Source organism: Aquarana catesbeiana, linkage group LG06 (assembly GCF_042186555.1).
Source record: "Aquarana catesbeiana isolate 2022-GZ linkage group LG06, ASM4218655v1, whole genome shotgun sequence".
Classification (NCBI taxonomy): Eukaryota; Metazoa; Chordata; class Amphibia; order Anura; family Ranidae; genus Aquarana; species Aquarana catesbeiana.
This window is the reverse complement of record NC_133329.1, coordinates 368,238,940-368,363,546: the sequence shown is the minus strand read 5'-3', so window position 1 is coordinate 368,363,546 and position 124,607 is coordinate 368,238,940. Positions and strand designations below refer to the sequence as shown.

General features: G+C 44.1%; 2 protein-coding genes across 2 annotated transcripts; both read left to right on the top strand.

Moving 5' to 3' along the window:
* Positions 1-11,453: 11,453 nt before the first annotated feature.
* On the top strand, positions 11,454-119,289 carry LOC141147096 (protein mono-ADP-ribosyltransferase PARP15-like). The gene is made up of 13 exons (XM_073634195.1): positions 11,454-11,599; positions 45,189-45,273; positions 45,619-45,745; positions 59,276-59,338; positions 70,136-70,467; positions 74,346-74,466; positions 77,213-77,275; positions 78,760-78,936; positions 88,888-89,060; positions 89,210-89,255; positions 100,762-100,907; positions 103,052-103,226; positions 118,026-119,289. The coding sequence occupies exons 2-13, from the start codon at positions 45,202-45,204 to the stop codon at positions 118,316-118,318; spliced, it is 1,788 nt and encodes a 595-aa protein (XP_073490296.1). The 5' UTR covers positions 11,454-11,599; positions 45,189-45,201; the 3' UTR covers positions 118,319-119,289.
* Positions 22,404-28,013, top strand: LOC141147095 (uncharacterized). Its single transcript, XM_073634193.1, has 3 exons — positions 22,404-23,426; positions 23,751-23,876; positions 23,965-28,013. Exons 1-3 carry the CDS (start codon positions 22,976-22,978, stop codon positions 24,132-24,134), a joined length of 747 nt encoding a protein of 248 aa, XP_073490294.1. The 5' UTR covers positions 22,404-22,975; the 3' UTR covers positions 24,135-28,013.
* Positions 119,290-124,607: the final 5,318 nt, after the last annotated feature.

Genomic DNA, 124,607 nt, shown 5'->3' with positions numbered 1-124,607 from the left:
AGAGTTTATTCCGACGGGAAAACCGGTCATGTGTAGATGGCATTAGAAATTCTTTTGTACCCTTCTACTGACCGATACCTTTTAACAGGGCTTTTTTTCAGGGGGAACTTGGTGGAACTCAGTTCCACCACCTCTGGCTCAGACCTGTTGGTGCCTGCTCACCACAATCACTTGTAAACACAGAAGTCTGGTTTCTGTGTTTACAAGTGACAGCTCTGCACTCTGTATGTAATACAATCCTGGTATTTAATGCCCCTTTAAGACCCTCCTACTGTTTTCGTGAAATTTGACTGAACACACCCACTATTTGATATGATTTGGAGGGTGTGTGTAGGGGGAGGGGTTTTGTGGGGCCGTGGTTAAGTTCCAGCACCTATTGTTTGAGAAAAAAAAAAACTGCCTTTTAACAATGAGATCCCTCTGATGCTTTGGAAGCTCTCTGTGGACCATGGCTTTTGCTGTAGAATGTGACTAAGAAAATGTCAGGAAAGACCTACTAGAACAGCTGAACTTTATTTGGGGTTAATCAGAGGCACTTTAAATGGTGGTATGTGTGTACTGATACCTATTTAACATCAGTTTGAATGTGATTGCTTAATTCTGAACAAAGCTACATCCCCAGTTTTAAGAGGGTGTGCACACTTATGCAACCACATTATTTTTGTTCTTTAATTTTACTTCCCTCCACCTAAAAGATCTCAGTTTGTTTTTCAGTTGAGTTGTATAGTTTATAGGTCACATTAAAGGTGGAAATTTTTTTGAAATTATTTATCTTTGTCTCATTTTTTTTACATCACAGAAACCTGACATTTTAACAGGGCTGTGTAGACTTTTTATATCCACTGTATATACCCAGAATATGTTTGTACCTCGTGGTCCATCATGGACATTCTTTTGAAAATTCAATAAAAATAGATTAAACATAAATGTTTGTAAATGGGGCCAGCTTAACTGCTTTTTGCCTGAAATCAGTAGATAAACAATCCTTAACGCAATGGCCTGTGCCAAGAAAAAGATAATCTACATTCTATTGTAGAACTAGGACCCCTAGTTCTAGGACCCCCCTCCACCTGGCTGCTCCCACTCTGTCCTCCCTTCCACCTGGCTGCTCCCACCCTGTGCTCCCTTCCACCTGGCTGCTCCCACCCTGTCCTCCCTTCCACCTGGCTGCTACCACCCTGTCCTCCCTTCCACCTGGCTGCTACCACCCTGTCCTCCCCTCCACCTGGCTGCATCCACTCTGTCCTCCCCTCCACCTGGCTGCTCCCACCCTGTCCTCCCCTCCACCTGGCTGCATCCACTCTGTCCTCCCCTCCACCTGGCTGCTCCCACCCTGTCCTCCCCTCCACCTGGCTGCATCCACCCTGTCATCCCCTCCACCTGGCTGCATCCACCCTGCCCCCCCTCCACCTGGCTGCATTCACCCTGTCCTCCCCTCCACCTGGCTGCTCCCACCCTGTCCTCCCCTCCACCTAGCTGCATCCACCCTGTCCTCCCCTCCAGCTGGCTGTATCCACCCTGCCCCCCTGTCCACCCCTCCACCTGGCTGCTCCCACTCCGTCCTCCCCTCCACCTGGCTGCTGCATCCACCCTGTCCTCCCCTCCACCTGGCTGCTCCCACCCTGTCCTCCCCTCCACCTGGCTGCATCCACCCTGTCCTCCCCTCCACCTGGCTGCTCCCACCCTGTCCTCCCCTCCACCTGGCTGCTCCCACTCCGTCCTCCCCTCCACCTGGCTGCTGCATCCACCCTGTCCTCCCCTCCACCTGTCTGCTCCCACCCTGTCCTCCCCTCCACCTGGCTGCTCCCACCCTGTCCTCCCTTCCACCTGGCTGCTCCTACTCTGTCTTCCCTTCCACCTGGCTGTTTCCACTCTGTCCTCCCTTCCACCTGGCTGCTCTCACTCGGTCTTCCCTTCCACCTGGCTGCTCCCACTCTGTCCTCCCCTCCACCTGGCTGCAACCACCAATACTTTTTCAAGACACTGTATTTATGTGTGTGTGTGTATATATAATTGCATTTTACAGTTGGCCCCCCTACTTTTGTCCCTGTCCCCCCCATGTGCCCCCCTTAAATATGAAAGCTGGAGACACCACTGTCTCTCACTGCCCCCCTGCATCACCGCATTTCTGCATCTAAAAGAAGACTGCCATTACTGTGCAGGCGCAGGCAGCAGAGAGATGACATCATCTCTCACTGCCTGCCATCACTCTGGGACAACAGGGACACTGTCCCTGGCCACTGGCAAGTGACAAGCTGCATCTGATAACAGGCGACGTAGCAAGTGACAACCCCCATCTGGTGGCAGGCGAGTGACACACTCAGGGCTCCCAATGATTCTGCATTATGGTGAGTTGAACTATTTCATTTTATATTACAATGTAATAATAGAAATAATGCGCTTCAATCATCCTGACACCATATTAACCATGGTGACGTGATGATTGAAGCGCCAACATCAGCTATTGTCCCGACAAATTGCCCTCAAAAATTTTGGCAGTGCCCCTCTTGAGATTAGACTCTGGATCCAACCCTGGCCAACTGTCAGTATTTTTACTGGCAGCCAGTAAAAAATGGGCACTTTTCTCCTGCTAATAATTAGCAGTGACAGGAAAAGGTTGCCAGTTAAAAATATGGATGTGACGCTCAGCTCAGATATGCGCATGCTCAGTTCTAATTCAGATCCAGTCGAGAGCATCTGAATGGCTGCTACAGTGTGGCAGGCGGAGCGTGTCATGTGATGTCATGGTGCAAGGGAACGGAGCGGGGGGGGAGCCTCATGTGCATGTCTGCGGGACAGGAGCAGGGCAAGCCGGGAGTGGGAATGTCAGTGCCGTTTGGACTGGAGTGGAGTGAAGAGACCTCCTGGCATGGAGAGAGACTGTCACTGTGACTCCGGAGGGGACGTGTCGTGTTGTGTCGGTGAGGTGTCATCTTCATCTGTGCTGCTGCACACTGCTGTCAGTGTCACTGTGAGAGTCAATTTTATGTGTGTGCCACCTATTGTAATTTTTTGCCCTCCTGAGTCCTGTCCCTGGGCTAATTACTCACTATATCGAAAATAAAACTAGAAATATGTTTTTTGCCTTAATCTTACCTTCAATCACATTGTACTAGTTTGTAGCTTAAATACTGAAATTGCACTGTACCTTTGGAAATGCCAAAAAAACTTGGCTGTGCTAGAAAATTTTGAGTGTCTTGTCAGTAAATTTCAATTTGGTAGGTTGCAGTGGCAGCTGCTCATGCAGGGCGCAGGTGTGCCACCCCCCTAATCCATGCACCCAGCTCCCTAATCTACATGCAGAATGCCGAACACATGGATTCCAATGGGTTTTTTTTTTTTTTTCAAAGCAGGATTAGAGCCCGAGGCTCTAATTGGCTTCAAAAAGGGTGGGCTCGGGGTGCAGAGCACTGCGCTCAGAGCCCAACCAGTTGTGTGACATTAGAAAATTAATATTTGCTAATGTTTTATAGGGCGTACACACGGTCGGACTTTGTTCGGACATTCCGACAACAAAATCCTAGGATTTTTTCCGACGGATGTTGACTCAAACTTATTTTGTCTACACACAGTCGCACAAAGTTGTCGGAATTTCCGATCGCCAACCACGCGGTCACGTACACCACGTACGACGAGACTAGAAAAGGCCGGTTCAGAACCAAGCGCGGCACCCTTTGGGCTCCTTTTGCTAATCTCGTGTTAGTAAAAGTTTGGTGAGAGACGATTCGCGCTTTTTCAGACTCGTGGCTTTCAGATCGTTTTCTGCCATTCAGTTTGTGCTTGTGGGTTTGTATCTGCTCTTCAGTGTGTGCAAGCAAGTTCCGCGTGACTTTAAGTAGTCATTGTATTCTTGTTCGTTCGTTACTGTTTTTCAGGTCGCTCTTCACAGGCCTTGCTGTTCTTCAGTGCGTTCTGTTACTTCGTTCTGAGCAGCTGACCGTTTTCTAGCCATGTTTCGTATGCGTACTCCTCGTAGAGTTCGTGCTGTGCGGGGGCTTGGTGTTGGGGTCCTGACCTTGACACAAGTCCAGTCCATGAACAGGGTGGGGAGGAGTTCATGGACCAAGAATTGGTTGCTTCAGCGTGACCAGTTCTCTCATATGCCTTTGCTCCGTGAGATCCGTGAGAATAATCCTGATGATTTCAGGAACTTTCTCAGGATGACGGACCCCGTGTTTCACCGTCTGTTGGCTTCGCTGACCTTATATTAGCAGGCAGGATACCTGCATGAGGCAAGCAGAGGTTGGTCGCTACCCTGCGGTATTTGGCGACAGGGAGAAGCCTGCAGGACTTGAAGTTCTCGACAGGCATCTCCCCCCAGGCTCTGGGTATCATTATCCCAGAGACCTGTTCTGCCATCATCCAGGTCCTGCAGAAGGAGTATATGAAGGTAAGATTTTTATCCTTTTATATCACATTTTATTGTATTGAATGTTTGCTAATATATTGTATTTCTTTCCTCATTCCCTAATTACCATGATTGTAATATGCTGTGAATGTCCCCTTTGTCCTCATGCATGCTGGATTTTTAGGTAATTATTATTTTAGGTCCTTCATACATATTTGCCCTTCAATAACCTCCCCAGCATGGTGTCTCCTGGCCCTATATTCACCTCATGTAGTCACTTAAAAATGTATTTTATCAGCTCCATAGTAGTGCTTTACCCCAAACACCCCCTAAAATGTTTGGAAATGTTATTTTTGATTTAAAATCAGGCAGAGTGCCAGAGGTTTTTTTTTTGTGGTGTCCCCCCAAAATTTTTAGTAACCCTCCCCCCCCCAACTGCTAAGTCAGCTGATCCCAATTCTCTATCCTCAATCATCTATCTGCTGACTTTGCCAAACCCATACACACTATACCCACCTCTTTAGTGCTCAGATGTATGGATGAATTCCCCAAAGCATGTAGTGCAAGGGCCTGCCTGTATACTTTCAAATGGTACTGTTTAAAGTTTTTGTATCCTATTATTATCTTGATAGGTAATAGCAGAATGTCCAAATGTGCTCAAATGTGTACAATGTGTATTTATATCTTTGTATTATGACACTTCTTACCTGTCCAGTGGTCTGCCAATAGTGTAACTAAGGAGGGGCTGTTCAAAGTAATACCCATTATTTAGGCATTCATCTCTCAATGAAGTGAAGAGGGTTACCTGTCCAAGATTTCCACACACCCCATAATGTTAGAAATGGCCCATGAGAGGGGGGGAGGGGGAATATGATAGGTGTACCTTATACTTTGGCCTTGTTAAATTTCCCTTAGTAAATGCTATCTGGAGGTTGCCCCATAATGTTTGTGTATAATCTGCTTGCCATGTTTCTGAGTAAAAATAGTAATGTTTATTGTTTTTTCCTCAACAGTTTCCTTCCACGCCACAGGAATGGCAGACTGTGACCTCCCACTTTGCCCAGCGGTGGGACTTTCCTAACTGCGGAGGGGCAATTGATGGGAAACACGTCCACATCATCCCACCACCCAACTCGGGGTTGTACTATTATAATTACAAGGGGTTTAATAGTATAGTGATGTTGGCGGTGGTGTCGGCTAATTACGACTTCTTGTATGTGGACGTGGGGAAGAATGGCCGGATGTCCGATCGTGGAGTCATCGCCCAGACGGAGTTTTACAGGCGTCTCCAGTATGGCAGCTTGGACTTGCCAGCTCCAGAGGACAATGTGGAAGGACTCCCATTCGTGTTCGTTGCTGATGAAGCATTTGCGCTGGGGGACCACCTGATGCGGCCATTCCCAATGAGGACCCTCACCCCGGAACAGAGGGTTTTTAATTACCGGCTGGCCAGAGCCCAAAGAGTGGTGGAGAACACATTTGGAATCCTGGCCAGCCGGTTCCGACTATTTCTGACACCCATCCATATGGCGGAGTATAAACTGAACCATATTATACTGGCGTGCTGTGTTCTCCATAACTTTTTAAGGAAACATTCGGCCAACTATGCTGGCTCAGTTGGGCCTGAGGCCGGAATCCTACATCAAACCACACTGACGGCGCTTGAAAGTGGCCGTCCTGGCTTGCCCTCCCTGAGTGCCCGTGATGTCCAGTTACGCTACCTGGAGTTCTTTGCGGGTAGGGGGGCTATCAATATGCCAGACAATCTGTGAAGCCTTTTTATAATAAAAAAAAAAAGAAATTCTTGGTGGACATTTACTGCTTGTGTTTGTTTTAGCTGACCCTGACATAAATGTTTTGAGTGCAGAAAATGTCGTGATTGTGTAACCTTATACAAAGCACTGTTGGCTGTTATTTCCTAAATGCAAAAACACATTTCACTACAAGTGCACTTGCAAATGCACTGAAACTGCACTTGTAGTGCCAAGAGGATTTGCCCTTAGTAAATAACCCCCATTTGCAATGAAAACAGCAATTACATCACCCCAAAAGTGTTGTAGCATTAAGACAATAATCTACACATTCTTGATTAACAATCTTTTTAATACCTGCACAATCACATGTGCATTTACCAAAGGTTTAGAAAAAAAACAACATGTTTGTGGTATACCAATTTTTGTGGTGGCATTATCAAAACTCAAAATGTCCATTTTACATAAAACAGGTATGTGTAAAACCAACAAGAAAGACACAAATCTTGAACTTACAAAGTTCACATTTGGTAGAACTTGAAGGCTATATCAGACATGAGTATTTAGGAACTGTGTTTGATATTGCGTTCAGATGGGGGGAAATCACCCCTGGAAAAGCCAAATTTGGAAGATGCACACAATTTGCCAATGTCAACATGTGCTAGCTGCCATCACGGGGGATCAAAGGATGTGTTTTGGGGGAGCAAGCCCTTCCTCTCAGCTACTTTATAATTGAGGAAGGGGTTGCACCCCCAAAACGCGTCCATTGATCTCCCGTGATGGCAGATAGCACATGTTGACACACTGTGTGCATCCTCCAAATTTGGCTTTGGGAAAAATCACAAAAACATTTCGCACATTGTAGCACACAAAAGAAGAAAGTGATTTTGAGGGGCTTTAAACTCGCCCCAAAACATCAATGATTTTTTTATTTTTTGGAATAACATCATTGATGTTTTGCTTGATGATTTCCAATTGTAAATTACACCCCATGATCTCCCCGATCAGGATCTGGGCACTTTCGGATGTGAAAGGATCTGGATCCACAACCTCACGATCACCTAAAAAGAGAGGAACCCCAAAATAAATTAGGTCTAAAAAAAAATGCCGCCATCCATCTCTTATCTGAGCCTGTGGTCGCAGACACTCACCTGTTGTGGTGCCAATTTCCACCACATCTTCTTCCTCCTCCTGCTCTTCTTGGGTTGGGGGTATTTCACCTTCTTCCATAGGTGGGGGGTCTGTGGTCTCCTCTGATGAGGGGTGTCCTCCGAGTCTTTGCTCCCCTATGTAAAACAAAAATGGTAGAATTAGCACACAGATATTTGATGGCAGAACTATAAATAGGAAACATTGCTTGGAAGTGGGGTACAATTGTCAATTTTAGCAGAGTTCCAAGATGTCGCTTTTTTATTGGCCTTTGTCAAGCTGCAATACTTTACCTGTTTAGTACAAGCTTCACAGATGGAGACCCCCCTATAGTATACACTGGAGCACCTGTGTGCCCCCCCCCCCCCAATAAAAATGGTGTTCTGGTGTCCCACACTAGTGCTCCAGTGTCCAGATGTGAAAACAGCTGCTGAATGTCCTCTCCTTACACAGAATCTAGTTTGCATTTCATTCTAGTAACAAAGCCATCTACACAACCCAATTCTTTGAAGACAAGTATAGGGCGTCAAAATGGTGGCCAAATGCATATGACCTAAACAATGATATTTTATAGTTTGAACGAAAAATGTTTGATCCGAACGAATAATGTGCCCATGAACATGAAAGTTGCCATTTTAAACTGTACAACAGTTCCTAAAAGCACATGGAGCAGCACGAACGTAATAAACACAAAAAGAATAGGAACACAGCACAACTACTTACTTTTTTGCAGCATTTTCCGGATCTTTCTGTACTGCTCATGTTCTCGTAATTTGAGGTCCGACCACCGCTTCCTGAGCTGATCTTTCGATCGTCGTACCCCGAAATTCCGGTGCAGACTCCTGACCACTTTTGCCATGATCTTGGCCTTTCAGACATTGGGGTTGGGGTAAGGCCCATACTTTCCATCATAGTCGGACTTCTTCAGGATGTCCACCATTTCCAACATCTCCCCAAAGGACATATTTGAGTCCTTAAATCTCCTTCTGGATTGGGACGTTTCAGGCTCCGGCCTTTCCTCCCCCTCCTCCTCGTTGCTACAATTAGCATGCACCTGCTGTCTATCCGCCATGTGCTCTTCCCCCACTGCGCCGAACGAAAAGGGGCGGGGAATAGACTAGAAAGAACGTCAGGGGCGGGCGGAGTTATACGCATGCGCAGTATAAAGCGTAACACACGTGCATATTACGTACGATCTGTGAGCGGAGGAAGGAGCATCGGAGACGCCGATCATGATAACGAAGGTAAGATCTCAACTTGCGCCTATACTGCTTCGAAGAGGCAGTCAGCGCTGGAGAAACTGCTGGAGATAGTGAAGCCGGTGGTCCCCACAGCAACCATCCCTTATTTAAAAGCTAAAATTGGTGGCCTGAGGAGTACTTATCTTAGGGAGCGCAAGAAGGTCACAGATTCCCAGAGGTCCGGAGCTGCAGCAGATGACGTTTATGTCCCCAGGCTGTGGTACTATGAGAGACTGCGATTTCTGTCAGACCACACTGAAGTCAGGGAATCCCTCTCCACTCTTCCTTCCACGCTTCCTTCCACCCCAGCTGAGGCTTCCGATGTCCAACCTGGGCCTTCCAGCCAGGAAGAAGTGGTGGAGCCCAGCTGGAGTCAGGTATAGCATCCTTCTACAGATTTCTGGGCAATAAACAAATGAGGTTTACTATAGATGTTATTATTAATCACTAATTGCTGATTGAAAAAAGTGTTTTACATATCAATAGACAGTAGTGGGCACCCAAAATTGGGACACAAATGAAAAATGCTGGGCTCAGAAGGATAGTCTGTTATATTTGTTAACATTCAATTTGCAGCAGTCAGGAGGTGAAAATTGTGTGTGATTGATGAAGAAAAAACTAAAACTATGTCCCTTTTTCATACACAGGAAGACCTCAGCCAGGAGGAGGTTGTAGAATGTGGCAGTCAGGAGGAGGCGGGGATTAGTGGCAGCCAGGAAGAGGCGGGGCTAAGTGTCAGCCAGGAGAAGCCTGGGACCAGTCGCAGCCTGACTGAGTCTCAGGTCCCTCCCCTCCCCCTGCCACATAAACGAGCCAGGAAGGCCACTCCGAGTCCCGTGCAGGATTCAGCGTTCAGGCTGATCCAGGAGGCTTCTGCGTCCCTCAGAGCCTTACCAACTCCTGAAGAGGCCTTTGCCTGCATGGCTGCCACCAAATTGCAGGGCATGCAGGAGGGTCAACGCAGGCTCTGTGAGGACCTTCTGTACAAAGTCCTACGTAAGGGGGTGAGTGGGGAACTAACACCCAAGACGGATGTCATTGAGTTGGACCATCCTCCTCCTCCTCCTCCTGCTGCCACAACTCCACCACCACAGCCACCGCGTGGAAGGAAGCGTGGAAGGAAGACCTGAGAGTGATGACCTTGGGTTCAGTCTGGTCTGACAGAAGATGCAGTCTCTCGTATGACCACAGCCTGGGGACACAGATGTCATCTGCTGCTTTCCGGATCTCTGGGACTTCTGGACCAGACTGCCCTCCCTTAGATAAGGACTCCTCAGGCCACCAATTTCGCTTTCAAATTATTGATGTGTGCCCTGGGGGTCCAAGGCTTCGCCCACTTCTGCAGTTTCTCCAGCGTTGCCTCCCTCTTTGTTTAGTTGTGAGCCCTTAATAAAATTTTTTGGGTAAATTCTACTCTCCTGTGTGTTTTCATCCAAAAATTACAGTTTGTTGGTGACGATTCAGGTACATTTCTAAAGTACAATGTGAAATTAACAAGGGACAACAACACCAAACAATCTCCTACAGATTAAACAGAACAACATATCAATGGTGTTGTGGGAACTTGACACAAAAAACACACACAAACATTTTCGGGAGTACAAATCAAAATCGCCCCCAAAAAAAAAAAAAATAATACAAACACAAAAAAAGAATCTACATTAAAGCCAAAAAATATATAAAAAATATACAAAAATATGTTGTCAGATGTGAGAAATCAAAATATATTGAGGGAATCACGATAAATAGTAACGAAATAAGTTTGTGAGAAGTGTGTGTGAATATGAGCAGCAAAACTACTTAATTCTTGTCACATTATAAAGAAGAAGAGAGTGCGCTGTATTAAACCATTTTTAACATTGCAGCGTGACGAAAGTGCTGTATCCATTGCGAACGCTAAGTTTACCAGAACGAGCTGTTCCGTCTTGGAATTTCTTCTGAGCATGCGTGGCACTTTGTGCGTCGGAACAGGCCACACACGGTCAGAATTGACGCGATCGGATTTTGTTGTCGGAAAATTTTATCTCCTGCTCTCCAACTTTGTGTGTCGGAAAATCCAATGGAAAATGTCCGATGGAGCCCACACACGGTCGGAATTTCCGACAACACGCTCCGATCGGACATTTTCCATCGGAAAATCCGACCGTGTGTACGGGGCATTACTGTTTCTCTTCCTGGCCAATCAGGAAGCAGGTCCTGGGACCCGATTGACTAGGAGTCCTAAGACCCGATTGGCCGTGAGTCCTAATTCCTGATTGGCCAGGAGGAGAAGCCACTGCAGGGACTCGGGAGGAAATGCAGGGGGGAAGCCGCAGAAGCAGCGACCTAGATGGTGTAAGTGCGGTGCTGGCGGGGGGGCCTGGAGGGCGACGGGCAAGTGATGCGGTGATTGAGCGATGGGGGGGAAGGGGCGATCGAGCAAGCGAGCGTACGCCTGGGGGCGGGGTATTTATTCGGTTGGCTGGGAGGGGGGGCCGTCCCCCCAAAGAGAATTGAGCACCAGCCACCACTGGTAGATTGGCAACACAGATTCAGATCTCCTTCTTTGCTCCACAATCTGTCGCATTGGTGTTGATTTACTAAAGGTAAATAGACTGTGCACTCTGCAAGAGCAGTTGCTCCAGAGCTTAGTAAATGAGCAGAAGCTGTGCTGACTTCCATCATCCAATCATGTGCAAGTAAAAATGCTGTTTTTTTTTTTTTTGTTTTTTTTCCTCGCATGTGATTGGGTATTCTTTGCAAAGGGAAGCTTTACATTATTTACTGAACTCTGGAGCAACTGCAAAGTGCACAGTCTATTTGCCTTTAGTGAATCAACCCAATTGTGTGCAATCCTAGAAATCAGGACCAGCTACTTTTGTGTACAGCAATAAGGGACTTTCCTGTTCTAGCTTATCACGCTGGGAACATGTAAACATATGTGGTCTGTTATAAAGAACTGAATATTCCATTCTGGTTAATAGGTAGGTGGAGCTTTTACAGTAACACGAAAGTAATCTGCCTTTCTTTCACTTTCATGTTTTTTTCCAAAGCAAAGATAGCTGAAAGACACAAGCAACAAAAACTGAGCAGAGAATAACACAGTTCTGCATATTAGCCACAATCTCAAGGTACGATTTTAGTATCTATACATAATATGTTGCATGCTTGTGTACAGTATAAATGTTTGTTGTTTCAGTATATATTTATATCAATGTTGGGTGTGGTCTTATAATTTAACCGCTTCAGCCCCGGAAGATTTTACCCCCTTCCTGACCAGAGCACTTTTTGCGATTTGGCACTGCGTCGCTTTAACAATTGCGCGGTCGTGCGACATTGCACCCAACAAAATTGACATCTTTTTTTTTCCCCACAAATAGAGCTTTCTTTTGGTGGTATTTGATCACCTCTGCGTTTTTTATTTTTTGCGCTATAAACAAAAAACGAGCGACAATTTTGAAAAAAACACATTATTTTTTACTTTTTGCTATAATAAATATCCCCCAAAATTATATAAAAAAACATTTTTTTCCCCTCAGTTTAGGCCGATATGTATTCTTCTACATATTTTTGGTAAAAAAAAAAATCGCAATAAGCGTATATTGCTTGGTTTGCGCAAAAGTTATAGCGTCTACAAAATAGGGGATAGTTTTATGGCATTTTTTTTTTTTTTTACTAGTAATGGCGGCGATCTGCAATTTTTATCAGGACTGCGACATTATGGCGGACACATCGGACACTTTTGACACATTTTTGGGACCATTGGCATTTATACAGCGATCAGTGCTATAAAAATGCACTGACTACTGTAGAAATGTCACTGGCAGGGAAGGGGTTAACCACTAGGGGGCGATCAAGGGGTTAATTGTGTTCCCTCTCTGTGTTCTAACTGAAGGGGGGAGGGGACTGTCTAGGGGAGATGACAGATCGCTGTTCATACTTTGTATGAACAGACGATCAGTCTCTTCTCCCCTCAGAGAACCGGAAACTGTGTGTTTACACACACAGATCCCGGTTTTTGGTGTGTCACCAGCGATTGCGGGAGCCCGGCGGTGAACGCGACCGCTGGGCACTCGCATCGGCTCTGGGGCGAGCCCGCACACTCCCCCAGTGGCCACAGGGCGAAGCGATGTAACATAACGTTGTTTCGCCCAGCTGTGCCATTCTGCCACAGTAAAACTGCGGCGGCTGGTCTGCAAATGGTTAAAGGCTAAGACCCCTTTCACAGGGGCGATCCGATCGGGTTCACCTGTCAGTTTTTCAGGCGGACCTGATCAGACCCTCCAGTCTCTTCTACGGAGCGGCGGATGTCAGTAGACACATATCCGCTGACACCCGCCGTCATCCAATCTGATCCTGCCTGCCAAAAACAGACGGATGGCGGTCCTATTCCCCCTTCATCTGGTGGATCAGATGGAAAAAGACAGACAGTCCATTTCCATCCGATTGCCCCATAGAGGAGAACGGGACGGTGACCGTCTCTGCTGTGCATAGTAGAGTGGACACGGACCTGTCATCCGCCTGCTCAGCGGGGAACAGAGGAGAGATCCCCAGCTGAGCAAGTGAATTCCGCTTTGTGGAGGCGCCCTTGTGAAAATAATAAATGTACATATCTTTGCAGGGAAACAAATATGCATTTATTATTTTTTCCACAGGAGCCTGCAAAAACATTGCACCCTTGATCAGTGGACCAGTGGATCATGGGAGCAATGTCAGACTCCTGCAGACACATCCTCACAGCTACACCCAATTTAAATGTGATAGTGGCTGTGGGGAAGAGGAACCCCCGCAGGCTGTCACAGCTTGGGGGCAGTCGGTATTTGAAGTGGGTGCTTAGGAACATGTTACATGCTACACCTTAAACAGAAAAAGTGTGCACCTACCATCACCCTTGTACTTGTACACATGCTTAGATTTTCCGACGACCGAACACCGTTTTTTGTGGCATGCTAGTCTCATGTCGAAAGTGAAGAGGTTACTTACAATACGAAAATTATCGACTGACCGAATAAGTCACAAGTGACGTAATGTGTTGAATAGTTTGAGTTTTGAATAATTTTTTTTCGTATGAAAACCAAACTAATGAAACGAAAATTGGACGTTGAGTTCACATCCGACAAAAATTTTATAGTCTGCAAACCCAGCTTTTGTCTGACTAAAAAGCTAAATCGTCTGTTGAAAGCACCATACTAACGATCCGAAAATCCGAAGACAGCTCGTCGTATAAAAGAGATGGTGAGCCCTTTTTGAGGGCCTGGGCTGCTGCCTTTGGGTACGGCCTTAAAGGTTGTTTCGTCATGTACTAGAAGGGGTAGAAAAGGAGGGAGCACCCAATATCGAAATGAAATTCAAAAAGGGTATAATTTGTAATCGTTTATTGAAAGTAGCAAAAGATGGTCAATCCAACACGTTTCAAGGTAAAAGACTCCCCCTTCCTTGGGGCTGCTACGATTTGTAGATGGTGAACGGAGAAAATCCCACACGGGTGTGTCTGTAATATCAGAATCAGATTTTTTTTCCGTTCACCATCTACAAACAGTATTCTATCCAAAACTAGAAAAAAATTTTTGACTTTAGTTTTACTTTAAGACCTGATTCACACCTATGCAGGTTGCAGTTTGCATATTCCAGGTGCAATTTGCGTTTTTCAATACACACTATTGATTTATTGAAGTCTATGGAACCAAAAGCCAGAAAAAAGTCCCTGGCCTTTTCCGTAAAATGCAAGGATGTGAAATACATCCATAGGAAACCATGTTAAATGGACTGTAGTGTTTCTGCAAAACTGAAAACGCACTAAAAAATGCATAGGTGTGAACCAGAATATAATGTAAAGTACCCCGCACTGCCTAAACTAGTGGTAGCAGCTAACACAACAAACAGATATTTTTGTTTAAAATCACAAACGTGTATAAGTGTAGCGCTAAAGTGTTTGGGTTGATTAACACAACCCAACCATTACCATTGAAAAGTGAATCACAAAATCTCAGTGAATCAAATGAAGTAAATCTGAATGAAAATGAAAATGAAAGAATGAAAACCTAAAAAAAAAAAAAAGAAATCCAATGCAGCCACTACATCTAAGAATTGGTAACCTGAAATATAATAAATGCTTGGGTTTAATACTTTAAGGAGGCTCTCCAGACAGTCTGCTACATACAGTATGTATGATTAGTATAAAAGGCACATTTTTGACATGTAAAACAATGTTATGAGAAAACCTCAGACGGGAGCTTGACATGCACTTGGAGGAAAATACAGACTGACAGGAGAAAAGAAAATAAGCAAAAATTTGAAGTTGTTGTCCAGGGCAAAATATCAGAATTATAATGTAATATTTTCAGAAAACTAAAAATGAAACTCGATCGCTCGTTATATTGGCGACAATTTTGTGTTTGTTTTCTGTTCCTTGTTTGCTTTTGCTGTAATACATCAGCTCACCGTGTAATAACTAGGAGTTGAGAATTTCCCAAGCACTTTGTCCCAGTAGATCACACAATGTGGTGCTTACATACCATCTGCTGGGAGTTTCCACGTCTGGAAAGAAACCTATGCACCTTAATTTAACATTTTATAAACTGTGAAGCGCTGGAATGTTTAATCTCTATTGCTAATTGTAATGCATTAAGTTTGTATTAATAGCATTTTCGCCTACATCAAGAGTCAATTCTGATGCAAGCGCTAGATGCATAATATTTAAAATCTTTATATTTTAATGACCACCAGCCATGATTCGGCTTATGCAAGTATCTGAACATTTCGTTTTATGTCTTTATTATTCTGCAGTTATATTTATATGTGCTCTCCCTTCATTGTTTAACCATTTGCCTACTGGGCACTTTTACCCCCTTCCTGCTCAGGCCAATTTTCAGCTCTCACACTTTGAATGACAAATGCTCGGTCATGCTACACTGTACCCAGATGGAATTTGCATTTTTTTTTTCACACAAATACAGCTTTCTTTTGGTATTTAATCACCACTGGGTTTTTTATTTTTTGCTAAACAAACAAAAAAAAGACAGAAAGTGTTTGAAAAAAAAAAAAAAAAATTTTTCATAGTTTGTTATAAAGTTTTGCAAACAGGTAATTTTTCTCCTTCACTGATAGGTGGCACTGGTGGGCACTGATGAGGAGACACTGATGAAGCTAAACTGATATGTGGCACTGATTGGCAGCACTGGCAGGCACTGATTGGCAGTGGCACTGATAGGTGGCACTAATGGGCTCTCATAGACAGCACTGAAGGGCACTGAGAGGTGACACTGATAGGCGGCACTAATGGGCACTGACAGGTGGCACTGATGGGCATTGGTAGGAGGCACTGATAAAGCTGAACTGATAGGTGGCACTGATGGGCACTGTTTGGCAGCACTGCTGGACACTGATTGATAGCACTGGTGGGCACTGATTAACGACACTGGTGGACAATATTGGGACCGATGTCCCTTTTACAGAAGCCAGTTATCGGCTTTCTTCATCTCTCGTCATGCTGTCAACGGGAGGAGAGAAAAGCCGATAACCGGCTTCTGTTTACATCCTGTGATCAGCTGTTATTGGTTGACAGCTAATCACATGGTAAAGGGCTGCTGTGATTGGCCCTTTACCCCAATCTGTGATCAGCCGAGTCTGAAGGCAGCGTGAGCAAGGGAGGACGTCCACTGATGCCCTCCCTGCATTGTAAGCCTGCGCTGTATCTGTCTTTCGGCTATAGCGCAGGCAGGAACTGGTTAACTTGACTTACTTTTGTCTGAAGATGACTCTGACAGGTAAGCACCAGAGGTGGGAGGACTCTTAACCCTCATTCACATTGGAGCGTCTTGTCATGCGATTTGTCAGGTCAAATTGCATGACAAGTTGCACCCTATTTTCGGCAATGGCACTGTTCAAATCAGTGCGACGCCGACTTTTCGGTGCCGCATCAATTTCAAAAAGTAGTTCCTGCACTACTTTTGGCGATTTCGGGTGCGACTTGCATAGACATCTGTGCATGAAGCCGCACAGATGTCTTCAAAGTCGCATCTGAAGTCACACTGATATACGGCTTTGAAATTGTGCGATTTCAGGTGAAGTTGCACAATTTCAAAGCCGAATTCAATGTGAATGAGGGCTTAAAGTATATCTAAAGCCAATACATTTTTGTTTTAGTTTTGGAAAGAGTAGATAGGGATTAGAACACCTGTCAAGTTTTTATTGTGGTTTGTGCCCCTGTTAAGAAGGTTCACCCTCTCTATTTGCCCCGTTTATTGTTATCACCAAAAGTGAAAGTAAAAAATTCTAAACTGTTGTGTTGTCTCCAGAACAGTAATACAGGGGAAATCTTCCAATGGGGACACTAGTTCTGGTGACAACCATGGATTCCCTCACTTTGGAGGGTCTTCCTCTCACTTCCCCATTTTCACTATGGGGCAGGAAGTGAAGAGAAATCTCCCCAATGGAATGCAGATGGCAAAAAAAAATCTGACAGAGGGGTTAAGCCTCCCTTACTCTATCCAATGTGAAAAGAAAAATCTGTCTTTAGTTCTACTTTTAGGTCTGAGAGTTACAGCCTTTTAATCTCTCTGAGTTTGCTGGTAATTCGGGATGAGCTTGGGTTTGGCACTGGGGTTGTTTGGAACCCCTGTTCCACTGAACCTGGAAGGTAATTGTCACTGTCAGGCCAATGAGCTGGCCATGTTAGGTCAATGATGTCACCAGCATCCCCGCCCTGTTGTGTACATGAAGCCTGCGGGATGGGGAATTCCCCACTCGCAGCTCATTGGCCCGGCACTGACAATTGTCTTCTGGGTTCACCCACACTCATCCCTGCTGGTAACACGTTGGCTTCCAGCTCCTGGGTAACCATAACAGGGTAAAGCAAAGCTCCAGAGTTGTTATATTCTTCAAAAATTTAGGGTTTTGTTATGTGCACTGCACTCTGCTGAGCTATCCTTATATGTAGAGTGCTGCAGCAGAACGGTGTAAATGATCAACACTAGGGATGAGGTTCGGGTTTGCTGCTACCATGGGCTGAGGCCAATCCAGTGGGTTTGAGATTCACTTTTCTGGCTCATTTTTGTGCATAGGCCATCCAGTACAACCATAATGCACTGCATGACCCTTGAACTATGAACAGAAGGTTTAAAAGGGCCAATATAGGGGCAATTGGATAAGCCACCACCCTTACTATAAGAAGGGGGTGCACAGAGCAACGGAAAGAATAACGGATCCTGCTTTAGGGAAAGGATAGGAAAAGCTGCCAAACTTCGTAGAGAAAGAGATTAAGGTTGGAAACTGTACTATGATTGCTAGTTATTTGGGCAATCCCCTTTACTTTTTTTTTTTTGGGGGGGACTTTTTTGTCTTTCATTTTAATTTATGGTTAATTTGAGGTCAGTGTTTTTTCAGCTGCTGCCACATGTATAGAAAACATTTCTGTTTTTGCTGCATGGCTTCCCTTAATAAGGGGCTTTTGTTTTGGGGGTGGTATTTTCGGGTCTTCATTTATTTTGGGGGTACATTGCCTATTAATTTGTTGTATGTTGATATGGCATTTAATAAAGCCATTATTGTAGGTCAAACTGCTTTTTTTGCAGCAAGCCTTACCTTAAAAAATGAGCTTTTGTTTCAGGAAGTATTATTTTAAAGTGTTCAAGGATTTCCTTAAAAAAAAAAAAAAAAAATTGGCATTTGTTTCAAGGGTAGGGTTTTCATTTATTTTTTACTTTTATCTATTTTCTATTTTTTATGTTGATAGAGACTTTTTTTTTCTTCTAAGTTTGAGGTACTCAGGGCACAGCTTTCATCATCACCCTCGGAGCTGCCTTTTGCTGACAGCATACGACTGCATAATTTGAAAAAAAGTGCTAGAACACTGTGCACCTAAGCGACCTCAAATTCTATTACTCAAATTCACCATACATGAAAAAAAAAAAAAATATATAGGCATGCGCCTGTAATGCCGTGTACACACGAGCAGGCTTTTCGACCGGACTGGTCTGACGGACCGAATCCGCCGAACAATCCGACCGTGTGTGGGCTCTATGGGACCTGCAGTGGACATTTTCGGTCAAAAATCTGACGGACTTTAGATTTGGAACATGTTTCAAATCTGTCCTACAGACTCGAGTCCGGTTGAAAAATCCGCTCATCTGTTTGCTAGTCCGACAGACGAAAACCCACGCTAGGGCGGCTATTGGCTACCGGCTATCAACTTCTTTATTTTAGTTCAGTCGTACGTCATCACGTACGAATCCGTCAAACTTTGGTGTGATCGCGTGTAGGCAAGTCCGTTCGTTGAAAAGTCCGTCGGAAGTCCGTCGAAAGTCCGTCGAAAGTCAGTTGAAAGTCCGTCTGAAAGTCCGTCGGAACAGTCCGGTCGAAAAGTCCGCCTGTGTGTACACGGCATTAGGCCTATTATCCCTGATTTGAAATGCCCTGCTGCTTGCCAATTTTATACTGCTGTATCCTCTGAAGTATTTTGGTTCTTGTAGCAAAGTTCAAACCTGTGCTTTTTCTGTCTCTACTAAATTTGGTCTTGATGTTTAAAATTGTCCTGCTCTTTTTCTCTAGTGCATGCAGGGCAGTTTTGCATCAGCAGAACTGGGACAACCTCAGCCAACTACTAGCCAAATTCTATGTCCTGAACAGTGAGTGAGCCTATTGCCGCTTGATGAAAAGCATGTGTTGCTGCTAGAACTAACTAAAATTATTTGTTTTAACCACAAGAGGACCATCTCTCCTGGGCAAATTGCCATAGCTATACGTCGGCCACTTTAAGACCACTAGGGGGCGCGACGACAGAGCCGATGCAGGTGCCCTGCAGCCACGATGTCTGCCCGGGCACCTGCGATCGCTCCTGAGAGGAACAGAATGGAGATCTGTCAATGTAAACTGTCAGGGGAGAGGAGACCGATCTTTGTTCATACTAAGTATGAACAACGATCGGTCTCCTCCAGGCAGTCCCATCCCCCCACAGTTAAAATCACTCCCTAGGACACACATTTAACCTCTTCCCTGCCAGTGACATTTATACAGTAATCAGTGGCAATTGTTAGCTCTGATCGTATAAATGTCAATGGTCCCAAAAAACGTGTCAAAAGTGTCCAATCTCTCCGCCGCAATGTTGCAGTCCCAATAAAAATTGCAGATCACCATCATTACTAGTAAAAATGCCATAAATCTATCCCCTATTTTGTAAACGCTTTAACTTTTCCGCAAACCAATCAATATACACTTCCTGTACCTTTTTGTGGACAGTAGTTTGCCTTTTAGCCCTAAGGGCTGGCTCACACTACATGCAGTCCAGTACATTTTTTTCTGCATTAAAAACCCATGGACACTAGTTTAGATGGATTCCAATGGTAAAGTTCACACTATTGCAGTGTGTTCCAGTACAGCCAACAAAAGTAGAACATGCTGCATTTTGCTGCAAGGAACTGTATCGGAACACATCAAAAACATACTGGAATGCATCAAAACACATAAAAAAAGTACTGAAACACATTACACCAAAAATGGAAAATGGAAAAAAAAGAACAGAAAACAAGAAAAAACACATCTGGAATGCCTCAAAAACGCACCATAATGCATCAAAAATGCACATGCGTAAACGCATCTGAAATGCATTTCTGTGGTGAAAATCAGCCAATATTTAATAACCAGAATCGTCCACTATGGTCCATATACCTTTAAGTTTAGGTTTTCAGAATTTAAACCTTGGCATATCAAACCTCTGCATATTTGCCAGTCCATGTTCAACACCATTTCCGATGTTATGCCTTGTCCCCCTCACTATGTTTTGCCATTCACAAAGAACAGAACAAACCTCATCACTGTGCTGTACTTTAGGAATGGCACAGCATAGTGAGGGGATGGAGGTCCAACACCAAAACAGGTGTCTATCATAGACATCTTCCTAATGAAGCAAGGTGCCGGAAGTGTGGCTAGCCACTTTACATATCAGAATAGTTTGGCACATCTTGGAGATCTCCTAAATTAGAAAAAAAAAAAAAAAACAGTATTGTGACTATTAGGGCTCTTTAACATGGGCATCCAGGAGGTGGTAAAGACATGTTGAAAACCACAAACCAGCTGCCGTGACAGTCAAACTAGGAGTCTTTCTTAGTCAGGCTCCTGATGGGACTCAAAAGGCCTACAGGTAAAACAATACAATTAATAATCATTTTACAAAGCTGCACAGATTTTTAAAGCCCATCTCTGGGAAACTAAAAGAAAAAAGTTTTCCCATGCAGTGGAGTTGTGCCTGCACTGCATGGGTTAAAGAGGTTGTAAACCTCTGTAAAAAAAAAAAAAAAACCTGGAAGACAAAGGCATAATGAGCTAGTATGCATCAGATACTAGTTTAGTCCGTATGCCATTCGGACGCGCAAAAAATCACTCATGCTCAGAATCAAGTACGAGACGGAAGCGCTCGTTCTGGTAAAATGAGCGTTCGTAATGGAGATAGCACATTCGTCACGCTGTAAATTTTTGGATATTTTAATGCAGTGCATTCTTTTGTTCTTTATAATGCTAGAAGAATGAGTTTGTTTTGCTGCTGATATTCACACAGAGTTCTCACAAACGTATTTCTTTATTATTTCTCGTGATCTCCTGAATAATCTTTTTTGTTTTTAAAGCCAGATCACCATAGTAATGTTTAGAATTATTTTTTATAGTCATCTTTTTTTTAATCAAGATCTCCTGTTTTTTTGATTATTGTTAAATTATTTTCTAGTGCTCTCCATCATTTTTTGTTTTTTTGTGTGTCAAGTTTCCACAACAACATTATTATCTTGTATTTTTAAAGCTCAAGGAGGTTGGTTGTTGTCCCTTGTTAATTTGACATTGTATTTTTGAAATGTACCTGCCTACTCACAAACAAACTGTCCTTTTTGAAGAAAAACACATAGGCAAGTATTTTCATATAAAAAAAAATCTACATTTATTCTGGCTGATAACAAAATAAAGAGGAAGGCAACACTGGAGAAACTGCTTGAATTTGCAAAGTCTTGGTACCCCAGGGCACACATCAACCCTTTGTAACTAAAAATTGGTAGCCTGAGAAGTCCATATAATAGGGAGCACAATCTGGTCCAGGACTTCCAGAGATCAGGAACAGCAGCAGATGACATATGTCCCTACCACAGCCTGCGTCTTCTGTCAGACCAGACTGAACCCAGGCCATCACTTTCTTGTCTTCCCTGCAGCCTTCCCTCCACGCTTCCTTGAAGCCTTCCCTGCAGCCATCCTTGTAGGCTGTGGCTCTGGAGATGGACTTGTGGCAGGAGGAAGAGGAGGAGGAGGATGGGCGAGCGCACATAAGTGCATGTTCTCACTAATTTGGTCCCTCACCCCCTTCTGAAGAGCCTGAAAAATATTTTGAAGCTACATAGCAGCCATAAGCCTCTTCAGCGTCGGGGGGTGTTTTCAGGGCAGCATTAGCGTCCTTAATGAGGCCCAGTGCTGCCTCCTCCATGTTACTCCCCTTCCTGGCCCTTTTTGTTGTAAGGCGGAGGGGAGGCACCTGGGATTGGGTGAGGCTACTAGGCCTGGCCTCATCCTGGCTGACACTTACCCCCACCTCCTCCTGGCTGACACCCCGCCTCCTCCTGTCTGCCACATTCCAGAGCCTCATCCTGGCTGAGGTCTTCCTTTGTTTGAAAAAGGGAAATAGTTTTAGTTTTTGGTTCATCAATCACACGCAATTTTCAGCTCATGACTGTTGCAAATTGAATGTTAATAAATAGAAAAGACTATCAGTCTAAGCACACCATTTTCCATTCTTGTCCCAATCAATTTTGGCCCCTACTGTCTATTGATATGTAAAACACTTTTTGTTCAATCATTCATTTGTTATCAATAATAACATCTAGTTAACAACAATATTTTTCAGACAATAAATATGTTCAAAAATACTATACGTGGCTCCAGAACTTCTTCCAGGATGTAAGGCCCAGGTTGGTCCTCAGAAGCCTCAGCTGGGGTTGAGGGAAGGGTGTATGGAAGTGTAGAACGTGATTCCCTGGCTTCAATCTGGTCTTCCAGAAACCGCATCCTGTTGTAGTACCACAGACTGGGTACATACACATCCTTTGCTGCTGCTCCTGATTTCATGGAAGCCTGGACCTTATTAAGCTCCTTCCTATACGTGTTTCTCAAGCTACCAATTGTCTTATCCACAAACTCGATGTCTGCGTCGGGGACCTGCATCTTCACAAATTGCAGCAGTTTCTCCAGCGATGCCTTCCTAGCTGGTTTATTTCGATATAAGGGATTTTTAACCTCCGGAAAATTTCTCATATCCCTGTATCTGTCTATGAAGTGGCCCATGAATTCAGGGTCTTTGAATTGTTTCATATTTGCTGCAAGACAAAAACACTAATATCAGGCTAAACTCTCCTAATCTTATCCCAATATAGGCCTCAATCTCGAATCAGTATAGGCCACCGATGGCCCAAGTTAAAATGTTACCTTCGTTATAACGTTCTGCGCTTCCTCCACTCACAGATCGCACGTACGACACACGCATGTTAGCTTTATATACACTGTGCATGCGTGAAACCCCGCCCGCGTCGCCTGCCCATGACATTCTTTCTCAAATTTTACCCACCCCTTCTCTTTCGTCGCAGTGGGAGAGGAACATGGCGGAGACACAGCAGGTGCGTAATAGCAGAAACGAAGGGGAAAGCCCGGAGCTCGAAAAGTCCCGATCCCGCAGGAGATTTAAGGCCTCAAATATGGCCTTTATAGAGATGGTGGAGATGGTGGACATATTGAAGAGGGCTGACTATGATGGGAAGTATGGACCATACCTAAACCCAAATGTGAGAAAGGCCAAGATCATGACTAAAGTTGTGAAGAGTCTGCACAGGAATTTTGGGGTACGACGATCCAAGGAGCAATTGAGGAAATGCTGGTCAGACCTGAAATTGAGGGAGCAGGATCAGTACAGAAGGATCAAGAAAGTGCTTCTAAAAAGTAAGTAGTTGTCGTTTGTTCCTATTATTATTATTACTTGCATGCTGCTCCATGTGGACTCAGGAGCACTAGTGTGGGATACAAGAACAAACTTTTTAGGGTGTCCCACACAGGTACTCCAGTGGATACTTGGGGTGTCTCCATGTGTGAAACTTATCCAAAAAAGGTAAGTATTCCAGCTTTGGTAAGGGAAAAAATCATGTCTTCAGCTTGGAACTCTGCCAAAACAGACAATTGTACCCCACTTCCAAGCAATGTTTCATATTCCTATTTCTGGCTTCAAATATCTGTGTGCTAAGTATACCTTTTGTTTCATTCTCATAGGGGAGAAAAGACTCCGGACGTCTGAGGACACCAGGAAACCCCCACCTCCTGAAGAAGGGGAAGAGAGGACACCACAACCTGAGGATGTGGAGGAAGGAGAGGTGGTTGAGATTGTCACCACAACAGGTGAGTGTCTGAGACCACAGATTCAGGTAATAGAGGTATGCCTGCATATTTATAAAATACATGGTGTGTATTTTTTTTTTTTTTTTAGGTGATATGCATGTTGTGGAAGAACAATCTCCTCATTTCACGAGTGACAGTGCACAAAGGCTAATCCAGGACATAATGTTTTGTAGTCAGGATTTAGATCTCATCAAGCAAAAAACAAATGACATAGAACAAAAACTGAAGAACGTGATTGATGTACTAGGAAGAATCTAAATAACAACAAAATGACACCATTTTCTATTTTTGGGGACCAATTTTTTCAAATTTTTTACGCATTTTAAAAGCCAAATTTTGAAGATGCACACAGTGTGTCAACATGTGCTATCTGCCATCAGGGGACCCCTTCCTCGTAACTCAAGCAGGTGAGAGGAAGTGGTTGCACCCCCAAAACACGTCCATTGATCCCCCATGATGGAAGATAGCACATGTTGACATTAGGCATGGGATCAGGAGGGAAATCCCCATTTGACTCCCAATTTGTGTGCGTCTTCAAAATTTGGCTTTTACAGGGGTGACATCACCCCATCTGATGAAGGCAATACCAACACATTTTTGACACTATAATGTCTGATATTGCCTTCAGTTTTTCAATGTTGAACTTTGTAAGTTCCTGAGTCGTGTACTTTATGTTTTGAAACATGCATGTTTATGTACTCAAAAAATATTTTCAAGGTAAAACTTTAAAAAACAAGATGTTTAAAAAAAAAAAAAATACATTTTACAATGCACATGTGAATGTGCACAGAGTAAAAGGTTTTATACTCAACAATGTGTGGCTTCTTCTTTCAATGCTCAATACCAGTTTTTTTATTAAGTTGGTGTTTACAGTGACAATGGGTGTTATTTAATAATAGAAAAACCACTTGGCACTACAAGTGCAGTAGGAGAACCTAGGAGACAGCTAAAGAAACACAAGCAGTAAATAAAAATCAAGATTTGATCAGATCAAATGTTTTTTTAATATCTAAAATAATTACAAATTTGCTGGCATAGCAATGGCCCCCCTACCCATAAAATAATCAACATATTTTTGACGCAAAAAAAGAGAGAACGTAGGGTGGGACTTTGACTCACACAGTCCCCTTCTTTTTCTTTCCTGGCTTACTAATAATATTTTGTTGTTATCTATCACCCTTTGATTCACTTTACTTTTCACAGGCCTCCTCTCAATTGGGGAAGCTTGTCCCATCTGCATCCTCTTCTCCCTCTCATCACCATCACCCCCACATGTGACCCACCTGGGGCGTTGCTTTGGGCTGGCTGTGTCGCCAGGAAGGGCCCTCTCGGCTCCGGGAGGTGGTATTACTGGCCGACCTGGCTTTCTTGGCCGTGTCGCCATCGCGCATACATGCATGTAAGTTGGTGGGTCAGGTGTATATGTGTGATGGGACATGTTTTACATTTGCCCACCTCTTCTTTTGAACTTTTCCCAAATGTTGTCTTTTCATATTCGTAGGTGACCCTTGAGGTCTTGCTCCTGAAGAGTGACATAAAGGTCCCGAAACGCGTAGAGCTTACAACTACCGAAAGGTGTACCTAACCAATAACTATGTATGGACGTTCCATTTTATTTGTGCTCTCTTGTTCTTTTCCTCTACACTCTGTAACATTGGTATCTTTATATATTATATGTTATTGTGCTTTCTCAGATATTATACTCTATATACCTGCAAACGAGTCCATGTTGGACCGCTTATTGTGATACAATACTAAGTATTTATATTGACCTTGTGCAATACCATGTGGAAATGTATTACCTTTTTACAATTAAATTTGTTTTTTGCCCCATATCTACCGCTTCCGTGTGCCTCATTCAAAGTCCCGCCCTACGTTCTCTCTTTTTTTTTGTACCAAAACCAGGATGGAGGAGGGGAGTTGAACGACCCCATAAATCCTCATTTAAAGTCCCAACAAATATTTCTCCTTGTATCTTATTAATATTTTTGACGCACTTCACGGGCGCTTTGGGGGGGCAAGCCAGGATGGCCAGCTTCCAGGGCCATCATTGTAGTTTCTGGAAGTCCAGCCTCAGGCCCAACTGAGGCAACATAATTCGGAGCATTTCTCTTTAAAAAGTTGTGAAGTATGCAGCATGCCAGAACTATGTGGTTAAGTTTGTACTCCACCATATTTATTGCCGTAAGAAATAGGCGGAACCGGCTGGCCATTATCCCAAAGGCATTCTCCAAGACTCTTCTGGCTCTGGCCAGCCGGTAATTAAAAACCCTCTTCTCCGGGGTGAGGGTCCTCTGGGGGAATGGCCTCATCAGGTGATCACCCAGACCAAATGCTTCATCAGTGATAAAAACAAATGGGAGTCCTTCCACGTTCTCTTCCGAAGGTGGCAATCCCAAGTCACCACTCTGGAGACATCGGCAGAACTCGGTCTGGGCAAGGACTCTACCATCCGACATCCAGCCATTCTTCCCCACGTCCACATAGAGAAACTTGTATGTCGCCGACACCACTGCCATCAACACAATACTATGAAACCCCTTATAGTTAAAATAGTATGACCCCGAGTGGGGTGGTGGGACGATGTGCACGTGCTTCCCATCGATTGCCCCTCCGCAGTTGGGAAAGTCCCAACGATGAGCAAATTGGGAAGCCACAGTCTGCCATTCCTGTGGCGTTGAAGGAAACTGTGGAGTCAAAAAAGAAAAATAAATATTAGTACGTTTGCACATAACATTGCAAGCAGATTAGACACAAACATTCTTGCCCAACATCAGTATAACATTTATTTTAAGGAGTATTTAAAGACAAAAATATAATGTCCACTTATCAGATTCCTCACCCCCTCTGATGGCCCATTGGAAACATTTTAGGGGGGAGGGTTATAAATGAGTTTTGGACCCCAAAAAAAAGCCTCTGGCGCTCTGCCTGAATTTAAGGACAACAATAACATTTGGACACATTTTAGGGGGTGTTTAGGGTAAAGCACTACAATGGAGCTGACAAAATACATTGTTAAGTGACTAGGTTAGGTGTATATGGGCCCAGGATAGCATGCTGGGGAGGTTAGTAAAGGCAAATATGCATGAAGGCCAAAAAAGGAGCATTAAAAGTTTACAGCATGCATGATAACAAAGGGGACATTCACAGCATATTACAATCATGGTAATTAGGGAATGATGAAAGAAATACAAAACATTAGCATACATTAAATGCATAGAATGTGATGTTAAAGGAGAAAAGTTACCCTAATATAGTCCTTCTGCAGGACCTGTATGATGGCAGAACAGGTCTCTGGAATAATGATCCCCAGAACCTGGGGGGAGATGCCTGTAGAGAACTTGAGGTCCTGTAGACTTCTCCCCATCGCCAAGTACCCCAACATGGCAACTAGCCTCTGCTCCGGAGTGATGGCATGCCGCATGCAGGTGTCCTGTTTCGTAATATAAGGGGACAGCAAAGCTAACAGATGGTGAAAAAGGGGTCCCTCATCCGGAGAAAATTCCTGAAATCATCAGGATTATTCTCCTGGATCTCCCGCAGCAAAGACACATGAGAGAATTGGTCACGCTGGAGCAACCAATTCTTGGCCCATGAACTCCTCCCCACCCTGTTCATGGACTGGGCTTGGGGCAAAGCAAGAACCCCAACACCAAGCCCCCGCATCGCACGAACTCTAACGACGAGCACCTGCAACATGGCTTCAAAACGGTCGTCTGGTCAGAATGAACTAACCGAATGCACTGAAGAACAGAAAGGCCTGTGAAGAGTGAGCTGAAAATCAGAAACGAACAGACAAGAACGCACTGCAAAACAGGTACAAACCCACAAGAAGAGCAGTATTGATCTGAAAAGCACGAGTCTGAAAAGCGCAAATCGCCTTTCACCAAACTTCTACTAACATGAAATAAACACGAGATTAGCAGAAGGAGCCCAAAGGGTGGCGCGCTGGGTATTGAACTTCCGTTTTCTAGTCCAGTCGTACGTGGTGTACATCACCTCGTTCTGGACGGTGTGACCGTGTGTATGCAAGACAATCTTGAGCGGAATTCCATCCAAAATTTTTCAGACGAAAATTCCACTCATGTGTACGCGGCATAATACTCTGATCCTCCCAGCACAAGACTGGTCCGGCACCCCCCCCACCCCCCCCCCCCCCCCCATGTTCCAGCGATCTTGAGTTGTTGACGTCAGTAAGCCCAGAGCATGCTCCATAGACCAGGAAACAGTCCACCTCTGGACAGTGGGGGAGTGCCGTTGTCCGGTGGAACGAAGGATTAGGTTAGTATAAACTTTCTCCTCACCCCTAGACAAAACGAACAGTAGACCCGTTGCAGTGCATACACAGCCTGAGTGCATGAGAAAACTTTTTTTTTTGCCCTTTTGGGGCTTTAATATCTACTGGGACACCCTTGACTGCATAGGCTATTTTCCTGAAAGGTGAACTTAGGCAGGCCAGACAGTGCTGACAGGGGAATCCCTCCTGCTGAGCAATTGTCTGCTCCCAGCAGGGGTGGGAGGGGGAAGCAATCCACACCTAGAGAAGACAGTGATTATCACTAGTGGCTATAGCAGCCACTACCGATAATCATAAAAGAATCTGACAGGCTGGTTGTACCCAAGTTGATTGGTCAATTTGGTACATTCAGCCTTCCCATTAATGGTTCGAATCATGAACTGGCCGAGATTCAAACTGTGTATGGCTGGCCTTAGCCTTTAACCACTTCAGCCCCGGTAGATTTTACCCCCTCCCCTGACTAGAGCACTTTTTCCAATTTGGCACTGCGTCGCTTTAACTGCTAATTGCACGGTCATGCAATGTTGTACCCAAACAAAATTTGCGTCCTTTTTTTCCCACAAATATAGCTTTCTTTTGATGGTATTTGATCACCTCTGCGGTTTTTAATTTTTTGCGCTATAAACGGAAAAAGAACGAAAATTTTGAAAAAGAATTATATTTTCTACTTTTTGTTATAAAAAAAATCCAAACAAACTCAATTTTAGTCATACATTTAGGCCAAAATGTATTCAGCCACATATCTTTGGTAAAAAAAAAAGTCAATAAGTGTATATTTATTGGCTTGCGAAAAAGTTATAGCGTCTACAAACTAGGGTACATTTTCTGGAATTTACACAGCTTTTAGTTTATGACTGCCTATCTCAATTCTTGAGGTGCTAAAATGGCAGGGCAGTACAACCCCCCCCCCCCCCATTGACCCCATTTTGGAAAGTAGACACCCCAAGGAAATTGCTGAGAGGCATGTTGAGCCCATTGAATTTTATTTTTTGTCCGAAGTGATTGAATAATGACAAAGAAAATATATATATATTACAAAAAGTTGTCATTAATGGTATATTGTTCACACATGCCATGGTTATATGCAGAATTGCACCCCAAAATACATTTTACTGCTTCTCCTGAGTACGGGAATACCACATGTGTGAGACTTTTTGGTAGCCTAGCCGCGTACGGGGCCCTCGAAAACCAATCACCGCCTTCAGGATTTCTAAGGGCGTAAATTTTTTATTTCACTCCTCACTACCTATCACAGTTTTGAAGGCCATAAAATGCCAAGATGGCACAAACCCCCCCAAATGACCCCATTTTGGAAAGTAGACACCCCAAGCTATTTGCTGAGAGGCATGTTGAGTCCATGAATCATTTTATATTTTGCCACAAGTTGCGGGAATTTAACAAACTTCTTTTTTTTTTTGCACAAAATTGTCACTAAATGATATATTGCTCACACAGGCCATGGGTATATGTGGAATTGCACCCCAAAATACATTATGCTGCTTCTCCTGAGTACAGGGATACCACATGTGTGAGACTTTTTGGGAGCCTAGCCGCGTACGGGGCCCCAAAAACCAAGCACTGCCTTCAGGATTTCTAAGGTCGTAAATTTTTTATTTCACTCCTCACTACCTATCACAGTTTTGAAGGCCATAAAATGCCCTGATGGCACAACCCCCCCCCCCCCCCCCAAATGACCCCATTTTGGAAAGTAGACACCCCAAGCTATTTGCTGAGAGGCATGTTGAGTCCATGAATCATTTTATATTTTGCCACAAGTTGCGGGAATTTAACAAACTTCTTTTTTTTTTTGCACAAAATTGTCACTAAATGATATATTGCTCAAACATGCCATGGGCATATGTGGAATTGCACCCCAAAATACATTCTGCTGCTTCTCCTGAGTATGGGGATACCACATGTGTTGGGCTTTTTGGAAGCCTAGCTGCGTACGGGGCCCCGAAAACCAATCACTGCCTTCAGGATTTCTAAGGGCGTAAATTTTTTATTTCACTCCTCACTAACTATCACAGTTTCGAAGGCCATAAAATGCCAAGATGGCACAAACCCCCCAAATGACCCAATTTTGGAAAGTAGACACCCCAAGCTATTTGCTGAGAGGCATGGTGAGTATTTTCAGCTCTCATTTGTTTTTGAAAATGAAAAAAGTAAAGAAAAATGTATTTTTTTTTCTTTTTTCAATTTTCAAAACTTTGTGACAAAAAGTGAGGTCTGCAAAATACTCACCATACCTCTCAGCAAATAGCTTGGGGTGTCTACTTTCCAAAATGGGGTCATTGGGGGGGGGGGGTGTTTGTCCCATCTGGGCATTCCATGGCCTCCGAAACTGTGATAGGCAGAGAGGAGTGAAATCAAAAATTTACACCCTTAGAAACCCTGAAGGTGGTGCTTGGTTTTCGGGGTCCCGTACACGGCTAGGCTCCCAAAAAGTCTCACACATGTGGTATCCCCGTACTCAGGAGAAGTAACAGAATGTATTCTGGGGTGTAATTTCACATATGCCCATGGCATGTTTGAGCAATATATCATTTAGTGACAACTTTGTGCAAAAAAAAAAAAAAAAAAATTGACTTTTTCCCGCAACTTGTGTGACAATATAAAATATTCCATGGACTCGACATGCCTCTCAGCAAATAGCTTGGGGTGTCTACTTTCCAAAATGGGGTCATTTGGGGGGGGTTTGAACTGTCCTGGCAGTTTATGCACAACATTTAGAAGCTTATGTCACACATCACCCACTCTTCTAATCACTTGAAGACAAAGCCCTTTCTGACACTTTTTGTTTACATGAAAAAAAAAATTTTTTTTGCAAGAAAATTACTTTGAACCCCCAAACATTATATATTTTTTAAAGCAAAGGCCCTACAGATTAAAATAGTGGCCGTTTTAGTGGCCATAGTGGCAATTTTTTTTTCACACAGTATTTGCGCAGCGATTTTTTTGGGGGGGGGGGGGGGACACACTTTTTAAAATTTTAATGCACTAAAACACACTATATTGCCCAAATGTTTGATGAGATAAAAAAGATGATCTTAGGCCGAGTACATGGATACCAAACACGACATGCTTTAAAATTGCGCACAAACGTGCAGTGGCGACAAACTACATACATTTTTAAAAGCCTTTACAGGTTACCACTTTAGATTTACAGAGGGGGTCTAGTGCTAAAATTACTTCCCTCAATCTGACCTTCGCGGTGATACCTTAGATGCATAGTGCAATTGCTGTTTACATTTGACGCCAGACCGACGCTTGCGTTCACCTTTGCACGAAAGCAGGGGGGACAGGGGTGGTTTTTTTTTTCTTTATTTTTTTTTTTTGCTTTTTTATCTTATTTTTAAACTGTTCCTTTCATTTTTTTTTTTTTATAATATTTATTGTTATCTCAGGGAATGTAAATATCCCCTATGATAGCAATAGGTAGTGACAGGTACTCTTTTGTTGAAAAAATTGGGGTCTATTAGACCTTAGATCTCTCCTATGCCCTCAAAGCATCTGACCACACCAAGATCGGTGTGATAAAATGCAAAAAATGGGAATTTACCCCCCAAAATAAAGGGGTTTTCTAGGCAGCAGACAATGGATGCAGGTGGTATATAGTTTAAAAGATAACTTTATTAGACATAGGACATTAGAGTAAAAAACATGAACTGTGTACAAAAAGTTATAAAAAGCACAGGAACATGTACAGAGCAATACATGGATTGTACAATACACAAGCGCTTGGATAGTTTTGACGCGTTTCGATCACATCGGGTCTTCTTCAGAGGAAATGCATGCGCTGTGGGGAAATTTTGTATGCATGTAAACGATACCAATGTGATTGTGCACAGTTGTATATAATAAGAATTTTAAGCATAGTTACCGAAAATATGTGTATAGCCATGTCTCCTGAGCCTACGGTTTCCAGAAAAGCCTCCACCATCCGGTCCCAGCACCGGAGCCCCTCGGTCTGCCAACACCCCAAGAGAGGAAGCCAAGCAAAGACTTACAATGAGTTACACCTAGGGAATGCCCCGCATTCGGCAAGGGGTGTGTGGTCAGAGGAATCTGTGGTCTGGAGTCTGGACATCAAACAGCAGCATAAATGAGTGCGTTTGGAAAAAGTGATATGATCTATTTATATAAACTTGTGTAAGTCAAGTAATAATGATAATAGTACTATCATAGGTTTTTTTAAGGCTATTTGGCCTGAATTTTAGCAATAGTTAAAGTTTGTAAATTCTAATCAAAGATTATAAAATATATATATATATATATATATATATATATATATATATATATATATATATATATATCTCTCTCTCTCTCTCTCTCTCTATCTCTATGTAAATTGAGAGGAGAATTTATAAAGAATGAGAGGAGAAAAGGAAAGGAGAGAAGGAAAGTGGAGGAAAAAAGAAGAAGGAGGAAAGAAAAGTGAGGGGAGAAGGGGGGGGGAGGGGGAGAAGGGGGGGGAGAGGGGGAGGGGGGAAAGGAGTGAGAGGGAAAGGGGGGGGGGGGGGAGAGGGGGGACAGTGAGGGGAGTGAAAGGGAAAATGGGGGGGGGGAGAAACAGGACAGGACATGGAAAGAAGGAAAGAAATGAAAGGGAAAGGAACAAGGAAACGAAAGAATGAAAGGAAGAAAGGGTAAGGAGAGGAAGGAAGGGAAGAGACTAGGTCAGCAGGAAAGGAAAAGTGAAAAGTGTGGAGAGAATATAGTAAAAGAAAAGGTGAACCACAATGTGAGGAAACCAACAGGTGCAATCAAAAACAATGAGAGTGAAAGTAAATGAGAAGGAAATGCTAAGTGAAAGGGAAAGGGGTGTACATGCAGGATGTATAGCAGGTGTGTATAGTGAGAAAACAAGCAGCAGGGGTGAAAAAGAAAGCAACAAAAAATATCATAAAAAAATAAAAAGATACCAAATAAGTGAAATATTGAAGTGGTTTACCTGGAGATGCCAGACATATAGCAGCACAACAGTGTGCGGAAAACAGTCAGTGAAAATTGCACCGGTAGTGTGTGTGGTGAGCTAAAATGGGATTGTGGGACAAGTATTAAAATCAGGCTGACAAGGAGGGGAATGGTGGGGTATAGGGGATAAGGAAATACCTGTAATTAAGAGAGCCCCTGTGAAGGTTGTGCTTCCTGCTGGGACAGAGGAGATCCAATGCAGGATCCCAATAGGGATCTGCTCTCCTTAAATGTAAGGAGTAGAGCACTAATTGGCTGCTGATGAGGAACACAGTTGCACGCCACCCCCACCCTACTTACCATTGCAGGGACAGTGCTGACAGTGTCAGCACTCCGTGTGTAACTCACCCAGCGTTCCGAAAGACGCTGTCCCGGCTCCGCCGTCCTTGCCGACGTAATGACGTAGCGTTGTGACGTCACTGTGGGACATGGTCACTGTGGGAAAGTGCCACCTTTTTGGATGTCCTGGTAAAAACAACCCCTGAAAACAAACTCTCTACCACCTTGTTCCGCAAGAACACTGCTGGTAATACAGTGCTAGATGCTACGAGCTTCCGTCGGATATCCTTGAAGAACTCTATTCCCTACGGGCAATATTTGCGCCTTCGTCGCAATTGCTTCATGGATGCACTCTTCAAGGAAGAAGCTGGGCTCCTCCAGGACCGCCTTTTGTCACGCGGATACAGTAGATCTTGCCTGAAAAATGTTTATAATAAAGCAATCTCGATCTATCTTGTTGCATAAACCCAAATCCCGTGATTCTTCCAAACCAACCCGTATAATTATGCGTTTCTCACGCCAACACGTTACCATCAAAAACATATTGCAGAAGCATTGGAGCATTTTGACTGATGATCCCACATTAAAAACTCTCCTCCCCAAACAACCCTCAATAACCTTTAGGAGAGCCACTTCCCTCAAAGACATGCTTGTCCAAAGCGAATTTAAAAATCAATACAAAAGATTCAAACAATGTCACATTGTTGGATCCTTTCCTTGTGGCCACTGCACCTTTTGCCCATTCATAAGAAAAGCTAAATCTTTCCGCCTTCCCAATGGAGAAATATTCAAGCCGTCGCATTTCGCGAATTGCCAAACCTGCAGGGTGGTTTATTTAATGGAGTGCGACTGCGGTGCCTATTACATCGGCAAAACAAAGCAAGAACTATGGTGACGAATATCTAAACACATGTATAGCATGGAAATTGGGAACAGATAAATTGGGAGACATGTTGTTTACGAACACAACTACAAGGTGCCCAATGTAACCTTTACAGTACTTCAGAAAGTACAAATACCAGAGAGGGGAAGCGACTGGTATAAGGTCCTGCTCCAAAAAGAGCAAAAATGGATCTTTCATTTACACCCCCTGGACTTAACGAATCAATCTCTTCCGCCCCCTTTCTTTCAGGTTTTTCCTCAGGCAAACTAAATACATGGTGGTATAATTCATATATTATTAGCCACTAACATTGTAAGAATTTTTAGTACGTTTTGTGTTTGTTGTATCGTATTTCATATGCTTTTCTGTTTCCCCCATGTGAATTGCACTCAATGTGTTGTTTGCTTATAACAATGTTTTCAATCAAAAAATGGTCTCCATTATATGTACCTCTTGATGGATGTGTAAGAACAGTACAATTTGTTTTGCAATAGGAATAGATGATGTGAGAATAATTTATGGACTCTTTGAATATACGCCAATAGCTCCCAGTTCCTGTAAAAAAATTTTCATCCCATACTAATCATGGTATGGGTTAATGCACGTGTTTATAATTGTTGCCATAAAATGTAATGATTTCATATATGCCTTGGTCTCCATTCAGTGTCCTAAGTATACTTTGAAATTAAATTTATTATGGTGTATGATTTCTATACCTCTTTTTACTAGGTCCAGACCTGGGCTCCCGGTCCAGCTATCTCCCCCTCCAGGGGAATTGTCTGCATCACTGTGCCTCTTCCTGGAAGGGGGAGACAGACATAGGGCCCTGCGCCTATCTACACGTCCACTAGAGGGCTGGACCCTCTGGGACGTGACTTCCCCCTGCCAGCGGCATTCCGAATCCTTCCGGGCGCCGTGTCCGTGCCCGCTCGCACGTGATGTCACGATGCTACGTCGGCAAGGACGGCGGAGCCAGGACAGCGTCTTTCGGAACGCTGGGTGAGTTACACACGGAGTGCTGACACTGTCAGCACCGTCCCTGCAATGGTAAGTAGGGTGGGGGTGGCTGGCGCGCACCTGTGTTCCTCATCAGCAGCCAATTAGTGCTCTACTCCTTACATTTAAGGAGAGCTGATCCCTACTGGGATCCTGCATTGGATCTCCTCTGTCCCAGCAGGAAGCACAACCTTCACAGGGGCTCCTTAATTACAGGTATTTCCTTATCCCCTATACCCCACCATTCCCCTCCTTGTCAGCCTGATTTTAATACTTGTCCCACAATCCCATTTTAGCTCACCACACACACTACCGGTGCAATTTTCACAGACTGTTTTCCGCACACTGTTGTGCTGCTATATGTCTAGCATCTCCAGGTAAACCACTTCAATATTTCACTTATTTGGTATTTTTTTATGATATTTTTTGTTGCTTTCTTTTTCACCCCTGCTGCTTGTTTTCTCACTATACACACCTGCTATACATCCTGCATGTACACCCCTTTCCCTTTCACTTAGCATTTCCTTCTCATTCACTTTCACTCTCCTTATTTTTGATTGCACCTGTTGGTTTCCTCACATTGTGGTTCACCTTTTCTTTTACTATATTCTCTCCACACTTTTCACTTTTCCTTTCCTGCTGACCTAGTCTCTTCCCTTCCTCTCTCTCCTTCCCCTTTCTTCCTTTCATTTTTTCATTTCCTTGTTCCTTTCCCTTTCATTTCTTTCCATGTCCTGTCCTGTTTCTCCCCCCCCCCCCCCATTTTCCCTTTCACTCCCCTCACTGTCCCCCCCCCCCTTTTCCCTCTCACTCCCCTCTCCCATTCCCGCCCCATTCCTCACCATTTTCCCACACTCTCTCCCCCCCCCCCCCCCTTCTCCCCTCGCTTTTCTTTCCTCCTTCTTTTTTCCTCCACTTTCCTTCTCTTTTTTCCTTTTCTCCTCTCATTCTTTATAAATTCCTCTCTCAATTTACTATGTATGTATGTATATATATATATATATCTTTGATTAGAATTTACAAACTTTATTGCTAGAATTCAGGCCAAATGGCCTTAAAAAACCCTATGATAGTACTATTATCATTATTACTTGACTTACACAAGTTTATATAAATAGATCATATCACTTTTTCCAAACGCACTCATTTATGCTGCTGTTTGATGTCCCAGACCACAGATGCCGCTGACCCACACGCCCCTTACCGAATGCGGGGCATTCCCTAGGTGTAATTCATCATAAGTTGCACAGTCTTTGCTTGGCTTCCTCTCTTGGGGTGTTGGCAGACCGGGGGGCTCCGGTGCTGGGACCGGATGGTGGAGGCTTTTCTGGAAACCGTAGGCTCAGGAGACATAACTATACACATATTTTCGGTAACTATGCTTAAAATTCTTATTATATACAACTGTGCACAATCACATTGGTATCGTTTACATGCATACAAAATTTCCCCACAGCGCATGCATTTCCTCTGAAGAAGACCCAATGTGATCGAAACGCGTCAAAACTATCCAAGCGCTTGTGTATTGTACAATCCATGTATTGCTCTGTACATGCTCCTGTGCTTTTTATAACTTTTTGTACACAGTTCATGTTTTTTACTTTAATGTCCTATGTCTAATAAAGTTACCTTTTAAACTACATACCACCTGCATCCATTGTCTGCTGCCTAGAAAACCCCTTTATTTTGTGGGTAAATTCCCGTTTTTGAAATTGTCTTGGGGTGTGAAGCCACTTCCCTCTCCCAAGTGTCCCCCTTTTTTTTCGGTGTGATAAAATGCTTTCCCAATTTCCCAATGGCGCTGTTTACATCCGGCGAAATCATGAAAGTCATGAAATGCTCGTAGCTTCTGGTTTCTTAGACCATAGAGATGATTGGAGCCATTCTGGTCTCTGATCAGCTCTATGGTCAGCTGGCCGAATCACCGGCTGCATTCTCAGGTTCCCTGTTGGGTAGGGATGAGCCGAACACCCCCCTGTTCGGTTCGCACCAGAACATGCGAACAGGAAAAAAGTTCGTTCGAACATGCGAACACCGTTAAAGTCTATGGGACACGAACATGAATAATCAAAAGTGCTAATTTTAAAGGCTTATATGAAAGTTATTGTCATAAAAAGTGTTTGGGGACCTGGGTCCTGCCCCAGGGGACATGGATCAATGCAAAAAAAAGTTTTAAAAACGGACGTTTTTTCAGGAGCAGTGATTTTAATAATGCTTAAAGTCAAACAATAAAAGTGTAATATCCCTTTAAATTTCGTACCTGGGGGGTGTCTATAGTATGCCTGTAAAGGGGCGCATGTTTCCTGTGTTTAGAACAGTCTGACAGCAAAATGACATTTTGAAGGAAAAAACTCATTTAAAACTACTCGCGGCTATTGCATTGCCGACAATACACATAGAAGTTCATTGATAAAAACGGCATGGGAATTCCCCAAAGGGGAACCCCGAACCAAAATTAAAAAAAAAATGACGTGGGGTTCCCCCTAAATTCCATACCAGACCCTTCAGGTCTGGTATGGATTTTAAGGGGAACCCCGCGCCAAAAAAAAAAAAAAAAAAAAAAAAACGGCGTGGGGTCCCCCCAAAAATCCATACCAGACCCTTATCCGAGCACGCAACCTGGCAGGCCGCAGGAAAAGAGGGGGGGACGAGAGTGCGGCCCCCCCTCCCTCCTGAACCGTACCAGGCCACATGCCCTCAACATTGGGAGGGTGCTTTGGGGTAGCCCCCCAAAACACCTTGTCCCCATGTTGATGAGGACAAGGGCCTCATCCCCACAACCCTGGCCGGTGGTTGTGGGGGTCTGCGGGCGGGGGGCTTATCAGAATCTGGAAGCCCCCTTTAACAAGGTGACCCCCAGATCCCGGCCCCCCCCCTGTGTGAAATGGTAAGGGGGTACATAAGTACCCCTACCATTTCACGAAGAAAGTGTCAAAAATGTTAAAAATGACAAGAGACAGTTTTTGACAATTCCTTTATTTAAATGCTTCTTCTTTCTTCTATCTTCCTTCATCTTCTGGTTCTTCTGGTTCTTCTGGCTCTTCTGGTTCTTCCTCCGGCGTTCTCGTCCAGCATCTCCTCCGCAGCGTCTTCTGTCTTCTTCTCCTCGGGCCGCTCCGCACCCATGGCATGGGGGGGAGGCTCCCGCTCTTCTCTTCTTCTCTTCTTCTCTTCTTCTCTTCTTCTTTTCTTCTTTTCTTCTCCGGGCCGCTCCGCAATCCATGCTGGCATGGAGGGAGGCTCCCGCTGTGTGACGGCGCTCCTCGTCTGACAGTTCTTAAATAACGGGGGGGCGGGGCCACACGGTGACCCCGCCCCCCTCTGACGCACGGTGACTTGACGGGACTTCCCTGTGGCATGTCCCGTCAAGTCACCGTGCGTCAGAGGGGGGCGGGGTCACCGGGTGGCCCCGCCCCCCGTTATTTAAGAACTGTCAGACGAGGAGCGCCGTCACACAGCGGGAGCCTCCCTCCATGCCAGCATGGATTGCGGAGCGGCCCGGAGAAGAAAAGAAGAGAAGAAGAGAAGAAGAGAAGAAGAGAAGAAGAGAAGAAGAGAAGAAGAGAAGAAGAGAAGAGCGGGAGCCTCCCCCCCCATGCCATGGGTGCGGAGCGGCCCGAGGAGAAGAAGATAGAAGACGCCGCGGAGGAGATGCTGGACGAGAACGCCGGAGGAAGAACCAGAAGAGCCAGAAGAACCAGAAGAACCAGAAGATGAAGGAAGATAGAAGAAAGTAAGAAGCATTTAAATAAAGGAATTGTCAAAAACTGTCTCTTGTCATTTTTAACATTTTTGACACTTTCTTCGTGAAATGGTAGGGGTACTTATGTACCCCCTTACCATTTCACACAGGGGGGGGCCGGGATCTGGGGTCACCTTGTTAAAGGGGGCTTCCAGATTCCGATAAGCCCTCCGCCCGCAGACCCCCACAACCACCGGCCAGGGTTGTGGGGATGAGGCCCTTGTCCTCATCAACATGGGGACAAGGTGTTTTGGGGGGCTACCCCAAAGCACCCTCCCAATGTTGAGGGCATGTGGCCTGGTACGGTTCAGGAGGGAGGGGGGGCCGCACTCTCGTCCCCCCCTCTTTTCCTGCGGCCTGCCAGGTTGCGTGCTCGGATAAGGGTCTGGTATGGATTTTTGGGGGGACCCCACGCCGTTTTTTTTTTTTTTTTTTTTTTTTTTTTTTTTTTGGCGCGGGGTTCCCCTTAAAATCCATACCAGACCTGAAGGGTCTGGTATGGAATTTAGGGGGAACCCCACGTCATTTTTTTTTTTAAATTTTGGCCGGGGTTCCCCTTAATATCCATACCAGACCTGAAGGGCCTGGTATGGAATTTAGGGGGACTCCCACGTCATTTTTTTTTTTTAATTTTGGTTCGGGGTTCCCCTTTGGGGAATTCCCATGCCGTTTTTATCAATGAACTTCTATGTGTATTGTCGGCAATGCAATAGCCGCGAGTAGTTTTAAATGAGGTTTTTCCTTCAAAATGTCATTTTGCTGTCAGACTGTTCTAAACACAGGAAACATGCGCCCCTTTACAGGCACACTATAGACACCCCCCAGGTACGAAATTTAAAGGGATATTACACTTTTATTGATTGACTTTAAGCATTATTAAAATCACTGCTCCTGAAAAAACGGCCGTTTTTAAAACTTTTTTTTGCATTGATCCATGTCCCCTGGGGCAGGACCCAGGTCCCCAAACACTTTTTATGACAATAACTTGCATATTAGCCTTTAAAATTAGCACTTTTGATTTCTCCCATAGACTTTTAAAGGGTGTCCCGCGGCATTCGAATTTGCCGCGAACACCCCAAATTGTTCGGTGAACTTGCGAACAGCCAATGTTCGAGTCGAACATGAGTTCGACTCGAACTCGAAGCTCATCCCTACTGTTGGGACAGGAGAGCCAGAGAAAACCATGGAAGACGGTGGGGGGGGGGGGGCATTCCCTCCTACTGCTTGTAAAAGCAGTCTAGAGGCTAATTAGCCGCTATGACTGCATTTACAAGAAAGCTGACCGCTGGCTGAAAAGAATGATACCAAGATGATACCTAAACCTGCAGACATCATTCTGGTATAACTACTCAAAGTCCAGCAACATACCAGTACGTTGCTGGTCCTTGTTGGGCATATATTGTAATCTTTTTTTTCATGCAGCCTGTGGGCTGAACGAAAAAAAGAGATTGATCGGTGGGTATGCCCACCCTTAGAATACCTCCCTTCATCCACCCACTTCTAATGATGGGCATACATGCACCATTTATATATGCCAAAGCATGGGCACCCCAAAAGTTAGGAGCAATTCGCTCCTCCGCCCCTGCTGCCCCCATGCTTCAGCATATATGCTCTTTTTTTTAACTGTGGTGGTGAAATCACCTCCGACAGCGCTGGAGTCGCGGCTTTATGTATCGTGGGAGCAAACGCTGTTGCTGTCAAGATAAATAAATCCACACTGCAACTGAATGGCGTACCTGCTAAGCAAATGATGGTTAACAATAAAACAAAGTAACATTACAGTATAACAGTAAGACTTACCACACCTGCAAAGCAAATACAAAAAAAACATAGTAAAAAATAAAACATTTTTTAACGCAACCTGTGCCTAAAATATATATATGCCGAAGCATGGGGGCATCCACCCGCAAAAGGTAGGAGCAAATCGCCCCTCCGCCCCTGCTGCCCCCATGCTTCGGCATATATGCTCTTTTTTTCAACTGTGGTGGTGAAATCACCTCCGACAGTGCTGGAGTCACAGCTTTATGTATCGTGGGAGCAAACGCTGTTGCTGTCAAGATAAATAAATCCTTGCTGCAGCTGAATGGCGTACCTGAAAACTAAAAAATGGTTAACAATAAAACACAGTAAACTATAAAAAAATGACATGCCTGAAAAGCAAACATGATAAAGCATAATAACAATAAAACATTGTAGAATAGAATACAGTAAAAAAGAGCAGAACAATAGAGACAGAGAGAACAATAAAACGACAACTATTTTTGTTTTTTTTATATTTTTTTTTTTGTCTATTTTTTTTTTTTTTTCATTATTTTATTACTGTAACTTTTGTAACTGTAACCGGTTCCAGGTTGGGGTCTCTCAGAATGCAATGGCATCTTTGGAGACCCTGTGAAAGTGTGCCTAGTCTGTGCAATGCTGTACCCTACGCTAAAACTCAACTAGTGTATGGTAGCACTCAAAACATTCACCAATGCAAAGACCAGGATTGTCAGGACAGGAGGGACAATAACAGCAGGTGTCACGCCTATATCCGCGCTTTCTACAGACACATTTTCTTTGGGGGGCTCGTTGGGTAGGGGTACTTGGGAGGACATAAGGAAAATGCCTCTCATGCAGCCGGCTTACTGCTTTTGGTTGGGGAAGGTGAGGTGGAGCACCGTCTGGAAACAGAAGGGCTCTGACGATCTCTTCCTGGAATTTAAGGAAGGATCTAGTCCATCCTGAAGCTCAGTATGGCACATGAGCGTTCAGCAAAGCCAATTGAAATAAGTATACAGACACTTTTATACCAGCGTCTGGCCTTACGGGCAACTAGGTACGGTGCCAAAAACTGGTCATTGAGGTCTACCTCTCCCATATTTTGGTTATATTCGTGGACACAGAGGGGTTTCTCCACAACACCAGTCGCCGTAGTAATTTGGACAGTCCTGTCTGCATGAAGGGAGGTAATAACGAAAACATTCTTATTATCCCTCCACTTCATAGCAAGCAAGTTATTACACTTCAAGCAGGCTCTCTCCCCCAGCCTAAGACGGGCATCTACAAGCCGCTGGGGAAAGCCCCGGCGATTAGATCGCACGGTGCCACATGCTCCAATCTGATGATCAAACAAGTGACTAAAGTGGCACGCTCGTGTAATGATTGTCCACATACAAAGGGTACCCCTTTCCGAATAAGGGTGACACCAAGTCCCACACAATCTTGCCAGCGCTTCCTATGTAGTCAGGGCAGTTTGTCGGCTCTACGTGACTATCTCTTCCCTCGTAAGTCATAAAACTACATGTATAGCATGTGGCCCTGTCACAGAGCTTATACATCTTGACCCCGTATCTGGCATGCTTGCTGGGAAGGTACTGTTTGAATGACAAGCGGCCAGAAAACTTAATCAGGGACTCATCAACGCAGACAACTTGATGGGGAGTAAACAAGTCTGCACAACGTTGGTTGAAGTGGTTTACGAGGGGCCGAATTTTGTAGAGCAGATCATATCCAGGGTCTCCACGAGAACGACAGAGTTCATTGTTGTTGAAGTGCATGAACCGCAAAATCTGCTCGTATCGTGCCCTGGCCATGGAAGCAGAGAACACGGGCATATGGTGAATTGGGTCAGTGGACCAAAATGACCGCAACTCACTCTTTTTGGTTATGCCCATGAGGAGGGATAGGTCCAGAAAGATTTTAAATTGGTTTCCAATCTCTGGCAAGGGAGGACTGGGGAATAGTGGCGATGTGTTGACCAGTGTACAAATTGCTTTGGTCCACAATAGATCTATAGAGATCTTCGGTGAAAAACAGCGAATAAAAATTGCCGTAAAATCAACTGTTTCCACATGAATGCCGGGTTGGCCAGTGAATGGGGGAAGTACGGGTGCTGCAGAAGTGGTGGGTTCCCAATTAGGATTGGCGAATGCAGCAGGAAGGGCACGACGGGCCTGTGTTAGTCTTCTTGGTGGCAGCGGGACACTACTTGTGCTTGCCACCTCGCCAGCTTGAACTGCACTTATGGGACTCGCCACATCACCAAGTGTTACTGCAGTGCTGGATGTACGACCAGGGTGTACTAGGCCGCCTGTGCTTGCCAGTTCACCAGAAGGAATAGCGGTGCTAGTACTGCTCTGCTCCATTCGAGAGCCCTGCGGTTCTTGCACCTCAACAGCAGAAGAAGAAGATTGGGGTCTGGTACGCCTGACCTTGGCAGGGACCACAACTCCGTCGTCAGAGCTATCTGTCATGGAGCCGCTGCTGTCTACAGGTTCGTATTCTGAATCTGATAGATGAGTGACTTCCTCTTCACTATCTGTCATGCTCAGAAACGTGTAGGCCTCTTCACTAGTGTACCTTCGATTTGCCATTTTGGGCTCTAAATTTAGGGGTACACTAGTGAGACTCACAGGCAAAAAAGCTGTTAGCGACTGTATCAAAACGCTACCAAAAAACTGTTAGCCATCGCAGGGATCAGGCCTGACACTGCGAATGCTGCAGTTATGTGTGTTTAGTGTTTTGTAAGTGACAGTGATCGATCGATACTGCACTTGGGTGGGCTGGGCTGGGCGGAGGGGCAAAACGCAGGTGCTAGCAGGTATCTGGGCTGATTCCGCTAACACTGCATTTTTGGGAATCCTAAACTGCTGGGGACGCTAGTACAGATCTGATCCGTTCAGATGCTATACTACTAAGGGAGGTGTATGCTGCGTGCGTGGATTTTAGCGGTACTGGCACTAACCTGATGCTGCCTGGGGCGAGGCAGACCCTATCTAAACGTAAAACCTAACTTGTATCACCCGCCGGGCGATTAGGGGGTTAAACCTTTACTAGGTAATAAACGGCGGGTGCCCTAACACTATAAAAAATTAACTAACTAACCAGCGTCACCCGTAACAGCTATACGGTGATCACTGGTGAAAGGGTTAACTAGGGGACAATCAGGGTGTTAAAACCTTTATTAGGTAGTATATGGGGGTCCCTGACGCTATAAAACGCTGATGACGTACCTAAATACTTACCTGCCTAACTAGCGCCACCTGTGACACTAATACAGCCATCAGATAAACGATCGCTTAGTGACACTGGCGACGGGGGGTGATCAAGGGTTTAAAACTTTGTTAGGGGGGTACCCTAGACCTAAAGGGGCCTAACACTAACTGCCCTACCACTTACAACTGTCAAAAAATGACACCAATGCAATAATCAGAAAAAAAAAACTGCTATTGGTGTCACTGTGACAGGGGGTACAGGGGGGTGAAAAGTGTGCCTAGAGTGTTCTACTGTAAGTGTAGTGTTGGTGCAAACTTACTTGGTGTCTTCTCTCCTCGGAAACCGGAACGAAAAGGTTTCACAAGGAGCGATGACATCACTTCCTCTGCCGCTGTTTACATTACAGCAGCAAAAGAAGATTCTCATTCGCCAGGAGCGATCGTGAAGGGGTGGCCATGAATCAGTGGCCTCCCCCTCACCTCGGGTCGTTCCTGACGGTAATCCGACCGCCGTAGACACCGGAGGGGGGGGTCTGATCAGACCCCCCGCACACGGGCAGGCAGGGACGTACAGGTAAGCCCTTATGCCTGCCCGTGCCATTGTGCCGACATACATCGGCGTGCGGCGGTCTGCAACTGGTTAAAATATAGGAATTGTGGGTGGTTGGAAGTGTAACACCAGGCAAATTATAAAAAAAAAAAAAATGGAGAAGGGTTAGGCCTCATGTACACTGCTGCTGGGAAACGGACATTCAGAAGCAGTTGGATGCTTTTTTCAGCAGCCCTTGTACTCATCCAATGTTATCTTATGTGTATATGTACACAGGTTTGTTTAATGTCGTTTTTAGGCAGTTGCGTTTACAGGCTTTCCTTTGAAGGCAAAAAAATTAGTTCAGACGCTGACGTTTCAGATGCTAAACGCGGTACAGGTGTTTAGTTGCATTTCGTTTACAGGCATTTTTTATTTTTGGCTATTTTTTTTAAAAAAAGTATTTTTTTCAAACGCTTCTAAACGCAAACGCGGGTAAACGCGGCAAAGCGGACGTTTTAAAGGTGGGTTTTTATCTGTCAAGTTAAATCATTCAGAAGAGGTTGTAAAAAAACCCCCGTGTACATTAAGCCTTGTTCGTGTCTAACTTATACACTGTATTTCCCTATCAAGATTCCCTATCAAGATGTCCCAAACACAACAGGAATTGAGTGAAAATCTCCCCAAACTGAAGAAACGGAAGTGCTCCCATTGGAAGGTATGCCCTCTACCCCTGTTGCTGTGACAACTGTAACATTTTGAATTATCCTCAGTTTCTTTCCCAGTATCACTGGTCACCAGGGCACATAGTGTGAATTGGGCAACAATAAAAACCTGGCAGGGGCTCTAACCCATTCTTTACTCTAACCAAAACTAGATAAAAAGGTCTTGGCTGAAGTCATAGTTTACACATGGGGGACATCAGGCTTTTTCCAATGTTACAGATCACGTAATCTAATCATAATATAAAAAATGTTAATATATATTTGGTGTGAACTGACCCTAAATGATGTTGTTTGCTGTATCTGTTTTATTTTTTTTTTATTATTGTAAACTGTTTCAGAGTGAGGTCACTTTGTTTGAGGTGGTGGTTTGTGATACATCTGTTGTGCTGAAATTTGGAAGAATCACAGATGAAAAGACGGATGCCATAGTAAACTCAACCAATGCAACGCTGGATCAAAACACTGGTAAGACTTGTTATATGCTAAAAACTTGTTATATGTGTTTTTTAGAGTATGACTCATAATAACTGGTAAGCAGATGACCTTAGCAGACAAATAGGTACATTGATAATGCTGCTTTTCCACCTTACTGGATATGGTCCACACATGCTCAGAAGAAATTCCGACACGGGACAGCTCATTCTGGTAAACTTAGCGTTCGTAATGGATACAGCATTTTCGTCACGCTGCAATGTTCAAAATGGTGTCATACAGCGCACTCTCTTCTTCTTTATAATGTGACAAGAATTAAGTCGTCTTGATGCTCATATTCACACACACACTTCTCACAAACTTCTTTCGTTACTATTTATCGGGATTCCCTCAATATATTTTGATTTCTCACATCTGACAACATAATTTTTTTTTTTTTTGTTACTTTAATGTAGAATCTTTTTTTGTGTTTCTCTTTTTTTTATTTTTTTTTTTTTTTTGGTGATTTTGATTTGTACTCCCGAAAATGTTTGTGTGTTTTTTGTGACAAGTTCCCACAACACCATTGATATGTTGTTCTATTTAATCTGTAGGAGGAGATTGTTTGGTGTTGTTGTCTCTTGTTAATTTCACATTTTATGTTAGAAATGTACCTGAATCCTCACCAACAAACTGTCCTTTTTGGATGAAAACACACACAGGAGAGTATAATTTACCTAAAAATATTTTATTAACCACTTGACGACCGCCTCACGCCGATGTACGTCGGCAAGGTGGCACAGACAGGCAAAATCACGTACGTGTACGTGATTTGCCTTCCGCGGGTGGGGGGTCCGATCGGACCCCCCCCCCCCGGTGCCCGAGGCGGTCGTCTTTTGTCCCACGGCGATCGGAGGTGAGGGGGAGGCCATCCGTTCGTGGCCCCCCCCCCTCGCGATCGCCGCCGGCCAATCGAATCATTCCTTTGCTGCTGTATGCTAAACAGCAGCAAAGGAAATGATGTCATCTCTCCTCGGCTCGGTAATTTCCGTTCCGGCCCGAGAAGAGACGACAGGTATGTGAGTGCACAAACACTACACACACACAGTAGAACATGCCAGGCACACAAAACACCCCGATACCCCCCCCCCCCCCACCGTCACAAACTGACACCAGCAGTTTTTTTTTTTTTTTTTTTTTTTTTTTTTTTCTGATTACTGCATTGGTGTCAGTTTGTGACAGTTACAGTGTTGGGACAGTTAGTATTAGCCCCCTGTAGGTCTAGGATAGCCCCCTAACCCCCCCCTAATATAGTTTTTTTAACCCCTTGATCACCCCCCATCACCAGTGTCGCTAAGCGATCATTTTTCTGATCGCTGTATTAGTGTCGCTGGTGACGCTAGTTAGGGACCTAAATATTTAGGTTCGCCGTCAGCGTTTTATAGCGACAGGGACCCCCATATACTACCGAATAAATGTTTTAACCCCTTGATGGCCCCCTAGTTAACCCTTTCACCACTGATCACCGTATAACCGTTACGGGTGACGCTGGTTAGTTTGTTTATTTTTTATAGTGTCAGGGCACCCGCCGTTTATTACCGAATAAAGGTTTAGCCCCCTGATCGCCCGGCGGTGATATGCGTCGCCCCAGGCAGCGTCAGATTAGCTCCAGTACCGCTAACACCCACGCACGCAGCATACGCCTCCCTTAGTGGTATAGTATCTGATCGGATCAATAGCTGATCCGATCAAATCTATACTAGCGTCCCCAGCAGTTTAGGGTTCCCAAAAACGCAGTGTTAGCGGGATCAGCCCAGATACCTGCTAGCACCTGCGTTTTGCCCCTCCGCCCGGCCCAGCCCAGCCCACCCAAGTGCAGTATCGATCGATCACTGACACTTACAAAACACTAAATGCATAACTGCAGCGTTCGCAGAGTCAGGCCTGATCCCTGCGATCGCTAACAGTTTTTTTGGTAGTATTTTGGTGAACTGGCAATCACCAGCCCCAAGCAGCGTCAGATTAGCGCCAGTACCACTAACACCCACGCACGCAGCATACGCCTCCCTTAGTGGTATAGTATCTGAACGGATCAATATCTGATCCAATCAGATCTATACTAGCGTCCCCAGCAGTTTAGGGTTCCCACAAACGCAGTGTTAGCGGGATCAGCCCAGATACCTGCTAGCACCTGCATTTTGCCCCTCCGCCCAGCCCAGCCCAGCCCACCCAAGTGCAGTATCGATCGATCACTGTCACTTACAAAACACTAAACGCATAACTGCAGCGTTCGCAGAGTCAGGCCTGATCCCTGCGATCGCTAACAGTTTTTTTGGGAGCTTTTTATTGAACTGGCAAGCGCCAGCGGCCTAGTACACCCCGGTCGTAGTCAAACCAGCACTGCAGTAACACTTGGTGACGTGGCGAGTGCCATAAGTGCAGTTCAAGCTGGTGAGGTGGCAAGCACAAGTAGTGTCCCGCTGCCACCAAGAAGACAAACACAGGCCCGTCGTGCCCATAATGCCCTTCCTGCTGCATTCGCCAATCCTAATTGGGAACCCACCGCTTCTGCAGCGCCCGTACTTCCCCCATTCACATCCCCAACCAAATGCAGTCGGCTGCATGAGAGGCATTTTCTTTATGTCCTCCCGAGTACCCCTACCCAACGAACCCCCCCAAAAAAGATGTCGTGTCTGCAGCAAGCGCGGATATAGGCGTGACACCCGCTATTATTGTCCCTCCTGTCCTGACAATCCTGGTCTTTGCATTGGTGAATGTTTTGAACGCTACCATTCACTAGTTGAGTATTAGCGTAGGGTACAGCATTGCACAGACTAGGCACACTTTCACAGGGTCTCCCAAGATGCCATCGTATTTTGAGAGACCCGAACCTGGAACCGGTTACAGTTATAAAAGTTAGTTACAAAAAAAGTGTAAAAAAAAAAAAATAATAGTTGTCGTTTCATTGTTCTCTCTCTCTCTATTCTCTCTCTCTATTGTTCTGCTCTTTTTTACTGTATTCTATTCTGCAATGTTTTATTGTTGTTATGTTTTATCATGTTTGCTTTTCAGGTATGCAATTTTTTATACTTTACCGTTTACTGTGCTTTATTGTTAACCATTTTTTTGTCTTCAGGTACGCCATTCACGACTTTGAATGGTTATACCAGAATGATGCCTGCAGGTTTAGGTATCATCTTGGTATCATTCTTTTCAGCCAGTGGTCGGCTTTCATGTAAAAGCAATCCTAGCAGCTAATTAGCCTCTAGATTGCTTTTACAAGCCGTGGGAGGGAATGCCCCCCCCCCCCCCCACCGTCTTCCGTGTTTTTCTCTGGCTCTCCTGTCTCAACAGGGAACCTGAGAATGCAGCCGGTGATTCAGCCAGCTGACCATAGAGCTGATCAGAGACCAGAGTGGCTCCAAACATCTCTATGGCCTAAGAAACCGGAAGCTACGAGCATTTTATGACTTAGATTTCGCCGGATGTAAATAGCGCCATTGGGAAATTGGGGAAGCATTTTATCACACCGATCTTGGTGTCGTCAGATGCTTTGAGGGCAGAGGAGAGATCTAGGGTCTAATAGACCCCAATTTTTTCAAAAAAGAGTACCTGTCACTACCTATTGCTATCGTAGGGGATATTTACATTCCCCGAGATAACAATAAAAATGATAAAAAAAAAAAAAAATGAAAGGAACAGTTTAAAAATAAGATAAAAAAGCAAAAAAATAATAAAGAAAAAAAAAAAAAAAAAAAAGCACCCCTGTCGCCCCCTGCTCTCGCGCTAAGGCGAACTCAAGCGGCAGTTTGTCGTCAAACGTAAACAGCAATTGCACCATGCATGTGAGGTATCGCCGGGAAGGTCAGATCGAGGGCAGTAATTTTTGCAGTAGACCTCCTCTGTAAATCTAAAGTGGTAACCTGTAAAGGCTTTTAAAGGCTTTTAAAAATGTATTTATTTTGTTGCCACTGCACGTTTGTGCGCAATTTTAAAGCATGTCATGTTTGGTATCCATGTACTCGGCCTAAGATCATCTTTTTTATTTCATCAAACATTTGGGCAATATAGTGTGTTTCAGTGCATTAAAATTTAAAAAAGTGTGTTTTTTCCCCAAAAAATGCGTTTGAAAAATCGCTGCGCAAATACTGTGTGAAAGAAAAAAAATGAAACACCCACCATTTTAATCTGTAGGGCATTTGCTTTAAAAAAATATATAATGTTTGGGGGTTCAAAGTAATTTTTTTTACAAAAAAAAAAACTTTTTCATGTAAACAATGAGTGTCAGAAAGGGCTTTGTCTTCAAGTGGTTAGAAAAGTGAGTGATGTGTGACATAAGCTTCTAAATGTTGTGCATAAAATGCCAGGACAGTTCAAAACCCCCCCAAATGACCCCATTTTGGAAAGTAGACACCCCAAGCTATTTGCTGAGAGGCATGTCGAGTCCATGGAATATTTTATATTGCGACACAAGTTGCGGGAAAGAGACAAACTTTTTTTTTTTTTTTTGCACAAAGTTGTCACTAAATGATATATTGCTCAAACATGCCATGGGAATATGTGAAATTACACCCCAAAATACATTCTGCTGCTTCTCCTGAGTACGGGGATACCACATGTGTGAGACTTTTTGGGAGCCTAGCCGCGTACGGGACCCCGAAAACCAAGCACCGCCTTCAGGCTTTCTAAGGGCGTGAATTTTTGATTTCACTCTTCACTGCCTATCACAGTTTCGGAGGCCATGGAAAGCCCAGGTGGCACAAAACCCCCCAAAATGACCCCATTTTGGAAAGTAGACACCCAAAGCTATTTGCAGAGAGGTATAGTGAGTATTTTGCAGACCTCACTTTTTGTCACAAAGTTTTGAAAAAAGAAAAAAAAATGTTTTTTCTTGTCTTTCTTCATTTTCAAAAATAAATGAGAGCTGCAAAATACTCACCATGCCTCTCAGCAAATAGCTTGGGGTGTCTACTTTCCAAAATGGGGTCATTTGGGGGGGTTTTGTGCCACCTGGGCATTCCATGGCCTCCGAAACTGTGATGGGCAGTGAAGAGTGAAATAAAAAATTTACACCCTTAGAAATCCTGAAGGCGGTGCTTGGTTTTCGGGGCCCCGTACGCGGCTAAGCTCCCAAAAAGTCCCACACATGTGGTATCCCCATACTCAGGAGAAGCAGCTGAATGTATTTTGGGGTGCAATTCCACATAGGCCCATGGCCTGTGTGAGCAATATATCATTTAGTGACAACTTTTTGTAAATATTTTTTTTTTTTTTTTTGTCATTATTCAATCACTTGGGACAAAAAAAATAAATATTCAATGGGTTCAACATGCCTCTCAGCAATTTCCTTGGGGTGTCTACTTTCCAAAATGGGGTCATTTGGGGGGGGTTGTACTGCCCTGCCATTTTAGCACCTCAAGAAATGACTTAGGCAGTCATAAACTAAAAGCTGTGTAAATTACAGAAAATGTACCCTAGTTTGTAGACGCTATAACTTTTGTGCAAACCAATAAATATACGCTTATTGACTTTTTTTACCAAAGACATGTGGCCGAATACATTTTGGCCTAAATGTATGACTAAAATTTAGTTTTATTGGATTTTTTTTATAACAAAAAGTAGAAAATATCATTTTTTTTCAAAATTTTCGGTCTTTTTCCGTTTATAGCGCAAAAAATAAAAACTGCAGAGGTGATCAAATACCATCAAAAGAAAGCTCTATTTGTGGGAAGAAAAGGACGCAAATTTCGTTTGGGTACAGCATTGCATGACCGCGCAATTAGCAGTTAAAGCGACGCAGTGCCAAATTGGAAAAAGACCTCTGGTCCTTAGGCAGCATAATGGTCCGGGGCTCAAGTGGTTAAGGGGTCACAACTAAACAAAGAGGGAGGCAATGCTGGAGAAACTGCAGAAGTGGGCGAAGCCTTGGACCCCCAGGGCAGACATCAATTATTTAAAAGCAAAATTGGTGGCCTGAGGAGTCCTTATCTAAGGGAGGGCAGTCTGGTCCAGAAGTCCCAGAGATCCGGAAAGCAGCAGATGACATCTGTGTCCCCAGGCTGTGGTCATACGAGAGACTGCATCTTCTGTCAGACCAGACTGAACCCAGGGTCATCACTCTTTGTTCTTCCTTCCAAGCCTCCTTCCAGCCTTTGGCTGTGGTGGTGGAGTTGTGGCAGGAGGAGGAGGAGGAGGATCGTCGTTCTTAATGACATCCGTCTTGTGTGTCAGTTCCCCACTCTCCCCCTTATGTAGGACTTTATAAATCAGGTCCTCAGATCTTGCATTGGCCCTCCTGCATGCCCTACAATTTGGTGGCAGCCATGCAGGCAAAGGCCTCTTCAGGACTGGGGAAGGCTCTGAGGGACGCCGAAGCCTCCTGGATCAGCCTGTATGCTGAATCCTGCACAGGACTGGGAGTGGCCTTCCTGGCCCTTTTGTATGGCAGGTGGAGGGGAGGAACCTGAGACTCAGTCAGGCTGCGACTTGTCCCAGGCTTCTCTTGGCTGCCACTAATCCCCGCCTCTTCCTGGCTGCCACTAATCCCCGCCTCTTCCTGGCTGCCACTAATCCCCGCCTCTTCCTGGCTGCCACTAATCCCCGCCTCCTCCTGGCTGCCACTAATCCCCGCCTCCTCCTGGCTGCCACTAATCCCCGCCTCCTCCTGGCTGCCACTAATCCCCGCCTCCTCCTGGCTGCCACATTCCACAGCCTCCTCCTGGCTGAGGTCTTCCTGTGTATGAAAAAGGGACATAGTTTTATTTATTTTTTTTACATCAATCACACACAATTTTCACCTCCTGACTGCTGCAAATTGAATGTTAACAAATATAACAGACTATCCTTCTGAGCCCAGCATTTTGCATTCTTGTCCCAATTTTGGGTGCCCACTACTGTCTATTGATATGTAAAACACTTTTTTGAATCAGCAATTAATGATCAATAATAACATCTATAGTAAACATCATTTCTTTATTGCCTAGAAATCTGTAGAAGAATGCTATACCTGACTCCAGCTGGGCTCCTCCACTTCTTCCTGGCTGGAAGGCCCAGGTTGGACATCGGAAGCCTCAGCTGGTATGGAAGGAAGCGTGGAAGGAAGAGTGGAGAGGGATTCCCTGACTTCAGTGTGGTCTGACAGAAATCGCAGTCTCTTGTAGTACCACAGTCTTGGGACATAAATGTCATCTGCTGCAGCTCCGGATCTCTGGGAATCTGTGACCTTCTTGCGCTCCCTAAGATATGTGCTCCTCAGGCCACCAATTTTAGCTTTTAAATAGGGGATGGTTGCTGTGGGGACCACCGGCTTCACCAACTCCAGCAGTTTCTCCAGCGCTGCCTGCCTCTTCTGTTTGTGATTATAGTGGGGGTGTCTGACTTGCCACAGACAGGGCAGCTCCCTGTACTTGTCTATGAACTGGGGCAGGAAATTGTGGTCATTGAACCCATCCATTTTCTCTGCAAGACAAACCCTAATGTCAGGCCAAACTCCCCTAATCTTGTTACAATATAGGCTTCCATTTCGAAGCAGTATATGCCCAAGTTTAGATCCTACCTTCGTTAGCACGATCGGCATCTCCGATGCTCCTTCCTCCGCTCACAGATCGTATGTAAGACGCGCGCGTTACGATTTATACACACTGCGCATGCGTATAACTCCGCCCGCCCCTGACGTTCTTTCTATTCTATTCCCCGCCCCTTTTCGTTCGGCGCAGTGGAGGAAGAGCACATGGCGGAGAGACAGCAGGATCGTGCTAAGTACAGCAACGAGGAGGAGGAGGAGGAAAGGCCGAAGCCGGAAACGTCCCGATCCAGAAGGAGATTAAAGGACTCAAATATGTCCTTTGGGGAGATGTTGGAGATGGTGGACATCCTGAAGAAGGCCGACTATGATGGAAAGTATGGGCCTTACCCCAACCCCAATGTCCGAAAGGCCAAGATCATGGCGAAAGTGGTCAGGAGTCTGCACCGGAAATTCAGGGTACGACGATCGAAAGATCAGCTCAGGAAGCGGTGGTCGGACCTGAAATTACAAGAACATGAGCAGTACAGAAAGATCCGGAGAGTGCTGCAAAAAAGTAAGTAGTTGTGCTGTGTTCCTATTGTTCTTGTGTTTATTACGTTCGTGCTGCTCCATGTGCTTTTAGGAACTGTTGTACAGTTTAAAATGGCAACTTTCATGTTCATGGGCACATTATTCGTTCTGATCACACATTTTTATTTCGGACTATAAAATAACATTGTTTAGCCCATATGCATTTGGCCACCATTTTGAGGCCCTATACTTGTCTTCAAAGAATTGGGTTGTGTAGATGGCTTTGTTACTAGAATGAAATGCAAACTGGATTCTGTGTAAGGAGAGGACACTGAGCAGCTGTTTTCACATCTGGACACTGGAGCACTAGTGTGGGACACAAGAACACCATTTTTATTAGGGGGGCCACACAGGTGCTCCAGTGTATACTATAGGGGGGTCTCCATCAGTGAAGCTTGTACTAAACCGGTAAAGTATTGCAGCTTGACAAAGGACACTAAAAATGCTACATCTTGGAACTCTGCGAAAATAGATAATTGTACCCCACTTCCAAGCAATGTTTCATCTTTATAGTTCTGCCATCAAATATCTGTGTTCTAATTATACCATTTTTGTTTTACATAGGGGAGAAAAGACTCGGAGGACACCCCTCATCCGAGTAGACCAGAGACCCCCCCCTCTGGAAGAAGGGGAAATCCACCCAACACAAGATGAGCAGGAGGAAGAAGACGTGGTGGAAGTAGTCACCACAACAGGTGAGTGTCTGCGACCACAGGCTCAGATAAGAGATGGATGGCGGCATTTTTTTTCAACCTAATTTATTTTGGGTTTCCTCTCTTTTTAGGTGATCGTGAGGTTGTGGATGAAGATCCTTTCACATCAGAAAGTGCCCAGATCGTGATCGGGGAGATCATGGGGTGTAATTTACAATTGGAAATCATCAAGCAAAACATCAATGATGTTATTCCAAAATATAAAAACATCATTGATGTTTTGGGGCGAGTTTAAAACCCCTCCAAATCACTTTCTTCTTTTGTGTGCTACAATGTGCTAAATGTTTTTGTGATTTTTCCAAAAGCCAAATTTGGAGGATGCACACAGTGTGCCAACATGTGCTATCTGCCATCACGGGAGATCAATGGACGTGTTTTGGGGGTGCAACCCCTTCCTCAATAATAAAGTAGCTGTGAGGAAGGGCTTTCTCCCCCAAAACACGTCCCTTGATCCCCTTGATGGCAGGTCGCACATGTTGACATTGTGAAATTTGTGTGCATCTTCCAAATTTGGCTTTTCCAGGGGTGATTTCCCCCCACCTGAACACAATATCAAACACAGTTCCTAAATACTCATGTCTGATATTGCCTTCAAGTTCTACCAAATGTGAACTTTGTAAGATCAAGATTTGTGTCTTTCTTGTGGGTTTTACACAGGCCTGTTTTCGATAAAATGCACATTTTGATTTTGGATAATGACACCACAAATATTGTTATACAACAAACATGTTGGTTTGTCAGAAAAACCTTTGGTAAATGCACATGTGATTGTGCAGGTATTAAAATTATTGCTCATCAAGCATGTGTGGATTATTGTCTCAACACTACAACACTTTTAGGGTGATGTAATTGTTGTTTTATGAGAAAATGGGGGTAATTTCCTAAGGGCAAATCCACTTTGCACTACAAGTGCAGTTTCAGTGCAGTTGCAAGTGCACTTGTAGTGAAAAGTGTCTTTGCATTTAGTAAATAACAGCCAACAGTGCTTTGTATAAGGTTACACAATCACGACATTTTCTGGACTCCACACATTTCTGTCAGAGTCAGCTCAAACAAACACAAGCAGTAAATGTCCACAAAGAAGAGCCTGGGGGGAGATGCCTGTCGAGAACTTGAGGTCCTGCAGACTTCTCCCTGTGGCCAAATACCGCAGGGTAGCGACCAACCTCTGCTCCGGAGTGATGGCTTGCCTCATGCAGGTATCCTGCCTGCTGATATAGGGGGTCAGCGAAGCCAACAAACGGTGAAATACGGGGTCCGTCATCCTGAGAAAGTTCCTGAAATCATCAGGATTATTCTCACGGAGCAAAGGCATATGACAGAACTGGTCACGCTGAAGCAACCAATTCTTGGTCCATGAACTCCCCCCCACCCTGTTCATGGACTGGACTTTTGTCAAGGTCAGGATCCCAACACCAAGCCCCCGCACAGCACGAACTCTACGAGGAGTACGCATACGAAACATGGCTAGAAAACGGTCGGCTGCTCAGAACGAAGTAACAGAACGCACTGAAGAACAGCAAGGCCTGTGAAGAGCGACCTGAAAAACAGCAACGAGCGGGCAAGATCGCACAGAAAACTCCGATACGAACTGACTGCACGCACGGAAGAGCAGATACAAACCCACAAGCACAAACTGAACGGCAGAAAAGCCACGAGTCTGAAAAAGCGCAAATCGTCTCTCACCAAACTTTTACTAACACGAGATTAGCAAAAGGAGCCCAAAGGGTGCCGCACTTGGTTCTGAAACGGCCTTTTCTAGTCTCGTCGTACGTGGTGTACGTCACCGCGTTGTTGGCGATCGGAAATTCCAACAACTTTGTGCGACCGTGTGTAGGCAAAACAAGTTTAAGCCAACATCCATCGGAAAAAATCCTAGGATTTTGTTGTCGGAATGTCCGAACAAAGTCCGACCGTGTGTATGGGGCATTACACATTGAGCACAATAAAAAAAAAGACATTACTGTCAAAAGGAAAAGATACATAAGCTGCACATCATGAAGCAGACCGTTGTGCATATAGTGAGATGAATGGCAGTCTCAGCCTGGACTCCAGCCAAGCCACGCCCCTGCTGATTTTGTACATTTGCCCACTGACAAAGAAATGATCAGTCTATAATTTTAATGGTAGGTTTATTTTAATAGTGACAGACAGGATAACAACAAAAATATCCAGAAAACCGCATTTCAAAAACGTTATAAATTGATTTGCATTTTAATGAGTGAAATAAGTATTTGACCCCTTCGTAAAACATGACTAAGTACTTGGTGGCAAAACCCTTGTTGACATTTCCTGTAGTTGGCCACCAGGTTTGCACACATCTCAGGAGGGATTTTGTCCCACTCCTCTTTACAGATCCTCTCCAAGTCATTAAGGTTTTGAGGCTGACGTTTGACAACTTGAACCTTCAGCTCACTCCACATATATTCTATGGTATTAAGGTCTGGAGACTGGCTAGGCCACTCCAGGACCTTAATGTGTTTCTTCTTGAGCCACTCCTTTGTTGCCTTGGCCGTGTATTTTGGGTCATTGTCATGCTGGAAGACCCATCCACAACCCATTTTCAATGCCCTGGCTGAGGTAAGGGGTTCTCATACAAGATTTGACAGTACATGGCCTTGTCCATCGTCCCTTTGATGCGGTGAAGTTTCCTGTCCCCTTAGCATAAAAACACCCTCAAAGCATAATATTTTCACCTCCATGTTTGACGGTGGGGATGGTGTTCTTGGGGTCATAGGCAGCATTCCTCCTCCTCCAAACTCGGCGAGTTGAGTTGATGCCAAAGAGCTCGATTTTGGTTGCATCTGACCACAACACTTTTACCCAGTTCTCTGAATCATTCAGAAGTTTATTAGCAAGCTTCAGACGGGTCTGTACATGTGCTTTCTTGAGCAAGGGGATTTTGTGGGCGCTGCAGGATTTCAGTCCTTCAATGGGTAAAAAATGGCCACAAACCTCAAAGCTGGTCACAAACATCAAGATTACTAAACAGCAGATATATATATAAGCAAAAATAAAATATCAAAACTGCAAAAAATTGCAAAACAACATTGTTGAGTTATTCATTTAAGGTAACCAATGTAATTATTATTAATAAGTTGTTCATTTAACCACATTTAATCACATCTCGAAAAAATTTACCCCCTTCCTGACCAGAGCATTTTTTGCGATTTGGCACTGCATCAATTTAGCTGACAATTGCGCGGTCATGCGACGTTGTACACAAACAAAATTGACGTCCTTTTTTTCCCACAAATAGAGCTTTCTTTTGGTGGTATTTGATCACCTCTGTGCTTTTTATTTTTTCCGCTATAAACAAAAAAAGGCAGACAATTTAGAAAAAAAGCAATATTTTTTACTTTTTGCTATAATAAATATCCCCAAAAACTTTATAAAAAAAATTAATTTCTTCCACAGTTTAGGCCGATGTGTATTCTTCTACATATTTTTGGTAAAAAAAATTGCAATAAGTGTATAGCATCTACAAAATAGGGGATAGATTTATGGCATTTTTATTATTTTTTTTTTACTAGTAATGGTGGCGATTTGCGATTTTTATCGGGACTGCGACATTATGGTGGACAAATCGGGCACTTTTGACACTAGTTTGGAACCATTGGCATTTCTACAGCGATCAGAGCTACAAATAGCCACTGATTACTGTATAAATGACAGTGGCAGGGAAGGGGTTAAACACTAGTGGGCGATCAAGGGGTTAAGTGTGCTCCCTGGATGTGTTCTAACTGTGGGGGGGATGGGATCACTACAACATGACAGAGATCACTGCTCCCAATGACAGGGAGCAGTAGATCCCTGTCATGTTGCTAGGCAGAACAGGGAAATGCCTTGTTTACATAGGCATCTCCCCGTTCTGCCTCTCCTCACCGCAATCGCGGGCCGATGTCTAACATCGAGTTTGCGGGACCCGCGGGCATGCTCAAAGGGATGTAGGCAGCAAATTCAAAGGGATGTACGGGTACGCCCTTTTGCCTGCCCGTGCCATTCTGCCGATGTAAATCGGAGTGCAGCGGTCGGCAAGTGGTTAAAGTGACCAATGTATTTATCCACATAGAAAAAAGAAAAGAAAAATGTAAGTGTGCCTGCGTGTGTTAACCTAGTGAGCATAATTAAAACTAATAAAGTTTATTGAGGAAAGAATTAAAAACAAACAATGAATGGATATGCTCTGGTACAGAATCAAAAATAATAAAAAAGACAAGACACCCCAAACCACAGACATAATGGGAGCACATTAGCGATCGGTTTGTTACTGTGTACCATCAAAGATTTAAAGCAATGTGTGCCTATATATGTAATAATCAATGTATATGATGAGAAATGCATAAATCATACCTACCTTTATATGACCAACATAAAAATGCATACTACATAAAAAGGTGTTTTACATTGGAGATAAAATAATAAAGGATAAAAAATAAACGGTGAAATGGAGAAAGAATGACAAAGAAAAGGGATTGAAACATTATAAAAGGACAAATTACTCATAACAATGGGTGATGTTCCATTCAAAATTATTTTCACTGTTATATATACTGTTATAAAACAAAATATCACTTTTTTAAGCAACCTTTTTTTTATGAATGACATCTATTCATCTAGTGTCTACTATGGTAAAGCTGTGATTGGCCACATTTTTTAAATTTAGACTATTAGACCATTTGCTTATCCTGTTGTTCAGCTTTAAAATAGAGCAGTTATGAAGATAGTTTGCATACAGTATGTATTCAATATATATTTAATTTTTCCTATTTTCAGGTATAAGCGGACTTATTCTGGCTGCAGCGGGGGATACTGTGAAGGCAGAATGTGCACGTTTAAGTATGAAAAAGTGCCAAATCATTATTAACTTTCTGATATAACTTGAATGTACCTAAATATAGTGATATGAATGTATATAATTAGCAAGTATTAGAACATCTAAATCCAAGTGTAGAATTCAAGAAAACCTCTATTATCCATTTTTAAAGTTCCCTAATTCCTATTGTATGATTGTACTTATTTTAAATAATCCCCCCTCCACCTTTCCCAGCAGCGAGGATACAGGTATGTACAGTTAAATTGACTTTGAGGGCCCATGAAACTTTTCGAGAGATGTCTTCCTGAGGTTCTGTTCTGTGTTTTGCATGTAGTGTTGTAAGTAGTCAACTTCGTTAACGTTAACCCTTGTCAGCTGCTATCACAATAACCCAACTGGAGGCCAAGTAGCCATTTAACTCTGCTCTTGTTTGACATGACAATGTTCAGTGAAAAGGTCTATGGTAAATAAAAAACTAAAAAAAAAAAATCATTCATTCAGCTTAGTGTAGTACCCTCTACCTAAAGGTAGATGCTAGAGTAGTATTTTTCTAGCTCAGGGCCCAAGTGCAGGTAAATTTAGCCAGGTGTGTGCTTTAGGCTGGGCCTGGTTGTTGTGATTTGGGACTGGGAGTGATTAGTGTAGTGGGGGGTGTGGCCACCTACACTCTGACTCAGAGATGCCTTCCCTGCTTTTAGAAGGATAATTCTGGAAGAGAGGTTGGACTTGAGATCTGAGTGGCAGGCAGCTCATGTGAGGAGCCCTGACCAATCATTAACTTGCATTGGCAGGGGGCAGGCCTCTCATATAAGCTGGGGTCACATGCTTCCAGGGAGGAGTTTGGAGTTCCAGAAAAGACAGCACGGAGTAGTGAGGTGCTGTTCTGGGCATCCCCATGCGGGGATACACCATGCACGGAGGAGGGATGGAGGAACTGCTGGGAAGGAGCTAAAGATAAGGATCTTCATCTCTAAGGAGACATCAAGCTGCTGTGACCGGGGAACACAGGACTTGGATGTAAAGAGGATCAAGCCGAGGAAGTAGCAGTCAAGCGGAGGAGAGTAGAGCAGCATTCTGTGACCGGGGACACAGAGCTGTTCTGGAGGAGAAGGTCAGTGTAACATAAGAAGAGAAACTGGTCAGAGCAGTGTAAAATGTAAAATGCTGTGCCCGGGGAACACAGCATTAATTGTCCTGGACTGATTAAAAGCAATAGTCTGTCCACAGTCATATGTCAGGTCATCGTGTGGGGATGCCGAGTCATCTCCGGCCTGGTTAGCATAATGACAGTGCCTTCCAAAGACTGTGTGGGTGTTTAACTCTCTGGAACATTAGGAAGAAGCGGGGACAGTTTCTAGCCTTTTGGTTCGCAGGGATAATCTCATCAAGGTCTACAACTGAGGAGTTATTCAGAGTAATTGTTTGTTGCTCAATTGGAAGGGAAGAAAAAGGACATGAGTATGTTTTTGCAGTAAGGATTTGCACAGAAGAAGAGGAAGTAATAGCCTGCAGGAAAGTTATCAAACCAAAAGAAACTGGGAAGAAAGGAGTGTATCTAATGTTCTTACAAGGCCACGGCCACTGAATAACTATTTACCACATGCAATGCATCAAATGAGAAAGGCATCTCATGTCATCCTTTCCCCATCCAAGTTTAATTCTGAAATAAATACAACAGAAAACCTTTGACTGTTTTCCTGCTTTAATGGGTTGTGTGGAGTATGGAAGTGTGGTGATTGGCGGATTGCTATAACTAAATCAGCAGCCCTTACGGGGGTACCGCTACATTAGTAATGATAAGAAAATATACTCTGTCTACACATATTTGTGGGCATCTGAATATCATACCTACATGAGCTTGTTGCATATCCCATTTCAAAACCATGGGCATTAAAGAGTTGGATCCCTGACATTTCTAACTATAACAACCTAAGTAGTCTTTTTCAGAAGATTCTGCAGTGTTGCTGTGAAATTTTGTGCCCATTCAACCAATAGGGTGTTTGTGAACTGGACAGGATCTAGTGGGGTGCAGGGGTGGGCTGATTTTAATTTTGCAACCCCCCCGGTCTCTGACAGTGCATCCACTGACCCATGAGGTAGCTAGTTGGGGGGACTCTGATAGGGACAGTTGATGTAAGGGGGCCTCTGATGGGGGCACTTGATTTAGGGGACACTCTGATGGGGGCATTTCATGTAAGGGCACTCTGATGGAGACAGTGGATTTAAGCTGGATTCTAATGGGGCATTTGATGTAAGGGGCACTCTGATAGAGGCAAATGATGTCGGGGGACACTCTGATGGGGGAAATTGATGTGAGGGGGCACTCGTGTTTTGACAGCTTATGTAAGAGGACACTGTGATGTGGAAAATTGATGAAAAAGGACACTCAGATGGAGACATGCGATGTAAAGGGGCACTCTGATGGGGGCGTCTGATGTAAGGGGGTACTCTGATAGGGACACCTGATGTGGGGACGGGGGGGACTCTGACAGGATCCCTAATGTAAGGAGGAACTCTTTTTTGGGATGCCTGATATAAGCGGTAATAAGTTCTGTTTAATCATCCAAATCTGCACCACCTCTGCACTGCCTGTCAATCTTTACTTCCGTGCATCTCTGTCACACTGTTGACATAATGCTCCCTGACTTTTTTTACTGCACCCAGTGGTGTATTTTGGTTTTGTGCTGCCCTAGGCAAGAGTAAAATCGGACACCCCCTCATCCAAATTTGCCCCACCTCTTCCTCTTTAGGCGCCACCTCTTCCTATTAGAGTTCCACCTCTTCTGAGGTGGGGGATGAGAGAGAGAGAGAGGGGCTCCCCTTCCCCCCCGGCATACTACACCAGTAGGTTCTCCAATCCCCCCCCCAAAAAAACGACACCGGATTCTCACGCTCCCGCAGCCTGCCAGCTACCAAGGCTGCACTATTACAGCCTGAAACTCAGGCTTGCTCTGCCAAGTAAGCTACTTCCTGGATTGGAGGCTGCAGCCACCGACACCTCCTGCTTCCGCTTTGCTCCCCTGTCACCGAATGATCAGTCCGCAGCCACCCCTCTTCCACACCCTCCGCACCCCTGTAGTGATGCCACTGCTCATATTATTCCTTCTGCCTGGGGGGCGGGCCACCACTCCTGAAAAATTCTGCCCAAGGCAAACGCCTTGTTTGCCTCATGGTAGATACGCCCCTGACTGCATGCCAATATCAGATAGGCTATACCTGGCCCTGTTGGTGAAATCAGGTACTGGTGTTGGACAAGAAGACCTGGCTTACAATCAGCATTCCAATTCACCCCAAAAGGTGTTTAGTAATGTTGAGGTGATGCTCTGAATAGGGGTCCCTTTAGTTCCTAAGCTCATCTAACTATGTGTAGCACTAACCCCCGAAGGAGCTGCTGATTTAAATTGGGTTGTTCCGTCACCCCTTATCTGTAGTTTCACCACATCAGGAACTTAGAGTCTATATTGGGCCTTGCGCCCACCAATGTATGCACCAGTCACTTAGTTCTTTTTCCAATGCATTATTACAAGACAACTTGAAAGAAGTAGCAGTAAAGAGGTTGAAGGGGAGTTGCAGATACCTTTTTGTAGCAGATCACTTACAGAATCTTCAGAATAAAGGACAAAACACAGTTTTCTCTCTGTAAATCTTGTATGGCTGAGTAGATCCCTGCCACAGATCCAGCAACCTGCAAGATGTCTGGACAAGCCTCCCTCACAGGCTTAGCAGCCAGCATACGCCTGGATAAGTCTCTCTCACAAACTTAGCAGCCAGACAGTTAGTTACCTTGATTGAACTGTAGAACAGCTTCTTCACAGTACCAGCACCTTTAAGCCGACCCGGCAGTACTGTAAGGGTAGGTTAGAGATAGATGCGTCCTCCAAGTAAGTCACCAGGCCCTTCTGAGAGACCAGCCTTCATTCTGGCTCTCTCCAGCAAGGGTCCTCCCCTGGATCTTCTCAGCTTGGCTCGGCTTCTTCCTAGCAGGCAAGACAGCCTAAGGACCACCTCTGCGATAGCAGGCCCCAGACAGGCTTCTGGGCCTACTTGCACAGCTGCAGTGAAGCAGCCCTCCAGCCTGGAGGGCTACGAGGTAAGAACTCCCCCAAGCACATGGCATCTGTCCCAAAAATACTCTCTCCCAGAAAGCACAGCGGCAGGAACCTCCTACTGGCCTGTTTCTGAAAGAAGAATATTCATTAAAGTTTCACTAAGTTGTTATTCGCACACTGTCACATGATACCAGTGACACCTACTGGCAACAGTGGGAGCTGCACAACCAAGTCAATTCCAGAACAGATCCAGTAAACTATATACATTCAATCTGAGCTGGTTACAGCTCATCCAAAAACTAAATTTACATGCGAGCGCCTGGTCAACAGGAGCAGGACGCTACATACTCCCCCCACTACAAAAGACGATGTCCTCAGCGTCTGTAAGGAGAAAAAAAAAATGACTCTCAAGCCTGAGAGTAGGTATCTGAACTAAAACTTGATGGGAAAACTTGATGGATGGGAGAAAAGAAAGACAGTAAAGAAGAATGTTACAGTTCAAACATTAATCAGCAGCATATTCACATCAGTCACGTTACAGGAACCTCTCTATCTATCTAACTGCCCCCATGCTAGCAGCTTGATAGAAGATCTCTTGTTACCTGAAAAACAAAGTTACACATACAGAAATCACATCACAGTGTTACTCATAAATTGGGAGCAAAGCCTCACTCCCAAGAGAATGAAACTTTATTCCACATTTTAAATGCAAAGTAAACTAGAATGTAGCTTAAAAGTCCATCCCTATCTATAAATAGCTTCCGCCATCTAGCACCCAGTAACCAGTATGGCAAAAGTCCTTAATAGCAGGGTCTTGAAATTACTGTACACAATAGAGAATCTTGACCACGAAGTTCTCTAAACCTGTGACTATCTGGCTATGTACCCCATAGTCCATTCAGACCAACAAACTTCTCTCATTCTCTTTCAAAAACTGAAGATTCTTCTTCTGTAGTTTAAACAGGAACAAGCTGTTGCTTTATAGGAGAGAATGACATTTTCCAGCTGAACTATGACAGTCCCTTTAAACAGTTATCAGTAAAAACGAGGATCTGGCAAAGTAACTGTTTTCCCTTGGTTATCCACAGTAGTGACAAAGTAAACAACATTTTCTTTTCCAGGTCTGCAGATGACCACTTTGTCAGAGTAGATATGCCAGCCATAGTTCCACTGAAGCATCCATCATAACGCTCATCCATGACAGACGAATAGCCAGCTTTTCTGAAAGGCCTTGGTACAGACAGGTAGTCCCAGATAGCATAACTGCACCATTCCTCTCGCTTTAGTTCAATTTCCTGCATTGTCTCTGCATAAACATGGAAATTCCAAACCATATTCTGTGGCAACTCTTTTGTTAAGCACTCTTTGCAAGCGAGCAAGCTTGGGCAAAGCTCTGGTATATCCCAATCCAGGAAGCACGCATGGATTCAAAGATTTCTGCACCATAGCTTTAGCAGACAACTTTTTAGGTTTAACTGAACTGATAACTTTAGGCAGGGGCCCACTAGCAACACTTGGCGTTTCCACACTAGATGATGTTCCCCCAAAGTCTAGAGCTGTCCATTCAGGGAAAGTGAAGGCAGAAGCAACATTCTCACTATTAGCCCATAACAGTTCTTGTGGCATAGATTCAAACAGTTCATCATCACCAGATAAATCAGATAAGGAATCCAGCTCAGAATCCCTTAATTCTTCAGCAGGCACATATCTACACATTGACCCCACTGAAATATTTGTCCCAGATTTCTCACCAGTTCCTGACATGGATTTTCCAGGAGTGACGCCTTCCTTGCGCTCCGGTCCTGGTGGTCTCTGGGGTAGGCCTCGATCACGGCCGCGGGATGCCTTTACATAGCCCACCTTCATCTCTCCAGGTATAGCGGGCACAGTAGCAATGGCGATGTCTGCCGATGGCACTTTAGAGACAGTAGCAGCGACATCATCAAATGGAACACTCACAGTAGCAGACGCGGTGAATGTAGATTTTCCTGCAGGGGTAAAGGCAACAGCCTCTGCAGTAGCAGCACCTGTGGCCCAATCAACTCTGTAGGCCCGGGGCGGCATGGTAGGGTGTTCCACAGCAAACAGGTACTCCCCGCAGTGCAAACAATTAACAAACGGACAGGGGTGTATGGCCAGTCCTTCACACTTGTGACATAACATACCCAGTGCTTCATGGTCCCTGACGGTATACAGCACAAACCGACCAATTGGCTTCAGGCGGATGCCAGTTTCTGTTATCAGGGTTCCGGACAGCATAGTACTTGCAGCGGTGCTGGCAAGAAACATCTTGGACCCCACTGCAGTTTGCACAAGAGAAAATTCAGCCATAGCTGGGCTCTGATCTTCCCTGTAGTAACAGTAAACTTTCTCTCTTCAGCGCCAGACACACACACAGCATCTCACACAGCAGCAAGCAGGTATAGCTCCTCCCTCTTGCTCCTCTGATCACGTAGCTCCCGGGCTTTTACTTCTCCACCCGCAGCCTACGCAGTCAGAAATGTGATCTTGCAATTTAACCCCTCTTTTTCCTGGAGAAAGTGACAAAGTCCAGGAACCCTTCTTTTAGCATAGATAGGGCACCGGCAAACAATCCCGGACGACGCCCCCACATGTAGCACTAACCCTCGAAGGAGCTGCTGATATACCTGTACCTTACCTGTAGTTTCACCACATCAGGAACTTAGAGTCTATATTGGGCCTTGCGCCCACCAATGTATGCACCAGTCACTTAGTTCTTTTTCCAATGCATTATTACAAGACAACTTGAAAGAAGTAGCAGTAAAGAGGTTGAAGGTGAGTTGCAGATACCTTTTTGTAGCAGATCACCTACAGACTTCAGAATAAAGGACAAAACACAGTTTTCTCTCGGTAAATCTTGTATGGCTGAATAGATCTATGCCACAGATCTAGCAACCTGCAAGATGTCTGGACAAGCCTCTCTCACAGGCTTAGCAGCCAGCATACGCCTGGATTAGTCTCTCTCACAGGCTTCTGGGCCTACTTGCACAGCTGCAGTGATGCAGCCCTCCAGCCTGGAGGGCTACGAGGTAAGAACTCCCCCAAGCACATGGCATCTGTCCCAAAAATACTCTCTCCCAGAAGGCACAGCGGCAGGAACCTCCTACTGGGCTGTTTCTGAAAGAAGAATATTCATTGAAGTTTCACTAAGTTGTTATTCGCACACTGTCCCATGATACCAGTGACACCTACTGGCAACAGTGGGAACTGCACAACCAAGTCAATTCCAGAACAGATCCAGTAAACTATATACATTCAATCTGAGCTGGTTACAGCTCAGCCAAAAACTAAATATACATGTGAGCGCCTGGTCAACAGGAGCAGGGCGCTACATATGTTTTTAGCTGGTTTTTGCACAGATGCACAAGGTTGGAAGCACACAATTGTCCTAAATATCTCTTTATGCTGTTGCATTGACTGCACCCTACACTGCCTGGACTTAATAGTATTTTTTTGGAGATCCTCATAGTTTGCCGTAGCTAGCATGATCTTTGCTATACATGGGGACCCAGTGGGCTTGTATGGTTATAGCTGACTAGCTACTGCTGTCGTTCTTTTTTCAGTGCAACCAAAGCCAAAATGCAGATAAGGAGCTATTTTATAGGCCTTAGTCTGTAGTACTACTTTAAGGTAGGGGGAAATGAAATATGGTCATAGAACTTTGATTATGGTTGGATGTGTGGGCATGATAATACCATATCTTTGTGGTCATGTTGCTGTATAAATGTGCACCCTCAGATCATCTAGGCATGCAAGTTTGAGCTTCAAACCTGGAAGATAGAGTAAGAAGGCAAATCCTCATGGCTCCAGCTTATATAGGGAAACAAAAAGAATCAGACAGAGTTTCCAGACTTCTCCAAGTAATCATTGCCCACAAGAGCAGTCATTTCAGAAGGTGTCTGTCTACTTCTGCCATAGACAGTAAAAGGTTACTCAGTTGCCAAAAAAGGGTAGACATGGAAATGCTTGTGGCTGTAACCAACTTATAGATCAATGCTATTCTACATATTCTGAAACATTTGAAATAGAATCATAGTATTCATCTATATTTTTAACAGAAGGTAGGGATGGGCTATCTGTTCGAGTCGAACATGAGTTTGCCTCGAACATTGGCTGTTTGCCGAACAACAAACAATTTGGGGTGTTCGCGGCAAATTCGAAAAGCCGCAGAACACCCTTTAAAAGTCTATGGGAGAAATCTAAAGTGCTAATTTTAAAGGTTAATATGCAAGTTATTGTCATAAAAAGTGTTTGGGGACCTGGGTCCTGCCCCAGGGGACATGTATCAATGCAAAAAAAAGTTTTAAAAACGGCCGTTTTTTCAGGAGCAGTGATTTTAATAATGCTTAAAGTGAAACAATAAAAGTGAAATATTCCTTTAAATTTCGTACCTGGGGGGTGTCTATAGTATGCCTGTAAAGTAGCGCATGTTTCCCGTGTTTATAACAGTCCTCGAGCAAAATTACATTTCTAAAGAAAAAAAAGTCATTTAAAAGTGCTAGCGCTAGTGCCGGCTATTAATGAATTGTCGGTCCTGACAATACACATAAAAGTCATTGAAAGTCATAAAAAAACTTTTTAAAAAATGCGTGGCGGTCCCCCAAACTTCCATTACCAGGCCCTTCAGGTCTGGTATGGATATTAAAGGAAACTCCGCGCCAAAATTTAAAAAAAAATGGCATGGGGTTCCCCCAAAAATTCACACCAGACCCTTATCCAAGCACCCAACCTGGCAGGCCACAGAAAAAGAGGGGGGGCGAGAGAGCGACCCCCTCCTGAACCGTACCAGGCCACGTGCCCTTAACATGGGGAGGATGTCCCCATGTTGACAGGGACAAGGGTCTCATCCCCACAACCCTTGCCCGGTGGTTGTGGGGGTCTGTGGGTGGGGGGCTTATCAGAATCTGGAAGCCCCCTTTAACAAAGGGGACACCCAGATCCCGCCCCCCTATGTGAATTGGTAAGGGGTACATTGTACCCCTACCATTTCACAAAAAGAAAGTGTCAAAATGTTAAAAAAAAACACAGGAGACGGCTTGGGACAAGTCCTTTATTAAAAATAAAAAATAAAAAATAAAAAAGAGATTCCAGCGATGTAATCCAATAAATCCATGTACCCACTCCAGCGATGTAATCCAATTCTCGATCTCCAGTGATGGATGATCTCCAGCGAGGAACACGCACAGGATCCTGCCTCCACCAGAGGCACCCAGCCAATGACGCTGCGCCAGCTTGACAGCTCTTATGTAGCTGAGGGCGGGGCAACCCGTCACATGACCCCATTCCCCTCTGACAAGGGGAAACACCGGGGTTTCCCTGTGACGTGTACGGGTGACCCCGCCCCCCTCTGATGCAAAGCAGGATTCCCGTTGCATCAGAGGGGGCGGGGTCACCCGTACACGTCACTGGGAAATCCTGGTGTTTCCCCTTGTCAGAGGGGGAGGGGGTCACGTGCCGGGTGGCCCTCAGCTACATAAGAGCTGTCAAGCTGGCGCCGTGTCATTGGCTGGGTGCCTCCGGTGGAGGCAGGATCCTGTGCGTGTTCCTCGCTGGAGTCGCTGAAGATCATCCATCACTGGAGATCGAGAATTGGATTACATCGCTGGAGTAGGAGCATGGATTTATTGGATTACATCACTGGAATCTCTTTTTTATTTTTTTATTTTTAATAAAGGACTTATCCCAAGCCATCTTCTGTGGTTTTTTAACATTTTGACACTTTCTTTTTGTGAAATGGTAGGGGTACAATGTACCCCTTACCAATTCCCATAGGGGGGGACCGGGATCTGGGTGTCCTCTTTGTTAAAGGGGGCTTCCAGATTCCAATAAGCCCCCTGCCCGCAGACCCCCACAACCACCGTGCAAGGGTTGTGGGGATGAGGCCCTTGTCCCCATCAACATGGGGACATCCTCCCCATGTTGAGGGCATGTGGCCTGGTACAGTTCAGGAGGGGGGGCACTCTCTCATCCCCCCTCTTTTCCTGCTGCCTGCCAGGTTGCGTGCTCAGATAAGGGCCTGGTGTGGATTTTTGGGGGAACCCCACGCCATTTTTTTTTTAATTCTGGCGCGTAGTTCCCCTTAAAATCCATACCAGACCTGAATCTGGTATGGTTTTTTGGGGGGTACCCCACGCTTTTTTTTATTTTGGCACGGAGTTCCCCTTAATACCCATGGAATTTTGGGCCCCCCCACGCATTTTTTAAAAAAATTTTCAATGACTTTCAATGACTTTTATGTGTATTGTCGAGACCAACAATTCATTAATAGCCGGCACTAACGCTAGCACTTTTAAATTACTTTTTTTTCCTTTAGAAATTTCATTTTGCTCTAGGACTGTTATAAACACGGGAAACATGCGCTACTTCATAGGCATACTATAGACACCCCCCCCCAGATACGAAATTTAAAGGAAAATTTCACTTTTATTGTTTCACTTTAAGCATTATTAAAATCACTGCTCCCGAAAAAACAGGCATTTTTAACACTTTTTTTTGCATTGATACATGTCCCCTGGGGCAGAACCCGGGTCCCCAAACACTTTTTATGACAATAACTTGCATATTAACCTTTAAAATGAGTACTTTTGATTTTTCATGTTCGTGTCCCATAGACTTTAACGGTGTTCGCGTGTTCGAACAAATTTTTTGCCTGTTCGCATGTTCTGGATGCGAACTGAACAGGGGGGTGTTCAGCCCATCCCTACCAGAAGGAAATATAAATTAATGACTAATCATTTCATGTGCTTCCAGGCCGGCTCCCCAATGATGGACATGTTGTAACTGTGGCTGGAAATCTGGAGTGTCAAAGAATAATTCACCTGAGAGATGTAACAGCAGAGACCATTGTGACATTGGTGAAAAAAACTCTGAAGTCCTGTGACCAGTTCAATATGGCATCTGTTAGCTTCCCAGCCCTTGGAACTGATACTCTTGATGCCCAGACATCCATTAAATTAATTATAAAGGGGATTGAAGATTACATGACTAACCCATCTATCATGACAATCATCTCAAAGATTGGCATCATTGTCGGAGAGCAGAATGTTTATGACCAGTACTTAAAGTTTTTTCAAAACTACCAGGTATATAGGAGGATTTAGTAATACTGCTAAGATTTCACGTTTTTTTCTTATAAAATGCAAATAAGCTATTGAATGTAGCAAGCTAAAGTGTAGAGACAAAAGAAACCCATTTAAGCCAATGACGTGTTTATTAAAAAAAAATATTTATATGTAATTTTAAAAAATACCTTGGTCTGTCTTTGTACTAGTTTATCATAATTCACTCACATCAGCATGAAGACTGGGAAAGGAATGGGTAGCACTGCTAGCCAATCAGGCTTTACTGCATTGACCAGCACTGTGAATCTGATAAATGGAGCTTGATGATTGGAGGTGAAAGCAATGAAATGACCTTATCAGTGAGCTGTTGTTTATTTAGTATCTGATCACGGTAAAGGGGTCAGGACTTTGTTGTGTGTCTGGGAGGGGTGACTGCTAAATTATATTTTTTTGGCAGGTTGGGTATTTCACACAATTGTATTTCAATTGTGTATTTTAGCTATTTGCCTACATGTTAACTAAGCTTTCTATGTATTCTGTTCTGAGACGAAGCTCTCATCATCGAAATGCTAGTTATGTCCTAGAAGGCGATAATAAAAGGCATAAAGGCATTTACACAAATCCCACCAGAAAAAGGTGATGGGGGGCTGGGGAGAACAGAAGATCTATAAACGGTAAAGTCCAGACTTCCATGATGAAAATAATTGTAAGATTGATTAAAATTGTTTAAATTTAAATTGTAAAACTTTAGCTTCAGTTTTAAATGTACTTTAAAGGGTTACTAAACCCTTGTTTTTTTGTTCTTTTTTTAAATAACAAACATGTCATATTTACCTCCACTGTGCAGTTTGTTTTGCACAGAGTTTCCCCGATCCTCCTCTTCTGGGGTCCCTGATCAGCACTGGTAGCTCCTCCCCGCATTGAGTGCCCACGGCGGAGAAGCGCTCTCCTTCTGTGGACACCCGTGCGGGCGTGCTCCCAACTCCTGCTTCTGCGTGCATTGACACAGAAAGCAGCTCACCTCCGCCCCTGGCACCCATGTCTTTGGATTTGATTGACAGCAGCGGGAGCCAATGGCAGTACTGCTATCAATCTATCTAATCAGGACACAAGACACCAGTTAGAGCTGGTGTGCTTGTCTCCGGGGAGAAGAAAAACGGGTTCAGGTAAGTAAAACGGGGGCACTGGGGGGCTGCAGCACTACAGAAGGTTTTTCACCTAAATGCATAGAATGCATTAAGGTGAAAAATCATGAGGATTTATAACCCCTTTTAATTAAATTAAACTTTTTCAACTTTTTTGGATAAAAAACAAAACAAAGCAAACAAAACATGAAAATAATCTAAAGTTCAAAAGTTTGTTATTAGCATTGGATAGTGTGGAAGAGTTGCCGGCCATTCACGGTTTGAATTTCAGCTGGTTCAGAAGGAACCGGCCAAGATTTGAACCGTTAATGGGCAGGGCAGGCTGAATGTACCATATTAATCAAACCACTATAAGGCTTTTATTGCTGTCTGTTTCCTGGAAAGGCACCCCCACACACTCACACACACCTCTTTTTGACCTAGTGACCATTGCCAATATTTCATATTGTCACCAGAACAGAAATACCAGGAAATCTTCCAATGGGGACACTTGTTACAGTGACAACAGTCTAGGAGGAATCGCCTTAAGTTAGGAAAGTTAACTTCTACCTTCCTAAATAGGACATAAATTTTAACCATTCCCTGCTCTATGCAAAGTGAAAAAAGATTTGGCTTTTGATATATATCATTTTGATACATAATTTTAGAAGAAATTAGTTTTTTAATAGAATTACAAAATAACAATGTTATGACTGTAATGGCACAGCCAAAAAATAAATAGATTGAACTTTGAAGATCAGCCAGGAGGCAAGAGGAGCAAATAATACCAACAGTTAAACCTAAAAAATACGTTGGCACTAACATCTAATTCAAAAAATAACAATCCTCTAATATACAACAGTTACATATAAGTGAAGCACCAGTGATAAACTCAAATTGTGCTCCTCATAAGTTGTATTATACTGCATAGGGTATTTTACAGTGCCTTGAACAAGTATTGATACACCTTGAAATTTTCCACATTTTGTCATGTTGCAACCAAAAATTTAAATGTATTTTATTGGGATTTTATGTGATAGACCAACACAAAGTGGCACATAATTGTGAAGTGGAAGAAAAATGATAAATGGTTTTCAAATTATTTTTACAAATAAATATCTGAAAAGTGTGGCATGCATCTGTATTCAGCCCCCTTTACTCTGATACCTCTAACTAAAATCTAGTGGAACCAGTTGCCTTCAGAAGTCACCTAATTAGTCTACCTGTGTGTAATTTAATCTCAGTATAAATACAGCTGTTATGTGAAGCCCTCAGAAGTTTGTTAGAGAACCTTAGTAAATAAACAGCATCACGAAGGCCAAGAAACACATCAGACAGGTCAGGGATAAAGTTGTGGAGAAGTTTAAAGCCGGGTTAGGTTATAAAAAAAATTATCCCAAGCTTTGAACATCTCACGGAGCACTGTTCAATCCATCATCTGAAAATGGAAAGAGTATGGCACAACTGCAAACCTACCAAGACGTGGCCGTCCACTTAAACTGACAGACCGGGCAAAGCGAGCGTTAATCAGAGAAGCAGTCAAGAGGCCAACGGTAACTCTGGAGGAGCTGCAGAGATTCACCGCTCAGGTGGAAGAATCTGTCCACAGGACAACTTTTAGTTGTGCACTCCACAAATCTGGCCTTTATGAAGAGTGGAAAGAAGAAAGCCATTGTTGAAAGAAAGCCATAAGAAGTCCCGTTTGCAGTTTGCGAGAATCCGTGTGAGGGACACAGCAATCATTTGGAAGAAGGTGCTTCCTTCCAAGAAATTGAACTTTTTGGCCTAAAAGCAAAACATTATGTGTGGCGGAGAACTAACACTGCACATCACCCTGAACACACCATTCCTACAGTGAAACATGGTGGTGGCAGCATCATGTTGTGGGGATGCTTTTCTTAAGCAGGGACAGGGAAGCTGGTTAGAGTTGATGAGAAGATTGATGAAGCCAAATGTAGGGCAATCTTAGAAGAAAACCTGTAGAGTCTGCAAAGGACTTGAGACTGGGGTGGAGGTTCACCTTCCAGCAGGACAACGACCCTAAACATACAGCCAGAGCTAAAATGGAATGCATATTCATGTGTTAGAATGGCCCAAAGTTCAGACCTAAATCCAATTGAGAATCTGTGACAAGACTGGAAAAATTGCTGTTCACAGACGCTCTCCATACAATCTGACAGGGCTTGAGCTATTTTGCAAAGAAAAATGGGCAAACATTTCATTCTCTAGATGTGCAAAGCAGGGAGAGACATCCCCAAAAAGACTTGCAGGTGCACACCACACTTTTCACATATTTGTAAAAAAAAAAAAAAAATGTAAAATCATTTATCATGTTCCTTCCACTTCACAATTATGTGCCACTTTGTGTTTGTCTATCACATAAAATCCCAATAAAATACATTTAAGTTTTTGGTTGTAACATGACAAAATGTTGAAAATTTCAAGGGGTATGAAAATTTTATCAAGACACTTATATTCATAATAATTACAGGGCATTATAAAACACACAGCAACAGCTTCACCATGGTAATGCAATGTCCATATGTAATTGTACAGTAAGGGATTAGTATTTTTATCGCAGGTTATTGTGTTAGTGTGGGCTTTATTTAGATAGTTGCTAGAATGAATGTTGATTGTCTTCCCTGGAGTTAAAAAAATTGTATGTCAAGGTTGGAAACCATAGAGAAACCTCAATTTCTGGTACACATTTGTCACAACTTTGGCCACATGAAATGATCTATATTTGCTTTTTTTTGTTGTTTTTCTATGATTTAGACCAATTATCCTCACTTCACGGCATTTGGGAAAACCATAGAGTTAATAAAAGGAGACATCACAGACCAACCTGTGGACTGCATTTTGAACCTTACAAATCAGACCTTAAATCAATCTTGTGGTAAATATATAAAGTAGCTCTATAACAGTAATATACAATATTGTTTGATTCTTCAGTACTCTTTAGTATGTAACATACAGACCAGTAGATTATAGACAGGAGTCTTGGAGCTGGTATATATTGGGTTCAGGAAGGGTAGGTGTTTCACAAAGAGAGAGGTGAGTGTGCAATGGGTTAATTTTATGTCAGCGGGTATATGGCGGGTTAGTGTTAGGGTTACAAGAAAGACTGGAGTAAGGGTTAAAAGGAAGATTAGCTTGTGGGTTAGTGTTAGGATTAAAGGGAAGGTTAAAGTTAAAATTACAGGGAGCGTCAGAGTTAAATGGAGTGAGCCATGGGCCGTCTTTGTTACTGTAAGTGCGGCTTCTTTCCCATTGCAACTCTCAAACAACAGCTACCATATTTGCAATAGCTGCAAGTGGTGTAGATATTAAAGCATTTTTATCTCAAGCAGCAACTTAATGAAAGCCTGGCATTGGCAGCCAGCAAGTAGGTAGAGCAAGTGCTGGAGCAGGTATGAGTCTGTTGTATTTGTTTGAGTATCATTGGCAGCAAGCATAGGGATTTTTTAAAACACTCTTCAAACACATTAATTATAGTTGTAATACAGGCTGGTGCAGAAAGAACAGAATATAACAGATCATGTGATCAGGTACAGGCTTCAGGCTCCAACTTCACTTTATAGTTACTAAATGAGGCCAGGTGTGAAGACTACAGAGTGGCTTCCCTGCTGTTCAAGGGAACCTTACAGATGGCAATGGAGAACAAGATCCAGCAGCTTAGATTTTCGTATATATAAACTATAGGAGATTAGAAAGCTCTAGCTGTACATGATCTGTGAGTGCAGATGCATAGCTCCCAACCATCCCTGATTTCGAGGGACTGTCCCTGATTTGGAACAAAGTCCCTCTGACCCTCTTTCCTTCTCATTTGTCCCTCATTTTGGTCTGATCTATATAGTTGTATATAAAATGCACTATTTATCTTTCAGAAAGTGTTTCCCAGTGCTAAACCTTTCATCAAATTTCTAAATTGCTGCATTTGTAAATTTCAAATGCCAGTATAAAGGAATAGTAGGGGTAAATAAAAAAAGCACTATACACACTATAAGGGCACTCTCACACTAGGTCGGGAGGGCATCGGCAATAAAGCATCGATTTTCCATCGTTTTAGCAGCGCTTTTCTTTACTTGGTTCCGATTTGCTGTGAAACAAACACCGAGGAAAATAATTGTTTGCCCAATTCTCTTATTATATTATGTACCCCACATTAGCTTTAGGGCTGCAGGAAGAATTTCTGTTGTAGTTATAGTAAATGTTAGAGGGCAATGGTTACAGGGGGAGGAAGAGTTAGTGCAAGGGTTACAGAGGGAGTCAATGTGAGATGGAGATTAAAGTGGATGTAAACCTTCTCCTATACCCAGTGAGATGAACAGATTCAGATGATACACAGAGATAAAACAAATCTCCCTACATAAGTTGTACATGTATATCTGCTGTTTTCATCTTGCCATATTCTTTAGAAAGTGAACAACGTTTTAGAATTTGTTCTTCATGTTACAGCAGTGGGAGTGGAGTCCTGGCATACACTATGTGACAGCTGATTGGAGAAAAGGCACCCCCCCCCCCCCCACATAGGCAGAGGAACAAAGATACTTGCAGAGCTGAGCTGTGAATAGACAAGCTCTCTGCTAATCTATTCATAGTACCCACCCCAACACAAATTTTCACTTGCTTTTTTCTCCAGTGTCGGAGAACTTGTCAGAAGTTATTGTGCTGATAACAGAGCAGCAGAAAATCACAGGACTTAGTGCTTTGGAGAGAGATAAGAAAACACTACAGATATATGTGCCCAGGTCAAATTTCATGAATTGGTTTTACATCCACTTTAAGAAAGGGCATTGCTCTTAGTTCCAGAATTTTTGCACTGAAAATTACTAGCGCCAAGTTCCCAATTTAACCTGTTGTGCAAATGTGGTATAGCACAGAGTTTTCTAGTACTTTCGGTTACACGGAATTTCCCAGACGTCATTGCATCGTATACCACCTTCACAAGTTGTGCCATGTCTTAAACAGGGGTCTCTAAACTTCCTAAACAAAAGACCAGATTACTGTCCTTCAGACTTTAGGATGACCTGGACTGTGGCCAGTGGGAGTATAAAATGTCTTGGCATCAGTGGAAGTACAGTAAACAATGCCTCAGGCTTGGGTGTCAGTGGGAGTAAGAAAATTATAGTAGCACCCTTAGTCGAAGGAGGAATAGTGCCTCATCATTGGTATTGGTGGGCAGAATCGTGGCAATCATTGGTACCAGTGAGAGATATAGTAGTACCCCATTGTTGGTATCAGTGGAAGAAATAGTGCCCGGTCCATGGTTTTAATGGGAGGAATAGTGCCCCATCCTTGGTGTCAGTGGGAGTAGTAGTCCCCCATCCTTGGTATCAGTGGGAGGAATAGTGCCCCATCCTTGGTGTCAGTGGGAGGAATAGTGCCTCATCCTTGGTGTCAGTGGGAGCAATAGTGGCTTTTATCAGTGCCCCAAGGGCAAGCAAAGGGCCAGATCTGGCCTACAGGCCACAATTTGGAGACCACTGGTCTAGTTATCGCACTAGATTGTATACCACCTAGATACTCTGCTACAACCACACCTTAGCACTCTTAGGAACTGTCCAGAAGACTCAGGTTTTTGAATTTACACTAAACAGGACTACTCCTTTAACGTATGTATTCCATATTTCTATTTTCAGGTGTTTCTGGAGCTATACTGTCAGCTGCTGGTGACACAGTGAAAGAAGAATGCAGTAGGATCGGTAAATCTAAGTTATTAATTTTTTGTATGAACCTCATGAGTGTACTATACTCATGTCTAACAACAGCTCACAATAAATACTCCATACCCAAGTTTAAACAACTAAAGATTGTGAAAGGTTTACGGTCGGTAACATTAAATATATGCTGGTAGCTCAAAGTGAAATGAGTGATATTCTCAATTTTTTGGCCCATTCTCATAAAATAATTTCACCAAGTTTTTTTAATGAAATGTTTTGTAGTATGTGTACAAGTAAAACTACTGTCAAGATCTGCTATTGGAAAAAGCATGGGATCTGCTTATTATGCAGATTTGCTTTTTAGTTGTGCAGACCAGCAAACGAGAAAGGAGGAGATTCTTCTGACACTTCTCAACACCCCGGACACCCTCTTTCCTCTACAGTTACATTCGTGGAAATAGCCACAAAAGGTCCTGAATTAGACAAAAGAGGGAAACAAAGCAAAAAAATGGTTATTAGAATTGTGACGTTTGGTGCTGCTCAGGGCTTTTTTTTCTGAGAGAATAGGTGCAGGAACTAGGTTTGAGTACCCCCCCCCCCTTGTCTCCACCCCCTACCCACCTCCCAGTACTTCCCCAAGTATCATTTGCTAAATAATTTGTATGGAATTTGTTCTAGTCTAATAACAAGAAAAGCAGTAAAAATGGATGCACTGGAGCCAGCAACAATAGATTCTCCCAAGCAACAATAGATTCCCCTCCCACCAATAATAGACCCCACCCCAACAACAATAGGTCCTCCCAAACAACAAAAATTCCCCTCCCAGTAATAGACCCTACTCCAGCAACAGTAGAGCCCTCACACAACAATAGACTTCCCCAGCAACAATGGTCCCCACCCCAGTAACAATAGTTCCCCCCAGCAACAATAGACCCCACCCCAGCAACAATAGTTCTCCACACAACAATAGATCCCCCCACACAGAAACAATGGACCATCCACAACAAAATACCACCCTCAGCAACAAAAAGATCCATCCCAGCATCATTAGACCCCACCCCCAGCAACATCAACAGATCTCCCAGCGGTCAGCATTAATAGACCCTCCAGCAGCCAGCAACAAAAGACCTCTCCCACAAGCACCATAAGACACCCCCAGCAACAACAGATCCCCCACAAGCAATAATAGACCCTCACACAAAAACAGATCCCCACCAGTGACCATAAATCTCCCAGCAGACAGCATCAATAGACCCTCCAGCAGACCCCTTGCTATTACATACAACTGCATTCCCCCACATTCCCACTGAAAAAAAAGCCCTGGTGCTGCCCCCTCTTATCCAGCCACCTTAGGCACTGGCTAATATTGTAAATACAGCTCTGCTTGTGATCAGTTTATGGAACTATGAATATTAGCACACTGTGGTAAAGGATTTTAAAATTATTTGACATTGCTTGGTATTTAAGATACTACTACCTTCTTTATTTTAAGTTCATTTTTTTGATGGAGTGTTTCTTTTCTCCAGGATGGTTGACAGTTGGCGGTGCTGTAGTAACCAGCGGTGGAAATCTTAAAGCTAAACATATCATGCATATTATTGGGCCAACGTTAGTGCCAGCCTATGAACCTTCCATAGACATGATTCTGCTTAAATGCCATGAGAGCAAGTTCACCAGCCTGGCTCTACCAGCTATTGGAACAGGTAGGCAAATGGTTGTTTAAAGGGGAGATATAAAGAAATATCTGTAAACACAGTAACAGGTTGTGTGCACTTTGAACTCTAATGTCTTGTACACGCGGCCAGACTTTTCGACCAAACTTGTCCAATGCAACAAATCCGACCGTGTGTGGGCTTCATCGGACCTGCAGCGGACCTTTTCTGTCGAAAATGTGATGGACTTTAGATTTAGCACGTTTCAAATCTTTCCGACGGACTCGAGTCCGGTCGAAAAATCCGTTCTTCTGTATGCTAGTCCGACAGACGAAAACCAACGCTAGGGCAGCTATTGGCTACGAACTTCCTTATTCTAGTCTGGTCTTTGTCATCACAGTCGAATCCGTCGGACTTTGTATGATTGTGTGTATACAAGTCCGATTTGACGGAAGTCTGTCGAAAGTCCGTCGGAAAGTCTGACGTGATTCGGTCCGTCGAAAGTCCGGTCGTGTGTACACAGCATAATGCCACGTACACGCGGTTGGAATTTCCGACAACAAATGTTCGATGGGAGCTTGTCGTCGGGAATTCTGACCGTGTGTAGGCTCCATCGGACATTTTCTGTCGGAATTTCCGACAAAATTTGAGATCTGGATCTCAAATTTTCTGACATCAAAATCCGTTCTCGTAAATTCCGATCATGTGTACACAATCCCGATGCACAAAGTTCCACTCATTCTCTGAATCAATTACAACATGGAAGCGCTCGGTGTGGTAAAACTAGCATTCGTAATGTAGATAGCACATTTGTCACGCTGCAAATTTTGAAATCTTTTAATGCAGTGCATTCTCTTCTTCTTTATAATGCTAGGATAATTAAGTTGTTTTGCTGCTCATATTCACACAGATTACTGAAAAAAATATTTCTTTATTATTTCTTGTGATCTCCTGAATATTTTTTTTTTCATCAGATCTCCATAATAATGTTTTTAATTTTTGTTTATAGTGTTTTTTTTTTATCAAGATCTGCTTTTTTTTTTCTAGTGCTCTCCATAATATTGTTTTTTGTTTTGTGTGGCAAGTTACCACAACACCATTATTATCTTGTATTTTTTTAACCTCAAGGAGGTTGGTTTGTGTTGGTGTCCCTTGTTAATTTGACATTGTATTTAGGAAATGTACCTGCCTACTCACAAACAAACTGTCCTTTTTTAAGTAAAACACATAGGCAAGTGTCTGTGAATAAAAAATAGCCATTTATTATGGGTCATAATAAAATAAAGAGGAAGGCAACGCTGGAGAAACTGGTGAAATTTGCGAAGCCTTTGTACCCCGGGGGACACATCGACTATTTTACAGCCAAAATTGGTAACATGAGGAGTCCGTATAATAGTGAGCACAATCCAGTTCCGGACTACAAGAGATCTGGAACAGCAGCAGATGACATATATGTCCCCAGGCTGTGGTCATACAACACCCTGTGTCTTTTGTCAGACCAGACTGAACCCAGGCCATCACACTCTTGTCTTCCTTCCACTCTTCTTTCCAGGCTTGCTTCCAGGGTGTGTTTTTGGAGTTGTGGCAGGAGGAGGATGGTCGAACTCACACAGTTAGGTTTTGGTTGTGAGTTGGCCCCTCAATCCCTTATTTAGGGACAGATACATAATTTCCTCACAGATGAGGCATTGGCTCTCCTCCATTTCCTACATTTTGCATGCAGCCATATAGGCAAAGTCCTCTTGAAGAGTAGGGGTGGTTCTGAGGGCAGCATTAGCCTCCCGAATCAGCCCAAGCGCTGCCTCCTCCACATTACTCCCCTTCCTGGGCCTTTTGGTTGGAAGGCGGAGGGGAGGGACCTGGGATTCGGTCAGGCTACTGGGCTGGGCCACCTCCCGGCTACCACTTTCCCCTGCCACGTCCTGGCTGCCACTTTCCCCCACCACCTCTTGGCTGCCACTTTCCCCCGCCACCTCCTGGCTGCCACTTTCCCCCGCCACCTCCTGGCTGCCACATTCCACACTCTCATCCTGGCTAAGGCTTTCCTGTGTATGAAAAAGGGACATAGTTTTAGTTTTTTATTCATCAAACACACACAATTTTGAGCTCATGACTGTTGCAAATTAAATGTTAACAAATAGAAAAGACTATCATTCTCACCTCAGCATTTTTCATTCTCCCAAACCTTTTTGGCCACTACTGTCTATTGATATGTAAAACATCTTATTAAATCAGCAGTTAGTGATCAATAATAACATCTAGTTAACATCATTAATTTTACGACAAGAAATATGTAGAACAATGCTATACCTGGCTCAAGCTGGGCTCCTCCACTTCTTCCTGGCTGGAAGGCCCAGGTTGGACGTCAGAAGCCTCAGCTGGGGTGGAAGGAAGTGTGGAAGGAAGAGTGGAAGTAAGGGTTGAGAGTGATTGCCTGACTTCAGTCTGGTCTGACAGAAAACACAGTCTGTCATAGTACCACAGCCTGGGTACATAAATGTCATCTGCTGCAGCTCCTGATCTCATGGAATCCTGGACCTTATTGCGCTCCTTATTATAAGTGCTCCTCAGCCCACCAAATTTTGCCTTCAAATGGGGGATGGTTTCTCCAGAACTGCCTGCATCTTTTGTTTATGATTATAATGCAGATGTTTCACCTGCCACAGACAGGGCAGCTGCCTGCACTTGTCTATGACTAGGGGGAGGAAGTTGTGATCATTGAAGCCATCCATTTTCTCTGCAAGACACAACACAAGACAAACCCTAATGTCAGGCTAAACTCTCCTAATCTTGTCCCAATATAGGCCTCAATCTATAAGCAGTATAGGCCACTGATACACCAAGTTAAACTTGTACCTTCGTTAGAACCATCGGCACTTCCGCTACTCCTTCCTCTGCTCACAGATCATACGTACGACGCACGCGTGTTACTCTTTATATACACTGCATGTGTGAAAATCCGCCCGCCCCTGATGTTCTTTCTAGTCTATTCCCCGCCCCTTGTCTTTTGGCACAGTGGGAGAGTACATGGCGGAGAAAGAGTAAGTGCATGCAGGCAGCAGCAGCAATGACGAATGGCCGGAGCCACGAACGTCCCGATCCCGGAGGAGATTTAAAGCCTCAAATATGTCCTTTCTATAGATGATGGAGATGGTGGACATCTTGAAGAGGGTCGACTATGACAGGAAGCATGGACTTTACCCAAACTCAAATGTGAGAAAGGTCAAGATCATGACTAAAGTTGTGAAAAGTCTGCACAGGAATTTTGGGGTACGGCAATCCAAGGATCAACTGAGGAAACGCTGGTCAGACCTGAAATTGAGGGAGCACGATCAATACAGAAAGATCAAGAAAGTTCTTTAAAAAAGTAAGTAGTTGTCGTGTGTATTATTATTACTTGCACGCTGCTCCATGTACTTTTCTTTACTGTTGTACAGTTTAAAATGGCAAGTTTCAGGTTCATGGGCACAGTAATCATTCGTAGTAAACATCGTTCTTTCGCCCAGTAACACAATGTTTTTGGCAGATGCAGGTTAACTACATTTGTTCATGCCTATTTGTATTAAAAGAAGTTTGATGTCTAGATGGGTTTGTAACTATAATGAAATGCAAACTTGATTCAGAGTAAGGAGAGAACACTCAGCAGCTGTTTACACATCTGGACACAGGAGCACTAGTGTGGGACATCAGAACACCCTTTTTAGGGTGTCCCACACAGGTGCTCCAGTAGATACTAGGGGTGTCTCCATGTGTGAAAATTGTACAAAAAAGGTAAGTATTTCAGCTGTATAAAGGGAAAAAAATTATGTCTTCAGCTTGGAACTCTGCCAAAAAAGACAATTGTACGACACTTCCAAGCAATGTTTCATTACTATTTCTCGCATCAAATATCTGTGTGCTAAGTATACCTTTTTTTATTCACATAGGGGAGAAAAGACTCGGGACATCTGAGGACACCAGGGAACAGGTGAGTGTCTGAAACCTCAGCTTCAGGTAATAGATGGATGCCTGCATATTTATAATACATGGTGTTTTTTTTAATTTTAGGTGATGTGGATGTTGTGGGAGAAGAATCTCACAAGTGCAAGTGCACACGTCCTCATCGGGGAGATCATGGTGTGCAATCGTGATTTACAGAACATCAAGGAAGACATCAAAAAAAGACTCAAAACATCATTGATGTTTTAGGCAGAATCTAAAACACCCAAAAATTCTTCTAGTTTGTTTGTTTGTTTTATTATTTTCACACATTTTAAATATTTTTTAGAAAGACAAATTTGGAAGATGCACACAGTGTGTCAACATGTGTTATCTGCCATCATGGGATATCAAGGTACACATTTTGGTGGTGCAACCCCTTCCTCGCAACTAAAGTAGATGAGAGGAAGGGGTTGCACACCCAAAACATGTCCATTGATCACCCATGATGGGAGCTAGCACATGTTGACATTAGGCATGGGATCAGGAGGGAAATCCCCATTTTGACTCTCAATTTGTGTGCATCTTCAAAATTTGGCTTTCACAGGGGTGACATCACCCAATCTGATTTAGGAAATATCAACACAGTTTGGACATACTAATGTTTGATATTGCCTTCACTTTGTCAAAGTTGAACTTTGTAAGTTCCTGAGTTGTGTATTGTTTTATGGTTTTAAATATGCCTGTTTTAACACAAAAAAGGCTATTTGTACTGTCAAAAACAAAAATGTTATTACTAAAATATGTTGGTTTGTTCAAAAACCCTTTTCTAATGCACATGTGAATGTGCACAGAGTAAAACGTTTTCTACTCAACAATGTGTGGCTTATTCTTTCGATGCTCAATAGAAGAAGTGTCATAATACAAAAAAATAAATACACACTGTACAAATTGAAGCACTTTTTTACATTCTGCGATTACCTATCAAGATAATAGGAGAACAAAACTTTAAACAGTACCATTTGAAAGTATTCTGGCAGGCCCTTTCACTACATGCTTTGGTGAATTCATACAGAAATCTGACCACAAAAGAGGTAGGTATAGTGTGTATGGGTTTAGCAAAGATAGAGGATTGGTATCAGTTGACTTAGCAGTTGGGGGGGGGGAGGGTTCCAAATGCTTTTGGGACCCAAAAAAATAGCCTCTGGCACTCTGCATGAATTTAAGGACACAAATAACATTTGTACACATTTTAGGGGGTGTTTAGGTTAAAGCACTACTATGAAGCTGACAAAATACATTGTTAAGTGACTAGGCAAGGTGTGTATGGGCCCAGGATAGCATGCTGCAGAGGTTAGTGAAGGCAAATATGCATGAAGGACAAAAAAGGAGGTTTAAAAAATTCAAGCATGCATGAGAACAAAGGGGACATTCACAGCATATTACAATCATGGTAATTAGGGAATGATGAAAGAAATACAATACATTAGCAAACATTAAATACATAGAATGTGATGTTAAAGGAGAAAACTTACCCTAATATAATCCTTCTGCGGGACCTGAATGATGGCAGAACAGGTCTCTGGAATAATGATCCCCAGAACCTGGGGGGACATGCCTGTTGAGAACTTGATGCCCTGCAGACTTCTCCCTGTCACCAAGTACTGCAACGTGACGACTAGCCTCTGCTTGGGAGTGATGGCTTGCCACATGCAGGTGTCCTGCTTGGTAATATAAGGGGACAGCAAAGCCAACAGACAGTGAAAAACGGGGTCCGTCATATGGAGATAATTCCTGAAATCATCAGGATTATTCTCACGGATCTCCCGCAACAAAGGCATATGAGAGAATTGGTCATGCTGGAGTAACCAATTCTTGGCCCATGAACTCCTCCCCACCCTGTTCATGGACTGGGCTTGGGTCAAAATAAGAACCCCAACACCAAGCCCCTGCACAGCACGAACTCTACGACGAGTATGTACCCGCAACAAGGCTTAAAAACGGTCGACTGGTCAGAACGAACTAACAGAACGCACTGAAAATCAGAAAGGCCTGAAAAGAGCGAGCTGAAAATCAGAAATGAGCAGACAAGAACGCACTGGAAATCAAATACGTACTATAATAATACGCACTGAAAAACAAATGCAAACTGACTACACGCACTGAAAACCAGATACGAACCCACAAGCACAAACTGAAGAGCAGTAATGATCGGAAAAGCACGAGGCTGAAAAGAGCGAATCGTCTCTCACCAAACTCCTACTAACATGAGATTAGCAGAAGGAGCCCAAAGGGTGGCGCAATGGCTATTGAACTTCCCTTTTCTAGTGCCGTCGTACGTGTTGTATGTTACCGTGTTTTTGACGTTCGGAATTTCCAACAAGATTTGTGTGACCGTGTGTATGCAAGACAAGTTTGAGCCAACATCCGTCGGAAAAAAAACATGGATTTTGTTGTCGGAATGTGCGATCCTGTGTATGCGGCATAACAGTGCCTGCACACTGAAGGCTACAATCTAAAAATCATGAAGCTGAATATAATGACATTACAATTGGCTATGGTTGCCTCTAAGAACTGTTTTTTGCAGGGCGCTGGATTCAGATTTTCACAAGTTTTCAAACAAAGACAGTACTTGAGCCTGATGGCTTGGGTTTTCCAGCTCCCTACAAAACAAGGCCCCCTTAGAAGAAGTGGTTAAATTGAAATGAGAAATCTTGAGAGTCCAAAATCTTTATTAGTTCAACTGGTAATAGCAAAAAAAAAAAAAAAGGACAGGCAGAGGGGGAGAGGGGGTTAATTACTAAAACTGAAAAGTGCAAAATCTTGTGCAACTCTGCATAGAAATTAATCAGCTTCCAGGTTTTATTGCCAAAACCTAATTAAACAAGCTGAAGTTAGAAGCTGATTGGCTACCATGCACAGCAGCACCAGTTTCTGAGTGCTCCAGTTTAGTAAATCTCCCCCAGTGTGTTTCTGGGACCACATAATACCACTTTATCAGGGATAGTTGGAACAGCAGAATATTATATGTGCTCCTGTACCCAGAGGATATTGGGGAGGGCAGTCAGTGCCAATTCTCACAATGAAAAAGCAGGCCATTGCCATTTTGCTGTGAACTCTGGCACTGATTTGCTTTTCTTGCTGTGGCTGGGTTCACACTGCTCCAACATGGAAGTCGGACGACTTCCGATCCGACTTTGCCCTACGACTTTATGTTCGACTTCCATGTGACTTCAATGAATGGGATCCGACCATATCAGGTCCTTTGAGTCTGGTATGAATCTTAAAGGGGGGGAGGAACCCCACGCCAAATGAAGAAAAAATGTTGTGGGGTCCCCCCCAAAATCCATACTAGGCCCTTATCTAAGCATACAGCCCGGCAGGTCAGGAAAGTGGGGGCAAACCAGCGCCCCCCTCCCTCCTGGACCATACCTGGCCACATGTCTTCAGCATGGGGGGGTGGGTATTTGGGACAGGGGGGCCCTGTGGCGGGCAGGGGGCTTACCAGCTTTGTGATGTCACCAGATGGCCATGCCCCATGGCTATATAAGAACTGGCAGAGAACAGAGCTGGCACAACTGCAGGAGCTAGTGTTGGGAGAAAACATCAGCGGAGGGAGAAGAACCAGCAGAAGAACTAGAGGTAGAAGATATCAGCAGCGGAGGGAGAAGAACTGGAGGAAGAAGACATCAGTGAAGGGAGAAGAAGCGGAGGGAAAAGACATCACCAGAGAAAGAAGACATGTTGGAGCTACGACAGGGGACATTCTTAATTTTTTTAATTTTGTGGTCTGGTATGGTCCAGGGGGGCACTCGCTCATCCCCCTCCCTATTCCTGACCTGCTGGGCTGCATGCTCAGATAAGGGTCTGGTATGGATTTTGGGGTGACCCCATGCATTTTTTTTTTTTTTTATTATTTTGGCATGGGGGTTCTCCTTAAAATCCATACCAGACATTCAGTCTGGTATGGTCTTTTGGGGGGGGGGGAGACCCCACGCTGTTTTTTTTTTTTTTACAGTTTTAACGTGGGGTTCACCCCCTCAAGATCTATACCAGACTCAAAGGGCCTGGTATAAATTTGGGGGGAACCCCACGCCCTTTTCTTTTACATTTTGGAGTGGAGATCATGATCCAACTTGGATGAGACTTACATTCAAATCAATGGGCTGAAATCGTGCCCAAGTTGGACCAAAGTAGTGCAGGAACAATGAATGATTGAATGATTTTATTGACCTACAAGACGTGACTATCTTAAAAATAATTTAAGCATATATCAGAGAAAGAAATGAACATGGGTTAGTGATAAGAAAATTAAATTATGTGACATCCACATATGCCCAGGTGTGAGGGTTAAGACCATGCAGTTGGAATTTAAAGTGTCTTTATTGCCAAAACTGATGTAGCACCCTGTAGTTTAGGCAGGGGGTGCCTCACAAATTTACTTGCCAGGAGTAGTTATCCTGGTTGATTGATAGAAATCTATTGATTTCTCCTTAAGTTTGGCCTAGTTGCACTTTTCTCTTCTACCAGTAGGTGGCCGGGTGCTTGGTGGAACAAGATATGAGAAAGGGCAAACCAAAGGTCAGGTTATGGGTATATGAGGTTTCTCAGCCAATGAGCAGGGGTTTTCTTGAATCCCTTGGCCTGCTGGGAGCACCTATATATTTGGGTGGAGTCAGATGATCTGTGCCACCTTGACGGCTATCTGGGTGGACGTGTGTGGTACGCCCTGGCCTGCTAGGCTGGAGATTGGGCCTATCCCGGGGGCATCAGGCTGCCAGGCTGTGTGAAGGCCAATCCAGAAGTAAGAGGGCAGCGCAGGGTTGGGATTGCGGCTTGCAATCCAACCAAAAGTGACGGTTCTTCTAGGCCGGAGAACCTGTCGTTATTGGAGGAAGAAGGGGAGCTGTCGCCACTAAGGGGCCAACCACCTTTAACAGGGACCACAGTGAGTAACTGAAGCATGTACCGGAGCAGTATTCTCACCAAACGGGCACGGTGGAGAATCGGGAAACTTCCGGCGGCGATCAACTCAGGGACCCAGCCAGCGGAGGTGACGCTTGCAGAGCAGCCTTGTGTGTTAAGCCAGGGACCGAGCTGGTCAGCAGGGGTAAAGCTTGAGGAGTATCTGGAGTGCCAAGCTAGGGATCCAGCAGGAAAGCGTGGGTCATACCACCACAAAGATTGTAGGAGCTCAAGGGATTCAGAGTTAGTGAATCAGTGCGTCTAGTGAGAGACCGGGAGCTCAGTGTTGAAGAACTACAAGGAGAAGTTGTAGTGAAGGTGAAAGAACTGTTACATTTGAGTTAGGAACTGTTAAAGACTGTTGCCATACTAGACAGCATTCCTGCCTGTGCAGATGTGGTGCCTTGCTGGGGCCTTTACCTGTACGGCTGTTCTCCTATTGAAGTCTCAGAGTCTGCCAATTGAATCTACAACTATTTAAGGGTGTCCTGGCACTAACTCTATTTCCCCTAAAATATATAAAAAGGACTGTTAAGAGAAATAAAACCTCTTTTACATCCAAGAAGTGTCTGGGGCCCAATGACTTTTACCATCTTTGCACCCACTATGCCTCACAACCCACTACATATTGAAGGATGTCAGCTATCTTTGGCCTTGGAGGTCCTCATTAGACTGGAAGAGGCTAAAGACTTTGCTGCACTATGTTTATAGGTTTGGATAGAGAATGTAAGGAACCATAATATAGCCAAAACTAGTTTTACATTTTGTAAAGAGTAAGGGGTGGTTAACAACCTTGTTGGGTTTTTTATTGTTGGTTGTGTTCCCTCTCACTCTGTTAGTCCTGTGACCATTGTCACCAGTACAGAAGGTGATGAGAAATCCCTCGGGACACATAGCAAAAAAAGAAAAAAACTCACAAAAAAAATATTATTGTCCAAAAACTTTTTAGGAAGTCAGTCAATTATTTTTTAGGGATAAACTTTTCACAACAATAATTAACAGGAAGCCAATTAATGCCAAGCTGACAAAAACAGAAACTCGTTGAGTTGTGGATTATACATTACAAAATATGCTTTCATTATTACTATTATGTATTTATTTTATTATATATTTTCTAAGGCATGGCTCGTGTTGACCCCGAAGCATCCATTAAGGCAATATTGAACAGCGTTTTGAATTACTTACTGGAGGCATTGGTTCCAACTCTTGAGAGAATCAGCATCATTGTCATTCAAGAAAACATTTACAAGACTTACCTTAAAGTTTTCCGAGCCAAATGCACTGAAATCCAGGTAATTATAATCAAACTTCATGGAATTATTAACAGATCTTGGCATTGTGAAATCTTGGTGTGTGGAGTGTTATGTTCCAGTGCTTATATAATGTATGTATATCATCTATTCAAATGTCCAAACTAAAAGCTTTATGTGTATCTGTTTAGGCAATTCAACGAGATGAAAGAATTTTATCAGCAATACAAGCGCAAGGTATGTATTGAAAAATGAATTAAAAAAATCAGGGCAAATCCAGTGCATTAGAAACCTTGGACCCCCCCAAAGCCCATTGAAACTGCTAATCATCACTGATCACATGATGGAGACAACCTGCAGTTCTGATAAAAAAGGGTTAGCACACCTGATTTTGACCTTTCACTTGATCTGGCCACTGGTGGCCAAATGACCCACAGGCTTGTAATCTGATTGAGGCTGGGTTCACACTGGTCCGACAAACGCTCCGACATTGGGAGCTCATGTCGCATGACGTGTGAAATTTAATGTTTCCCTATGGGAGCCGTCCTAACTGGTCCGACACAAGTCGTTCCGACTTTAGAAATGCTCCCTGTACTACTTTGGTCCGACTTTGATCCTACTTCAGCCTATTGACTATCATTGAAGTCGGATCAAAGTCGGATTGCCGTCTTGCATGATCCGACTTTGGCACGCGACTTGTGCTGAGATGTTCTTGAGGGGGAACTCCGCGCCAAATTTTAAATAAAAAACCGGCATGGGTTCCCCCTCCAAGAGCATACCAGGCCCTTGGGTCTGGTATGGATCTTGAGGGGAACCCCCTACGCCGATAAAGGCGGCGTGGGGGTCCCCCCCAATCCATACCAGACCCTTATCCGAGCAAGCAGCCCGGCCGGACAGGAATGGGGGTGGGGACGAGCGAGCGCCCCCCCCCCTCCTGAACCGTACCAGGCCGCATGCCCTCAACATGGGGGGTTGGTGCTTTGGGGGAGGGGGCGCGCTGCGGCCCCCCACCCCAAAGCACCTTGTCCCCATGTTGATGAGGACAAGGGCCTCTTCCCGACAACCCTGGCCGTTGGTTGTCGGGGTCTGCGGGCGGGGGCTTATCGGAATCCGGGAGCCCCCTTTAATAAGGGAGCCCCCAGATCCCGGCCCCCCACCCTATGTGAATGAGTATGGGGTACAGCGTACCCCTACCCATTCACCTAGGAAAAGTGTCAATTTAAAAAAAAACACTACACAGATTTTTAAAGCATTTTATTAGACAGCTCCGGGGGTCTTCTTCCGACTTCGGGGGTCTCTCCGGTTCTTCTCCACGCTCTCCGGATCTTCTGGCGGGCTCCTCCGCTCTCTTCTGCTCTTTTGCCGCTCTTTTGCTAAAGCGGAGGAGCCCGGTCTTCAATCTTCTGCCTTCTGCCTTCTGCCTTCTGCCTTCTGCCTTCTGCCTTCTGCCCTCTGCCCTCTGCCCTCTTCTCCTGATGTTGACACGACGCTCTCCGGGGCTAGAATGCTCTCTGTGCGCTCTGCTCTGACTTATATAGGCGGTGACCCCGCCCCCTTATGCCGTCACAGTCCCTGGGCATGCTGGGACTGTGACGTTTTAGGGGGCGTGGTCATCGGGTGATGACCACGCCCCCTAAAACGTCACAGTCCCAGCATGCCCAGGGACTGTGACGGCATAAGGGGGCGGGGTCACCGCCTATATAAGTCAGAGCAGAGCGCACAGAGAGCATTCTAGCCCCGGAGAGCGTCGTGTCAACATCAGGAGAAGAGGGCAGAAGGCAGAAGGCAGAAGGCAGAAGGCAGAAGATTGAAGACCAGGCTCCTCCGCTTTAGCAAAAGAGCGGCAAAAGAGCAGAAGAGAGCGGAGGAGCCCGGCAGAAGATCCGGAGAGCGTGGAGAAGAACCGGAGAGACCCCCGAAGTCGGAAGAAGACCCCCGGAGCTGTCTAATAAAATGCTTTAAAAATCTGTGTAGTGTTTTTTTTTTAAATTGACACTTTTTTCCTAGGTGAATGGGTAGGGGTACGTTGTACCCCATACTCATTCACATAGGGTGGGGGGCCGGGATCTGGGGGCTCCCTTATTAAAGGGGGCTCCCGGATTCCGATAAGCCCCCCGCCCGCAGACCCCGACAACCAACGGCCAGGGTTGTCGGGAAGAGGCCCTTGTCCTCATCGACATGGGGACAAGGTGCTTTGGGGTGGGGGGGCCGCAGCGCGCCCCCCTCCCCCAAGGCACCACCCCCCATGTTGAGGGCATGCGGCCTGGTACGGTTCAGGAGGGGGGGGGGCGCTCGCTCGTCCCCACCCCCATTCCTGTCCGGCCGGGCTGCGTGCTCGGATAAGGGTCTGGTATGGATTGGGGCGACCCCCCACGCCGTTTTTTTCGGCGTAGGGGGTTCTCCTCAAGGTCCATACCAGACCCAAGGGCCTGGTATGCCTCTGGAGGGGGAACCCATGCCGGTTTTTTATTTAAAATTTGGCGCGGAGTTCCCCCCTAAAGATTCATACCAAACACAGTGCCGGCATTGGCGGGGATCCAAGTCGGATCCCCGTTCATTGAAAGTCGGACACATGCCGGCTTCATGTCGCAGGGCAAAGTCGGATCCAAAGTAGGACGGCTGTCGTGTCGCACCAGTGTGAACCCAGCCTGAGACTGCAGTGCTGAAGTTCCCATCTTTGCCTCACTCTTTATAATTGGGGCTCTGTGCTTGTGCAGGACAATAATCAAGGCAACAAAAAAACACTATAAATAGGCTCCTTTCACACGGGCTTGTCTGTTTGATGGACTCCGCTTTGCTCAGCAGGGGATTGATCCGCTGATCTCCGCTGAGCAGACGGATGACAGGTCCATCCCCACTCACTGTGCAGAGATGGACCTGTCAGAGTTCCGCTCTCCGCTATTGGGAGATCCGAAGAAAATGGACCGCCTGTCTGTTTTCATCCGATCCGCCAGATGGATGGAAAATAGGGACACCATCCCTCTGGATTTGTCAGACAGGATCGGATAGCAGCGGGTGTCAGCGGACATGTCACCGCTGACATCCACCACTTCATAGGAGGTGAATGGAGCGTCCGATCAGGTCCCTCTGAAAAACTGACAGGCGGAACTGATCAGAAAGCCCATGTGAAAGGGGCCTAAAGCTGGATAAACACTATACAATTCCCTTTAGATTTTTTCCTTTAGATTTACCAAAACCATATAATTTGAGGTCAAACCTAAACACTTTCAATTTGTATGGAATCAGGCAGGCCCTTCCACAACATGGTTGAAGGTAAATCTAAAGGAAATCCAACAACAAAAGTTGTATAGTGTGTATCCAGCTTTAAGCCTCGTACACACGATTGGATTTTCCAACGGGAATAGTGTGATGACAGGCTGTTGGCAGAAAATCCTACCGTTTGTACGCTCTATCAGACAATTGTTGGCCAACTTTCAGTGGACAAATGTTCGTAATGAAGAATTAACATTCGTGACGTGGCAAATAATGAAATCTCAAAATGCAGTGCACAATTCTCTTCTTCTTTAACCACTTCAGCCCCGGAAGGTTTTACCCCCTTCCTGACCAGAGCACTTTTTACAATTCGGCACTGCGTCGCTTTAACTGCTAATTGCGCGGTCATGCAATGCTGTACCCAAACGAAATTTGCGTCCTTTTCTTCCCACAAATAGAGCTTTCTTTTGATGGTATTTGATCACCTCTGCCGTTTTTATTTTTTGCGCTATACACGGAAAAAGACCGAAAATTTTGAAAAAAAATGATATTTTCTACTTTTTGTTCTAAAAAAATCCAATAAACTCAATTTTAGTCATACATTTAGGCCAAAATGTATTCGGCCACATGTCTTTGGTAGAAAAAATGTCAATAAGTGTATATTTATTGGTTTGCGCAAAAGTTATAGCGCCTACAAACTAGGGTACATTTTCTGGAATTTACACAGCCTTTAATTTATGACTGCCTATGTCGTTTCTTGAGGTGCTAAAATGGCAGGGCAGTACAAAACCCCCACAAATGACCCCATTTTGGAAAGTAGACACCCCAAGGAATTTGCTGAGAGGCATGTTGAGCCCATTGAATATTCATTTTTTTTGTCCCAAGTGATTGAATAATGACAAAAAAAAAAAAAAAAAAAATTACAAAAAGTTGTCACTAAATGATATATTGCTCACACAGGCCATGGGCATATGTGGAATTGCACCCCAAAATACATTTAGCTGCTTCTCCTGAGTATGGGGATACCACATGTGTGGGACTTTTTGGGAGCCTAGCCGCGTACGGGGCCCCCGAAAACCAATCACTGCCTTCAGGATTTCTAAGGGCGTACATTTTTGATTTTACTCCTCACTACCTATCACAGTTTTGAAGGCCATAAAATGCCCAGATGGCATAAAACCCCCCCAAATGACCCCATTTTGGAAAGTAGACACCCCAAGCTATTTGCTTTGAGGCATGTTGAGTCCATGGAATGTTTTATATTTTGACACAAGTTGCGGGAAAGTGACAAATTTTTTATTTATTTTTTTTTTTTTTGCACAAAGTTGTCACTAAATGATATATTGCTCACACAGGCCATGGGCATATGTGGAATTGCACCCCAAAATACATTTAGCTGCTTCTCCTGAGTATGGGGATACCACATGTGTGGGACTTTTTGGGAGCCTAGCCGCGTACGGGGCCCCGAAAACCAATCAGTGCCTTCAGGATTTCTAAGGGCGTACATTTTTGATTTTACTCCTCACTACCTATCACAGTTTCGGAGGCCATGGAATGCCCAGGTGGCACAAACCCCCCCCCAAATGACCCCATTTTGGAAAGTAGACACCCCAAGCTATTTGCTGAGAGGCATGGTGAGTATTTTGCAGCTCTCATTTGTTTTTGAAAATTAAAGAAAGACGAGAAAAAAAAATTTTTTTTTTCTTTTTTCAATTTTCAAAACTTTGTGACAAAAAGTGAGGTCTGCAAAATACTCACTATACCTCTCATCAAATAGCTTGGGGTGTCTACTTTCCAAAATGGGGTCATTTGGGGGGGTTTTTTGCCACCTGGGCATTCCATGGCCTCCGAGACTGTGATAGGCAGTGAAGAGTGAAATCAAAAATTTACGGCCTTAGAAAGCCTGAAGGCGGTGCTTGGTTTTCGGGGTCCCGTAAGCGGCTAGGCTCCCAAAAAGTCTCACACATGTGGTATCCCCGTACTCAGGAGAAGCAACAGAATGTATTTTGGGGTGTAATTTCACATATTCCCATGGCATGTTTGAGCAATATATCATTTAGTGACAACTTTGCGCAAAAAAAAATAAAAAAAATAAAAAATTGTCTCTTTCCCGCAACTTGTGTCACAATATAAAATATTCCATGGACTTGACATGCCTCTCAGCAAATAGCTTGGGGTGTCTACTTTCCAAAATGGGGTCATTTGGGGGGGTTTTGAACTGTCCTGGCATTTTATGCACAACATCTAGAAGCTTATGTCACACATCACACACTCTTCTAACCACTTGAAGACAAAGCCCTTTCTGACACTTTTTGATTACATAAAAAAATAATTTTTTTTTGCAAGAAAATTACTTTGAACCCCCAAACATTATATATTTTTTTAAAGCAAATGCCCTACAGATTAAAATGGTGGGTGTTTCATTTTTTTTTTTCACACAGTATTTGCGCAGCGATTTTTCAAACGCATTTTTTGGGGAAAAACACACTTTTTTAAATTTTAATGCACTAAAACACACTATATTGCCCAAATGTTTGATGAAATAAAAAAGATGATCTTAGGCCGAGTACATGGATACCAAACATGACATGCTTTAAAATTGCGCACAAACGTGCAGTGGCGACAAACTAAATACATTTTTAAAAGCCTTTAAAAGCCTTTACAGGTTACCACTTTAGATTTACAGAGGAGGTCTACTGCTAAAATTACTGCCCTCGATCTGACGTTCGCGGTGATACCTCACATGCATGGTGCAATTGCTGTTTACATTTGACGCCAGACCGACGCTTGCGTTCGCCTTAGCGCGAGAGCAGGGGGGACAGGGGTGCTTTTTTTTTTTTTTTTTTTTCTTTATTATTATTATTTTTTTATCTTATTTTTAAACTGTTCCTTTCATTTTTTTTTTTTTAAATCATTTTTATTGTTATCTCAGGGAATGTAAATATCCCCTATCATAGCAATAGGTAGTGACAGGTACTCTTTTTTGCAAAAATTGGGGTCTATTAGACCCTAGATTTCTCCTCTGCCCTCAAAGCATCTGACCACACCAAGATCGGTGTGATAAAATGCTTTCCCAATTTCCCAATGGCGCTGTTTACATCCGGCGAAATCTAAGTCATAAAATGCTCGTAGCTTCCGGTTTCTTAGGCCATAGAGATGTTTGGAGCCACTCTGGTCTCTGATCAGCTCTATGGTCAGCTGGCTGAATCACCGGCTGCATTCTCAGGTTCCCTGTTGAGACAGGAGAGCCAGAGAAAAACACGGAAGACGTTGGGGGGGGGGCATTCCCTCCCACTGCTTGTAAAAGCAGTCTAGAGGCTAATTAGCTGCTAGGATTGCTTTTACATGAAAGCCAATCGCTGGCTGAAAAGAATGATACCAAGATGATACCTAAACCTGCAGGCATCATTCTGGTATAACCACTCAAAGTCGTGAATGGCGTACCTGAAGACAAAAAAATGGTTAACAATAAAGCACAGTAAACGGTAAGGTATAAAAAATTGCATATCTGAAAAGCAAACATGATAAAACATAACAACAATAAAACATTGCAGAATAGAATACAGTAAAAAAGAGCAGAACAATAGAGAGAGAATAGAGAGAGAGAACAATAAAACGACAACTATTTTTTTTTTATTTTATATTTGTGTTTTTTTTTTTTTACACTTTTTTTTGTAACTAACTTTTATAACTGTAACCGGTTCCAGGTTCGGGTCTCTCAAAATGCGATGGCATTTTGGGAGACCCTGTGAAAGTGTGCCTAGTCTGTGCAATGCTGTACCCTACGCTAATACTCAACTAGTGAATGGTAGTGTTCAAAACATTCACCAATGCAAAGACCAGGATTGTCAGGACAGGAGGGACAATAATAGCGGGTGTCACGCCTATATCCGCGCTTGCTGCAGACACGACATCTTTTTTGGGGGGGGGTTCGTTGGGTAGGGGTACTCGGGAGGACATAAAGAAAATGCCTCTCATGCAGCCGACTGCATTTGGTTGGGGATGTGAATGGGGGAAGTACGGGCGCTGCAGAAGCGGTGGGTTCCCAATTAGGATTGGCGAATGCAGCAGGAAGGGCACTATGGACACGACGGGCCTGTGTTTGTCTTCTTGGTGGCAGCGGGACACTACTTGTGCTTGCCACCTCACCAGCTTGAACTGCATTTATGGGACTCGCCACGTCACCAAGTGTTACTGCAGTGCTGGTTTGACTACGACCGGGGTGTACTAGGCTGCTGGTGCTTGCCAGTTCACCAAAACGCTACCAAAAAAACTGTTAGAGATTGCAGGGATCAGGCCTGACTCTGCGAACGCTGCAGTTATGCGTTTAGTGTTTTGTAAGTGTCAGTGATCGATCGATACTGCACTTGGGTGGGCTGGGCGGGGCTGGGCCGGGCAGAGGGGCAAAACGCAGGTGCTAGCAGGTATCTGGGCTGATCCCGCTAACACTGCGTTTGTGGGAACCCTAAACTGCTGGGGACGCTAGTATAGATCTGATCAGATCAGATATTGATCCGATCAGATACTATACCACTAAGGGAGGTGTACGGTGTGTGCGTGGGTGTTAGCGGTACTGGCGCTAACCTGATGCTGCCTGGGGCTGGCGCTTGCCAGTTCACCAAAACGCTACCAAAAAAACTGTTAGCGATCGCAGGGATCAGGCCTGACTCTGCGAACGCTGCAGTTATGCGTTTAGTGTTTTGTAAGTGTCAGTGATCGATCGATACTGCACTTGGGTGGGCTGGGCCGGGCGGAGGGGCAAAACGCAGGTGCTAGCAGGTATCTGGGCTGATCCCGCTAACACTGTGTTTGTGGGAACCCTAAACTGCTGGGGACGCTAGTATAGATCTGATCAGATCAGATATTGATCCGATCAGATACTATACCACTAAGGGAGGTGTACGGTGCGTGCGTGGGTGTTAGCGGTACTGGCGCTAACCTGACGCTGCCTGGGGCTGGTGCTTGCCAGTTCACCAAAACGCTACCAAGAAAACTGTTAGCGATCGCAGGGATCAGGCCTGACTCTGTGAACGCTGCAGTTATGCGTTTAGTGTTTTGTAAGTGACAGTGATCGATCGATACTGCACTTGGGCTGGGCCGGGCAGAGGGGAAGAACGCAGGTGCTAGCGGGTATCTGGGCTGATCCCGCTAACACTGCGTTTTTGGGAACCCTAAACTGCTGGGGACACTAGTATAGATCTGATCGGATCAGATATTGATCCGTACAGATACTATACCACTAAGGGAGGCGTATGCTGCTAGCGTGGGTGTTAGCGGTACTGGCGCTAATCTGACGCTGCCTGGGGCGACGCATATCACCGCCGGGCGATCAGGGGGCTAAACCTTTATTAGGTAATAAACGGCGGGTCCCCTGACACTATAAAAAATAAACGAACTAACCAGCGTCACCCGTAACGGTTATACGGTGATCAGTGGTGAAAGGGTTAACTAGGGGGCAATCAAGGGGTTAAAACATTTATTAGGTAGTATATGGGGGTCCCTGTCACTATAAAACGCTGACGGCGAACCTAAATATTTACGTTCCTAACTAGCGTCACCAGCGACACTAATACAGCGATCAGAAAAATGATCGCTTAGTGACACTGGTGACAGGGGGTGATCAAGGGGTTAAAACTTTATTAGGGGGGGTTAGGGGGGTATCCTAGACCTAAAGGGGGGTAATATTCACTGCCCTAACACTGTAACTGTCACAAACTGACACCATGCAGTAATCAGAAGAAAAAAAAAAAAAATACTGCTTGTTGTCAGTTTGTGACAGGGGGGGGGGGGTGATTGGGGGGGGATCGGGGGGCGATCGGGGGGGGATCGGGGGTGTAAAGTATGCCTGGCATGTTCTACTGTGTGTGTTTGTGTTGTGTGCACTTACATGTCTTCTCTCCTCGGCGCTGGAACGGAAACTGCCGAGCCGAGGAGAGATGACATCACATCCTCTGCCTGTGTGAAACTACACACAGGCAGGGGAGGATTCCGATTGGCTGGGAGCGATCGCGAGTGGGGGGCCACGATCGGATGGTCTCCCCCTCGCCTCCCGACGCTCCCAGTCAAATGCCGACCGCCGCTGGCACCGGGGGGGTAGGTACGTGATTCTGCCTGCCCGTGCCATTCTGCCGACGTATATATACGTTAGGCGGTCGGCAAGTGGTTAATGGGATAATAATGAAGATGCTTTGCTGCTCATACTGATGGAGTTATGGCAAACAAATTTTCAAAGGCTTTTTTTTTCTAGTGATATCAAGAATAATATTTTTATGCTTTTTTTTTTTTTTCTTTTTGTGCAAGTTACCACAACACCATTATCCCGTAGTTTTTAAAATCAAAGATGTAACTATGTTGGTGTCCCTTGTTAATTTTACATTGTATTTTTTAAAATGTAATTACCTACTCGCAAACTGCCATTTGAAGTAAAACACATAGCCAAGTATTATTCTCCATAATTTTATTGTTCATTAAAAAAGGAAAACAAATAAAATTAGACATGCTATCTGCCAATAGAACTTAACCAAAAAGTGCATTCTATGCATCCAAAAATATAGAAAATATACCAAATCAAATCATTATTATTCAACCAAAAAAATTAAATAAAAGCCTCATGAATGTGTCCTGCTTCTTAATATAGGGGGTCAACAATGCCAAGAGTTGGTGAAAGCAGGGATCCGTCATCCGGAGATAATTCTGAAAATCATCTGGATTATTCTCCTGGAGCTCCCCCAGCAAAGGCATATGACATAATTGCTCACGATTAATAAAGCAACCGATTTTTGGTCCAAGAAATCCTCCTCCTCCTGTTCCTGGACTGGACTTGGGTTAAAGCAATAACTCCAAGGCCAATAATAAATAACACCTTATCTCCTCCGATTCCGCAACATCGGAGGAGATACGGCCGTTCAGAAACAAACTGAAAAGTGCGAAATGAAAAGTGTTAAATTAAAAGCGTGAATCAACACTCACCAAACTTCTACTAACACGAAATTAGCAGAAGGAGCACAAACGGTGGCTCCTGACAATTGAACTTCCTCTTTTTCGACTCGTAGTATGTCTAGTATGTCACTACGTTCGTGTTTGTTGGCCAACAATTGTGTACCGTTTGTATGCAAGACAAAATCCAGGCACACACCTTCGGACAAAAGTCAGAGGTTTTTTCTGCGGAAAATCCGATCGTGTGTACGAGGCTTAAGACTACTGACACCACTGATTATAAATAAAAATGTGCGACCCTCTGACCAAGGTTAAACAGGTTCTGAGGAGGAGACATTTCATCTCCTTACCTGTTAACCGCCCTCTGAAAAGCAATCCATCATGGATCGTGGCACTGGCAGGGGCTTCCACTTGTGTAAACAAGCCCAAGTGTAAATACATAATCTGACAGCTATCAAGTTCATGGAGGAAATTTATTTTAAGATATAATTTAGTGTATCCTTAACCAAGATGAAAAGTGAAATACGGCAGGGAGATCTCACTGTTGGAATATGCCAGACATTTAATAAGCCAGGCCAGTCCAGGAGAATCAATCAATAATTAAAATAAAACTTTTGGATAGACTGGTTCTTTAACTAAAGTTTTGTATTTAGCAGTATCAGAGCTTATAATATTATTAGGGACTGTGTCAATGGGCTTTTTTTCACGCCAGATGAGTATTGCATTCACATGAAATCCAATGGAATTCAAAACTTGCCTGAAGTAAGTCAGATGCACCTGTCAGTGAATTCTGAATGCTCTCAGAAGCATCTTGAACTGATGCCATCAACAAAAGTCTAAAGCCTTGTACACACAATCAGATTTTTGGACAAACGTTCATCCGTTTATTTGTTGCATGCTAGTCTCATATCGAAAGTGAAGAGGTTACCCAACATACGAAAATTCTCGTATGACAGAATACAACTGCGTTTAATTGTTTTGTATGTATTCTTTCTTTTCTTAGCATGCATAGTCTTGCTCTTAAGATTTTTTTCAGACGAAAACTGTACTAATTAAATGAAAATCGGACGTTGTGTTCACGTACAATTAAAATTTTATAGCCTGCACATTCCGTTTTTGACATACGAAAATTTGAAATCGGCTGTTGAAAGCACCATACTAAACGATCCAAAAATCGGCAGATTTTTTTCATCCGTCGGATGAAATCTAACCTCCAATTTTCTTATCGGCCTTACAGGCCTTAAGGCTTGGTTCACGCTGCCGTGTGGAGCAGCTCACAGCATGGGTTCGGTGCTTCCCTGTTCATCATTTCACGTTCAAATTTTTAGCTGAATTCGGACCTGAAACGGACCAGAAGACACACAGGGCTCCTGTGCAATTCGCTCCGGAGCCGCTCTGGAGATGTGTTGAGAGCCAGTCACAATCTTCTGACATGTGAACTGGATGCGGAAAAACCACCATTCAATTCGCATTATTGTGAACCCAGCCTAAAGCCTATTGACACAGGCCCTAACACTAAGGTTTTATTAATTTAAAGGCAATTCTATATATCATGTAATGTATACCTGCCTCTTTTCCATCCTTTCTGTTACAGTTAAGATTCAGTACCCATTAACATGGACAAACATCGGAACATCAGAATTTTTGGAAGTGACTCTGGAGGAGTATTCAAGAGAATTCCAAAAAGTCAAAAATGACTTTATGGCATCTTCAACACCAGGATCGTTTCAAGTCCTGAAGGTTATTTATGTTGTTGATTATTGCCATTCTGATTTTACCAGTTATAAGCTGTGAGATGCCATTTTACACTTTTTTATCAACATGGGATGCCAGTATATATACATTACACAAAACTTTAAATGATATAAGTGAAATAAATAATTACATATACACAAAGGCGAATATGAAAGGAAAAATACTAATGCGCAAAACCTAGACTCACTCAGATAAACAAAATAAGGATGAGAGAAGCTGGCAACATATAAAAGTGTTCACACACAGAAAAAATAAATAAGTATAGAGGTACGTGGCGCTAACTAAAAAAAAAATAAATAAATAAGTCAACAAAAATAAGTGTGATAAACACACTTAACACTTCCAGGACCATGCTAATGGCGATGTGCTAAATTGATCAAGTGCTGATAATCTACTATATAGTAAAACAATAATAAACGATGAATGCTTCTAAAATTGTGCGAAAAATTATGTGCTGAATAATCAAGTGCAATAAATCTTCAACATGATATATAATATTAAACATTCATAATAACAGGTATTTCTAATAAAGTTCAAACAGAATAAAGTGCAAGAGTGTTCTAAAAGTGCTGGTAATCAAAGTGCAAAAAAGAGACAGATCTCCAAGTGACAGTTCACATAAAAAGACCAAAGTGCACATGCAGTATGATCGAAGAAATCCACCTAATCCAATAGATATCACCATCCGTGGTGCGCCACTCATTTCCCCCAGCCTCTCACCTCATATAAAGACCCCCACAGGCCAAGACAAGCCTTGGTATGTATTTATCCAGGACCCTCAGCGATTGATCAATCTCCACAGATGATCACAGCAATACTGATACCAAGATGGACTTCAAGCTCATCCGATGTTGTAGGGTCATGCACTCTAAAATGTGCAAATTTGGAGTTGCAATAGTGGAAATGTAGACTTAGTCCCTATGTTATGTTGGGGCTGGCAGAAGAAACCAAAGCGCATGGTGGGGGATGCAGGAAAAGTCAGATATGAAGGATTTTCCAAAGGCTCAAGCTGTTTAGGAGAATGAAGTTCAGAATGGGCAAGGGACAGGTTAATTTTTTCAGACATTTAAAAAAAATAATAAAATACTGAGTGGTTGGCTACCGTGTGAATAGACATACAGACTTTATTTCAGTTTTTTTTTTAACAAGGATTGTATATAAACTTTTTAATTCTCCTGAATCTTTGCATGTTAAAATCTCTGACTTGCAAATAACTGCATAAACTAGAAATCCAGACAAATTCTGATTCTAAATTATATGAACATGCATTTTGGACTATTTTCAAAGCATATATTCAGGAGAATAATACAAAATTAATATCTATGAGTGATTTTTTAACCACTTCCTTACCGAACACTTTCACTCCCTTCCTGCCCAGGCCAATTTTTAGCTTTCAATGCTGTCACACTTTGAATGACAATTGTGCTCTCATGCATCACTGCATCACATCATATTAAATGTCATCATCATATTTTTTGGAGACAGATAGAGCTTTCTTTTGGTAATTTTTTTAGCAAAAAAATAAAATCCACTGGGATTTTAATTTTTTGCTAAACAAACGAAAAAAGACTGAACATTTTGAAAAAAAAGTTTTTCTTATTTTCTGTTATAAAATTTCGCAAATAAGTCATTTTTCTTCTTCACTGATGGGGCGGCACAGATAGGCACTGATTGTCAGTGTAAACAATCTACTGACAGGCTTGCCATATATCGGCAATCCTTTCCTCACATAAACACAGCGTGCAAAGAAAAGCCTGCTGATAACCAGCAAGTCTGTTTACATGTGATCAGCTGTGATTGGTTAAACCAATTTGCTGATTGGTAGTGTACAGAACAACTTACCTGCAGACCAAGAGTGAGAGCAAGGAAGGCATCAGGGATCCTTCTTCATTGTGCATTCTGCTTTCCACAACTGGGTGTCTAATCACATGTGCTAGGAGGGTGGATGGGACCTAAATAAACTTATATGGGGCTGCCTGCTTCTAGCAGTTTATGTTCTGTGTCTCCAGTGATAACACAAGAAAACTGTCTAGAATTCTTCTTTCATTGCTTATGAGAATGGGAACTCTTAATCAAATAGGAAATCCTAAAAAAGAGAAAAAAAAACCCTTTTTTGTCTCTGTTTGCAGATTGTAAGGATTCAGCACGTGAAACTGTGGCAGAGCTTCTGGATTAACAAAATGGCCGTGGACCGAAAAAATCCAGGATGGCGCAATATACGTCATCTTTACCATGGTACAGCATTTGACAACATCAAAAACATTAACCAAGGAGGCTTCAATCGCAGTTACAGTGGAGTGCACGGTAAGACAATCATTTCAGATAAGAAACAGAAGCGTACCACCCAACCGTTCTTCCTGCCATTTTCTCCTTCTAAACTACAATAAAAACCCACCAACTTAAAGAATATGGAAACGCAACATTTCACATTCCTAATATTTGCCTGCTATACCATGTACATGTATGAAAATTATCCTGTTCTCTTTGTATCACTTCCCCTGTTTGAAATGCCTAGTGTTCCTGCCAGTCCCCTTTCTCTCCTATTAGACATTGACCACACTAAGCAGGAGAAGACATCGTGGTCAGTTCTCCAGCTGTGCTGGGAGATGATCAGACTTGTCCTGACACCCAGTCCCTGCACAGCCATTCACTGGGAGGTTCAGTGTGCTACTGTTTCTCCTCCCCTAGCTCTTTTGCAGCAGAAAACAGCAGAGAGGAAAAGTGATCATTTATAACAAAGAGGGAAAAAAGGTATTTATAATGTTTGTTTTTTTATATCTATACACAAATGTTTTGCCTTTCATTTCTATTTTAAACCAAATGGATTGTTTTACAAGACGAGGATTCCCATTCACTTTAATTTTTCCTCCACTTACAGTGGGGAAAAAAAGTATTTAGTCAGCCATCAATTGTGCAAGTTCTCCCACTTAAAAAGATGAGCGAGACCTGTAATTGTCATCATAGGTATACCTCAACTAGGAGAGACAAAATGTGTAAACAAATCCAGACAATCACGTTGTCTGATTTTTGAAAGAATTTATTTGCAAATTACGGTGGAAAATAAGTATTTGGTCAATATCAAAAGCTCATCTCAATACTTTATTATATATCCTTTGTTGGCAATGACAGAGCTCAAACATTTTCTGTAAGTCTGCACAAGGTTGTCACACACTGTTGCTGGTATGTTGGCCCATTCCTCCATGCAGATCTCCTCTAGAGCAGTGATGTTTTGGGGCTGTCGCTGGGCAACACGGACTTTCAACTCCCTCCAAAGATTTTCTATGGGGTTAAGATCTGGAGACTGGCCAGGCCACTCCAGGACCTTGGAATGCTTCTTACGAAGCCACTCCTTCGTTGCCCGGGCGGTGTGCTTGGAATCATTGTCATGCTGAAAGACCCAGCCACGTTTCATCTTCAATGCCCTTGCTGATGGGAGGAGGTTTGCACTCAAAATCTCACGATACATGGCCCCATTCATTCTTTTTATGTACACGGATCAGTTGTTCTGTTCCCTTTGCAGAGAAACAGCCCCAAAGCATGATGTTGCCACCCCCATGCTTCACAGTAGGTATGGTGTTCTTTGGTTGCAAGTCAGCATTCTCTCTCCTCCAAAAACGACGAGTTGTGTTTCTACCAAACAGTTCTACTTTGGTTTCATCTGACCATATCACATTCTCCCAATCTTCTTCTGGATCATCCAAATGCTCTCTAGCAAATCTCAGACGGGCCCAGACATGTACTGGCTTAAGCAGGGGGACACGTCTGGCACTGCAGGATCTGAGTCCTTGGCAGCGTAGTGTGTTACTGATGGTAGCCTTTGTTACGTTGGTCCCAGCTCTCTGCAGGTCATTCACTAGGTCCCCCCCGTGTGGTTCTGGGATTTTTGTTCACTGTTCTTGTAATCATTTTGACCCCACAGGGTGAGATCTTGCGTGGAGCCCCAGATCGAGGGAGATTATCAGTGGTCTTGTATTTCTTCCATTTTCTAATTATTGCTCCCACAGTTGATTTCTTCACACCAAGCTGCTTGCCTATTGCAGATTCAGTCTTCCCAGCCTGGTGCAGGTCTACAATTCTGTTTCTGGTGTCCTTCGACAGCTCTTTGGTCTTCACCATAGTGGAGTTTGGAGTGTGACTGTTTGAGGTTGTGGACAGGTATCTTTTATACTGATAACAAGTTCAAACAGGTGCCATTAATACAGGTAATCAGTGGAGGACACAGTAGCCTCTTAAAGACGAAGAGAGCCAGAAATCTTGCTTGTTTGTAGGGGACCAAATACTTACTTTCCACCATAATTTGCAAATAAATTCTTTCAAAAATCAGACAATGTGATTGTCTGGATTTGTTTCCACATTTTGTCTCTCATAGTTGAGGTATACCTATGATGACAATTACAGGCCTCTCATCTTTTTAAGTGGGAGAACTTGCACAATTGGTGGCTGACTAAATACTTTTTTGCCATACTGTATTTCGATCTGCTGTGTAGCATTTCTCTCACTGCACATCTACTTCCTCTCTGCTCATCTATGGTTCAATCCAGTCCCAATGACTTATTTTCTCCCTTCATATTCAAAATGTGCTCCTACTGCCTTCTGCCCCCCCCACCCATGACCTGGATGTTCTGACACTGTGTCAAAGGATCTTTTTCCTTTGCTGGTTATTCCACAGGTTCCATTATCCTCCTCAGATCTCCCAACTCTCATCTCATGATTTTCATAACAGAGCCCAGCAGACTTACTTGGTCAGTTATGTATGTGCACACTTGCAGGAGGAATGTGCATGTAGGGAGAGGAGACTCTTACATGCAATTACTGCCCTCGCCCCTGCCCATCTTGCTAACATTGCCAGCAAGCATCCGCAGTCAGGTGCTGGACCAAGAATTCCAGAAACCAGCAGTGGGACATGTCCTGGACCCACGAGACAATGGGATTTTGGTTAAAGCCTAAGGCCCCTTTCACACTGGAGCGGTGGGGGCGTCGGCGGTACAACAGCGCTATTTTTAGCGCTGCTGTACCGTCGTTCTTGCAGCGGTATTTGGCCGCTAGCGGTGCAGTTTTAACCCCCGCTGGCGGCCGGAAAAGGGTTAAAATCCCTCGTACAGCGTGGCTATAGCCGCGGTATTGCCGCGGTATAGCCGCGCTGTCCCATTGATTTCAATGGGCAGGAGCGGTGAATACACCGCTCCTTCACCACTCCAAAAAAGCGGTTTGCAGGACTTTTTTTACCGTCCTGCCTGCGCACCGCTTCAGTGTGAAAGCCCGAGGGCTTTCACACTGAACAAACAGCGGAGGCTGTTTAGGGGCGGTTTGCAGGCGGTATTTTTAGCGCAATACCGCCTGCAAACCGCCCCAGTGTGAAAGGGGTCTAAGACAGTCCTGCAAATCTAAGACATGCTCCACTGCAATATGCCTGGTTCAGCATCCAACTATGGATGCAGACTGACAAAGTCAGCAAGATGAGTAAGACAAGGGCAGTAATTGTAGGGAGGCTTCTATTCTCCTTGCTTGAATGTTCCTGTTCCTCCTGCATGTGCACAGCTCACACACATAACTGACTAAGTAATTTTGCTGGGCTCTGTTATGAAAACCATGAGATGGATTTGGGGTGATCATAGAAAGAGAGCGGAACCTGTGAAATACAAAGCAAAAGGAAAAGGTCCTTTGACACAGTGTCAGAGGATCTAGGTCATGTGTGGGAGGCAGGAAAGAGAAGAGGGAAGGAGAACATTGTGGATATGAAGGGCAGAAAAGAGTCAACAGGACTGAATTAGACCATAGATGAGCAAAGAGGAAGTAGATGTGCAGCAAGAGAAAGGCCACTTTCACATTGGGTGAACTCTGCTAGGATCTGCCTGCTCAGCGAGAAATCTGTCTGTTGAATCCTGCTGAGCGGGCGGATGGCTTGTTCGTGTCCACTTCGCTTATGCAGAGCAGACACAGCCTGCTGTCCTCTATGGGCAGTCGGTTGTAAATAGACTGCCTGTCTGTTTACATTTGATTGTCATCTAATCCAATCCCTATCCATATTTTTTTTAGCAAATAGGATCAGATCGGAGGTCACTGGGTGTCAATGAATAGAGGGCAATGAATGGTCCGATCAGTTCCACCTAAAAAAACTGATAGGAGACCCGATTGGTCCACCCACGTGAAAGGGGCCAAATGATACACAGCAGGTCACAATAATTGGGCAGAAAGTGAAGCTGGTGGTTTTATTGTGATTTCAAAGGAGACAAAGGCAGAAGGAGCAGAGCTGACAGGGGAAGTAAATATTCTTGCTTGCCCGGCCTCCTGCACAATCCTACTGGCCAGTGAGGCAGGCCACCATAGCGCGTGTTTAGTTTGTACTTATATACACTATATTATCAAAAATATTGAGACGCCTGCCCTTACACGCACATGAACTTTAATCCCAGTTTTAGTCCATAGGGTTCAATATTGAGTTGGCCCACCCTTTGCAGCTATAACAGCTTCAACTTCTAGGAAGGCTGTCCATAAGGTTTAGGAGTGTGTCTATGGGAATGTTTGACCATTGTTCCAGAAGCGCATTTGTGAGGTCAGGCACTGATGTGGACGAGAAGGCCTGGTTTGCAGTCTCCGTTCAAATTCATTACAAAGGTGTTGTATCGGGTTGAGATCAGGACTATGTGCAGGCCGGTCAATTTCCTCCACCCCAAACTCTCCATGTCTTTATGGACCTTGCTTGTGCACTGATGTGCAGTCATGCTGGAACAGGAAGGGGCCATCCCCAAACTGTTCCCACAAGGTTGGGAGTATGAAATTGTCCAAAATGTCTTGGTATGCTGATGCCTTAAGAGTTCCCTTCACTGGAACTAAGAGGCCAAGCCCAACCCCTGAAAAACAACCCCACACCGTAATCCCCCCTCCACCAAATGATTTGGGCCAGTGCACAAAGCAAGGTCCATAAAGACATGGATCTACTGGATCTATTGATTACCAACAATACAGACCTGATTACGGATGTGGAAATACGGGGCAATTTAGGTAACAGCAATCACAGGTCAATTCGTTTCAGCATAAATCACACAAATAGGAAACATAAAGGGAATACAAAGACACTGAATTTCAAAAGAGCCAACTTCCCTAAACTACGAACCTTGCTGGAAGGCATGAATTGGGATAAAATCTTAGGAACAAAGAACAGGGAGGAGAGATGGGTTTGCTTTAAGAGCATATTAAATAAGGGTATTAGCCAATGCATCCCATTGGGTAATAAATTTAAAAGAGTGAATAAAAGTCCTGGATGGCTTAACTCCAATGTAAAAATGCATATAAAAGCAAAGGAGAAGGCCTTCAAAAAATACAAGGTTGAGGGATCATCATCAGTATTCAGACTTTATAAAGAATGCAACAAGAAATGTAAGGATGCAATAAGGACGGCTAAGATAGAACATGAAAGACACATAGCGGAGAAGAGCAAAAAAAAATCCCAAGAAATTCTTTAAGTATGTAAACAGTAAAAAAGGGAGGACAGACCATATTGGCCCCATAAAGATTGAGGAAGGACATCTGGTTACAAAGGACGGGGAGATGGCGAAGGTATTGAATTTATTCTTCTCCTCAGTCTTCACAAGGGAATCGGGGGGCTTCAGTAACCAAAACTGCAGTGTTTATCCTCATGACACAACACAGGAAGCACCTCCATGGTTAACAGAGGACAGAATTAAAATTAGACTTGAGAAACTTAACATTAATAAATCACCGGGACCAGATGGCTTGCACCCGAGGGTACTTAGGGAACTCAGTCAAGTGATTGCCAGACCGTTGATCCTAATTTTTACATACAGTCTACTGACTGGAATGGTACCAGCAAATTTTTAAAAAGGGCCCAAAATATATCCCTGGGAATTACAGACCAGTTAGCCTAACATCAATAATATGTAAACTCTTGGAGGGGATGATAAGGGACTATATACAAAATTTTAGTAATGGAAACGTTATCATTAGCAGTAATCAGCATGGATTCATGATAAACGTTTACTGTACAAAATAAGGTCCGTTGGCATGGACCATAGGGTGAGTACATGGATTGAAAACTGGCTACAAGGGCGAGTTCAGAGGGTGGTGATAAATGGGGAGTAATCGGAATGGTCAGGGGTGGGTAGTGGGGTCCCCCAGGGTTCTGTGCTGGGACCAATCCTGTTTAATTTGTTCATAAACGACCTGGAGGATGGGGTAAACAGTTAAATCTCTGTATTTGCAGATGATACTAAGCTAAGCCGAGCAATAACTTCTCCCAGGATGTGGAAACCTTGCAAAAAGATCTGAACAAATTAATGGGGTGGGCAACTACATGACAAATGAGGTTCAATATAGAAAAATGTAAAATAATGCATTTGGGTGGCAAAAATATGAATGCAATCTATACACTGGGGGGAGAACCTCTGGGGGAATCTAGGATGGAAAAGGACCTTGGGGTCCTAGTAGATGATAGGCTCAGCAATGGCATGCAATTCCAAGCTGCTGCTAACAAAGCAAACAGAATATTGGCATGCATTAAAAAGGGGATCAACTCCAGAGATAAAACGATAATTCTCCCACTCTACAAGATTTTCTGGTCCGGTCGCACCTAGAGTATGCTGTCCAGTTCTGGGCACCAGTCCTCAGGAAGGATGTGCTGGAAATGGAGCGAGTACAAAGAAGAGCAACAAAGCTAATAAAGGGTATGGAGGATATTAGTTATGAGGAAAGGTTGCGAGCACTGAACTTATTCTCTCTGGAGAAGAAATGCTTGAGAGGGGAAATGATTTCAATATACAAATACCGTACCACAATAGGAATAAAACTTTTTCGCAGAAGAAAGTTTAACAAGATACGTGGCCACTCATTAAAATTGGAAGAAAAGGTTTAACCTTAAACTACGTAGAGGGTTCTTTACTGTTAGAGCGGCAAGGGTGTGGAATTCCCTTCCACAGGCGGTGGTCTCAGCAGGGGGGGCATCGATAGTTTCAAGAAACTACTAGATAAACACCTGAATGACCGCAACATACAGGGATATACAATGTAATACTGACATTTAATCACACACATAGGTTGGACTTAATGGACTTGTGTCTTTTTTCAACCTCACCTACTGTGTAACTATGTGACATGGATGAGCGAGTTTGGGGTAGAGGAACTTGACTGGCCTGCACAGAGTCCTCACCTCAACCCGATAGAACACCTTTGGGATTAATTAAAGCGGAGACTCATACACATCAGTGTCTGACCTCACAAATGCACTTCTGGAAGAATGGTCAAACATTCCCATAGACACACTCCTAAACCTTGTGGGCAGCCTTCCCAGAAGAGTTGAAGCTGTTATACCTGCAAAGGGTGGGGTGGGCCAACTCAATATTGAACCTACAGACTAAGACTGGGATGCCATCAAAGTTCATGTGCGTGTAAAGGCAGGTGTCCCAATACTTTTGGTAATATAGTGTATGTACATCATCCATATTTGCTGATTACAATTGCAGGATCTGTTTCCTACTTTGCAGTGGAGCCCAGTGGTTGTGCTTTATGGCTTCACCCTGCAATGCAAGTCTTTTGCTTGATCCATTAAAACATTCTGTATGAGGTTAATAGCTTGTAGCTTATCCCAACAGTTGTACTTGTTAAAGTACTATTTTGAAGGATTAAAAACCCCTGTCAGGTTTCAACTGCTAGGTACGGCTTCATTAGGCTCGGTTCACACTATGAACCTCATGCCTAATCAATTGCACAGCAACCGCACCACATTCTCATTCAATTCACATGAGATTCAGTGTGGTGCAATTTGAGCCAATTCATTTTGAATAGGCTCAAATCGCACCGCATTACCCCCTAGAAGTGTATGCACTTTTTTGAGCCACACTGCAAGCATGGTCGTTTTGTACACTGCAATCCTGTGCAGGCAAACGCACTGCGTTTGGGGTTTGTATTGATACTCGCAGCAGATCACAAGGGCAGTGCAATATGCATGCAATATGCATGCGGTGTGGGAAGTGTGCACAGATCGCTGCGATTCCCACACCACATAACTGTGAACCTAGCCTAATAGGAATGTCCCTTCACCTACTGTAATGTTCACAATGGTTTACCTAGACAGAAAGTGAGGGAAACTCTGCAGGAGGGACACATATGGCAATAAATACCTAACAGAAGCTCTAGCCTTTCCCTTATAAACTAACACTAAGTATTTTTATTTTTATCTGTGTTGCTGTTTGGAGATTTTCCTTTAGTTCTTGTCTAATGAAAACATTGCCATAAGGACAAAGAGGCTAAACTCACTCAAACTGAGCAGTTTAAACTTATGGGAGTTCTATTCCTTTCCCACTCTATCCAAAGTGACATTTGTTTTACATTGGATATATGCTTTAAAAAGAAAGGCTATAGTAGTGGATAATCTACCCTGACTGTAGTAAATGCTTTACATGTACAGTATCTCACAAAAGTGAGTACACCCCTCACATTTTTGTAAATATTTTATTATATCTTTTCATGTGACAACACTAAAGGAATGCCACTTTGCTACAATGTAATGTAGTGAGTGTACAGCTTGTATAACAGTGTAAATTTGCTGTCCCCTCAAAATGACTCAACACACAGCCATTAATGTCTAAACTGCTGGCAACAAAAGTGAGTACACCCCTAAGTGAAAATGTCCAAATTGGGCTCAAAGTGTCAATATTTTGTGTGTCCACCATTATTTTCCAGCACTGCCTTAACCCTCTTGGGCTTGGAGTTCACCAGAGCTTCACAGGTTGCCACTGGAGTCCTCTTCCACTCCTCCATGATGACATCATGGAGCTGGTGGATGTTAGAGACCTTGCGCTCCTCCACCTTCTGTTTGAGGATGCCCCACAGATGCTCAATAGGGTTTAGGTCTGGAGACATGCTTGGCCAGTCCATCACCTTTAGCCTAAGCTTCTTTAGCAAGGCAGTGGTCATCTTGGAGGTGTGTTTGGGGTTGTTATCATGTTGGAATACTGCCCTGCGTCCCAGTCTCTGAAGGGAGGGGATCATGCTCTGCTTCAGTATGTCACAGTACATGTTGGCATTCATGGTTCCCTCAATAAACTGTAGCTCCCCAGTGCCGGCAGCACTCATGAAGCCCTAGACCATGACACTCCCACCACCATGCTTGGCTGTAGGCAAGACACACTTGTCTTTGTACTCCTCGCCTGGTTGCCGCCACACACGCTTGACACCATCTGAACCAAATAAGTTTATCTTGGTCTCATCAGACCAGAGGAAATGGTTCCAGTAATCCATGTCCTTAGTCTGCTTGTCTTTAGTAAACTGTTTGCGGGCTTTCTTGTGCATCATCTTTAGAAGAGGCTTCCTTCTGAAACGACAGCCATGCAGACCAATTTGATGTAGTGTGTAGCATTTGGTCTGAGTACTGGCAGGCTGACCCCCCCACCTCTTCAACCTCTGCAGCAATGCTGGCAGCACTCATATGTCTATTTCCCAAAGACAACCTCTGGATAGGACGCTGAGCACGTGCACTCAACTTCTTTGGTCAACCATGGCGAAGCCTGTTCTGAGTGGAACCTGTCCTGTTAAACTGCTGTATGGTCTTGGCCATCGTGCTGAAGCTCAGTTTCAGGGTCTTGGCAATCTTCTTATAGCCTAGGCCATCTTTATGTAGAGCGACAATTCTTTTTTTCAGATCCTCACAGAGATCTTTGCCATGAGTTGCCATGTTGAACTTCCATTGACCACTATGAGAGAGTGAGAGCGATAACACCAAATTTAACACACCTGCTACCCATTCACACCTGAGACCTTGTAACACTAACGAGTCACATGACACCGAGAAGGGAAAATGGCCAATTGGGCCCAATTTGGACATTTTCACTTAGGGGTGTACTCACTTTTGTTGCCAGCGGTTTAGACATTAATGGCTGAATTATTTTGAGGGGACATCACATTTACACTGTTATACAAGCTGTACACTCACTACTTTACATTGTAGCAAAGTGAAATTTCTTCAGTGTTGTCACATGAAAAGATATAATAAAATATTTACACAAATGTGAGGGGTTTACTAACTTTTGTGAGATACTGTAAATATTCAATGCAATAGCAAAAATATGGAAGAGCAAGCAAGCAATAATAATTATAAGCAAACACTGAAATAATAATAAAAAATATAAATAATAACTAAAAAAATCAATAACTGTTCACTTAAAAGGTAATCTGTCCCAAAAAATGCGACTTTCAGCAAGTTACTAGTGCGACTTTCAGCAAGTTACTGGATCAATGTAATACAACGTTTACTTTGAGGTTGTTCACACCAAATTTATATCTGCAGCCTCAAACATTTATATTGTTTTTTAAGCAGAGGTCCTGCAGAATAAAATTGTTGCAATTTTTATGTGGTTTTTCAGCCTATCCTATCCTGCTTATTTCTGCTGCCCCCCCCCCCCCCCGGGCTCTCCACACCACCCATACTCTTTGCCTCCTCATGCTCTTTGCCACCACCCAGTGCTCTCCACCTCCCCCCATGCTCTCTGCCGCCCCCCCAGTGCTCTTCACCTCCCCCATGCTCTCTGCCGCGCCCCCCCCCAGTGCTATCCACCTCCCCCATGCTATTTGCCAGCCCCCAGTGCTCTCCACCATGCTCTCTGCCACCCCCCAGTGCTCTCCACCTCCCCTATGCTCTCTGCCGCCCCCCCAGTGCTCTCTACCTCCCCCATGCTCTCTGCCGCCCCCCCCAGTGCTCTCCACCTCAACCATGCTCTCTGCCACCCCCCAGTGCTCTCCACCTCCCTCATGCTCTCTGCCACCCCCATGCTCTGCGCTCACCCCCCTGTGCTGTTCATATCCCCCCACGCACTCCGCTTCCCCCCTGTGCTCTCCACATCCCCCCATGCTCTCTGCTGCCCCCTCATGCTCTCCGCTGCCGCCCCTGTGCTCCCCACCTCTCCCCATGCTCTCCGCCGCCCTCCCTGTGCTCGCCACCCCCCATGTGCTCTTCACATCCCCCCATGCTCTCCACCAGCCCCCCTGTGCTCTCCACCTCCCCCCCATTCTCTCCACCAGCCCCCCTGTGCTCTCCACCTCCCCCCCATGCTCTCCAACAGCCCCCCTGTGCTCTCCATCTCCCGCCATGCTCTCCGCCGCCCTCCCTGTGCTCTCCATCTCCCCCCATGCTCTCTGCCGCCCTCCCCGTGCTCTCCACCTCCCCCCATGCTCTCTGCCGAACTCCCTGTGCTCTCCATCTCCCCCCATGCTCTCCGCCACCCTCCCTGTGCTCTCCATCTCCCCCCATGCTCTCCACCAGCCCCCCTTGTGCTCTCCACCTCCCCCATGTGCTCTTCACATCCCCCCATGTGCTCTCCACCTTCTCCCTATGCTATCCGCTGCCCTCCCTGTGCTCGCCACCCCCCATGCGCTCTTCACATCCCCCCATGCTCTCCGCCACCCTCCCTGTGCTCTCCATCTCTCCCCATGCTCTCTGCCGCCCTCCCTGTGCTCTCCACCTTCCCCCATGCTCTCCGCTGCCCCCCCTGTGCTCTCCACCTCCCCCCGTGTGCTCTTCACATCCCCCCATGCTCTCCACCTTCCCCCAATGCTCTCCGCTGCCCTTCCTGTGCTCTCCACCTCCCCCCGTGCTCTCCACCTTCCCTCCCATGCTCTTCGCCGCCCTTCCTGTGCTCTCCACCTCCCCCCATGCTCTCTCCGCTGCCCCTTGTGCTCTTCACTTCCTCCCTGTGCTCTCTTCCCACCCCATGTTCTCAAGGTTCTTCCCTGTGCTCTCCATCCCCCTATGCTCTTTCCTGGTCCCGCCTCACCTCCCCCCCCCCCACACCTCTGCTGGGTTCCCCCCTCCTCTCTCTCAGGGAATCTGTCAGGGTGGAGAGTGGGGAAGGGGCCGGTAACAGGTCATGGGCTGCTCAATCCAAAATGCCCAGGCCTATTTTTTGTCCCAGTCCGGGCCTGCGAGAGAGCCTCTGCTCTTGTGCACGTTACTGGAGAGCACATTTTCGAAGGATAAGGACTACTCTCCAAGACTTAGACTGGGAGGGAATATTGGCATTGATGAACACAGAACAGAAATGGGAATTCTTCAAAGTGACTGTATGTAAACTCAATGGAAAGTATATTCCCATGGGCAATAAGTTTAAAAGGTTAAAAATAAAACCTATGTGGCTCACGGCCAACGTTAAAAAAGCTATATATATAATAAGAAAAGAGCTTTTAAAAAATATAAAAATGAGGGAACACTATCATTGTTTAAATGTTTCAAAGAATATAACAGAATATATGAAAAGGAAATAAAAGACACAAAAATCCAAAATGAATGACAGATTGCAAAAGATAGTAGGACAAACCCCCAAAAATTCTTCAAATATATTAATAGTAAAAAGGTCAGGTCTGAACATGTAGGCCCTTTACAAAATAATCTAGAGTGGGTGACTGGAGACAAAGAGAAGGCAAATTTATTAAATACTTTCTTCAGCTCTGTGCATACAAAGGAGCATGGAGGAGTCAAGTCCATAAATCTTTCTATGTTATAAAAATAGGGAGAGAGGAGGTGCTCTGTTGTCCTGGGGCATAGATAAGGGGGGGGGGTCAGGGGTGTTCAAACCCCCCCCCCCAAGCATTCTGGTAAAATGCCCAGACAATGTCCCTGCTGTTTAGCCTCAGCATCAACACAGTAGAAGCAATCAGAGTTTCGGAGTGCAGCAGCCAGCCCCCCTATTATTGTGCCCCATCCCCTCAATTTAATAAGGGGCCCCCCTGAAAAGCATGAAATTACTGCGAGGTCTCAGATGCCAGCAATTAACAGTGCACAGTTGAGGCAATTCCTAGACTCCTCCTTGAGGTATCATATGACACAGCCGAAGGGAGACTGGGGATGCAGAAGTTTTCCTACTTCTGTGCCATGCTGAATCTGAGGTCTGGTAAGAGGGGAGGCATCAATTTTCTGTTTTAGGAAGGGGAAGTAAGAATTCCAGTCTGGGGGAGTTTCTTTTGGTGGGGGGTTAGGGAGGGGGGTGGGTTTGCTTTTGGAGGGGGGGGGGGAGTTTCTTGTAGAGAACTTTACAGGGGGTGGTTAATGGCAGGGATTTGCTTCTGGGAGGGAGTTTGATTGGATGAAAGGAGATTTTCTTCATAATTAGAAATCTTTGCTGGGGGAGAGGGTATTGACTGAGGAAGATTATTTTGCTTTGGTGGATCAGTTTAGAGAGAGGGGGGTTCAATTTTTGGGGGGATATTTGAGGGAGATATTTTACAGTGGGAATCTTTGCTTGGGGAGGGAGGGTTCTTAGAAGGGAGAGGGGGATTTTTTTTTTTCTTTAAAAGAGATGTTTTTTTTTTAAAATTATGCTTACCTGGGTGGATGGAGCATCGATCCAATGTTACATCTGTCCCCAGCTGCTTCTAAGCACAACAACAGAGCGATCAAAGACCGCTGATTACTCAGTTCTCAGCCTTCAGTGAGCAAAGAGAGGTGACTGTCAGTCCCTGGCTCTGCCCCCCCTCCCCCAAGCTCACTGGAATGCCAGGAGCGGCTGGCTCAGGGTCTCTGCGGCTCACTGAGAGGCTGAGCGAGCTGCTGTCCAGGCATCTGGGTGAATCCGGACTTTAAAGTGAGGATCTTTCCACAGCCTGGACCTGCTGAGCGATGTCAGCTGACAGTGGGCTATAGCTGGCTGTTGGCTAAAAATGGGTCACAAAAGTGCAGAATGAACTGCACTCCTCTCCAGGAGAAGTACAACCAAGCAGTATGCCGTTCCTTCAGAGCGCATGCACCAGTGACATCACCGGCTGTTTTCCATGTGAATATCTCCTAAACACCACAAGTTTAGGAGATATTCACTATACCTACAGATAAGCGTTTTGCTACAGTTTAAGACTGACTAAAAGCCAACCATATTGACCAGGTGCAAAGGGCACCATCCTGTGATAGGCAGTGCAGAATATTTTTTATTTTTTCATCTCTTAAAACATTTCATAAAATTTCTTAGGACACATTCTTTTAAGGTTTAAATAAATCACTGAATTTACTGCCCACCACAATTTGTTGCCCTTTGCACCTGCTCAACTTGCACAGTAAGGTTAGCTAAAATCCAGTCTTGGGTCTCATTCATACATCATACATGACCATGGTGCAGCAAGTATACTGCAAATACCTGCACCCAGGATCAGATGTTCTAATATCTGTTCAGCTCGTACACCTGAGTGATGGGCTCAAAAGAGCTAAGGCTGTCTGCTGCTGTAAACATGTATCCAACATTTTTGCCCATGGATAAAATTACTCTGCATCCAGGGTCAGAAATGTGTCCCTAACAGCAGGTAACCACTGTGTTTGTTAGTGTGTAGCTCAGGCTTCATCAATGTGGGGAGTAACGTAGATGATACCGAATGTGCTGCAGGAGTGCCGGCGAGGATGGAGCTCATCCCAGCTCCTGTAGTCACTGAAGGGAAGGGAGAAAAATAAATCCTTGGTGCCACACATCCTCGGAGTCCTATGGTAATGTAGTAGTGATGGTAGAGACCTCAGCCTGGGTTTCCACCAGGCCACACCCCAGTGTGTTTTGTCCCCTGGAGCTTAAACATGGGGACCACTGGATGTGCAGATACATGTTAACAGCAGTGGCTCTTTTCAGCCCATCACTCAGGTGAACAGGCTGAGCAGCTGACAAAAAATGGAACATCTGGGATCCTGGCTGTAGGTATTCATGGTATATTTGCCATTCCATGGCCATTTAGAACATATGAATGAGATCTAAAGCCTGGTTTACACAGTAAGTTTATTTTAGTTCAACCCAGCGGGCTGAAGAAAAAAAAAAAACAAGGGAGCTTAGGAGGAGCTCTCTGTACTAATGAGTACACTACCGTACCACAACTACGTGCATTGCATTCTATTCATTTGAATGGGGATAATTTTTGCTGCGCTGCATTGCAAAGTCTCATGGCCTCACTCTGCTCAGTGAAAATAATGGAAGGGAAAGAAAATGAATACAGACATCAAATCTAAGAACTGGTAAGCTGCAATATTTCACTTTTTTCTTCCTAGGTTTAGATACATTTAAAAGTACTGTATATAGCACATATATTTCATAGTAGCTGGTGGTGTAACCAGTTTATTTTACATTGATCTTACAGGAACAGCCAGAGGATACGGCACATACTTCGCTGTGTGGTCAAATTACTCTTGTGGAAACACCTATTCTATTCCTGACAGCAATGGGCACAAGTATGTCTACCAAGCTGCAGTGATAACTGGAAAATATTGTCAAGGAACCTACCAGTTAAAAGAGCCTCCCCACCTCAGTAACGACCCCACCGGTGACCGCTATGATTCTGTGGCAGATAATATGACAGCACCAACGTACTTTGTGGTGTTCCATGATGACTACGCCTACCCCGAATACCTGATCACTTTCAAATCCTGCTAGTGATTCCTAGAACATTGCCAAAAGAAAATGGCAACACTATTACCATAGTTGCCAACATTGCAAAAAAAATATGTGGGACACTTTTTTGGCTGTAGGCCGTGCCGTACAATAATTAGGGGGCGGGGCATTCATTTGTAGGCGTGGCTTAGAAAAAATACAAGCGCAGAGCACTTCGCTGCGAAAATGGGCGTGGCTTACTTGAAATAGTGGGCGTGGCTTAAATGGGCGTGGCTCAATCGGGTGTGGTTAGAGTCTGAGATGAATGAGGGATGGAGAGGGAAAGGGGGTGAGGGGAATGACGGGACAGCAGCACCAGATCCTACACAATAATAATATGTGTATTCTAGAAAGTTTAACAATCAGCAGATAAAGATACTCCAAATGCCTGGTGTTAACGCTTCAATCATCCCGGCACCATGGTTGTTATGGTGTCAGGATGATTGAAGCGCATTATTTCTATTATTACATTGTAATATATAAAATTAAATCATTCAACTCACCATAATGCCGAATCAGTGGGATCCCTGAGCGTGTCACTAGCCACATCGCCTGCCACCAGCAGAGTCTGTCCTTGCATCAGGTGTCCCCGGCAGAGTCTGTCCTTGCATCAGGTGCCCCTGGCAGAGGCTGTCCTTGCATCAGGTGCCCCCGGCAGAGGCTGTCCTTGCATCAGGTGCCCCCCCGGCAGAGGCTGTCCTTGCATCAGGTGCCCCCGGCAGAGGCTGTCCTTGCATCAGGTGCCCCCAGCAGAGTCAGTATAGACCCCCCCAGTGCAGACCCCCCTCCATCAGTGCAGACCCCCTCCATCAGTGCAGACCCCCTCCATCAGTGCAGATCCCCTCCATCAGTGCAGACCCCCTACATCAGTGCAGACCCCCTCCATTAGTGCAGACCCCCTCCATTAGTGCAGACCCCCCTCAATGCAGACCCCCCCAGTGCAGCCCCCCCTATTAGTGCAGACCCCCCTCAGTGCAGCCCCCCCTCAGTGCAGCCCCCCTCTATTTGTGCAGACCCCCCTCAGTGCAGCCCCCCTCTATTTGTGCAGACCCCCCTCAGTGCAGCCCCCCCTCAGTGCAGCCCCCCTCTATTAGTGCAGACCCCCTCTCAGTGCAGCCCCCCTCTATTAGTGCAGCCCCCCTCAATTAGTGCAGCCCCCCCTCAGTGCAGACCCCCCTCTATTAGTGCAGACCCCCCCTCTATTAGTGCAGACCCCCCTCTATTAGTGCAGACCCCCCTCTATTAGTGCAGACCCCCCCTCAGTGCAGCCCCCCCTCTGTGCAGACCCTCCCCTCGTCCAGGAGCGGCCGGTGTTCTGCCGAGAAAGTTCCCCTCGGCAAGTAAGGAGCCCCTGTGCTGGAGCCAGCTGCTCCAAAAATAAATAAAAACAACATTCCCGATTTTCCTTATGGAAAATCCCGATTGGGGACAGCTTCCAATCAGGACGAGGGTCCCAAAATCGGGATTGTCCCGAGAAAATCGGGACTGTTGGCAACTATGTATTACACCAGGCAGTGTATAGGATCTCCTAGAAGGCCCTGACTTTATGGAAGGACTTCACTAAACTTCACCTTTGAACATTGTCTGGCTGGAGTTTCGACTTCACATGCCAAGTACTGGTTTGGGGAACAATGATTTATAAAGTACTGAAGCCAGAGACAGCCATGTGACTTGCATTTTTAAAAGAGGCCATACAATGGCACCCAATACTGTATATTTCATCTATGCATTTGTTTAAGGTACCAATTCATTACATTTTAAGCATACTGAATACATTTTTACAGCCAATCACAGGAAGATATGCTTTTCTTTGATAAATACTTTCGGACTGATTATTATAGTTGTATTTTCTGATTTTTAACTCCATGGCGTCTGCCTTTTAGCTTTAGTTTATATACTCTATTTTTTAAACTTTAAGACTTTTTGAAACAATTAATCATTCCAGTAAATAAAGTGCATTTAAATCAAATGTTATTGCCTTCAATTTGTATAATCCTATCATATGCCACAGAACTTTACAGTAGTACATTAACTGATTGATTCATTAAACTATAACACATTATTTGCTAGTTATTATTTTTATATATATTGCATGAAGTAAACTTGTGACTAGTCTGTGGTTATTCAAGTATTTACTTTTGTAAATGTGCTTCACTAATAAGGCATACAATGAGGACAACTGATAAAATCCAGATAAAAACACAAACTAAAAGTAGGGGAAAAAAAAGGTGTGCCCAATGATGGTAAAATCCAGTAAAAAAACAATCTCAAACCTAGTACACACAATGAGATTATCGAACTAATGATCATCGTTTTTTTCTTTTTTTCTTTTTTTGAGTTTTTTTGCCTGCTAAACTCCATATCGAAAATGAACAAGTTGCTAAAATACGAAAATTCTCATATGACAGAATAAAAATTCGGAAGTGATATCATGCATTTGTACTGGATTTGCAGATAGCAGGCGCACACGCGCCCGCTGCACAGTGCGGGTGCCGATGCTCGGGTGTCCGCCGGGAGTCCCGTGATCATCTCACAGAGAGGCAGAACGGGGAAATGCTAATGTAAACAAGCATTTTCCCATTCTTCCACACTTAACCCCTTCCCCGGCCCCTACTGGTTAACCCCTTCACTGCCAGTCACATTTACACAGTAATAAGTGCATTTTTATAGCACTAATGGCTGTATAAATGTGAATGGTCCCAAAATGGCACCAAAAGTGTCCGATGTGTCCGCCATAATGTCGCAGTCATGATAAAAATCGCTGATCGCCGCCATTACTAGTAAAAAAAATTATTAATAAAAATGCCATTAAACTATCCCCTATTTTGTAGACACTATAACTTTTGCGCAAACCAATCAATCAAGCGCTTATTGCGACTTTTTTTTTTTTTTTACCAAAAATATGAAGAAGAATACATATCGTCCTAAACTGAGGAAAAAAATATTTTTTTTTATATATTTTTTGGGTATATTTATTATAGCAAAAAGTAAAAAATATTGCTTTTTTTTTTTTAAATTGACGCTCTATTTTTGTTATAGCAAAAAGTAAAAAATATTGTTTTTTTTTTTTAAATTGACGCTCTATTTTTGTTTATAGCGCAAAAAATAAAAACCGCAGAGGTGATCAAATACCACCAAAAGAAAGCTCTATTTGTGGGAAAAAAAGGATATCAATTTTGTTTGGGAGCCACGTCGTATGACTGCGCAATTGTCAGTTAAAGCAACGCAGTGCCGAATCGCAAAAAAATGGCCCGGTCATTGGGCAGCCAAATCCTCCGGGGCTGAAGTGGTTAAACTAAAATTGTACGATCTGTTATCGTACGAGAAAACTTTTCGTGTTTGTCCCTTTGGAAAATTTCGGACAACAGCTGTGTACTAACGATCAGATTATCGTACGATCACTTCGAAAACAGTCTATTTTGTACGATATTCTGATTGTGTGTACAGGGCCTAAAGCCTGGTACACACTATGAGTTTTTTTTTCAACCCAGCGGGTAAACGCAAAAAAACTTTCAGCTCCGGTTGGAGCTCCTGTACTAACTATGCAAAGTTATTATAGCGATCTCGGGCCGAATGTCGGCAAATTTTTTTTTTAACTGGCCAATGTCTCCCGACATTCGGCCCATGTGTATAGTGCTTAAGCATAGGAAAAAAGCGTGTGTGCCTGTTGAAAATAACATCCATTAAAATGCGTGGTTTCAAATGTTGACATACCTCCTTAGACCCAGTGGGGTTGACTTACAAAAATGGAGAATAAATTTGGTGCAGCTCTGCATAGAATCCAGTCAGCTTTCAGGTTTTCTCTCAAAGCTTAATTGAACAAGCTGAAGTTAGAAGCTAACTGGCTACCATGCAGAGCTGCACAAGATTTTGCATGCCCCAGTTTTAGCAGTGGCAGTGCGTCCATTAAAGGCACACGGGCACTGTCCCCTCTGTCACGCCACCCCCCCCTCTGTCCCAAACTCTTTAGTTCAATCTCCTTTTCCAAAGTATTCTAAAAAATGCTTAAAGTAGGGTTATTACTTTTGTTATCTCAAGAATAATTGGAGTAAACTTGGATAATCACGAAAATATATGCATGCTTGGAGTATAGAAGGCAGTCAACTGAGGCACACTTATTTGCAATTTGATTTGTATCACTTACAGTATAGCCAGTGTTCCCAGGTCTAATTACAAAGCTTACAATCCCCAGTTAGTAATTGCAAATAAGAAAGATTCATACCCAAGATCATTCAGTGTGATTTAGTCTCCGTTTCCACTAGTGCAATTTGCCATGCGACTTTGGACACAAAGTCACATTACAAGTCGCAGCCCATTGATTTCAATAGCACCCGTTCCAATCTATGCGACTCAAAGCTGCAGCGACTCTGAAAAGGTACCTGCACCACTCTGATGTGACTCTGGATGCAACTCCTTCCCAGAGTGTAAATTTAGATCAAAGTCGCATTCAAAGCCACACCACAGTCGCACTAAAGTCACACCTCAGTCACACTCTCAATAGTGCGACCTTGGAGTTGTACCAGTGGAAACGTAGCCCTATGCCCACAGGTGTTTCAATCACAAAGCTTGGTCTAATCTCATTCAAAGGGTCAACTGAAATTGCTTTTTGGCAGAGAGGCACATATCATTTTCCACTGCCTCCAAGATTCCAAATGAAGCCCTTATCATTCGCACTTACAATTTCATTTTATATATATATATATATTCAAAGTCAGTCTCATCAAAGTATTAGTATAGACAAAAGGTAAAAAGGAAAGTTCTGAGAAGTTTGTTAGTCTGGGTTTTCAGATGGGAGACAGGTGAACACAAAAGACATAAGAAAAAAACACTTAGCGTTTCTGGAGTTAGGACTGTATAGACCAGCTCTGTCTTCCATACAAGAAATCACATTCACCCAAACGTTAAACTTCCTCACACAAGGAGGCACCATCTGTCATGGCAATTTTCTTACATCATTTAAATGATTAATGATACATAAAATAAGTGATTAAAACCTTTTTTCTATAGTTTGCAGCTATTACAGATAGAATTAAAAACGAATGATAACTGTGCGAAAAGAATAACAATACAGAAAAGAAACGTTAGAATAAACAGATTGCCAAATAAAACATACTGATGTTACAAATACAGTGTTGCCAGTCTAAAACGATAATTAATGCAAAAATGATATATGGTTACAATGTACAGTGGGGATGGAAAGTATTCAGATCCCCTTAAATGTTTCACTCTTTGTTATATTGCAGCCATTTGCTAAAATCATTTAAGTTCATTTTTTTTCCTCATTAATGTACACACAGCACCCCATATTGACAGAAAAATACAGAATTGTTGACATTTTTGCAGATTTATTAAAAAAGAAAAACTGAAATATCACATGAGCATGTTGCATTAGCCTGCCGGCCTTAGATTATCACCTGGGCGTTTTCCTGGGAGATTTCCTCAGCCACTGCACTCCAATACACAGGCAGATCTATCCTCACTGATACAATGTATCCGGTTTCAAAATATTAGTTCATCCATACAGAAGATACACCTCAGTGGGAATAAAACTAAAAGGGCTCCATAGTGCAAATGTGTTTTATAGATTTATTCAAAATCTCTTTCAGGCTGGGTTCACACTGCTGCGGTGCGGGAACGCAGCGAATTTACTGCGGGTTCCCGCATCGCACCAACTGCCATATGCGAACTGCTGGGGAGTGTCATACAATGTTAATGACACCCCCAGTTCAGCCCGCATATCGCAATGCGAACTGACAATTCGGACATTTTCGGATCGCATAGGTGTGAACACCCATGTGATCCGATTTTGGTCCGAACAAAAAAAAGGGTCCTGTGCGAGTTTGGACCGAATGCGGTGCGATATCAGCCATACTATCTGTATCGCACAGCACAGACATCGCATGTGATGTGAACAGCAGTGCGCTGCGAATCACATGCGATGTCTGCCACCGCAGCAGTGTGAACCCAGCCTAACAGTCACTTTAAAACAATTCTTTCCACTGCAAATGTTCACAGCAACACTCCACTGCACATCAGGAACTACAAATCAAAAAAACTCCCAAGTATACACCAAACTGATCTGATCTCACTAACCTGAGATCCATCTGATCCGGTAAGCGGCCTTTTTTACCATATTTGTGAAAAGGAGGAATATCGGTGTGTCTCTTTCTATAAAGAAGATTGGTGCTAATATCAACCTAGCATATTTCCATCAAGGACTGATCATTGTTTCTACATCTAAGATGTTCAAGGGGAATAAGTGTCCCACTGATAAACATTTTTAGCACTAATT

Excerpts from the sequence above, each read along its gene's own strand:
- LOC141147095 (XM_073634193.1), top strand. The coding sequence starts at position 22,976 with ATGTTAGCTTTATATACACTGTGCATGCGTGAAACCCCGCCCGCGTCG. Across the intron at positions 23,427-23,750 it reads CAAGAAAGTGCTTCTAAAAA|GGGAGAAAAGACTCCGGACG; the intron begins GTAAGTAGTTGT and ends TCATTCTCATAG. Across the intron at positions 23,877-23,964 it reads TGAGATTGTCACCACAACAG|GTGATATGCATGTTGTGGAA; the intron begins GTGAGTGTCTGA and ends TTTTTTTTTTAG.
- LOC141147096 (XM_073634195.1), top strand. The coding sequence starts at position 45,202 with ATGTCCCAAACACAACAGGAATTGAGTGAAAATCTCCCCAAACTGAAG. Across the intron at positions 78,937-88,887 it reads TCTACCAGCTATTGGAACAG|GCATGGCTCGTGTTGACCCC; the intron begins GTAGGCAAATGG and ends ATATTTTCTAAG. Across the intron at positions 89,256-100,761 it reads ATCAGCAATACAAGCGCAAG|TTAAGATTCAGTACCCATTA; the intron begins GTATGTATTGAA and ends TTTCTGTTACAG.